This window comes from Phyllopteryx taeniolatus, chromosome 16 (assembly GCF_024500385.1).
Source record: "Phyllopteryx taeniolatus isolate TA_2022b chromosome 16, UOR_Ptae_1.2, whole genome shotgun sequence".
In the NCBI taxonomy this organism is placed as follows: domain Eukaryota; kingdom Metazoa; phylum Chordata; class Actinopteri; order Syngnathiformes; family Syngnathidae; genus Phyllopteryx; species Phyllopteryx taeniolatus.
The window spans coordinates 11034872-11179050 of record NC_084517.1 but is presented as its reverse complement, the minus strand read 5'-3'; the positions used below and the strand labels follow the sequence as shown (position 1 = coordinate 11179050).

General features: G+C 41.1%; 5 protein-coding genes across 11 annotated transcripts in view; 3 read left to right on the top strand and 2 right to left on the bottom strand.

Moving 5' to 3' along the window:
- Positions 1-25555: 25555 nt before the first annotated feature.
- On the top strand, positions 25556-46525 carry LOC133465872 (phosphoribosyl pyrophosphate synthase-associated protein 1). Of its 6 annotated transcripts, none has more exons than XM_061749023.1 (11): positions 25556-25976; positions 26296-26348; positions 26788-26854; positions 26959-27131; positions 27234-27349; positions 27444-27499; positions 30951-31096; positions 33802-33840; positions 37314-37384; positions 42940-43086; positions 44597-46525. In XM_061749023.1, the coding sequence occupies exons 1-11, from the start codon at positions 25894-25896 to the stop codon at positions 44753-44755; spliced, it is 1110 nt and encodes a 369-aa protein (XP_061605007.1). In that variant the 5' UTR covers positions 25556-25893; the 3' UTR covers positions 44756-46525. The 6 variants fall into 6 exon arrangements, with proteins under 6 accessions (XP_061605007.1, XP_061605005.1, XP_061605006.1 ...); XM_061749021.1 differs by having other exon boundaries at positions 33799-33840; XM_061749022.1 differs by having other exon boundaries at positions 26956-27131.
- A 3652-nt stretch (positions 46526-50177) lies between these two features.
- On the bottom strand, positions 50178-53663 carry rasd4 (rasd family member 4). The gene has a single exon (XM_061749146.1). The coding sequence runs from the start codon at positions 53140-53142 to the stop codon at positions 52516-52518; it is 627 nt and encodes a 208-aa protein (XP_061605130.1). The 5' UTR covers positions 53143-53663; the 3' UTR covers positions 50178-52515.
- A 7181-nt stretch (positions 53664-60844) lies between these two features.
- Positions 60845-66609, bottom strand: LOC133465949 (uncharacterized). Of its 2 annotated transcripts, none has more exons than XR_009784787.1 (4): positions 66168-66609; positions 65986-66076; positions 63690-65594; positions 60845-63606 (listed from the first exon to the last, which is right to left on the bottom strand). XR_009784787.1 is itself a non-coding variant. In XM_061749145.1 (4 exons), the coding sequence occupies exons 1-4, from the start codon at positions 66168-66170 to the stop codon at positions 63257-63259; spliced, it is 768 nt and encodes a 255-aa protein (XP_061605129.1). In that variant the 5' UTR covers positions 66171-66343; the 3' UTR covers positions 60845-63256. The 2 variants fall into 2 exon arrangements, 1 of the variants encoding a protein (XP_061605129.1); XM_061749145.1 differs by having other exon boundaries at positions 63690-64013; positions 66168-66343.
- On the top strand, positions 64562-127446 carry LOC133465951 (alpha-1,6-mannosylglycoprotein 6-beta-N-acetylglucosaminyltransferase B-like). The gene is made up of 20 exons (XM_061749147.1): positions 64562-64688; positions 71884-71966; positions 72076-72141; positions 72364-73359; positions 75001-75113; positions 88699-88843; positions 90773-90882; positions 93288-93361; positions 94914-95081; positions 96646-96810; positions 98204-98373; positions 111774-111905; positions 114208-114341; positions 117850-117980; positions 121028-121183; positions 121270-121416; positions 121570-121686; positions 124579-124653; positions 126086-126357; positions 126734-127446. The coding sequence occupies exons 4-20, from the start codon at positions 73298-73300 to the stop codon at positions 126930-126932; spliced, it is 2370 nt and encodes a 789-aa protein (XP_061605131.1). The 5' UTR covers positions 64562-64688; positions 71884-71966; positions 72076-72141; positions 72364-73297; the 3' UTR covers positions 126933-127446.
- Positions 127447-143438: 15992 nt separating this feature from the next.
- Positions 143439-144179, top strand: part of LOC133466392 (SEC14-like protein 1) — an 11887-nt gene continuing 11146 nt past the window's right edge. Inside the window, exon 1 of the mRNA XM_061750036.1 lies at positions 143439-143550. The gene's annotated coding sequence lies outside the window, so the exon portion shown is untranslated. The remainder of the gene's footprint in view (positions 143551-144179) is intronic.

Sequence of the window (144179 nt, the reverse complement as noted above, 5' to 3'; positions counted from 1 at the left end):
ACCGGAGTCTGAGTTTGGTCCTCATATCCGGCAGAAAGACGGACTCGTTTCCGGGGAGGGTTGGACTCCGCCAAGGCTGCCCTTTGTCACCGATTCTGTTTATAACTTTTATGGACAGAATTTCAAGGCGCAGCCGAGGCGTAGGGGGAGTTATTATGTTTCCATATAAATTGTGAAGCTTACCATAAAAGGAATTCATAAATGTATGAATAAAATAATGAATGTAGTTATATAGTAATATATAGTATATAGTAAGTAGTATAATAATAATAATATAATAATAATAATAGTAATATAGTAGTATGGTGGCCTCAGTATTGCATCTCTGCTTTTTGCAGATGATGTGGTTCTGTTGGCTTCATCAGGCCATGATCTTCAACTCTCACTGGAGCAGTTCGCAGCCGAGTGTGAAGCGGCTGGGATGGGAATCAGCACCTCCAAATCTGAGACCATGGTCCTCAGTCAGAAAAGGGTGGCGTGCCCTCTCCAGGTCAGGGATGAGATCCTGCCCTAAGTGGAGGAGTTCAAGTATCTTGGGGTCTTGTTTACGAGTGAGGGAAGAATGGAACGGGAGATTGACAGGTGGATCGGTGCAGCGTCTGCAGTGATGCGGACTTTGTATCGGTCCGCTGTGGTAAAAAAGGAGCTAAGCCGAAAGGCGAAGCTCTCGATTAACTGGTCGATCTACGTTCCTACCCTCACCTATGGTCACAAACTGTGGGTCATGACCGAAAGAACAAGATCCCGGATACAAGTGGCCGAAATGAGTTTCCTCCGCAGGGTGTCCGGGCTCTCCCTTAGAGATAGGGTGAGAAGCTCGGTGATCCGGGAAGATCTCAGAGTACAGCCGCTGCTCCTCCACATCGAGAGGAGCCAGATGAGGTGGCTGGGGCATCTGATTCGGATGCCTCCCAGACGCCTCCCTGGTGAGGTGTTCTGGGCACGTCCCACCGGGAGGAGACCCCGGGCACGACCCAGGACACGCTGTGGAGACTACGTCTTTCGGCTGGCCTGGGAACCCCTCGGGATCCCCCCAGAAGAGCTGGATGAAGTGGCTGGGGAGAGGGAAGTCTGGGAGTCCCTGCTAAAGCTACTGCTCCCACGACCCAACCTCGGATAAGCGGTAGAAAATGGATGGATGGAATATATACTTAATTTAAGACAATATATCTGCCAATAAAACAAATTGATTTGGCAAGATTTATTAAAACAAGTAAGCAGAGGTAGCCTTAAAACTCCCACCGATGTCTAGTAAGTAGTTTGTACTATCCACACCTAGAGAATTATGGTATTTCTTATTTTAAGATAAATTTAATCACAACCAGTAATACATCTTTTTGAAAAGGGAAACAATGCTCGAAGCTTAAGTGAAATGCTCTAACACAAAAACTGCCTGGTAAGAGGAAATTCCTTGGTAGACAATGACCAAACATATTTTGCCTTGACAGATATTAAATCTTCATTTGCGGCACGGTGGAAGACTGGTTAGAGCGTCTTCCTCACAGTTCTGAGGTCCGGGGTTCAATCCCCGGCCCCGCCTGTGTGGAGTTTGCATGTTCTCCCCGTGCCTGTGTGGGTTTTCTCCGGGCCCTCCGGTTTCCTCCTACATCCCAAAAACATGCATGGTTGGTTAGTTGAAGACTCTAAATTGCCCGTAGGTGTGAAAGTGAGTGCGAATGGTTGTTTGTTTATATGTGTGCCCTGCGATTGGCTGGCAACCAGTTCAGGGTGTATCCCGCCTCCTGCCCGATGATAACTGGGATTGGCTCCAGCACTCCCGCGACCCTTGTGAGGATAAGCAGCTCAGAAAATGGATGGATGGATGGATTTGTTTTTAGGTTGGATTTCTGCCACGTGAAACGAACCTGGTGAAATTTGAACCAAACTGGCACCAGCTCAACGTCAAAGTTGTATCTGATTCCTGCATCTGCATATGTTTTGTCTGGTTCTCTGCGTGGCTTGCAACAAAAGTGAAAACTGAAATTACCTTGAGGGATGAGAATTTGTACACCATAATCCATTAAAAATAAATGTTTATGGAACACGTATTAGAGGGATGAGCAGCACAAATGAGCATGTGATTTCTGTCCTCGTAATGTAGCAAATCTTTACTTCCTCTGACAAAAACCTTCTTCTGCTGTTCCTGTCCACTCTTGTTTGGAGTTCTTTAGGGTAATGGATGATTGGAATCTTATGAGTGAGAAGGAAAGAACAAGACATATTGTTACTTTTAGGATCAGTAGCGTGGGTAAAAACATACTGCCTGCTCGTGATAGTCACACACTGCTGCAGATGACATTTCACATATCAAGCAGGAATTATCCCAGGTGAGTCAACATGGTTGTGTAGAAACACTCCCAAACTGATCCCACAAGGGTTTAGTTTCGTTCAGGTCGGGATGGTTGGCAGACCAATGCATTCTTTCCACTCACAAATTCTGGAGGTAAACACTTTGAAAAAAACACTACTGTGTGAGGACAATTGTCATTTTGGTGGGTGGAATTTGATTTACTTGAATGATGGCAAGCCTAGATTTTCAACTGCATGGTGCGAGACAGGCACCATCAGATTACAAACAGGTATACATCTCCACATTTGTCAGCATCTTGTCGTACCGGAAACCCAAATTACAAGTCAATGGTGACAGGACAACACACTGTTTGCCGCAGTTGTTGAAGATTTTACATCACGCAACACATACTCAGTTGTGCTGCTTATCAAACAAATGCATGTTCTTTTTGTGTATCATTTACTAATGTGTAAAAGGGAAATTAAATAACTTTCCAATGCTTCAACATTTATTGGGAATATTTTTTACAATATAATTAAGAAAAAAACTTTTCCTTTTTGTTTTGTTTATCGACTGAATTGCTTCATTCCATACGAGTGATTAACGTTAATAAATTTATGAACCTCAAATTACTAAGTGTAATAATACATCTGTTTTTGTATCATGTTTCTTACAGCTGCAGATGTGGAAGGCAATGATGATGATGAGGATGTTGGATTGTTGTTCAGCCTTTGAATCATTTAGTGTTCGTAGAGTTGCAGCGGGTGCATAAAAGCAAAATGTGGGGCAGGCATCTTCGCATTCTTAGCTCTTTATGCATCTGTGCCTCAGTAACATGCTCCACTGCTCCACTTTCCACCCTTGTCTGGAGCCCTTTCTGAACTTTTTCAACAACCCCCACCCAGCTCTAACATGCAGACACACACCCACATGCACACACACGCACACGCGTGCACACACACGCATACAGATATGGTTGCTGCTTACTTTACCCATTCCAATCCCATCCATCCATCCATTTTCTGAGCCGCTTCTCCTCACTAGGGTCGCGGGCGTGCTGGAGGCTATCCCAGCTGTCATCGGGCAGGAGGCGGGGTACACCCTGAACTGGTTGCCAGCCAATCGCAGGGCACATAGAAACAAACAACCATTCGCACTCACAGTCATGCCGACGGGCAATTTAGAGTCTCCAATTAATGCATGTTTTTGGGATGTGGGAGGAAACCGGAGTGCCCGGAGAAAACCCATGCAGGTATGGGGAGAACATGGAAACTCCACACAGGCGGGGCCGGGGATTGAACCCTTCTCCTCAGAACTGTGAGGCAGACACTCTAACCAGTCTTCCACCGTGCCTTGAATAATAAGATTGTTTATTTTTTTAAAGTTATAATTTTACTTTATTTTTACACATACAAATGAAAAATTTCTCTTTATTCCTTGTTGAATTCCTTAAACTGCTACTCACTGTCATTTACGATTGTTTGCAGCTTGGTCGCCCTTCACATATGGTACCTCTTCCTCATTCTGCCTGCATCCGATGAGAAGAAAATTCATACTCAACATTAATAGCAAGACACCCTTTTACAATAAAGGGATAAAGTTATATATTCTATCACAAATGCATCACTAGAAAATGATGAGACTTTTGTGTGTAAGTGATTGAGTAAGTACAGTAAGATGATAAAGTTGCACTTTGAGTCAAATAGAGCTTTGATACTTTAGACCTCATTACTGTCAAGTAATGTGAAACTTGATCCTCACATTATTGTTCACATAAAACCGTAAAATAATTACAAGGAATTAAAATTACTGTTGTGGATACATTTATGTCGCAAAATTGAGCTCCCTGCAAGTCTAATGTCCTACTAAAGCCACTCTCATTGTATCCCTGTCCCTCAAGAGCAATGCTTTTCTATCCTTGGAGCTCGACTTTTATAGCTTGCTCATACTTTTGATCCTGAAAAAGATTGACAGTACTGTACATAAACATTACATGGGAGCTCAGTAATTAGCCACATAGGGTACATTTGTGAAGGTTGTCTCTTCATGACATACCTATTTCTGAAAACATAAAAAAAAAATCAGATAGTAGGGGTGGGAATCGGGATTTAATTCATCATACAACATCATCACAATATAACAATAATTCAATAATCGATATATTGGAAGAAATACATCTGTCATAAAGCCTTGTCTTATTGGGCCCTACTACTTCAATGGCATACATTGAAAACATTATTTTCTAGGACCCCTGTCTTTTTTCCTCCTTATGTTGCCTCAGCAAACAACCAATCATGATATCAAAATTTTCTATTTTTGTACATGCAGTAACGATACTGTAGCATAAGAAAATGATACATCGCAATGTCAATATTTTGGCCTAGAGATCATTTTCTCCACAAAATGACTAACAACTAATACTTACGGATTTATTTTATTGGAGAATCTATGTCGCAAGATGAGAGCGATGCTGGTAAGCACCATCATTGTGGTGCACATGATCCTTTCCCAAGGATCTCCTGGTGGTTAGAGCAGTGAGACCTCCACTCCCATTGAACGCCTCGAATTGAAAAGGCAAGTTTGTGGTGTAACAATCGGACTATTCCTGTCTTCCTCTTGGCTGTGACTCTCGATCGTGAAGATTAGCTCAAAGGATTAGGTGGGATCAAGGTGGGGTTAGATCTGGCTGGCAGGACTAGAAGGCAAACAGAGCCTGCTGTGGGGTTCTGTTCTAAAAAAGTCATCATGGCATTCATTAGGTTGTCAGCACAGCAAACCAAATGCACCAAGAAAATGAAAGTCATTTTTTTCAAGGAAGGGGGGATGATCTAATACTTCACATTTGCAGCAGGATTTAGAATTATAGCTTGATGCATTATGCCTGTAGTGCCAGCATGGTGGCGGACTGGTTAGCACGTCTGCCTCGTATTTCTGAGGTGCAGGGTTTGAATCTTTCCTTGCGTTCCTTTTCTCCAGGTACTCTGGCTTCCTCCTACATTCCACAAACATGCATGTTAGGTTCATTGAGGACAAATCTAAATTGTTCATATAGGCGAGAATGTGAGTGTGAATGGTTGTTTGTCCAGGCTGTATCCCGCCTCTTGTCCAAAGTCAGCTGGGATAGGCTCCAGCTCAGTGACCCTAATGAGGAAAAGCAGTATACCAAATGGGTGGACATTTGGAGTTCTCAAATCAAGACCGTTGTTGCAGATATTATTGCCCTAAATATTGTACCAGGTCTTGCTGACATTCATTCATGCCAAATGCAATGGTGTCACCTTATATGATATTGTCTAATATACTCATTAGCTTAGTGGGATAAATAGAGACTGAGTGTTGAAGTTCTATATTCCTAGTGCTCCTGAGTCCAAAAAAAAAGAAAAACATGGATAATTGAAAGGACAAATGAAAACTAATTTGGACAACAAATGAGTTGCAATATATTTTCTACATATATACATTAAAGGCCACCGTATATCGCTTATCATCAAGTCACATGGCTTTATCGTATTTTTATTTCAAAACATTGGTAAACATGGTATAAAGGTCCATCATGATGAGAAAATTTAAAACCATTACATTTAAAAATGTAGAAATGTCATTATTCTCAGTATCTCACATTGGTTGTGTAGACAAGTGAATAGACTTGAGCGAAACATTGCTTGACTTTTACATGGCAGTTTTCAGGATAAACTATACACATCCATTACAAGGCACATTCTATGCATCAAATGTGTCCTCTTGTCCTTTGTTACAATTTGTCTTTCGTCACTTCAACTCTCTAGTTAGGTTCAGTACCAAAAATCAAGATTCCAGTTTTTTTATTTTTTATTTTTAATACAGCGATAGTGAAAGAAAACAGTATTGGTTCATATTGGTTTTCATCGTGTGCACAATATGCACTGTATCCCATGTGTTATTCCATAGGCACCAACAGATAAAATGACACTGTGTTTCTGAAATACATTCTGTGAAGATACAATAGAGCTATATCATTTCAAAGCTAAATCATTCATCCTTGAGGACACACAGTCAGAGGTCTATAAGTGTGCACCATTCAATAAACCTGCTTAAACCTTCACCCGGTTGAGGTTGAGAGAGTCATCCAACCCACTTCCTCGTACGTAGTTGTGATACTGGAGTAGAGTATAGCCAAGAGTTTAGTCCACGCTCCTGCCACCTCTGCTGTCATGACTTCTGGGAACTCTTCCCCCAAAACTTCCAGGATAACTCCATTAAGAATCTGACAGGCACACAAATGGGCGGTTAAGACACAAAATGTAGAGTTATTGCATACTATTTAAATCAAATAATTTCTAAATCAATTAATTTCTGGTAAGCACGTCTGGCACAGCTGTCATCGGGCAGGAGGCGGGGTACACCCTGAACTGGTTGCCAGCCAATCGCAGGGCACATAGAAACAAACAACCATTCGCACTCACAGTCATGCCTACGGACAATTTAGAGTCTCCAATTAATGCATGTTTTTGGGATGTGGGAGGAAACCGGAGTGCCCGGAGAAAACCCCCGCAGGCGCGGGGAGAACATGCAAACTCCGCACAGGCGGGGCCGGGGATTGAACCCCGATCCTCAGAACTGTGAGGCAGGCGCTCTAACCAGTCTTCCACCGTGCCGCCTCCACAGAACCTACTAAGTCTAATGCCGTTAAAGCTATACTAGTTGGACCAACAAATCTTTTCTGCGACAAAAAGCCTCAAAGTTGGACAAAAACTTAAGTGGAGGACCAGTGATTGACAACTCTGCCTTTACAAAGATAGTAATGCTCAACTGGGATTGACACTCTTAGAGATGTAGTAATTTACAATATGTTTATTATTGTGGTTGTAGTCTGCAGTGTACGGCATCATACTGAACACTGTTTCTTTTGGATTGAAATTTTTGGTGAACCCAATTTTCAGTCTGCTCCTCTTTGAAGTCACAAAACAAAAGGTCACAATTATACAGTGGTTTAGAAGCTAATTTCCGCCAATGACTTCTTAAGCATTCCAGTGTTTCATCTAATGTCTCTGTATGTATGTTCTTTATATCTATTCACGTTACCTTAAAATAGACAGGCTCCACCTTGTGCCGAAGCGCATGGGCTTTGCCGAGTAGCTTCAGCACTGAGGCCACCTTGTCCGGGTTATCCAGGTTCTCCACCAGTGTATTGATACTGTTCATGACTCTGTGGGCGTGATTCCTAAGATGGGCACTCTTTTCCAGCTCCTCTGGGTCCTCAATGTTCTTGAACTTGCTAAAGTATTGCTTGGATGAAGGGAAGTTAACAAAAAGCCTGTCAGGAGTGAGAGATGAATGGGAAACATAAGTATGAGGGTGTGGAGGGCCTCTAATCCCTTGCCATCTCACCTGCACCAGCTTGTTGGCTGGCTATAAGCAAATATATTCACTAACATTGAATGGAGCATAACTATAAACGATTTTGGTGTAAGGTTGATTGTTTTTATTCAATTTATTGACCAAGTTATGTCTATATATTTATTGTTGAAATGTTAGTAAAACAATGTGAATCTGATATTGGGAAGAATGCAGTTTTTCACTATAAAAAAAACAGTAATAGTATAATAAATGAACCAAAAAAAAAACATATCACATAGCAGACATGAACACTGCATCCCAAGATTAAAGAAACAGAGGATTTGATTGTGGCTCAAAGGAATTGTATTGCACAACCAAATGTTTGCTTTGGATTGCAGGAATGGAATGCAAATCTCCCACTGTATTAATGTAATAGTAATAGTATATAATCATAATATCTCGCTCTCGTACAGTGCAGACACTTTTTTTGCTCGGTCTGCTTGCTTCGCTTCTGTTTACATTTTTTCTTGCTGATAAGCTCGTTTTTCTTCTAAAAAAAATAGAAGCAGCCACTCCTGGATATTTTTAAGCCTGTGGGACTGTACCTTTTTTTGTAGATACAGTCACTTGTGGCTATATTTCAATATTTTCTGATATCCTCTCACCATTACATGAGTGTGGCCTGCTAATTAGCACAAGCCTGCTATTAGCAACAAGACCAGCAATCAAGATGCCTCCCTTTTCCACTGAGGACTATCACGGACTGCTGCAGAGGATGTCAATCCTGGAAAAGAAAATCCACAGTCTTGAAGTGTATGTGGATGTAAATGGACAGTCGGGGAATGAAACCACTCTACCGATGTCTCAAAATGGTGAGCAGAAGTGTGCTAAGAGACAGCCACTTATCTCAACAAAGAGGATGGATGTGGACTGTGGAAACGGTAATGGACCATCCAGCAGTTCTCCCTGGAATTTACTGGGAGCAAAGACCAAAGATATCAGAATCAGAATCATCTTTATTTGCCAAGTATTTAAAAAAAAAACACACAAGGAATTTGTCTGCGGTAATTGGAGCCGTTCTAGTACGACAACAGACAGTCAATTGACAGAGAACACTTTTGAGACATAAAGACATTGACAAAAAACAGTCACTTAGCAATAAAGGGTTGCTCGTTATCTGGTAATGCCGGTACATTTGTTTTTTTTTTGACAATTGTGCAAAAAGATACAGAGTCCTCTAGCACTTAGAGCAGTTCGAATGACTAATATTGCAATAGTCCGGTGCAATGACCATTGTGCAAAGGGCGCCAAGACTTCAAGCGAGTAGTGCGATAATCTGGGACAATGTTGATCGTGCAAATGTTGCAGATATTCCTCAATCAGTGTGCAAATGGAGAAGATGCTACTCTGGCATGAGTGGCCAGCGTGGCGAGACTACAGTAGTGAGTGCCCGAGTAATACATAATTGGCCTGACAGAAATGTGACAACAAACTCAAGACAAAAAAAAATTGCCAGCATGTTGCAATGGAATTGTAGGTTAGGTGTTTAAGAAGTTGATTGCAAGAGGGAAGAAGCTGTTGGAATGTCTGCTAGTTCTAGTTTGCATTGATCGGTAGCGCCTACCTGAGGGAAGGAGCTGGAAGAGCTGGTGACCGGGATGTGGAGGGTCCGAGAGGATTTTCACGCTCTTGTCTTAGTTCTGGCAGCGTGCAAGTCCTCAAGGGTGGGTAGGGGGGTACCGACAATACTTTCAGCAGTTTTGATTGTCCGTTGCAGTCAGAGTTTGTCCTTTTTTGTAGCAGCACCAAACCAGACTGTGATGGAAGAACACAGGACTGATTTGATGACCGCTGTGTAGAACTGCCTCAGCAGCTCCTGTGGCAGGCCGTGCTTTCTCAGAAGCCGCAGGAAGTACATCCTCAGCTGGGCCTTTTTGAGGACGGAGTTGATGTTGATCGCCTACTTCAGGTCCTGAGAGACTGTAATTTCTAGGAACTTGAAGGTCTCAACAGTTGACACGAGGCAGCTGGACAGCGTGAGGGGCAGCTGTGGCGAAAGATGCCTCCTGAAGTCCACGATCATCTCTACAGTCTTGAGCGTGTTCAGCTCCAGGTTGTGTCGGCCGCACCACAGCTCCAGCCACTCCACTTCCTGTCGATATGCAGACTCGTCACCTTCCTTGATGAGGCCGATGACAGTGGTGTCATCTGCAAACTTCAGGAGTTTGACAGCCGGGTGCGTTGAGGTACAGTCGTTCATGTAAAGAGAGAAGAGCAACGGAGAGAGGACACAACCTTGGGGCGCCCCAGTGGTGATGCTGCGTGTGGATGAGGTGGTCTCTCCCAGCCTCACCTGCTGTGTCCTTCCCGTCAGGAAGCTGTAAATCCACTGGCAGATGGCAGGTGAGACGCTGAGCTGGAGAAGCTTGGAGGAAAGGAGTTCAGGGATGATAGTGTTGAACGCCGAGCTGAAGTCCACGAACAGGATCCTCGCGTAGGTCCCTGCACTGTCGAGGTGTTCTATGATGAAGTGCAGTCCCAGGTTGAATGCATCATCTGCAGATCTGTTCCCTCGGTAGGCAAACTGCAGGGGGTCTAGCAGGGGAACTGTGACGCTCTTGAGGTGGTCCAGCATGAGACGTTCAAAGGAGTTCATGACCGCAGATGTCAAGGCGACAGGCCTGTAGTCATTTAGACCCGAGATTGTAGGTTTCGTGGGGACTGGAATGATGGTGGAGCGTTTGAAACAGGATGGTACTTCGCACAGTTCCAGAGATCTGTTGAAGATCTGCGTGAAGACTGGAGCGAGCTGGTCCACGCAGACTTTGAGGCAGGATGGGGACACATGGTCTGGGCCTGCCGCTTTGTTAATCTTTTGTTGTTTGAAGATGCGTCTCACATCCTGTTCATGGATAGTTAACGCAGAAGTCGGTGGTGTGATAGTGGTCTGTGGTGCGGCTGGGTGGGTGTGGGGTGTGAAAGTGTCCTTTTCAAATCTGCAGTAGAAGGTATTCAAGTCGTTGGCTAGTGTGCTATTGTTCTCAACTTGGAGGGATCGTCGCTTGTAATTTGTCAGCGATTGTAATGCATGCCAGACTGATTTAGAGTCGTTAGCGCTAAACTGGTTTTCCAACTTTATGCATGCCAGACTGATTTAGAGTCGTTAGTGCTAAACTGGTTTCCAACTTTGCTGCATAGTTCCTCTTTGCAATGTTAATTTCTTTAGTCAGCTGGTTTCTAGCTCGATTATACAGCCCCCTGTCCCCGCTTTGATATGCGTCCTCCTTAGCTTGGCGAAGCTGCTTAAGTTTGGCAGTGAACCGCAGCTTGTTGTTGTTGAATGTGCGTCATGACTTTGTTGGTACACACACCTCTTCACAGACACTAATATAGGATGTGACAGTGTCTGTATATTCATCCAGGCTGCCAGCTGAATTTTCAAAGACACTCCAGTCTGTGCAGTCTAAACAGCTTTGAAGTTCCGTCTTTGCTTCAATGGTCCATGTTGCAATGGAATTGTAGGTTAGGTGTTTAAGAAGTTGATTGCAAGAGGGAAGAAGCTGTTGGAATGTCTGCTAGTTCTAGTTTGCATTGATTGGTAGTCCCTACCTGAGGGAAGGAGCTGGAAGAGCTGGTGACCGGGATGTGGAGGGTCCAAGAGGATTTTGCATGCTCTTGTCTTAGTTCTGGCAGCGTGCAAGTGCTCAAGGGTGGGTAGGGGGTTACCGACAATCCTTTCAGCAGTTTTGATTGTCCGTTGCAGTCGGAGTTTGTCCTTTTTTTGTAGCAGCACCAAACCAGACTGTGATGGAAGAACACAGGACTGATTCGATGACCGCTGTGTAGAACTGCCTCAGCAGCTCCTGTGGCAGGCCGTGCTTCCTTAGAAGCCGCAGGAAGTATATCCTTTGCTGGGCCTTTTGAGGACAGAGTTGATGTTGGTCGCCCACTTCAGGTCCTGAGAGACTGTAATTCCCAGGAATCCTCACTATCCTCACTAGGGTCGCGGGCTGCTGGCGCCTGTCCCAGCTATCTTCGGGTGAGAGGCGGGGTACACCCTGAACCTTCTGACTGGTCTCCCTAAAAAGAGCATTAAACAGCTGCAGCTCATTCAGAATGCTGCAGCTCGGGTTCTGACCAGAACAAAGAGGTCAGAGCATATTACTCCAATTCTAAAGTCATTACACTGGCTTCCAGTCAGCTTTATAATAGATTTAAAGTTCTGCTACTGGTCTATAAATCACTAAACGGTTTAGGTCCTGAATACATGAATGAATGCTAATGGAATATAAACCCAGTAGGGCTTTCAGATCGACAGACTCAGGTCAAATAGTGGAGCACAGAGTCCAAAGCAAACATGGTGAAGCAGCATTTAGCTATTATGCTGCACACAAATGGAATAAGTTGCCAACAGAAGTGATGTCAGCCCCAAGTGTGCATGTTTTTAAGTCCAGGTTAAAAACTATTCTTTTTTACCCATGCGTTTTAGAGGATTTCCACTTTTAAATGATATTTCTTGCAATGTACGCTGTTGTAATTGTATTTTATTTTTTTTCTCTTTGTTTTAAATGTTTATAAGCTGTTTTTTTTTCTTTGTTTTTAAATGTTTTTAATGATATAAAGCACATTGAATTACGTTGCGTATGAAATGCGCTATATAAATAAATTTGCTTTCCTTTGCTTTGCTAGTAGCTGGCGATAATAAAGTTAATGAACATACATGTAGTAAGTACATAACTTAATTATATTATATAACTTATGCAATAATTTAACAGCAGTTGTTTTTAACTAAGGGCAGCACGGTAGAAAAGATAGATCTGGATCACAGCTCTAAAGTTCAGGGTTCAAATTTCATCTCCGGCCTTCCTGTGTGGAGTTTGCATGTTGTCCCTGTACTTGTGTGAAGTCACACTCTGGCTTACTTCCACATTCCAAAAACATGCATGTTAGGTTCATCGAAGACCCGTAATGAGTTCGAATGGTTGTTTGTCTAAATGTCCCCTGAATGACTACCAATCTAGGATGCACCATGCCTCTCACCCAAAATCAGCTCAGTTTGGCTCCAATTTACTTGTTACCAATGGAGGACAAGCAGTCTTGAAAATGTGTGGATGTATGTTAATAACTGTTTACTATATTTAAAAATACAAAATCAGAATTGAGCTGCAGTGTTAGTAGTGCAAAAATGCAGTCGTCATATATCAATATCTAATCTCTTTATTCAGGCTGCTGCTGATAGTGATATTTTATTAAATCAGAGGTCATGGAAATGAAAAAAACAAATGTTTCACTTGGCATCAATGTTATATTCCTCACATTTTTCCAAAATGTTTACCTTTTATTGTAGATCCTGAATCACACAAGTAAGTGTTTTTTTATTTTTTTTTAAACTCAACCCCTGTTACACCCTGGGGCAGATGGGGAAGTCAGGAAAGGGGGTCTTAAAAATTTACCCCCTCCCAGTTTTTAGGAAGAGGGCCAAAGCATCTGGTAATCTAATCCTGACGTCCTGTTCCATTTTCTTTTACTAAACATTCATCCATCCATCCCTTTTCCATACCGCCTTATCTTCACAAGGGTCGCAGGCGTGCTGGAGCCTATCCCAGCTAACTTTGGGCGGGAGGTGGGGTACACCCTGAACCGGTCGCCAGCCAATCGCAGGGTACATATAAACAAACAACCATTCACACTCACATTCACACCTACGGGCAATTTAGTCTTCAATTAACCTACCATGCATGTTTTTGGGATGTGGGAGGAAACCAGAGTACCAAGAAAAAATCCTCACAGGCACGAGGAGAACATGCAAACTCCACACAGGCAAGGCAGATGTGCTAACCAGTCAACCAACGCCTTTTACCTAACAACTACTACTACCCATCCATCCATTTTCTGAGCCGCTTCTCCTCACTAGGGTCGCGGGTGTGCTGGAGCCTATCCCAGTTGTCATCGGGCAGGAGGCGGGGTACACCCTGAACTGGTTGCCAGCCAATCGCAGGGCACATACAAACAAACAACCATTCGCACTCACAGTCACACCTACGGGCAATTTAGAGTCTCCAATTAATGCATGTTTTTGGGATGTGGGAGGAAACCGGAGTGCCCGGAGAAAACCCACGCAGGCACGGGGAGAACATGCAAACTCCACACAGGCGGGGCCGGGGATTGAACCCGGGTTCTGAGGGATGATACAGTATATTTCAGAACTGTGAGGCTGACGCTCTAGGTTATTGATATATGATTCATTCTTTAAATTCCCAAGAGTCACAGGAAGGAATGTTTGGTACATATGGAAAAACATATATTTTAAATCAAAGGTGGATAGTACAGTATCAGGGACTGACCCCCTGGCTACATTAGGTACACTATGCTCATTCCAAGAGTATACAGTATAAATTGTGGGCATTTGATCATGAAAATACTTTTCATTTGGTTGACACTGTTTGAGGGGTATTAATTTTAAGATTTCAATTTTGCTGGAGCCTATCCCAGCTATCGTTATCGAGTGTTTTGCCTCACTCTTGTGAATATACTGAATCATCCCTCAGTATAATGTATACAATTCCAATAGTACATAAATGAATACCTCTCTGACAGTGCCTAAGCAATTTTAACTTTATACAGGTAGATTTTTGATTCCTCTCATTTTATGGATCTCATGAAATTGCATGTAAATATTTATGTGCTTAGTGAAGGTTCCAGTGAGTGTTTTTATTTTTTCGTTTCTCAACCAATATCCACTCATCTGTAAGCAATACATAGATGGCTAAGGTTCACTGGGAGGAGTTACATGCCCTGCATTCCATCTGAAGTTCCTTTAAACGTTCACTTCACACAGCATCTACGATATGAAGATATGTTGGGTCATGAATGAATTAATTATGACTCAATAAAAATCTTCATACAAAAATATTGACTGCTGTATTAATTATGACTCAATAAAAATCTTCATACAAAAATATTGACTGCTGTATTTCCCCCACTGATTCCATTTACACAGTGAAGAGACAACAACGACAACTGTGAAGCCTTCAAGAATAAACCATAGCAAATTGCATTGTCACCACACTTGGCTGAAGTAGATGTTTACATGATGGCTTAACAATATTCAGTGATGCAGATTTGAAAGAAAACAGTTTCATCCTTTAAAAAAGGGGGTGCTGTTATGAAGGTCTGACTGCTTGTGATACGGTCGAGCCACCGTGGGATGCCTGGCATTCAAAACATGACCTGTTCCAAGGGAGGGAGCACTTTGAGAGCCAAGGGTGTCTGACTGATGGATTATTGTTTATCCATTTTCCTCGACTATTTGATGAATAGGATTATGTACAAGGTGGAAAGTGAGACTATTACAAACAAAATTATGACTGGCTGTGGTACTTTACACATCAAGTAAAAGGTTGAAAAAGTTCATCTCTAGACAAAATCAGAGAAGCGTTACTTCGTCTTGATTATTCTTGTCATATAGATTCAAAACTGATCATTAGGGAACTACTTGACTTTGCAGAGATGTAGAGAATTAATGAATGATTGCTCAAAATATGAATAAAGTGATGGATAGATGCAGTGTTATGTTATAAATTTGTCTTCAATAATGGTACAAATAATCATCTGTTTTCTGTGGTTTCCTAAGAATAGAATAAGAAATAATCGGTCACTAACATAATATATAGTTTCCTTTATTACTTTTGGATCTTGTAACAATAACACAAGAGATTAAAACTAAATACCTGATGAGTATGGCCACTCCAGCATCATCACAGTTCTGGTAGACCTTTGCCCATGAGTCCTGAATCATCACCCTATCCTTGTCAGTCAGTGGACTTGGTCGCTCCAGGTGGTCCACCGCTCCCTCTCCCTTCATCCTCTCCATCTAGTAACATTGTTGTCAGTGCTTAACACATGCAGAAGGCAGGGCAAAGATCTGTCCCCAACCCCCAAAATAATAATAATAAAAAAAGTCGAATGCTACCTTTTTTTCTGATCTTGGCTCTTTCGTAGTGATCGGAGAGAGGGGGAGAAAGCTGCTTTCCTTTCTGTCTTTGCCCAATGAGAATCGTTGCTCTCCAGCCCTGAATCTCTGCTGAGCGGTAGTGTGAGTAAAGAGGAGGTTGCAAAAAACACAAGAAACACACGCAGCGAATGAGGAGGAGCTTCTGTACTCTATCTTTCACAAACTCCCTCTCCTTCTCCCTCCCCTTTCCACCTCACTTTTATAAGTGCTGTTTGATGAAAACATGACGAGATAGAAGTTTGAAAAAAATAATCCGTCGACAGGGATACAATATGAGATTAAGACCTCTAAAAAAGATAAAGACACACATTGCAACCTGTTCTTCCACTATTCCCATTCTTAACTGTTCAGGAGATTAACCTCTAATCATTTTAAATTCCACACAAAGCCTGACCAATATAAAGGTAAAAGCACACCAATGGGTGTAAATTAAACAGAATGACGTCAGTGAGAAATAGGACAGACTCTCATTCATTTTCATTTTGTTCTTTGTTACAAACTGCGTCACAGCATGGTTTCAATCTGTTGCTCCCCCCAAAATACCCCCTACACAGCCCATGAAGCACTCTTTGAAATGTATACTATTCCCCCTTGCTGTGAGCCTGTGACAAAGGTTATCCAAGGGAAGGGGTATATCTTGGTTTTGTTGTCACAGCTGAGAACATGGTCTGATTTCATTGCTGGTCGGGCAAGCAACACCAATCAGTCAAGAATTATTCAAGGGCCACCTGTTGAGAGAAACAATTGTTTAATTCAATTTTCACAGCCTTTAGTGGGGAGCCATAATGTGTCTGCAGAAGGTGTGAACAATATAGAGGCACGGATTAAACATTGACAAGCGTGTCATTAATGATCAAGCTGGTTAAAAAAAGAAAAAGCACCAACACTGAATGTTGTGTCTACGTGCCACTGACAACCTTTTTGCAACCAGTTTGGCATGGTTTATCAAGCCAACATATTTGTAGAGAAAGTTGCTTTAGTTGCTGCACCGTAAGGTAGTTTGTAAGAGTGTCAGATGATTGATTAACATCATGCACACCAAATCAATAAAATTTAGCTCAAATACAGACCAGAGCGTGGTTAGAGCGTCAGCCTCACAGTTCTGAGGACCCGGGTTCAATCCCCGGTCCTGCCTGTGTGGAGTTTGCATGTTCTCCCCGTGCCTGCGTGGGATTTCTCCGGGCACTCCGGTTTCCTCCCACATTCCAAAAACATGCATTAATCGGAGACTTTAAATTGCCCAGAGGTGTGACTGTGAGTGTGAATGGTTGTTTGTTTGTATGTGCCCTGCGATTGGCTGGCAACCAGTTCAGGGTGTACCCCGCCTCCTGCCCGACGATAGCTGGGATAGGCTCCAGCATTTCATACACAAGGTAAGTCAATGTGCTTTACATGATTAAAAACACTTAAAAACAAATGGAAAAAAAACAGCTTATGAACATTTAAAACAAAGAGAAAATAATAAAATAAAACAAAAAAGCAAATTAAAACAGCATACAGTGCAAAATGTTGCTTCACCATGTTTGCTTTGGACTCTGTGCACCACTATTTGATCTGAGTCTGTCGATCTCAGAGCCCTACTGGGTTTATATTCCATTAGCATTTCATTCATGTATTCAGGACCTAAACCAATGCAGCCCTATGGGGGGCACAAGTCAGTGCAAACTGTAGGCCGGTCCCAAGCCCGGATAAATGCAGAGGGTTGCGTCAGGAAGGGCATCCGGCTTAAAACCTTGCCAAACAAATATGAGCGTTCATCCAAAGAATTCCATACCGGATCGGTCGTGGCCCGGGTTAACAACGTCCGCCACCGGCGCCGTCAACCTGCAGGGCGCTGTTGGAAATTCAGCTACTGTGGGTCGAAGTCGAAGTCAAAGAAGAAGAAGAAGAAGAGGTGGAAAGCGGGTTCTTCGGCAGAAAGAGAAGAGGAAAACACAGAGCCTAGAACTGAATGTGGGGACTTTGAATGTTGGGACTATGACAGGAAAATCTCGGGAGTTGGTTGACATGATGATTAGGAGAAAGGTTGATATATTGTGTGTCCAGGAGACCAGGTGGAAAGGCAGTAAGGCTAGAAGTTTAGGGGAAGGGTTTAAATTATTTTACCATGGTGTAGATGGGAAGAGAAATGGAGTCGGGGTTATTTTAAAAGAAGAGTTGGCTAAGAATGTCTTGGAGGTGAAAAGAGTATCAGATCGAGTGATGAGGCTGAAATTTGAAATTGAGGGTGTTATGTGTAATGTGATTAGTGGCTATGCCCCACAGGTAGGATGTGACCTAGAGGTGAAAGAGAAATTCTGGAAGGAGCTAGATGATGTAGTTCTGAGCATCCCAGACAGAGAGAGAGTCGTAATTGGTGCAGATTGTAATGGACATGTTGGTGAAGGTAATAAGGGCGATGAAGAAGTGATGGGTAAGTACGGTATCCAGGAAAGGAACTTGGAGGGACAGATGGTGGTAGACTTTGCAACAAGGATGCAAATGGCTGTAGTGAACACTTTTTTCCAGAAGAGGCACGAACATAGGGTGACCTACAAGAGCGGAGGTAGAAGCACACAGGTGGATTACATCTTGTGCAGACGATGTAATCTGAAGGAGGTTACCAACTGTAAGGTAGTGATAGGGGAGAGTGTGGCTAGACAGCATAGGATGGTGGTGTGTAAGATGACTCTGGTGGTGGGGAGGAAAATTAGGAAGACAAAGGCAGAGAAGAGAACCATGTGGTGGAAGCTGAGACAGGACGAGTGTTGTGCAGCTTTTCGGGAAGAGGTGATACAGGCTCTCGGTGGACGGGAAGAGCTTCCAGAAGACTGGACCACTGCAGCCAAGGTGATCAGAGAAGCAGGCAGGAGAGTACTTGGTGTATCTTCTGGTAGGAAAGGAGAGGAGACTTGGTGGTGGAACCTCACAGTACAGGAAATCATACAAGGAAAACGGTTAGCTAAGAAGAAGTGGGACACTGAGAGGACCGAGGAGAGGCGAAAGGAATACATTGAGATGCGACACAGGGCAAAGGGAGAGGTGGCAATGGCAAAACAAGAGGCATATGATGACATGTATGGCAGGTTGGACACTAAAGAAGGAGAAAAGGATCTATACAGGCTGGCCAGACAGAGGGATAGAGATGGAGGATGTGCAGCAGGTTAGGGTGATTAAGGATAGAGATGGAAATATGTTGACTGGTGCCAGCAGTGTGCTAGGTAGATGGAAAGAATACTTCGAGGAGTTGATGAATAAGGAAAATGATAGAGAAGGGAGAGTAGAAGAGGCAAGTGTGGTGGACCAGGAAGTGGCAATGATTAGTAAGGGGGAAGTTAGAAAGGCATTAAAGAGAATGAAAAATGGAAAGGCAGTTGGTCCTGATGACATTCCTGTGGAGGTATGGAAGCATCTAGGAGAGGTGGCTGTGGAGTTTTTGACCAGCTTGTTCAATAGAATTCTAGTGCGTGAGAAGATGCCTGAGGAATGGAGGAAAAGTGTACTGGTGCCCATTTTTAAGAACAAAGGTGATGTGCAGAGCTGTGGCAACTATAGAGGAATAAAGTTGATGAGCCACACAATGAAGTTATGGGAAAGAGTAGTGGAGGCTAGACTCAGGACAGAAGTGAATATTTGCGAGCAACAGTATGGTTTCATGCCTAGAAAGAGTACCACAGATGCATTATTTGCCTTGAGGATGTTGATGGAAAAGTACAGAGAAGGTCAGAAGGAGCTACATTGTGTCTTCGTAGATCTAGAGAAAGCCTATGACAGAGTACCCAGAGAGGAACTGTGGTACTGCATGCGGAAGTCTGGAGTGGCAGAGAAGTATGTTAGAATAATACAGGACATGTACGAGGGCAGCAGAACAGCGGTGAGGTGTGCTGTCGGTGTGACAGAAGAATTTAAGGTGGACGTGGGACTGCATCAGGGATCAGCCCTGAGCCCCTTCCTTTTTGCAGTGGTGATGGATAGGCTGACAGATGAGGTTAGACTGGAATCCCCGTGGACCATGATGTTTGCAGATGACATTGTGATCTGCAGTGAAAGCAGGGAGCAGCTGGAGGAACAGTTAGAAAGATGGAGGCATGCACTGGAAAGAAGAGGAATGAAGATTAGCCGAAGTAAAACAGAATATATGTGCATGAATGAGAGGGGTGGTGGGGGAAGAATGAGGCTACAGGGAGAAGAGATGGCAAGGCTAGAGGACTTTAAATACTTGGGGTCAACCGTCCAGAGCAATGGTGAGTGTGGTCAGGAAGTGAAGAAACGGGTCCAAGCAGGTTGGAACGGGTGGAGGAAGGTGTCAGGTGTGTTATGTGACAGAAGAGTCTCTGCTAGGATGAAGGGCAAAGTTTATAAAACAGTGGTGAGGCCAGCCATGATGTATGGATTAGAGACAGTGGCACTGAATAGAAAACAGGAAGCAGAGCTGGAGGTGGCGGAAATGAAGATGTTGAGGTTCGCTCTCGGAGTGACCAGGTTGGATAAAATTAGAAATGAGCTCATCAGAGGGACAGCCAAGGTTCGATGTTTTGGAGACAAAGTTAGAGAGAGCAGACTTCAATGGTTTGGACACGTCCAGAGGAGAGAGAGTGAGTATATTGGTAGAAGGATGATGAGGATGGAGCTGCCAGGCAAGAGAGCTAGAGGAAGACCAAAGAGAAGGTTGATGGATGTCGTGAGGGAAGACATGATGGCAGTTGGTGTTCGAGAGGAGGATGCAGGAGATAGGCTCTCATGGGAAAGGATGACGCGCTGTGGCGACCCCTAACGGGACAAGCCGAAAGGAAAAGAAGAAGAAGATTCAGGACCTAAACCGTTTAGTGATTTATAGACCAGTAGCAGAACTTTAAAATCTATTCTAAAGCTGACTGGAAGCAAGTATAATGACTTTAGAATTGGAGTAATATGCTCTGACTTCTTTGTTCTGGTCAGAACCCGAGCTGCAGCATTCCGAATGAGCTGCAGTGTTTTAATGCTCTTTTTAAGGAGTCCAGTCAGAAGACCAGTACAATAGTCAAGTCTACTTGAGATAAATGCATGGTTGAGCTTCTCCTGGTCTGCTTGACACATGCAAGCCTTCACTCTGGATATGTTCTTCAGATGGTAGAAGGCAGTTATAGTAATTGATTTGATATGACTGTTGAAAGTCAGGTCGGAATCTTCCAGAACACCAAGGTTTCAGACTTGGTCTTTGGTTTTTAAAGAGAGTGACTCCAGGTATTTACTAACAGCAATTCTCTTTGCTTTATTGCCAAAAACAATTATCACAGTTTTTTGTGGTGAACTGTAGTCATCTGGAGACTCTGCTCGATATAACTGTGTGTCATCTGCATAGCTACGATAGTAAAAATTAAAGTTCTGAAGAATTTGACCCAAGGGTAACATATACAGGCTGAACCGGAGGGGTCCAAGAACTGACCCTTGAGGGACCACTTAGGTCATTGTCATTTGATGAGATTGAACACTTCCATCCACCCATCCATCCATCCATCCATCCATCCATCCATCCATCCATCTTCTACCTCTTATCCGAGGTCGGGTCGCGGGGGAAGTTGCTTTAGCAGGGACGCCCAGACTTCCCTTTCCCCAGCCACTTCATCCAGCTCTTTCGGGGGGGATCCCGAGGCGTTCCCAGGCCAGCCGAAGGATGTAGTCTCTCCAGCGTGCCCTGAGTCGTCCCTGGGGTCTCGTCTCGGTGGGACGTGCCCGGAACACCTCACCGGGGAGGTGTCCGGGAGGCATCTGAATCAGATGCCCCAGCCACCTCATCTGGCTCCTCTCGATGTGAAGGAGCAACTCTGAGATCCTCCCGGATGACCGAGCTTCTCACCCTATCTCTAAGGAAGAGCCCGGACACCCTGCAGAGGAAACTCATTTCGGCCGCTTGTATCCGGGATCTCGTTCTTAGGTGAGGGTAGGAACGTAGATCGACCGGTAAATCGAGAGCTTCGTCTTTCGGCTTAGCGCCTTCTTTACCACAACGGATCGATACAAAGTCCGCGTCAGTGAAGACGCTGCAGCGATCCGCCTGTCGATCTCCCGTTCCATTCTTCCCTCACTCGTGAACAAGACCCCAAGATACTTGAACTCCTCCACTTGGGGCAGGATCTCATCCCCGACTTGGAGAGGGCACACCACCCTTTTCCGACTGAGGACCATGGTCTCATATTTGGAGGTGCTGATTCTCATCCCAGCCGCTCCACACTCGGCTGCGAACTGCTCCAATGAGAGTTGGAGGTCACGGCTTGATGACGCCAACTGAACCACATCATCTGCAAAAAGCAGAGATGCAATAATCGGTGACAAAGGGCAGCCTTTGAGTCCAACCCTCACCGGAAACGAGTCCGACTTACTGCCGGATATGCAGACCAAACTCAGACTCCGGTCGTACAGGGACCGAACAGCCCACATCAGGGGGTTCGGTACCCCATACTCCCAAAGCACCCCCCACAGGGCCACCCGAGGGACACGGTCGAACGCCTTCTCCAAGTCCACAAAACACATGGAGACTGGCTGGGCGAACTCCCATGCACCCTCGAGGACCCTGCCAAGGGTGTAGAGCTGGTCCACTGTTCCACGGCCAGGACGAAAACCACAATGCTCCTCCTGAATCTGGGATTCAACTTCCCGACGGACCCTCCTCTCCAGCACCCCTGAATAGACCTTACCAGGGAGGCTGAGGAGTGTGATTTCCTGTAGTTGGAACACACCCTTCGGTCCCCCTTCTTAAAAAGGAGGACCACCACCCCAGTCTGCCAATCCAGAGGCACTGTCCCCGATGTCCATGCCATGTTGCAGAGGTGTGTCAACCAGGACAGCCCTACAACATCCAGAGCCTTGAGGAACTCCGGGCGAATCTCATCCACCCCTGGGCTCTTGCCACCGAGGAGCTTTTTAACCACCTCGGCGACCTCAACCCCAGAGATAGGAGAACCCGCCTCAGAGAACCCAGACTCTGCTCCCTCATGGGAAAGCGTGTCGGTGGAATTGAGGAGGTCTTCGAAGTATTCTCCCCACTGGCTCACAACGTACCGAGTCGAGGTCAGCAGCGCCCCATCCCCACAATACACAGTGTTGATGGTGCACTGCTTTCCCCTCCTGAGACGTCGGATGGTGGACCAGAATTTCCTCGAAGCCGTCCGGAAGTCTTTCTCCATGGCCTCACCGAACTCCTCCCATGCCCGAGTTTTTGCTTCAGCGACCACCAAAGCTGTATTCCGCTTGGCCAGCCGGTACCCATCAGCTGCCTCAGGAGTCCCACAGGCCTAAAAGGCCCAATAGGACTACTTCTTCAGCTTGACGGCATCCCTCACCATTGGTGTCCACCAACGGGTTCGGGGTTTGCCGCCACGACAGGCACCGACCACCTTACGGCCACAGCTCCGGTCGGCCACCTCAGCAATGGAGGCGCGGAACATGGTCCACTCGGACTCGATGTCCCCCGCCTCCCCCGGAACATGATCAAAGTTCTGTCGGAGGTGGGTGTTGAAAGGGGATTCCGCCAGACGTTACCAGCAGACCCTCACAATACGTTTGGGCCTGCCACGTCATACCGGCATCTTCCCCCACCATTGGAGCCAACTCACCACCAGGTGGTGATCAGTTGACAGCTCCGCCCCTCTCTTTACCCGAGTGTCCAAGACATGCGGCCGCAAGTCCGATGACACGACCACAAAGTCGATCATCGAACTGCGACCTAGGGTGTCCTGGTGCCCAGTGCACGTGTGGACACCCTTATGCTTGAACATGGTGTTCGTTATGGACAATCCGTGACGAGCACAGAAGTCCAATAACAGAACATCGCTCGGGTTCTGATCGGGGGGGGGGGGAAGGGGGGGGGGGCGTTCCTCCCAATCACGCCCTTCCAGGTCTCACTGTCATTGCCCACGTGAGCATTGAAGTCCCCCAGGAGAACGATGGAGTCCCCAGCGGGAGCGCTCTCCAGCACCCCCTCCAAGGACTCCAAAAATGGTGGGTACTCTGAACTGGTGTTTGGTGCATAGGCACAAATAACAGTCAGGACCCGTCCGCCCACCCGAAGGCGGAGGGAGGCTACCCTCTCATTCACCGGGGTGAACCCCAACGTACAGGCGCCGAGCCGGGGAGCAATAAGTATACCCACACCTGCTCGGCGCCTCTCACCGTGGGCAACTCCAGAGTGGAAGAGAGTCCAACCCCTCTCGAGAGGACTGGTACCAGAGCCCAAGCTGTGCGTGGAGGTGAGTCCGACTATATCTAGTCGGAACTTCTCGATCTCACACACCAGCTCGGGCTCCTTCCCTGCCAGAGGTTTAAATTAATTAAATTAATAATCGATCCATTCATTTATAATAAAATTAAAACATGACAATAAATAACAGTGTTGTATACGAGCAGTGGCGGTGCTAGGTTGAATGGTGCCCAGGCTGTGTTAGACAACTTGAAGATTCCCTCTTGCTTGCCATACTCTGAGCAGCAGTAATAAACAGCACTGCAGTCGACCGCAGTGTATTTGTTCAGTTCTCATTATTCCTTTAGCAAATACATATATTACAGACATGTTATACCACCATTACACAGCCATCTTACATAGCAATATTTGGGGGTGGGTGCATTGCCGCCAAAACACAAACCACCCCACCCCACCCACAACCCCTCTAGGCATGCTGCCCTCCGTGACCATACACGGCATGAACTGCCAACGGGTACAAGTACCACTAGTGGTTGTTGGGCTCTCTCCAGTGATATGCCAAAGAATCACTGAATTATATACAGTGCCGTGAAACTTTAAATAGATTTCTCCCTTAATAAATGAAATCACCATTTGAAAATAGCATTTTAAGTTCACTTGGGTTATATTTGTCTGATATTTACATTTGTTTGAGGATCTTACACATTAAGGTGGGGAATCTATGCAAAAATATAAGAATTTGAGATGGGGGCTAATACTTTTTCACGGCACTGTATAAATAACATTTACAACGTTTAAAACATGAAATATATCCATCCATCCATCCATTTTCTGTACCGCTTATCCTCACTAGGGTTGTGGGTTGCTGGAGCCTATCCCAGCTATTTTAGGGCGGGAGGCGGGGTACACCCTGAACCGGTCGCCAGCCAATCGCAGGGCACATAGAAAAAAAACAAACATTCGCACTCACCTACACTCCTAAGGACAATTTAGAGTCTTCAATCAACCTACCACGCGTTTTTGGGATGTGGGAGGAAACCGGAGTGACCGGAGAAAACCCACCCAGGCACGGGGAGAACATGCAAACTCCACACAGGTGGGGCTGGGATTTGAACCCCGGTCCCCAGAATTGTGAGGCAGATGTCCTAACCAGTCCTCTACCGTGCCGGCTTACATGAAATATTTGAATGAAGCTTGTAGCTTGAGTGTTCACCAGCCAATCGCAGTGTAACAATGCCACAGTAAACATGTTTTTAAATTCAGCACTGTATGCTTTACTTTTTACAGTACACTTTTTAAATACAGTTCAGTTGTCTTTAACTTGTAAGCACAGTACGATACATTTGCATTTAGTTTTTAAGAGCGTTTTGTTTTTACACATTTATTAAAGTACCTTTTTATTTAACTTCAAGTACAAATTTAAATTGCATCATTTTATATGTAGTTTTTTTTCTTTTCTTATATTTAAGCACAGTAGTAATCCTTAAACTGTGAATAATGGTAAAATGCCTTCCAATAATTAATATGTGTAGTGGTACTTGGAGAGAACTAAGTGATTTGTGAGCAGTTACCTAGTGTGAAAAATTTCGAGCAACCCTATTAGGATTTGGCTACTGTGATCAAATTAGTGCCAATAACGATAATGGTTGTAACGCATAACCGCTGATTCAACATAGTAACTAAAATATGCACTAAGTGTTCTCAAAAGAGCCAAACGGTGACACACAAACATACACATTCGCAACATGTCCGACGCGAAGTCGCAAAATTCGTCCCAAAGCAGATTCCGTAGTGCTATAATATCGGCAGCTGTTTGAACCAGCGGCACGCTACCTGACATAGTCAGGTATCAGTCAGCGTTTGAACACAACAAAACGTTCTAGAAATTTTCAAGTGATGCATAGCGGTTCCGTACTACGCCTTTCTTACGTTTATAACAAATTGAAAGCTGTATTTTTGATTTGTACAATTTAAGCTAACAGTCTATATAGCGCACGAGCAGCTAGCACGGTACCTAACGTCAACGTCACCAGAAAGAAACTGAAAATAAGTTGTGTTTACACCCAAAGTCCAGTGTGAACGCGTGTTAGTGGACGAAATAACACCAGCAATAGCACAATGAACGTCGCCAAAAGTGGTTATCGTGTTTTCTCGGCAAACTCCTCCGTAGCATGCACAGAGCTGGCCAAGAAAATAACAGAGTAAGAATACTGTTGTAATTTATCAGCACACTACATCGAACGTCGTGCATGGTAAACTGTGAAATACAGCGTAGGTTTCCTTTTTATGTCAACCTGTTAAATGTCTTTGACCAGTTGTTTACAACCGTTTCAACAATCCTACATATAATGTAGAATGGTTTTACTGTAACTTCTTTCTTTGCCAATTTGTCTATGAAGCCTTCAATTACTAATACAATTACTGATCTACTAACTAACTACTACTAACCCTTTGAAAGACCACTTTGTGTGTGCAACACTAATGTTGAAGATTATTTTAAGTGCTGTTTTTGCTCCTCAGGCGACTTGGAGTTGAGCTGGGAAAGTCTGTTGTCTTTCAAGAGTCTAATAGTGGTAAGAGAACACAACAACTTGCCAAGTCGGTGTATTTGATACCATGAATCCCAAAGGAATGCAGTAACAAAAACATTCGGGATTTCCATAAAGTTTAGTTATTTGATTTTTTTTTGTAGTGTATACTCAGTTCAGCGTATTAGCTCAGTAGATCACGGTTGTATAAATTTAGAATTGCTATTTGTAAGTACAGTAGTTTGGCTATACATTAGCAGCTCAACTGTTATTTGTATATATTAATTATTATTACAGCGAGATGAATTCGTCTGTAAAGGAGGCCAATTTAAGTAATTTTGTAATTCGATAACACATTATAATATTGAAGCCCCTGACAGGTTTGTGGACGCACTGCTTTTTCAGGTCAAATATATTCCATAATGATAGATTTATGTGGTGTAAAATGTGCCTTCTTGTTTCTTATATACTTTTTTGTGTGCAGAGACAAGAGTGGATGTTAAAGAATCTGTTCGTGGACAAACAATCTTCATCATCCAGACCATACCAAGGTGAGTGGAGACAAATCTGCACACTGCAGCTGTAATTTAAAAATTCATATTCCAGCCGTTGCTGAAATTCAAGTAATTTTTGAATTACATTTTCCTCCAAGCAGAGATGTCAACACAGCAATCATGGAGCTGCTGGTCATGGCCTACGCCCTGAAGACCTCTTGTGCAAAGAACATCATTGGGGTGATTCCGTACTTCCCCTACAGTAAACAGTGCAAGATGAGAAAGAGGGGCTCCATAGTATGTAAGCTGTTAGCGTCCATGTTGGCTAAAGCAGGTAAATAACTTATTTTTCGGCTTATTCGTTTATATACCTAGAGCAAGAATGTATTTCCCATCAGCACATAAAAATCTCATAAACATGTATTTTACTGTGAAGGGCTAACACACATCATCACCATGGACTTGCATCAGAAAGAGATTCAGGGTTTCTTTTCTTTTCCGGTGGACAATTTGCGGGCCTCCCCATTCCTGATCCAGTACATTCAAGAGGAGGTGATAATTCCACCGAAGCAAACATTAGCTAAGCATTAGGTCTGTTTAAACTATAAAGATGTGAGATGTTTTTTTTTTTCTCCTATGCCTATAGATTCCAGATTACAGGAACGCCATCATTGTGGCCAAATCCCCAGCAGCAGCAAAGAGGTAAAGGCACGGGAAAATAAAACATACAACTGTTAGCTTCCTGTTAGGGATGTAACGATATCTATATCTCACGGTTTGGTTTTGTCATGATATTATTCTCATGGTATGATATTTATTGTGGTATTGCAGCAGACTCATGGTACAGGTTGGGCGGAGAGACGCACGCAGAAAAAACGAGAAGACCTTTCTTTTTTTTTGCTGGCCGTGCCCTTCTTGATAGGCTAGTAGTTTCTGTGCGTTTTCCCACAGATTTTTGTGAAAAAGACATCTTTAAATTATACAGGTATATTACTGTGCACTTCTATCACCGTCCATCCAATTTTTACTTTTGTATACCTCCAAAACCATATTGTTGCTGCAGCAATAATTATGCTATGCTCACAATAAAAAAATTGTCCATTGAGAAATTGTCTGTTCACTAATTTGACAGTATTTATTGTCATATTTTTAATGTATAGCATTTAGGGCTGCCAAGATTAGTCAACGAGTCACGTCAAACTGATATTGGATATCGGCTAAAACAGATCATCGGGACCAAACAATGTGTCCAAAAATAGTTTCCATTTGTCACTGAAACTGCCATGAAGGCAGGAGTTGATCTATTATAGTAGCATATCTAGCATAGTGCTCTCACATGGCTGGCTGCGTTGTTAATGCAAAGAGCAATACGACACACAAGTCTCTGGAGGCTGGAACATGCTATTTTTGTTACAGTAAAAGTTTAAATTTTTTGTCCAGCCGTTTATTGATGACATATTTGTACAACCCCAATTCCAATGAAGTTGGGACGCTGTGTTAAACATAAATAAAAACAGAATACAAATGATGTTCAACCTATATTTAATTGAATACACTACAAAGACAAGATATTTAATGTTCAAACTGATAAACCTTATTGTTTTTAGCAAATAAACATTAACTTAGAATTTTATGGCTGCAACACGTTCCAAAAAAGCTGGGACAGGGTCATGTTTACCACTGTGTTACATCACCTTTTCTTTTAACAACATTCAATTAACGTTTGGGAATGTTTTTAGGTGAAATTCTTTCCCATTCTTGCTTGATGCACAGCTTCAGTTGTTCAACAGTCCGGGGTCTCTGTTGTCGTATTTTACGCTTCATAAAGCGCCACATATTTTCAATGGGAGACAGGTCTGGACTGCAGCCAGGCCAGTCTTGTACCCGCACTTTTACTATGAAGCCATGCTGTTGTAACACATGCAGAATGTGGTTTGGCATTGTCTTGCTGAAATAAGCAGGGGCATCCATGAAAAAGACATTGCTTGGATGGCAGCATATGTTTTTCCAAAACCTGTATGTACCTTTCAGCATTAATGGTGTCTTCACAGATGTGTAAGTTAGCCATGCCATTGGCACTAACACAGCCTCATACCATCACAGATGCTGGCTTTTAAACTTTGCGTCCATAACAGTCCGGATGGTTCTTTTCCTCTTTGGCCCGGAGGACACGACATACACAATTTCCAAAAACAATTTGAAATGTGGACTCGTCGGACCACAGGACACTTTTCCACTTTGCATCAGTCCATCTTAGATGAGCTCGGGCCCAGAGAAGCTTGCCACGTTTCTGGGTGTTGTAAATGGCTTTTGCTCTGTGTAGTAGAGTTTCTAGTTGCACTTACGAATGTAGCGCCGAACTGTATTTACTGACATTGATTTTCTGAAGTGTTCCTGAGCCCATGTGGTAATGTCCTTTACACATTGATGTCGGTTTTTGATGCAGTGCCGCCTGAGGGATCGAAGGTCACGGGCATTCAATGTTGGTTTTCGGCCTTGCCGTAATATGCAGTGATTTCTCCAGATTCTCTGAACCTTTTGATGATGATATGGACCGTAGATGATGAAATCCCTAAATTCCTTGCAATTGTACGTTGAGGAACATTGTCCTTAAACTGTTCGATTATTATCTCACACAACTGGTTCACAAAGAGGTGAACCTCGCCCCATCTTTGCTTGTGAATGGCTGAGCAATTCAGGGAAGCTCCTTTTATACCCAATTATGGCACCCACCTGTTCCCAATTAGCCTGTTCACCTGATGGATGTTCCAAACAGGTATTTGATGAGCATTCCTCAACTTTCTTTTTTGGCCCCTGTCCCATCGTTTTTGGAACGTGTTGCAGCCATAAAATTCTAAGTTAATGATTATTTGCTAAAAACAATAAAGTTTATCAGTTTGAACATTAAATATGTTGTCTTTGTAGTGTATTCAATTAAATATAGGTTGGACATAATTAGCAAATCATTGTATTCTGTGCGGCACGGTGGCCGACTGGTTAGAGCATCAGCCTCACAGTTCTGAGGACCTGGGTTCAATCCCCGGCCCCGCCTGTGTGGAGTTTGCATGTTCTCCCCGTGCCTGCGTGGGTTTTCTCCGGGCACTCCGGTTTCCTCCCACATCCCAAAAACATGCATGAATTGGAGACTCTAAATTGCCCGTAGGCATGACTGTGAGTGTGAATGGTTGTTTGTTCCTATGTGCCCTGCGATTGGCTGGCAACCAGTTCAGGGTGTACCCCGCCTCCTGCCCGATGACAGCTGGGATAGGCTCCAGCACGCCCGCGACCCTAGTGAGGAGAAGCGGCTCAGAAAATGGATGGATGGATTGTATTCTGTTTTTATTTATGTTTAACACAACGTCCCAACTTAATTGGAATTGGGGTTGTATATATATATATATATATATATATATATCCGGGTGATTGAAAAGTAAATCGCTATTTTTAAGTACTTATAATTTATTTCTGAACTATAATTCTTACAAGAAATGAACATGAGAAGAAAGTGTATTGCATGGAGTTTTATTGAAAATTTTATATGGGCGCCAACATTAGCCACCAGTTTCTTAAGACGCCTGGGAACCGCATTAACTGATTTCACAAGGAACTCTTGTGGAATGGAAGACATAACTTCTCGTATTCGCCCTTTAAGTTCTTCCAAAGTCGTTGGTTTGGTCGAATCGTCTTGCTCCTTTGATAATGGAACATACACAAAAAAATGTAGAAAAATATTACAACATATGAATAAATTATAAGTATTTACAAATCAGGATCTTTTCAATCACCCTATATATATATATATATATATAATATAATAATATATTATATTATTATCTTTTACTATATATATATATATATATATATATATATATATAGGGTGATTGAAAAGATCCTGATATATATATGTGTGTGTGTGTGTGTGTGTGTGTGTGTGTGAGTGGGAATTGCTTGTTTATATGTGCCCTGCGATTGGCTGGTGACCAGTTCAGGGTGTCCCATGCCTCTCGACCAGAGTCAGCTGGGATAGGCTCCAGCACGCCCGTGACCCTAGTGAGGAGAAGCGGGTCAGAAAATGGATGGATGGATAGATATTTTATTACACTATATTATGTGGACAGTAAAGAGTGCTCTGTGTTCTCATTGATTCTTCTAGAGCTCAGTCCTATGCGGAACGCTTGCGTTTGGGTCTGGCTGTTATTCATGGTGAGGCTCAGTGTTCTGAGTCCGACATGGCTGACGGAAGGCATTCACCGCCGTGTGTGCGCAACACCACAGGACACACGGGATTAGAGTTGCCTTGTAAGAGAGCCGTTTTTTAAATTGATTTCTTTAGTTGTATTTTCAGATTTTCTGTCCTGACTTTGTAGGTTGGATGAACCCAGAAGCACCACATTGTTTCTTCTAGTGGAATAAGATATTTCTGACTGACATTTCTCCCAGCCTTCTGTTCATTTTCTATACGTGAATCAATAGAGAGATTTTATTTTTAGGCTGTTTTTCACTCATGCCGTCAATCATACATAAAGAAATAGGCTGTGTGTTATTGCATGCTTTGGTTCCCTAAATATTCCAATACTTATTGCAACCTTTAACTACCTCAAAAAACAAACAAAATTTAATTGTTGGCCCTCTGCTGTGTGCAGTTGTCAACTAATTATGTAAAAGAAGGAAACCTACATGATTTTAGCCAAGTTCAATAGATTCCACATTGTTTGTGCTGAACTGGGTACAATTAGATACCAAAGTTATTATAGTCCAATATTAAAACAAGAACCCAATAGATTGTAATGGGATGTGAGACAAATTGAAATTTTGTATATTTTAGCAGTCATGTCATGCAATGATTTTCACTTATCATTTTGTGGTATCAAAAATAATAGAGCTGCACAATTAAGAGAATTTTAATCGTGATCGCGATTTTGGCTGCCACGATTAATTGAGCCTGATCGTAGGGAATTTTTTACATTTAAAATGCAGACACTGCTGCATATGAAAAGTGCTTTGGTTGCACTAGTGCCTGCAACATAGTGAACCATCCACCAGGGGGCGAACGTATGGTAAATACTTTTTAACGGCTGGCACCGGCTCCATGGCCAGCTTTAAAAATAAAAGCCTAAAATGGAATTGTTGTCCAATGTAGTAATATATGAAGGTCATATTCTGAAGTTGGCTCTCTCAGCACATTGGGGGAGTGGTGGCGTGTCATGGTAAGAGACTATTAACAATTGTTGTAGCAGCTTCCTTGACTTCAACTTTTTAGCTGGCCTGACCGCAATGAAAAAATGCTGGGAGTAAATAGAGAGGGAAATCACAATTGTCGAGTTCTTTGCAGTTTGCTACCATGCACAACTGACCAGTGGTCAAGCAGAACAAAAGAGAAATACTGTAATTTCTCGTGTATAATGCGCACCCCCAAAGTTGATCTCAAAATTCTGGAAAACCCTTCAACCTATGTATAATGCATTTTTACAATGCATGGTTTTTCGTCTATCCATATGATCAAAACATGAAGTATTATCCCTTTTTGTTAGTTTTTTTCAAATAATTATTCTGAACTTAAGCACTTTATTTGAACACATAATATTTTTATTTACTTGCTCTTATTTTGAAATTCACAGCCCTTTTATTTAGTAAATGAGAAAACACAGTTGTGCTTATTTGTTTGATTACCCAGGCAGAATTTGTAAGATGTGTACAATTCTTTAAAGTAAAAATGAAGGGCAAGGCGAAACACATTTCATTTTATTTTAATGGGATTCAAATTAAACTGTCAAGCATTTCACTAAAGCATTATCATTAAACAAAACATAACCATAAATAAATTAATGATGGTTGTTGTTTAGTCATCAGTCGTATTTAAAAAAAAAAAAAAAAAAAAAAAACAATATTTCACAAATTCTGCCTGGGTATGTAAACTTATGAGCACAACTGTACATATATGCAGTCATATGTACCCCTGTCATATTGGAATGAAAGTGTAGGCTACACCTTTTTCATAACCTCTAGGTGGCATAATAGAATGGAAGTGTACAACTTTTTCATAACCTCTAAATGGCGGCATACATTTATAAAATGTTAAAGTCTTTTTCATTTTCTCCTATACCTATGTATAATGCGCACTATTGACTTTTGACAATTTTTTGGGGGTAAAGAAATGCGCATTATTCACGAGAAATTACGGTACCTGTCGTTGACAGTTCACTATATTGATGGGGATTTTCAAATGAGAAGTCGGTGCTTACAGCCTAATGTTATTGCATTTTATGCATTAACTGTACTTGCTTCCATTAAGTTGCATTTCGTGACTGCACTTTGGAATAGCGTATTTATTCAGTTAGCCCTTGGTAAAGTAGATTTTTTTTGGGGGTACATTTATTGTTTTATTTTTATCCGTCATTTATTCTTATTTAAATAGTCATTTTGAACTGAACACTATTACATATTGTTGAAAAGTAGTACAATAAAAATAAAGATTTTCCCGTAACATGAGGAATAATTGTGTTTAATAATCGTGATTACAATATTGCTCAAAATAATCGTGATTATTATTTTGGCCTTGATTGTGCAGCCCTAGTATGTAATATAAGTTAGCGGAGGTTAATTCATACTGAAAAGCTCACTGGTTGCATGGACTATGCATGGACGTCTGTGGATTTCCTTATTTGTATTCATCATTTATATTAATTTATATACGATAACAAACAGCGGAGTCTGACAAAAATAAATCAAATGGTTGTGTCATTGGCAAATGACTCCAAAAAGCTTCATCCAACAGCTCCTTTATTTCGTAGAAATATTTCTAGTGTTTTTATTCTTACCACTGACTTTAAAAATCCTCCTCTGGAGCAGTAATTGTCAAATTCCATCAAACATATGAGAAGAAAATATTGACTGAACAAACTATTGACAAATGATTATTCTGCAAGAGGATTTTCCAAGTCTTGGCATCATGTGTTTGTGAAATATTTGTGTTTAACGTGGTGTTTATTTGTTGGCAATAGCAGGCAAACAACAAGCTCCGTTCCCTGGCATAGAGCTTCCAAGTACGAGCGTAAATGTAACCTACATCTAACAATGAAATGGTTCCTCTTCAAATGGTTCCTCAGTTGTTCGTGCATGTGCCGACAAAGGGTTTGTGTCACATTCTGGGAAAATTGTTTGGATTGAAGAAGGGCAACTGGTGCACTCAAAGTTATAAGCAGTAACAGAAAAGGTCCTTGCTGAAACAATTGAAACAAGATGTTTACATACAATAAATAAAAACACACCACCGTCTGACAAGACCAGACTTTTTCTGTTGCAGGTCCATTTGTTTACCAAAATACATTTATATACATACATAAAATACATTACATATACATTTCATTAGTATTTGGTACCATTACCTTTAAACTGTATGACTTGGGTTTACGTATAATATATAAATGTTGATATCCTTCCACAAGCATCTCAAAATATTTGGCAGAAATCTTTGCCATTCCTTCTGACAGAACTGGTGTAACTAGTTTGGAGGCCGCCTTGCGCGCACAATTTTTTCAGGGCTTCCCATAAGTTTTAATAGGATTGAGATCAGAGTTTTGTGATGGCCACTCCAAAACATTGACATTATCCTTAAGCCACTTTGTAAACAGTTTGACAGTATGCTTCAGGTCATTGTCTATTTGGAAGACCCATTTGCACCCAAACTTTAACATCCTGGCTGATGTCTTGAGATGTGTCTTCATTATTTCATTAAGTTCGTCATGATACCATCTATTTTCTGAAGTGCACCAGTGCCTCCTGCAGCAAAACAACCCAACAACATGATACTGCCACCCCCTTATTTCAAAGTTGGGATTATGTTTTCAGGCTTGCAAGCTTCCCCCTTTTTCTTCCAAACGTAACAATGCTCTTTATTGCCAAACAGTTAAATTTTAGTTTCGTGAGACCACAGGACATTTCTCCAAAAACTGTTTTGCAAACTGTGATCTGGCTTTTTAGTGTTTATTTTGGAGTAAAGGCTTCTTCCTGGCAGAGTGGTCTTTCAGCCCTTGTCGGTACAGTCCTCGTTTCACTGTGGATCATGACACACTCTTATAAGCTTCAGCCAGCATCTTCGCGAGGTCTTTTGCTTTTTTTCCCTGGGGTGATATGCACATTCCGGACCAAAGCATGTTCATCTCTGGGACACAGAACCCGTTTCCTTCCTGAGTGGCATGATGGCTGGACATTCCCATAGTGTTTATACGTCTGTATAATTGTTTGAACAGATTAACGTGGCACCTCCAAGCATCTGGAAATTGCACCCAAGAATGAACCAGACTTGTGCAAGTCCACACTTCTCTTTCTCATATCTTGGCTGATTTGAGTTCTGAGGTGTGGAGTTTGCATGTTCTCCCCGTGCTTGCATGGGTTTCCTCCCACATCAGCAGGATAGGTTAATTGAAGACTCTAAATTGCCTGTAGGTGTGAATGGTTGTTTTTTTTATATGTGCCCTGCAATTGGCTGGTGACCAGTTCAGAGTGTACCCCGCCTCTCGCCTGAAGATAGCTGGGATAGGCTTCAGCACGCCTGCGACCCTTGTGAGGATAAAGCGGTACAGAAAATGGATGGATGGGTTGTCAAGAAACCTATCAGGAGCTTCCAAAGAAATTACATCATCATCTGGGTTTTCCTACATTGTTTAAAGGGATGGTGATCTTACTTTAAATAAACTTCTGACTTTGAAGAAAATAATGAAAAATTGTCTTTAAAAATTCTCTCATTATTCTGGCATTTAGCAAATAGAATTTTGATAATCCTGATTGACCTACAACAGCAAAGGTTTAGTCTGATTTCATGTCAGACAGTGAGAAAAACAGCATGTTTTTTTATGTAGTGTATGTAAACATCTGGTTTCACCTTTACTGTCCATTTGAGTTTGATAAAATTATTGCACCTCACTTCAGTTTCCAGACAGATAGTTCTACAAGATGTCCCAAACCTTCTTTGTTTTATAGTGTTCTGATTTTATTTTCCAAAAATCAAACCAGAACCATGCCAAACATCTTTTTGTATTCTTTTATTCTTTAATATCTGGACTCATCTTGCCAGTTGGCACACGTTGCATCCTTGTTAAATCTGCTCTTTCGGGAAATCTGATTAACATTTTGCTTTTCTCGACTGCATGTGATGAGACCAATGAAGCATGCTTTGCTAACTTAAAATGTCTTCTGCAGGAAGAAGAAATGTTAAGAACTACCTGCTTGATACATTTAAGCATTCAATTAATATCCTTAAACTCAGTTTTATTTACCGGCATAGTGATATACCTTTTGTTTGTTTGTTTAGAATAGTGCAGGTTTACACTGCTTTTTCAAGCAGTTAAAAGATAAGACATCTCAGGTTTCAAAGTATCTTGGCAAGTCATAAGGAATTTCACAGAAGTGTGTTTACTGCTAACATGGCTATCGTTGGTTTTAAAAGTGTTAATATGACTGACTGATGCTGTGTGCCTCATGGTATTCAGTAGTGTTGCACAAGGCATGCGCCGCCTCTGTTTTCTTCCTGATACTTTTCCTCTTACAATTGGCTTGGCTGGCTGATTGTCTCCTTCAACCCTTTAAATAATAAAAAGCATTTACATGCCCAACAATTCTCGCAATGCAGCTGAATCTGACGAAAGATAAATCTGTTTAAATTATTCACGATGCAATGCTAACATTGCTTTTACTATGTTGTGACAAGACATGCGTAACCTGGCTCAACTGAACCTGAAACACAAGTTGAACTAAATTAAATGCACATATTGGTGTGTTTTGTTTGCTACTGTAATTTGTGAAAGTTGATGATGATGATTTGCTCAAGCTGACCTAACTGAACGTGAAATCACAAGTTGAGCTAAAGCAAAGGCTTATTGGTGGGATTTGATTGGTATTTGCTTACAAAAAAACAGCTCAAATCGCCTGTGATTGGCAGGTGAGATGCATTGTGATTATTGTGTGCATGTATGCAAATATTTGCTGGAAGCAGTGATGTTGGACTGGCGTTTGACCCATACGATTGGCAAGCGTGAATGAAGAAACCCTCAGCAGTGGTTGCCATACAGTGTTGTCCAGTTTCAAATAAGCTTCTCTGGTGCCTAGTTGTTCATATGCACACTAATGTATGCATATGTCACTGACTGCCACAGGCAGTTGAGCTGCTGGCTTCCGATTGGGTATCCTGGGCAGAAAACCCTCTTGATTCTTTGCATGGCATGTGCTCTACATTTTGGCATTTTAGACAAACATAGGGGGTAGGTGGGGTAGAATGGGGGGAAGAATTCTAAGAAGTTACATCAGTAACATTCTGTTGCCAAATTAAAGTTAAGACAGCTTCGTGTTGTCAACTGCACATTTATATTGATCCATTATTAAGAAGGCATTTGGCACACTGATTTTCCTAAAAAGCGAACCATTTTCTCAACCCATTTTACCCAATCTACTGAGAAAGACTTGTGATGAAGCAAAATTCAGAATCTGTTGTGCTGCTAACACAAACTGTTTTCCTTTTCAGTGATGATGGCCAAGGAGAAACCTCCCATTACTGTTGTTGGGGATGTGGGGGGAAGAATTGCCATCATTGTGGTAAGAGGTTGCGATAGTGCATTGTTGATTGTATCCCACCAATGGATACATTTGACTGTCCGCTGCTTAATATTTTCTGGATCACATTCTATTTTTGTGCTTACAACTAACTGTACAAAGTACTGTAGTTGAGATTTTGCATGCATAAATGTGCAATCAATGGCCCACAATTATGGAAGTATCTTGTCATACAGTATACCAAAATATTAAAAAAAATATTTTGGGGTGTACATGTTAACATTGAGCACTTTACACGGTATCAAATTATTTAAGGGTGCCGTCCAGCATACTACTGTATTTGGTCAACCAAGGTTGTGTATTTGTATGTACTTGCACTTGCTTATTTCTTGTGAATTACAAATACTGTAGTCTTCTCATCTACATTCACAATGTTTGTATTTATTCCCCCCCTCCCCCCAACACCCATGTCTTCTCAAAAGAATTTAATAGGAAACCGTTCCTTTCAAACTGGACTGAGTTAAAGAATTGCACATCAAAAAATGTTGAGTCTTCAGTTCAGTTTATTTTTGAAAGGGGACAATGCAATTTCATAAAACACATGAAGTACACATGGTTAAAAAAGCCAGAATTAGCCAGAAGGCTAGTTTTCATCTGTAGTCCCCTGGCCATGATGTAAAAAAGCAGTAAAATACATCTACAAGACAATATAATACAGGATACATAATCAAACTATACTATTAAGAGAGAATAAAACCATAATTTTTTTGATCATGACAAAAAGACAACATAACATACTTGTCTTTTAGTGTTGGCAGCTATAGGTGTTAACTAGCCACATTTTCAGTTTTTTTGTGAAGGCCTTGTATGTTGTAAGCAGTTTAACCTCCTTAGGTACTGAGTTCCACTCACCAGCGCTCCTCACTGACCAGGCTGACTTACTGAAAGTGCTCCTGCGCAGAGGAATGAGGAATGAGGAATGAGGCTCTGACAGAGCCTCGAGTGACACGCTCAGAGCTGTTTCTTTGGCTGATGAACTCAGCCAGAGGAGCTGGGGCCAAATCATGCAGTACTTTATAAATCAAATTTAAATCTGCAAATATGTGAAGACGGTCCCAGTTTAAAAGACTGTATTTTTTTTAAATTGCACAGTGATGATAGTGCCTTGGTTTTTTATCCATCACTTTAATTACTTGTTTGTACAAAACTTCCAATGGTTTTTTTGCATTCTGACCAGCCTGGGACCAACTGGTTATGCAATAGTTAAAGTGACTAAGAATCATCGAATGCAGGTACATTTTTGCAGCTTCAGTTGACATTTCATTCCGAATTGCACGAACATTTGCGAGGTTTAATTTGATATTTTTACACAATTTGTCAATATGGGCTTTAAAGGAAAGCTGTGAATCTATTATTAACCCAAGATATTTGTATTGGCTGACAATTTGCATTTTTTCTCCATTAACAAGTATGTCGGGGTCAGGTGATACTCTATTTGTTTTAGTGAAATACATGCCTACAGTTTTAGAAACGTTTAGCTGTAGACAGCACTCCTGCAACCAAGTTGTGACACAGGACATTGTATTAGTGAGTTTAGCAGCAACAGTATCTTTGGAGCGACCATGAACAAAGAAAACTGTGTCGTCTGCATACATTACGCACTCTGCTTCAGAGCAAACAGTGGGCAAATCGTTGATATAAAGACTAAATAAAAGGGGGCCCAATATTGATCCCTGAGGGACTCCAGAGGTTAGCCTAAGAGACTCTGATCTGCAGTTGTTACCTGATACAGATTGTGTTCGGTCATGCAGATATGATTCAATCCAGCTCACAGCTTTGCGAGAGAAGTTAAATTTTGAGAGCTTGGTAAGAAGAACAGAGTGATTTACTGTATCAAAAGCTTTCCTGAGGTCCACGAACACCGCCCCTACAACTCCACCCTTGTCGAGAGAAGATTTTATTTTCTCAATGAAGAGGCATGTAGCCATTTCAGTGGAATGCTTGGATCTGAAACCAAACTGCATGGCGTGGAGAGAGGGGGAGCTGCTGATTAAATAATGGGAAATCTGCTCTGACACCCATTTTTCTGCAACTTTGGAAATGGCCGGAAGAATGCTTATAGGTCGGTAGTTATTCAGAGAAGTTGAGTCACCGGATTTAAAGACAGGGGTAACAATAGCAGATTTCCAGGCCTTTGGAAAGTGACCAGATGAAATTGAAAGATTAATGATTGAGGCAATAGGAGGAGCAAGAGTTGAACCTAGATCTTTGAGCATGCTCGTGTCCATTCCAAAAACATCCTTTGCCTTAGATGGTTTGAGTGAATGAATTAAATCGATAACTTTGGTCTCAGTAATATTTGTAATAGTAAAGAACTGCGTTGTAGACAATGCAGGGTATTCCTTCATTTGTTTTACTGCAAACTTAGAAGAGATTTCTGACACAGATTCAATGAAGTAGTTGTTAAAAGCATCAGCCATCACTTGAGGTTCCGTCAGGATGTTTCCATTTAATTGAATTTGCATTAGTTTTGTTTTGTTATTTTGTGTATCACCCAATAGTTTTTTAATATAATTCCAGGTTATTTTTGAATTTCCCTTCGCACTATTCAGAGCAGTAATGAAAAAGTCAGCTTTAGATTTTCTTATTTCTTTCACTACCCTATTTCTCAGTGAGATAAAGTGCTGTCTATTGTATCCTGATTTGACCGACAACTTCAAGGAATGATCGCGTTCTTTCATCAGTTTCAGAATACATGTGTTTAACCAAGGCAGGCCATTCTTTCTAGCTTTTAGTTTAATTATCCGTGTAAATTGTATAATAATTTATTGTATTTTGTTGGCAAATTTAGAACAATCCTCATCTAAATTTTTACCAGCGAGTAATACATCCCAGTTTACTTCTTGGATGGAATCTTGGAAATTTTGTTGTTCATGTTTTGGTATCCTATTGGATTCAGTGGTGGCCAAGGGTTTGAAGCGCTTTTTATTTAATTTTCTTGAAACCATTATAAGATTGTGATCAGACAATCCTGTGAGCATATTGTATGGCTTCAAGATCCTTTCTGGCCTATTAGTAAAGGCTAGATCAATCTGAGTTCCTATAACCTGAGTCATATCCATATCATCCATAACCCTTTTCAATTTTTTCCTAACTTTGTTAACTTCCCAATTAACATTTAGGTCACCCATTATTATCACCTCTTTTGCAAGATTGAGTTGTTTCAGTAACATTTCCAGCTTTTCATAGAAAGCGGCATTTGATGAGGGAGGCCTATAAATAACTACAAGAATAAAAGACATTCGCTGTGACAAAGAAACAGCTAGTCCAAGAAATTCTAATCCATTCTCATCTGTAACATGTATTTCATTACAATTAAAAGTGTCCTTGGCATAAATCATAACACCTCCTCCCTTAGAACCCTGTCTGTCGTTTCTAAACATTTTATAACCAGGTACAGATAGTATTGCTGAGGGCGAAGATTCATGGAGCCATGTCTCAGATAGGCAGAGGAAGTCAATATTTGAGTCAGTGAGAAGGTGATTGACCTGATCACTCTTCGTTAAAATGCTTCGTATATTTAAGTGTGCACAAAGAATGCCTTTTGGTTTACGTGTTGAGTCCCATATTAATTTAGAGTTATTAACGGTTTGGAACGCCCTCCATTTCCGGTGCTTTAGTATTGCGGGGTTTGGCAGCCCCCTGTTTCTTTTATTGGCAATGTTTGCATATAGCTTTACGCTGCCAGCTTCCGCATCAGCCGTCGGTGGTGGTGGTGGTAGAGGCCCAGCCGTCGGTGGTGGTGGTGGTGGAGGCCCAGCCGTCGGTGGTGGTGGTGGAGGCCCAGCCGTCGGTGGTGGTGGAGGCCCAGCCGTCGGTGGTGGTGGTGGTGGTGGAGGCCCAGCCGTCGGTGGTGGTGGAGGAGGCCCAGCCGTCGGTGGTGGTGGTGGAGGCTCAGCCGTCGGTGGTGGTGGTGGAGGCCCAGCCGTCGTTGGTGGTGGTGGAGGCCCAGCCATCGTTGGTGGTGGTGGAGGCCCAGCCGTCAGTGGTGGTGGAGGAGACCCAGCCGTCGGTGGTGGTGGAGGCCCAGCCGTCAGAGGTGGAGGCCCATTGGCACACATGATAACACTTGCCTTTGCGCGGCTGGGCTTAGTCTTCGATGGAGCCGGCAGATTCAGTCACTTCGTCCTTCGTGCGCCGCCGACGAGGAGCTCCCTCCGCCGCGTTGTGACCAACTAGCTGGCGGCACGTTAGCTCGGCGGCTAGGGGTTGTGCTCTTCGAAGAGGAAACCGACACTTCGAGTTCATCCAGACAGAAGTGCTCAAACTCAAACCGCCTACGTCACTTCCGCCTACGAAGTTCAGATACTAGGCTTCTCTCTTGCTTTAAGACACTGCAAAAATGGTACACACGACAATGAAAATGCTATATTTTTCCCCAAAACAATTGGTGTAACATTAATTTGAGTAGCTTTATAGTCAACCCTGTATGTACTAGATATACACTCTAATATGATATAAAGATATAAAGTCAAACATGTTTCTCTGTGAAATTAACCACAGTGTGGTTTGGGACCCTTGACGACTTCCCTCTCGTGAAAGCGTTTGAGTATCCTTTTCACACGATTTACAGAAAAACATTCTGTTCTCCTCTTTGTGTGGAATTTGCCAGACTTGATTTGATGATTTTGTGTCCCAATTACATGATTGTTTCTCCATGTCTTCCTGTTTAGTTATTTTCGAAAAGGGAGAGGGGGAATTCAAAGTTGTTTGCCGTTGTTTTGAATGGCTTGGTGGCCGGGAGGTTTGTTTTAGTGCCAAAACCGACTCAATATTTCCGTTTTCTTCCATTCTAGGTTAGCAGCAAAGGTGCTAAATTGCTAACCCTCGCTAACATTCCGCCAACGGTATATATAAACAATGCGTCATTGCATTGACAAGCAATGTTGTAATTATACTGTAACCAATCATATGCGTCAGTGGGATTATTTGATTTGCGTCTGGACTTTTCTGCTTCGAACTCAGGGCTTTTGATGTGGGTTCCCATGGGCGATTTTGATCAGCTAAATCAACCTTTCATCAGCATGCCAAATGTGAGAAATATTCACAACCCATTTCAACTCGACATTGCCGATGTGGCGAATGCGGAGCGTGCACGCTGGTGTTGTGTGAATGAGGTCGATACAGTATGTCCAAATGTGAACTCAATAGTACTGTATTTTTGAGTAAATTCATTACGAATTTTGTTTCTAAAAGGGAATGTAACGCTAGCCCTTTTCCTCATTTCTTACATTAAGTATTTCAGTCTTCTAAAGATAATTTTATGTATTGAAAAGTTGGTTCTTTTCAAACTGGACTGATTGATTGCAAGAATTGTGCTCTCCAAAAAATACTGAAAATGTATTGTGCTAAATGTGCTAAATGTGGCCTAGAAACACAATACCAAACAGTTATATGCAGTCATCACAAACACGACACAGATTACCTATCATATAAAATCCTACTAGGCATTAGAACAGAACTTTTCCTTGAGCTTTGGGGATGGGGGCTTGCAGCCTCAAGATCCACTTATTCTCGACTGCTGTGTTTCCTTTCAGGACGACATCATAGACGATGTAGGAGATTTTGTAGCAGCCGCTGAGATCCTGAAAGAGAGAGGCGCTTATAAAATTTACATCATGGCCACACACGGATTACTCTCGGCTGATGCTCCACGTCTTATAGACGAGTCAGCCATTGACGAGGTGAGGACAACTGAATGTTTATTAATGTGTGTCCGTAGTTGTGTTGAAGCATTGCTAATCAACACAATGTAAAGGTATATTTAAATACATTAGAATATCATGAAAAAGTTCAATATTCAATACAGAGTACCTTGTTCTTCGTTTCATCAACATTTTTCAACTTGGCAGATATGCTACATGAAGTGGCTGTACAAGTAATACATCTGCCAAAGACACTAAATCTGACAAACATGACATCACCCGCAAGGCCACCATGACTCTAGGGGTGTGTTCAGAAATATACATTGGTGCTGCTCGTCCACACTTGAACCGTTCGAAGATCCAAAACGATGTTGGAATCTGTAGAAAACGCGCACTGTCAGAGTAGAGTTAGGATGACAGATTGAATTTCCGAACGCACCCGCGGTGAGCAGTAAAAATTTACCATATCGTTTATACATTTAATGACATTAGACATTACATATATTGGAATGAAACTACACCTTTTTCACAACCCCATGGTACCAGTATACGTTTATACAATGTGAAAAAAAAATCTGTTTTCCTTATACCAATGTATAATATACTCTATCGACATTTGTTTATTTTTTGGGGAAAAAATGTGCTTTATACACAAGAAATTACAGTACCGCATCAATGCATCGTGGAATGGAGGCGATCGGCCTGTGCTACTGTTAGCGTTTAATGGAAGCCAAGGTTGCTTTGATAGCAGCCTTAACGTCATAAGGAATATGACATTTGTAGCCCATGCCTCGGATTTGTTTGTGCGAAGTGACTCTTGATGCTACAGTCCACTCCTTTGAAGCTCCCCCAAATTCTTGAATGAATTGTGCTTGACAAATCCTCCCGAGGCTTCGGTTATCCCTTTTGCTGTTGCACATTTTTCTTCCATACTTCCATACTCAACTTTCTCTGAATATGCTAGGACACAGCACTCTGTGAACAGAGCAGTGACCTTTAGCAGTGACCTTTTGTCGCTCACCCTCCTTGTGCAGGTTGTCAATGACGATGTCTACTGGACATCTTTCAAGTCAGCAGTCTTCCCCATGATTGTGTAGCCTACTGACCCAGACTGAGAGAACATTTAAAGGCTCAGGAAACCTTTGCATGTGTTTTGAGTTAATTAGCTGGTTAAGGTGTGACACCATGACTTTCCAATATTGAACTTTTTCAGAATATTCTAATTTTAGGAGACACTGAATTTTGGGATTTCATTATCTGTAAAGCCTTATAATCATCCACGTGAAAGATATATTTTACACCATGTGTATGGAATCGATATAAGAAATTGGTAAATGTACCAGTATCTTGCCTTATCAGTTGGCGTCCTATATAGTAAACAACAGCGACAACAATAGCAACGCAAATCGATGTACATGACAGATTAGAAGCACCAGTAGAAGTTAATTCCCATCTGTCAACAGAGCTGACTTGGAAACTTATTACAACTTGCAAATTAGTTAGATTTGTTAACAGTGCATTGGTAATAAGGATTTGTCCTGTATTTGAGGTGGTGGTGACCAACACAGTCCCCCATGAAGTGCAGAAGCTCCAGTGTCCAAAAATCAAGACCGTGGACGTCAGTATGATCCTGGCGGAGGCCATCCGCCGTATCCACAATGGAGAGTCCATGGCTTACTTGTTCCGTAATATTGCCGTGGATGATTAATCTAAACCAGAGAGGTGGGTCTGGTGTGGTTTTTGAGGCTTTCCTCCTCCTTCGAGTACACTACTGTGATAGTATTTAAAAATTCCATTGCAACAAATATCTAAATAATTGTTCACCTGTACACAAATACTTTGGCATCCAGAAAATCTCCATCCAGACCAATAGTGTTTTTAAAAAAAAAAAGAAAAAAGCTTAGTGATTGATTTATTTTTTTTAATCGTGCCTGAATTAAGAATTAATTAATTAATTAAGTATAATTTTGTTCTGCGGTGTGTTTTGAAGTTTCAGCTCTTTCTGGAAGATGATTTATTTTTGCTTTAATGAAACGCTTCTGTGCTTAATATCCGATTGCCTATAGAAGTAGTAAGACACATGGTTATGCGTCTCCAACCCTCTTGCTGGCCTTTGTGCCACTGTGATTAGCTTGCATTTGATATGAGGCATGTGGTTTGCAGTCACCCAACCTCCTGCTCATTGCAACCACATTTTGAGCTTTTTTTGCACCATTTATTAGACATTTAATGTAACGTGGGTTATGCAGAGTAACTAGGAGGAACTCTTTGGTTTACGCTCCAAAATAATTCAACTATTGCAGAGAAATTATATGATTGTGTTAACTTTTATATAGTTTACCATCTTATAGCTGTTAGACTAACACAACTTCAATACATGTACTCAATAGCAACTGTGACATTATTGTTCACATTGCTATTACTACACTATTATTTTGGTTTACAGCAGCACGGTTTGGACAGTGTTCAGTTTCACTGTTGTTCTGTGGTGCTGGCACATGAAGTCAGCTTGTTGGTTGGGTTAACATTTATCTTCGCTTTACTTTCCAAAGAGTATTTTCAGAAGTTTGTATGTGATGTTTGTGCTCATTTTATGCTTTTTATTTATTTTTTATTTTTTTACAGTATTTTAAATGTTGGTCCTTTACCCTAATATGAAGTTAAAACACTTTTGGCGCCATAATCTTGTCAAATCTTATTTTGATGAAATCCCCAAAAGCAATGATGATGTATTAAATCCAATCTCAACCATGCAAGCAATGTGGAGTTACTATTAATTTCCTGCAAGTGCCCTGTCTGTGTCTATTCTTAAACCAAAAAATATATGTACTATTAAGTCCTCATCTACCTCCATCATTAAGTAGGAATTCTGGTCCACTTTAGACTGAATTAGCATTGCAATTGTTAGCATGCTAAGAGGCTAAAATTAAACTTGTACATTACAATTAGCATTTACCTGGCCTCAGACTGAGACCTGCATGATATTTAGACATCACAAAATGAAAACAGACAACCACTGAATGCATAGAAGATATCTTTGCTAATGAGAAAAAAACTGGTTAGAGTGGCAAAAATATGCAAATTTGTAATTACAGTCTTAGTGTACAGTTAAGTTGACATGGGTCCTATTAACCTATGTATGTTTTGAAGATGTGCACCTTTTGAGCATTTGAAGTTATGCTTAGTCTGTATATTAATATATATCTCTGCTCATTGAGCCCTTTGCTCAGGGACATATACTTTATCATGTTTTTTGCCCATGTTCCTGATGGTGGTTTGATGGGGTGCTTGCTTTTTTGCCATTTTTTGTCATTAGTTTTCAATGCATTATTTCTCATCAGCTAAACTGTAAATGCATGTGCTGATTCGCAAGCGGGAAGTTGCTGTAATTTAATGATGTCTTCCCTGTTTTCTTTGTCTTGCTTCCAACCTGAATGTTTGATGTTGTCTGTTAAATAAATGTTTTTTTTTTGCCATACTGGTGCCTCATTTATTTAAAACTAATGTTAATCTGCCTTTATAATGCTTAGTTAATGTAGTTTTTCCATTTGATAGCTTTATTCATTCTAATTTACAGTACACCAGGCAAGATAAATTTTGCTTAAAATGGGCATATTTATGAGAATATTTAGTGTTGTTTTATATACAGTGCTGTGAAAAATTGTTTCCCCATTTAAATGTTATAGATCATCAAACAAATGTAAAATCAGACAAAGATAACCCAAGTAAACAAAATGTTTTTAAATGGTGATTTAATTTATTAAAGACAAAAAAAAAACTATTCAAAGCTATCTGGCCCTGTGTGAAAAAGTAATGGTCCCCTAAACCTAATAACTGATTGAGCCACTCAGCATTAACAGAAATCAAGTGTTTTCTGTAACTGGCAATGAGTGTTTTACATCTCTGTGCAACAATGGAGGTTTTTGAGCATAAACGGCCTTTTTTTAGGTCATGCCACAGCATTTCAAGTCCGATTCAAGTCCGTACTTTGACCAGGCCACTCCAAAACCTTCCTTTTGTTTTTTTTTAAGTGTCATTCAGAAATAGGCTTGCTGATGTGTTTTGGATTCTCCTACTGCAGAACCCAAGTGCGCTTTAGCTTGAGGTCAGGAACAGATGGCCAAACATTCTCATTTAGGATTTTCTGGTAAAGAGTAGAGTTCATGGTTCCATCAATCACAGCAAATCCTCCAGCTCTTGGAAAAAAAAGCAGCCCCAGACACTACCAGTCACAACAGTCATGTTTGACTGTTGGTATGATGTTCTTTTTTAAAAATGCTGGTTTACATTTACGGCAGATCTAACGAGACACATGACTTTCAAAAATTTACATTTTTGTCTCATCAGTCCATAGAAAATTCTTCCAAAAAGTCTAGGGAATCATTTAGATGTTTTTTTGATTGTTTGTTTTGTTTTGTTTGTTTGTTTTTTTAAAAATGTTTTTTTTTTTTTTTTTTCAATGGGCCTTTATATTCTTTTTGGTCAGCATTGTTTTGCATTGGTGCACTCTGCTATGGATGCAATTTTTGCCCAGTCTCTTCCTTATTGTTGAGTCATGAAAACTGACCTTAACTGAAGCAAGGGAGGCCTGCAGTTCTTTAGATGCAGTCCTGGGTTCCGTAGTCAAGTGAAGTTTATTTGTGTAACCCCTAATCAGAAGAGTCTCAAAGAGCTTCACAGGCGACATCCCCCAATCTAAACTCCCCAATTGAGCAAGGAAAAACTCAAAACCTCATTTGGGGAAAAAAGAAAGCTTGAGAAGGGACTGCATATGGGGGTGACCTCCTTTCCAAGACGACCAAGCTGCAATGGATGTCGAGGGGTAACATCAAATAGTCTGGTGCTGTACAATGTTCATTATGATGGCAAGATGCTGTACAATGTTCACTAAGAAGACATAAGAGTCAATTTAAAGAGAAAAGGCACAGCAGATAGACGACTTCAGGAAACTGGTTCTGCCTCAGGACCTGGCCCGGTCGGTCGGAGCTGAATCCTCTGTGGCAACGAGTCCGAGGGAAGTGGTCCACCTCAGATCTTGTCCCAGTTGGTCAGTACAGACCCAAAGAGCAACAGCCTTAGATTCGGTCAACGTCACCTAGCCCTCTCTCCGAGCAGGAGTGAGCTCCTGGATAAGTTGTCACTGTGCTTTTTGGTAGTTTTCGTAGGCCGGCCTCTCCTGGTAATGTTCACTATTCCATGTTTTCTTCAGTTTAGTGTAATGGCTCTCACTATGGTTCGCTGGAATCGTAAAACTTTAGAACAGACTTTATTTACTTAGAAAAGCCCTTTTCAGACTGATAGATGTCAATTACTTTATTTATCATCTGTTCTTGAATTTCTTTGGATTTTTCTGCAGCTTTTTGAGATCTTTTGGCCAACTTCATTTTGTCAAACAGGTTCTAGTGATTTCTTGATTCAACTGGTCTGGACGTAATCAGGCTTGGATGCAGTCAATGAGAATTAACCCAAAAATGTGATTAGCCACAGGTAATTAATGATTTAACAAGGGGGTCCTCTACTTTTTCACACAGGGCCAGGTAGCTTTGAATATATTTGTTTCCCTTAATAAATAAAATAACCATTTAAAAACAGCATTTTATGTTTACTTGGGTTATTTTTATCTGATATTTACATTTGTTCGATGACCTTAAAGTGCTGAAACTATGCAGAATTTTAGAAGGGGGCCAATACTTTTTCATGGCACTGAATATAATAATTTCCGCACACAAATAAAATATGGGTGAGTGGTTGACCCTTTTGTTAATACCAATAATTTCAATACATTCTAATAGAGTACTTAAAAAATTATCGGAGGCTCATCTCTTCCGATATTTTTAAATTTTGAGACTTTTGTGAAAAAAGAAAATTTGCATTTTGCAACAGCAAAAATTTACATCCCTTCATCCATTTTCTAAATTGCTTGTCATGGGTGTGTTGGTTCTTATCCCGGCTGCCTTTAGGCCAGAGGCATGGTACACCATCAATGTGTCGCCAGCCAGTCGCAGGGCACATGGACAAACAATCCACAAGTGTTCAATCGAGGCAAGCGGTCTTGTTTGTTTAAGATCACCTTTGTCACCTTTAATCTAAAAGGCTTCGTCAGTTCAGGAAAAGACTAGTTGCCTTGATTCAACTTTAGCGGGTTACCACGACTCGGATGACTGAGGATCTACAGAAACAAAGACAAACAACTGTTCACCCGCACATTATCACCTATGGGCAATTTAAAGTCTTCAATTAACTTAACATGAATGTTTTTGGAATTTGGGAGGGAGAAACTGCAAACTCCACACAGGAAGGCCTGAGCTAAGATTCAAACTCAGAACCTCTTCATTGTAAAGCAACCATGCTAACCACTTTATTTTCATTACTGATTTTTGTTATTTTGTCTTTTTGGGTTGTGGTCACACCAGAGCCGAAATCCCACTCACCCAACCACAGGAAATGTGCTGTTCTTGGTATTCCAAACTGCCAAATTGAAGATTCCATCGACTACAATTAAAAGGTCTTGATAATATTAACGTTAATTGGGACAATTGAAGCTTCAGAATTAGACATTTTAACACAGAAAGGAGTGCCGCAAACGACACAGACTTCCCTTTTGCACCAGTCCGACGACGACGTGACAACGACATGACAATGATGTCTGAATGTGGCAAACTATTATAGCAGGACTCTTTAAGATCATGGGGTACAATGCTTCCTGTAAAAGCTGACATCTCATTAAACTTTGACTTTTGTTGCAGGGTCTCTACTATGTTGTGAAGATTCAAACTGCTGTTTTTCATGCCTTACCTTATTTTCTTCCACATTCTCTTGGCGCGAGAGACAAAAAAAAAATGTCCACAAAGTGGTGGTTGAGATTTAATTCCGTTGTGTTGAATGCCAATTGCTAACCAGTACTAACTCTGTAACACCTGCTTTCATTTGTGTGACATGCATTGTGATTTTGTCATATCTGAAGTTTGTTCCCAGGCACTAATGCAGTTAGATCTGTTGGACTATTACAAGAAATGTTTGTTTTATTATCCTGCTAGACTGACACACGAGAAGAACCAGGTATCAAAAGGGAAGATAGAAAGAATGTTTAAAATATTTTGCAGGAGAAGGTGTACAAGCAGAACCGGTAGCTCATTCATCACCAATTTATCCCTGATTTGATCTCACTTGCATTTTATTGAGAGAAGACAACAGTTATGGAGTTGGCTCCACAGGTTGGGACGGCCATGGCATCCATCACAGGCAAATGGAATAAGAGGAACAGGGTCCATTATACTTTCCGTATCATCATCATTCACATCTTGATTTGTTATCATCATCTCAGATGCCATGTTTGTGCGCAATACTTTCCATTGCATCAACACTGCATTTGTCAGTCAGACCAAGTTTACGGAATGGCTCTATCTTAGTGTAGTGCAGCTACAACATCAAGATAATTAAAAGATGCTGACTCAAATTGTCAGTCAGGCTCGCAGCTTTGGACGCCCCACCAATTAATCCTGTATATTTAAGATTGGTTCTTATATGTGTGTACAGTTGTCTTTTTTCCCACCTGCTATACACACCATTTTTTTCCTTGTGTGCCTGTATTTTTCATCACACAAAAATCTGGTTGTTATACAGCCAATGTTTAAGATGATGTTTTTAAGTGAACTTATTCTCAATCTGTAGATTATTAACATTAGCTGTTGAAGGAGTGTTCTGCAGAGTGCAACCTCGATACACCGGAGAAATGACTGGTCATCATGAGATGCCACAATGACCAGGGACGGTATTTTAGGACAACTGATCGTCAAAAGTGCATAACTAGGACAACTGATCCTCTGGGACCATCCTGGGTGGTCAATTGGTCCTTGGATTGAATTCAAAGAAACTTTGCAATTTACACCATTCAGACATACATTTTAGTGAAATTTCAAGTTGAATTGAAATGTAGTATTTTTAAGGTCTTATGGTCTGTTTTTGTTGTTGTTTTTTTTTGTTTAAAAAAGGTTTGTTGTACATATTTCCGAGTACCAGTTGTCCTAGGGCAGGGGTGTCAAACTCATTTTTGTCTTGGGCCGCATTGTAGTATGATTTCCCTCAGAGGCCCGTTAGAACAGCGAAATGTTTAATCACCAAATCATATTATTACCATTACACAACAAATTGAGGGATAACTACTTTGAAATTGGAAGACAAGGATAATAGTTTGTTCAAGTATTGTTTAAGTTACTGTAGAAGAAGCGTTTGGTAAAAGAAAAATACAATATCTCAACATTATTGTTATTATTGTTATTATTATTATGACAATTTGGAATTGGGATACAGATTTTAGCAAAAATTATGAAAGTTGACGAGCATGATTTGCTTTCACGGGCCACATAAAATGAGGTGGCGGGCCGCATCAGGCCCCCTGGGCCTTGAGTTTGACACCAATGTCCTCGGGCCACTTGTCCGTCCACCGTACAGGGACATGCAGGGGAGGCAGCACCTCACCTGAATGTGAAGAGTGAACCCCCACCCTCTAATAACAAATAATTATATTTCATTTTAGTTCTCTTGTCTGTGCTTTGTGTGTTTTCTATTGATTTTCTATTTGAATACTATATTATCCACGATTTCATCTTTGAAATAGCTGCATTTGCGTATTACCTGTTCAACTACTGTACATGGGCGAGACGGGAAGTGCGACAGCGAGCAGCCAGACTCACCTCAGATTGGGTAATCCCTCACAAAAAGAAGAACTAGTACAGCGCAACACCACCAACTATAGGTAAAACTAACACACTAAATAAACAATTTTTAGTGTTATACATACACAATGCCATACAACTATGTTGTAATAATAATGCTGTTTTTTTATATTTGTACTTTTGTTCACTGTACTTACTTACTGTACATATACTTTACAGTTGAGCCCAGAATAATTATTATACTCGCCTAAATTATCCTAAAATTGTATCACTCTCTCTCTCTCTCTTTTTTTAAATCTAGAAATGTCTAAAACTGACACTAGAAAGTTGCAGTGACCCAATTTTGTGACCCTGCCGCAGTACAAATATTGACCATGAGAGGGCAATGTCACACAGACGTGATTCTGCTCGAGTTCTTCCATGGTGTCAGTTCTTCACCCTCAAAGTAAGTAACACGTGAAGAAACGCAAATAATGTATTGTAGATTTTCTTTTTGCATCAGAGACATTTTAGAGTTAGAATGCAATTACATTATTTTATATAAATTGGGGACAGTAATTCACACAATTTTGAAGTGTTTACCACAACAGGACTGAAGCAAACAGATTTGACTTCCACTGCAACAGGGCTGCAACAATTTGATACGGTTTCTATTCACATCAATTTATTTTCTGGCATGTCATCTTGTTCACATTCAAGCAAATTCAAGCTACCTGTCAATGAAGGACCCACTTTTTTTAGATACAGTCCTAAGTGCATTTTCATATTGGTATCCTCATTCACCTTCACTTCATTAGGAGAGAAAACAGCTCTTGGCCTTGTTCATTGCAGCTATCTTGTTCTTCTCCTTGGGAAAGGTTTCCCTCCTGTGGCACAGTGCCGGGCTAAACCACCTGGGCAGGTTGGCTTGCTGTAAAAGCTCCCTGAACGCTTGTAGCACGTTAATGTTGTCTTTGGCAGATGCCTCCACAAGGCTGTTGTTCCAGTCCAGCTCCACTGTTGAGACAACATCCTCACATGACACTTGACGCTCGTGGTGACAGTCAATCTTGTTACCTATCACCACAATAGGTGTGTACTTGTCCTCCTTGAGCTCCAGAATCTCATCCCGCAGACGTTTAACCACCTCCAAGGATGCTGGGTCATTCACTGCGTAGACCAGTGCAAAGGCATCACTGTTCTGGATGGAGAGCCTTCTCATGGCTGGGAAAGAGTAGCTGCCACTGGTGTCCATGATGTTGACGTTTACTTTGACACCCCCAACCTCATACTCCTTTCTGTGGAGCTCCTCAACTGTGCGCCGGTGCTTGGTCTCAAAGGTGTCCTTTAAGAAGCGCTGGATGAGGGCTGTCTTCCCCACACCTGCTGCTCCCAGAAAAACTAGACGCACATTTGTCCGCTCTTTTTCTTCAAGAGACATTTTGTCTGAGTTAGTAAAATTCTTGCCAAAAGTAGCCCTCTGATCTCTTCTGCCTGTAGCCTAGACCGTTTTAATTAATGACTGGCAGATGATGACTTCTGACACTGGAGTGTATGAAGCCAGACAATCCGCATGCTGTATTTATGTTCACACGCATGCCTGCCTCCTACGTCTTCCAACCAATCATAAGAGGGCTTGTCATGTGATAAAAGACATTCAAAGACACACGGTAGATGGAATATCTATATACAGTATCCATTTAATGACAGATTCCAATTCTTTAGAAGGCACTTTGTACTAAAAACTCTTTATCCATCCATCCATCTATCCATTTTCTGAGCCGCTTCTCCTCACTAGGGTTGCGAGCGTGCTGGAGCCTATCCCAGCTATCATCGGGCAGGAGGCGGGGTACACCCTGAACTGGTTGCCAGTCAATCGCAGGGCACATACAAACAAACAACCATTCGCACTCACATTCCCACCTACGGGCAATTTAGAGTTGTCAATTAACCTACCATGCATGTTTTTGGGATGTGGGAGGAAACCGGAGAGCCCGGAGAAAACCCACGCAGGCACGGGGAGAACTCCACACAGGTGGGGCTGGGGATTGAACCCTGGTCCTCAAAACTGTGAGGGAGACGCTCTAACCAGTCGTTCACCGTGCCAACAACTCTTTATTTGTATCTTAATCAAAAAATAAAAAGCTAAAATATTCATTCATTCAATCTTATGCACAAAACAAAACAAAAAAACTGTAGTAAGTAATTTTACACATTTTGTATTACGTACACAAGGGGAAATTCACTTTTTCCAATTCATTATCCATCCATCCATTTTCTGAGCCGCTTCTCCTCACTAGGGTCGCGGGCGTGCTGGAGCCTATCCCAGCTGTCATCGGGCAGGAGGCGGGGTACACCCTGAACTGGTTGCCAGCCAATCACAGGGCACATAGAAACAAACAACCATTCGCACTCACAGTCATGTCTACGGGCAATTTAGAGTCTCCAATTAATGCATGTTTTTGGGATGTGGGAGGAAACCGGAGTGCCCGGAGAAAACCCACGCAGCCACGGGGAGAACATGCAAACTCCACACAGGCGGGGCCGGGGATTGAACCCGGGTCCTCAGAACTGTGAGGCTGAAGCTCTAACCAGTCGTCCACCGTGCCGCCCCAATTCATTATATACAATACAAATAGTTTAATAGCTGTTTGTGTCTTATAAATGGCCGAAAAAAAAAAAAAAAAACCAACAAAAAAAAAAACACATAACAAATAGGCTTCAGAAAGGTATGCAAAGTTCATGCAATTATTATTAATAATAATAATAATAATAAAAAAAAAACACTGGACAAATTTTTAGTTGAAATGAATTTAATTGTTAAATGTAAATAACACAAGAAAGTGTTTATGGAACAAATTTTTTCCAGAGCCATCCATCCATTTTCTATATTGCTTATACGGTTAAGGGATATTGGGAGTAAATTGCTCGTCCAAAGCTGGAATACAGTATACTCAAGATCATCAGTGATCCGAATGAGGACAAGTGATGTAGATAATGGATGGAGGGATGCACATTATTCCTTTGGTGCAGCTCTCTTTTGGAATAAGAGTTGCAAAAAAATCCCCACAAAAATCTTAAGGAAAAGCACTTAGATGCAGGGCAATATTTGCTGAAATCTGGCAATAAGCAACAGACTGTCATCTCCAGATTAGTGTTACAGAACATACAGTATTTTGATACAGTTCCCATTTTATTGCTAGACTTAGTCTGAGATCAAATTGCGCTCCATTGTCTCTCACAAGGATTTGCTATGCCACATACTGCACATTATGGGGGTGAAGCTGCAATCTCACATAATACTTGCATGGCTCTTTTGTTGTTGTTGTTATTGTTATTAAGGCAGGACGAAACCACTACTTGTGATAACTGCTGATTTATTCTTGTAGTTTTCAGATTTTATTTAACAGACCAGTTCAGTTATTTTCGACATTTAGCAATATGCATCTCATCCTTGATCTTGCTTATTTTCTAGTTGTACTTTAAATGACGTGTTTGGTCTGTCAATATGAACTCCAGTTAACAAATCCCACAAGTGCATGTGCATTGTTATGTTCTGCTCTCGCTCTAATCCAGCCTTTCACTCTGTACCCTTGTGTATTCACACATAATGAGATGGCACATGCATGTTGCCTACAGAAGTATTTTCAGACTAGCAGGTTGTCTGGCCGGGAACATCCAGTCCTGGTAATGAGAGGCGTGGTAGTGCTGGCACAATGTTTTCATCTCCTCTAATTACATTACATGTTCGTGCTGTCCCCACTGGAGGAAGCATTTGTAGTGTTAAATGGTCTGAACCTGTATTTGTGCTGTTTTTCCATTGCATTTATGCCTAACACAAATAATAACCTTCAAGATAATTTAATTTATAACCAAATAGTGTTTCCTGCTGCTATTGTATTAATTACCTATATAATTGTTTAAATATTTCTTCCAGATAATTAGGTTTGGATTGTTAATTGATTTAGCAGTGTAATTAAGTGAGGCATTAACATGGCATACCAAATAATCCTTAGTGCCTGAGTGTCCATTTTAATAATTATGATAGTGTTTTACCAGCATATATTTTTGCCTGACCACCAAAACCCTTTTGAAGTGAGGAGTCAATTGATCCTTGGTTTGCTAACACACTAACAGTATACTGAGATGGAGCTGAAAAAAATTCAACCTGCCTAAATTAGCAAGCGTCCTTCTTTTTTCATTAGTTGTTAATGCAGAGGAAAACTGGTGAACATTGTTTGGAGGCTCAGACAGCCTCTTCAAACTGGGTTAAGATTAGGTTTTGCAGAGGAAATTGCTGTTCTATCCATTTGAAATTGTGATCTATTTCACAATAAGGCTACTTATACATACTTGTGTCATTTTTCGACCAGGTACTGTTCTAGTTCAAAGTCTGCGTGGTCAGGTTGTGTGCTCGCATGGGCGAACGGAAGTGATGTTCTTTTCGTATAATATTCCCCTGTTGCTGAAAAATGTCTGAATCATCAACATCTGTTCTGGTGATACAACCGGGAAATATGGGTTTTTGTCTGTTGATAGTGCCACAGTGCCAGTAAACAACAGTGGCCAATTCTGGAACTAATAGACTTTATCAACTAAACAGGGGCATTTTGAGTTCCAACTGGAGACAATTTCTGTCTGTTAAATCCAAATTCCGTTGTTTCCGGGTCTGTTAAATCAAAGTTCCACTGTATTATTATTTTTATTGATACTAGTCCATCAGTCAACTTTAGTCTAAATAATAATGCATTCACATTTCTTCCTGAATTTCCAGGTTTCAAACCTGGTAGTTTAACGTCTTCATTCTCTGACCACCATGAGAAACGAACAGTGTTTCTTGTACATCTTAATCATCATTACCATGGAGACCTATGACGTCATGAATGGAATTAAATTACTGAAGCACATTTCCTCTCACTCCCCCTTCCTAAACAATCTAAAGTCTGGATTGTAAGAACTGAACTTGTATTTAAAGTCCCTTGAGAGGTTTACACAGACTTCTTCATTTGCAACTTAGGCTACATTCACACTACAGGTTAATTCTGAATATTTTTGACCAATGTGACTTGTATCTGATTTGTTTTCATGTCACTGTGAACAGTACAATTCTCATTTATTTCAAATCCAACCCAGGCCTCTTTCATATGTACTTTAGCTAGATTTAAATCTGATACTGTATGTATCTGAAGCACGAGCAGTCTGGATGCTCAAGTCGTGCTCATCTGACCCAAAAGGTGAAAATCGTCACAATTGTTCAACAAACGCGTGACAAGCAACGGCGGACGAAGGGGCAGTCAGTGGTGAAAAGAAGATGCTTTAGAACTGATAAATCTATGGGGTCTGGTCAGTTCAAGCACAGAATCCTTGAAATAGCCACAAATGCATCATAAAACGTACATGCAGGACCATATTTCCATAAACAGACGGCGCCTCCTGTTTGCATGACGCATGCATGACGTCACAGACTCATTCCATCCACATTAGAAGTCGCATTTGTAATGTGAACGACAACAAAAAATCCGAATAGGGCATCATGCAGTGTAGTGTGAAAGCAGCCTTACAGTATGCAACAGTCTGAGTAATAGTAAATATTAATTCCCAGGACAACCTCTTAAAAACACTATGTATGTTTTATAAGCATGCAGTATTCCCCTCTATGGAAGAAGTGTGGAGGCGAATTTAAGGGGGTGAATTTAATCGAAGAGGATTGTAAAATATCCTCGGGTTTCACCAACCTTGGAGATATTTGTGTTGGTGTGACAGAAAATGTTAAAGAGAAAGAGGAGCACTGTTAAGTTTCATGATTCGCTGAACTTCAGTGAACTGTCCTGTTGGATATCAGAACTAAAACATCAGCATTCAAGTCAGTGTCCACATTTACCTCCTACCTCTTGTTGTTTGGTTTGATTTGTGAGTTTGCAGACATACTCACTACCCAGCATTTTGGTGTAGATCGGGACTTGCTGTTCTCAACCATGTGCTGTACCGCAAAATTCACAACAATTTGACCCATGAATCAAATAGAATTGGTATTCAAACAGTCCTCTTCATCATGTTGTTAATCAATTTCCAAAGACGTTCAAGGCTGCTTTGCTAAGAAGTCATCCACCTAGCATGCATGTTTTTGGGACGTGGGAGGAAACCGGAGTGCCCGGAGAAAACCCACGCAGGCACGGGGAGAACATGCAAACTCCACACAGGCGGGGCCGGGGATTGAACCCGGGTCCTCAGAACTGTGAGGCAGACGCTCTAACCAGTCGTCCACCGTGCCGCCCAAATTAAATTAGAACACCTTATATAGCTATATAAGAGCAACTTATAAAGTAAAGTTAACATGGTCATTAATTGACAGAACCACCCTTCTAATGAATACTACTCAAGTTTAGTGAAGTTTTCTTTATGGTTTGAAGAGTTTGAATGACCACTTCTGATACATGCGACTGCAAATTCCATCGATCCCGATCATCTCCAGACTTGCATTGGATTGTCCTCTTTGCTTGATGAGCATTCAAATTGGTCCTCCACGGAGAGTGCTTTTCAAAGCCAGACCTATCTCATTATTTCTCCTTCGAAATCTTGTGCACAGAAAAGAAAAAGAAAACACTACAGAATCTAGCAAATCTAGTAAAACAAATGTTCCGTTAGGCTCCAGCACTTTCATTTTACCATGGCAACCGTGTCTTGGAAACATCAGCTCATCTTGGCTCATTTAAAGGCTTGTGTAGTCAACTGCAATCTTTGTGTCCAGTTTGGTTGATTTTCTTGTAAAGTGTGTTTTTGCTCTTAGTGTATGTCATGTTGTTTTGTTCCCTTCTGTCTGATCATTAGTTGAAAACATGCATTGTGCACACAGATTTCTTCTTTGTTATCTTGGCTTCTGCTTGCTTACACTAAGTAGTGTCACCTATACGCACAGCATAACCATCAACATTTTTCCTGGGATAGAGGAAAAGCTGGGCTTTATTGTGTTGTATTTGCTTTGCGATCAGTTCCTTTTTTTTTGGATGCCATTGTGTTTTGTTTACATTCAGTTATTCAAAGTCATATGACCTATTCTCCTTTATCAACTGTTTATCCTTTATTTCCTGTTCCCATTACTACCCAACAGTGATCATTGTAGGATAATCAGTCCACACATGAGACAATTAGTGTGACTATCTGGTTTTCCTGGTGTGTAACCAGTGTTGTTTTTGGCAGCCATCTTATTTGTATTCTTAGTTTTGGTCTTTTTGGACAAAAATGCTTGTTAATTTAAGTCACATTTTAGTCATTCCGATGTGTGATAGTTTTAGTCTGGTTTTAGTCGATGGAAAAAAAAAAGTCCTGTATGAGTCTTTGAACAATTGCACATCATCATGTGTTTCAAGTTCAACACATAATTATGAAAAAATACCACCATGTTAAGAAAATAGAATGGCCTTAACTATCAAACAAGGAAAACAAAAATGTGTTTTGATATTTTATTAACCACATGACTGGCTCCAGTGGGTAAACTGGAGCCATGAACAGAATAAACAGTATTGATGAATCCACTTTGGGGTCCCTCAATCCAAACAATATGTGAATTTAAAAGAAAAAATCAATCAATCAAGTCAATGAGATTATGAATTACATGATTTAAATGAAATTGCCAATATACAGTGGGTACGGAAAGTATTCAGACACCCTTAAAACTTTCACTCTTTGTTATATTGCAGCCATTTGCTAAAATAATTTAAAGTTCATTTTTTCCCCTCATTAATGTACAACGTACAGACAGCACCCCTCATTGACAAAAAAAAGGGAATTGTTGAAATTTTTGCAGATTTATTAAAAAAGAAAAACTGAAATATCACACAGCCCCAAGTATTCAGACCCTTTGCTGTGACACTGATATATTTAACTCAGGGTCCTGTCCATTTCTTCTGATCATCCTTGAGCTGGTTCGACACCTTCATTGAGTCCAGCTGTTTGATTATACTGATTGGACTTGATTAGGAAAGCCACACCCCTGTTTATATAAGTCCTTACAGCTCACAGTGCATGTCAGAGCAAATGAGAATCATGAGGTCAAAGGAACAGCCTGGAGACCTCAGAGACAGAATTGTGGCGAGGCACAGATCTGGCCAAGGTTACACTTTTTTTTTTTTTTTTGCTGTACTTTAGGTTCCTAAGAGTACAGTGGCCTCCATAATCCTTAAATGGAAGACGTTTGGGACGACAAGAATCCTTCCTAGAGCTGGCCGTCCGGCCAAGGCCAAGTACCCAAAAATCACTGTGGCTCAGCTCCAGAGATGCAGTCGGGAGATAGGCGAAAGTTCTAGAAAGTCAACCATCACTGCAACCCTCCACCAGTCGGGGCTTTATGGCAGAGTGGCCCGACGGAAGCCTCTCCTCAGCGCAAGACACGAAAGCCCGCATGGAGTTTGCCAAAAAAAAAAACAACAACACCTGAAGGACTCCAAGATGATGAGAAATAAGATTCTCTGGTCTGATGAGACCGAGATAGAACTTTGTGGCCTTAATTCTAAGTGGCATGTGTGGAGAAAACCAGGAACTGCTCATCACCTGTCCAATACAGTCCCAACAGTGAAGCATGGTGGTGGCAGCATGATGCTGTGGGGGTGTTTTTCAGCTGCAGGGACAGGACGACTGCTTGCAATCGAAGGAAAGATGAATGCAGCGAAGTACAGGGGTATCCTGGATGAAAACCTTCTCCAGAGTGCTCAGGACCTCAGATTGGGCCGAAGGTTCACCTTCCAACAAGACAATGACCCTTAGCACACAGCTAAAATAACGAAGGAGTGGCTTCAGAACAACTCCATGACTGTTCTTGAATGGCCCAGCCAGAGCCCTGACTCAAACCCAATTGAGCATCTCTGGAGAGACCTGAAAAATGGCTGTCCACCAACGTTCACCATACAACCTGATAGAATTAGAGAGGATCTGCAAGGAGGAATGGCAGAGGATCCCCAAATCCAGGTGTGAAAAGCTTATTGCATCATTCCCAAAAAGTCTCATGGCTGTATTAGAACTTAAATGATTTTCGCAAATGGCTGCAATATAACAAAGAGTGACAAATTTAAGGGTGTCTGAATTCTTTCCGTACCCACTGTACATTTGTCATGTGTGTGTTCCAAATCAAAATGCATCTCATGAGGAAATTGCTGTTTTTAAGTTTTATTTTCTTTTTGCATTAACACACAAACATTTCAAAAATAAAAGACATTAATGTGTATCACAAATGAAAACCTCTTAACCTTTTAAGTACGCTTGTATTTTAGTGTACTGTATTTGTTGCAATTTTTACATACAGCATAGATAAAAGAACATTATGAGATATTGTTCAAATACAGATAAACAATAGCAGTTAATGAAAATGTTTTCTTGTGTATATATTTGCATATATTGATGGCCAAATCACACACAAAAATCACTTTTTAAAAACAATAATAACATTTTTCTTTCATAATGCACTATTTTTAGACTATAAATCTCAACAACAACAACAACAATAATAATAATAATAATAATAATAATAATTACTACTATTATTATTATTATTATTATACAATATTTCGTGTTAACATTGCAGAATATGGGCAGCCTTCGTGGTTATCATCAAAAGTAAAATCAGTCAATCAGAAAATCATGCAGATAGGTTTTGCACTTTGTACAAAATACAGACACACCTTTTTATTTGTGTTATAACATAATTCCAATTAATTTATCAGATTCAGACATCCTCAATATTCATTCACCATATGTTCAACATTTTTAAGTGCATAATTAGGTTCCTTTTTCAACTATTGGACAAATACTTTGAACCATTTCCCTTTATCTTGTTGTACTGTAATTTTTAAAGAATGCAGATTTTTAATTTTTTTTATTTTATTTTATTTTTTAATGCGGATTAATGTACAGACTTCCGGATGGCTTCGAGGAAATTCTGGTCCACCATCCGGCGTCTCAGGAGGGGAAAGTAGTGCACCATCAAGACTATGTATAGTGGGGATGGGGCAACACGTGGACATCGGGGACAGTGCCTCTGGATTGGCAGACTGGGGTGGTAGTCCCCCTTTTTAAGAAGGGGGCCGGAGGGTGTGTTCCAACTACAGGGGGATCACACTCCTCAGCCTCCCTGGTAAGGTCTATTCAGGGGTGCTGGAGAAGAGGGTCCGTCGGGAAGTCAAATCTCAGATTGAGGAGGAGCAGTGTGGTTTTCGTCCTGGCCGTGGAACAGTGGATCAGCTCTACACCCGAGGCAGGGTCCTCGAGGGTGCATGGGAGTTCGCCCAACCAGTCTACATGTGTTTTGTGGACTTGGAGAAGGCGTTCGACCGTGTCCCTCGGGGAGTCCTGTGGAGGGTGCTTCGGGAGTATGGGGTACCATCCATCCATCCATTTTCTGAGCCACTTCTCCTCACTAGGGTCGCGGGCGTGCTGGAGCCTATCCCAGCTGTCATCGGGCAGGAGGTGGGGTACACCCTGAACTGGTTGCCAGCCAATCACAGGGCACATAGGAACAAACAACCATTCGCACTCACAGTCATGCCTACGGGCAATTTAGAGTCTCCAATTAATGCATGTTTTTGGGATGTGGGAGGAAACCGGAGTGCCCGGAGAAAACCCACGCAGGCACGGGGAGAACATGCAAACTCCACACAGGCGGGGCCTGGGATTGAACCCGGGTCCTCAGAACTGTGAGGCTGACGCTCTAACCAGTCAGGCCACCGTGCCGCCTAGTATAGGGTACCAAACCCCCTAATACGGGATGTTCGGTCCCTGTACGACCGGAGTCAGAGTTTGGTCCGCATATCCGGCAGTAAGTCTGACTTGTTTCCGGTGAGGGTTGGACTCCGCCAAGGCTGCCCTTTGTCACCGATTCTGTTCATAACTTTTATGGACAGAATTTCAAGGTGCAGTCGAGGCGTGGAGGGGTCCGGATTGATGGCCTCACTATTGCATCTCTGATTTTTGCAGATGATGTGGTTCTGTTGGCTTCATCAGGCCGTGATCTCCAACTCTCACTGGAACAGTTCGCAGCCGAGTGTGAAGTGGCTGGAATGAGAATCAGCACCTCCAATTCGTTCCTACCCTCACCTATGATCACAAGCTGTGGGTCGTGACCGAAAGAACAAGATACAAGCGGCCGAAATGAGTTTCCTCCGCAGGGTGTCCGGGCTCTCCCTTAGAGATAGTGTGAGAAGCTCGGTCATCCGGGAGGATCTCAGAGTAGAGCCGCTGCTCCTCCACATCGAGAGGAGCCAGATGAGGTGGCTGGGGCATCTGATTCGGATGCCTCCCGGATGCCTCCCTGGCAAGGTGTTCCGGGCACGTCCCACCGGGAGGAGACCCCGGGGACGACCCAGGACACGCTGGAGAGACTACATCCTTCGGCTGGCCTGGGAACGCCTCGTGATCCCCCCGGAAGAGCTGGATGAAGTGGCTGGGGAGAGGGAAGTCTGGGCGTCCCTGCTAAAGCTACTGCCCCCGCGACACGATAAGCGGTAGAAAATGGATGGATGGATGGACAACTATAACACTCACCAGTAAATTCAAACTTGTTTGGTTTGTTACATGATAAATGTCACCACTATGGCATGTAACATCAGACAGATCCACTGGAGTTTGTATTTACTTTCGGATGCATTTTTTGACTCTTTAACCATGACTACCTTTTGACTGGAGACATATTTCCCGAGTATCCATAATGAGCAGTTATAAATTTGGTTTCCTCTTGGTGCTTTTATTGTACTTGTGATATTGTAGCGGCCATATTGGTCAACTTTTTCATTTGATCTTATTGAGTCCGTTAACCGGTCATCTCCCTTGAACCACTGGATTTTACCAGGGCTGGAAACTCCATGGAACCAGCACTCTGCAATAGACTCATTAATGAAGTAGTTCTGATTTCCAAGGCAGTCTGGAGTGATAAAGAACCATTAGAAGATTAAAAACAAGGCTGCAGATTATACACACATGAATGAACATAACAAGCAAGCTCACCTTGTACGGTAATATTAGTGGTGCTGGAATTTATTCCCACTTGTCCACGAAATTTGCAGATGTACTGTCCTTGGTGGATGGGCATTATGTTTAAGAGTGTCAGAGTGAGCTTATGGTGGGAATTATCCGTTTTGTTCAGACACACAACTGCAGAATCATTGTTCTTGATCTTAGAGTCAAATAACGTTTTGTTGGGACTAATCCAAGAAAATAATTTAACATCCAATAACTCGTCCGAGGTGGCATTGCATGTCAGTGTTACATTGTCCCCGCAGCGGACCACCATGTCAGGAGTTGTCCTCACAGCCACATCTGCCATCACAGCTTTATGTAGAGATAATAAAAATCATTTTATAGTTCATATAAAATTAGTGAATATTAAGTTTTTCAGAAATATGAAAAGGATTCAATGTAACTTCAACCACAAGTGCATTCCTGTCGCTTGATGTGTGAAGACGCACAGTTGTTTGCACAAAAATGGTTACTGAGCTAGAAAGCACACATCAAGGGTTTTTAAATGAGTGTTAGTAATAATTTGGGGTGGTCAATTATGATGGTCAACACATTTTTATCATCATCAACATCATCATATTGATTCGTGTAAGGTATATTGGCAATAAATCAATAACTTTTGAGGTACATCCATCCATCCATTTTCTGAGCCGCTTCTCCTCACTAGGGTCGCGGGCGTGCTGGAGCCTATCCCAGCTGTCATCGGGCAGGAGGCGGGGTACACCCTGAACTGGTTGCCAGCCAATCGCAGGGCACATAGGAACAAACAACCATTCGCACTCACAGTCATGCCTACGGGCAATTTAGAGTCTCCAATTCATGCATGTTTTTGGAATGTGGGAGGAAACCGGAGTGCCCGGAGAAAACCCACGCAGGCACGGGGAGAACATGCAAACTCCACACAGGCGGGGCCGGGGATTGAACCCGGGTCCTCAGAACTGTGAGGCTGACGCTCTAACCAGTCGGCCACCGTGCCGCCCTTTTGAGGTACAGTATGAGTACATTTGGTTTGTTGCAAATTGAATTTTGTCCTTTTCACCTTTGGATTATCAAAGTAAATTGAGATGTCAGTGACAGGGGTGAGCAAAGAGTACCACACCTATTGAGCTGGGCCTTGCTCAAGGGCATCTTGTCCTCATCCTCCCAGTGCATGGATGTCAAATGTACGGCCCGTGGTTCATAACCCGCCTATCAAGCCGTCCAAACCGGCCTGTGAGGATGATTTTTGCAAAGTGTTGCAAAGTTAGAGAACACCTTAACTGCAATTTTTCAATAAAATTAACTGTTGTTTGCTAATTTTATCCATGGGGGTCTCATTCATAATATTGCTGATATTGCACTATTTTTGTTAAGAAATTTCAGATTGCTGTTATGATTTGCAATAAGATCAAAATCAATACTGTAAATGTGAATATTTACAGAATGTACTTGTAATTGTTTTTGCACAAAAACAATAGGAAAATGTGGAATAGTCGTTGTTTATAGTTTATATTTGGCCATGAATATACTGCTCCGGCCCACTTGAGATCAAACTGTGGTGAACGTGGCCCTTGAACTAAAACTAGTTTGACAGTGTTTGTGGGCCCCTTTCACTCTGACATCCTTTTTTCCCCTCTGTTCTTCATATTATATTGAAGCAACCAGTCATTTTCATGCATGATACATTGTCATTACTTGGTCGCTCTTTTTGGAGGCAAAAACTGTGCCAGATTTTGAGGGTATTTCTTGACGATCTTGAACAGCCCTCTTCAGATCACATTTAAAGGAGAATTTAGGCCAGTTATGTCATGTAATGTGTCCTTATCTTCATCAAACATAATGTATGTATCCCACTACTGCCATCTGCAGCTCAATGGATTTAGTACAGTATTCAAAGTGAAACCAGCGCAGATCCTACCACAAAAACAAAAGAATTTGAATTATTATATTTAATGACATTTATTTTTACTAGTGTTGCATCTGCATTATATACAACTTATTTCTTCATGTGAAACTTTCTGTCCCACTTTTTAACATTGCAAATGTCCCAGACATTCAATGTGGCGAATCTAAAATAACACCTACATCCCTCAATTGTGTTAGTACCATAAGATAAAGAGAAAAAACGTGTAGCAGATGGAACTAACACATGCCTAAAAAGAATCAAGAGTTTTACTCACTACCCCTGTTTCTCCATATTATCCGATATATAATTTTCTATTACTATCCACAGATGGGTTAGAGACAAATCATTTTACAAATTAACTATACTCTAACATACATTCAATGTTGGAAAAGCACTCACCTGTCGTGGCGACTGTCATAGTAAACCACATGATGGAAAACCAGTTGAAAACACGTGTCCTCACAGCAGAGGAGAAAATGCTTCTTTTTAACTGTACAATTGTATCATTTTTCATATTAGAAGTGGGGGAGGGGGGGGAAAACTTCAAGGTTCAAACATATTTGTCGATGATCTTTACTTACCATGGTGTTCTTCTGAACACAAGGTGAAGGTTTTTTGTTGTTGTTTTTTTTAAATCCAGGGGAAGCTTTCTGCAGTATTAGAGCCACTTAATCTGAGAGAGCCTCATGCAGGATTTTTCATCTGCGTTTAAAACAAAACCTCAGGCGTGGTGTGATGTGTTTGTCTGGACATGAAAAAACATGTCCCGGAATGACAGTTGAGGTTCGTGAGTGCAGTGAAAGTCCTTCCCTGTTCAAACATGTTAACGAAACTCTTTAGGGCACTACTGTTTGCATTTCACGCAAGGCCTTTGAACAAGTCAAAAGACGCTACCTCTGCATTATCCAATTTCATCACAAGTAACCTAAATTTTCTGCATTCATCTTGGCTGATTTGTTTTGGACACAAGTTGAGAAAAATAAAAATTGGGGTTCGTGTAATGAGAGATATTTTGTCCTTGAGCCACAAATGCCAAATAAATAATCAGAGGTGACAAATGTGCTCAAACTCTGTAAGTAGAAGTACAGATAATTGTATAAATAATTCTACTGTTTTATGTGTAACGTAGGTAAAAATTAGTCTGTGACCTGGTTTGACATCTATATGGTTTGTCAATTAAATGCAATAACCTATGGACAACATACCACTTGCAAAATGTGTGGAATTTGCCCTTGTTGTGACTTAGAAATGATTTTCCTTATTCAAGTACGTGCTCACTACATGGTTGGTACAGGCCCACTCATCACAGGAAAAATGTATGAGGAACAATGTGGCGATGTCTTGTGCAAAGTTTAATTAAGCTTGGCATCACCTGCCAAACTCAGAGGAGTTGAGAAATAAACATCTTCAATATATTTGTGGAGAAATTCCAAAGAATAGTGTTGTGTTTGGACCCATTTCGTGGAGGATGATGTCAAACCTGTGGCCCGGGGGCCAGGTGTGGCCCACAAAAGCAAATCATGTTCATCTACTTTATGTTTCTTGCTAAAATCTATTTCAAAATTGCTAATATTAACTTTCAATAATGTTGAGAGATTGCAAACATTTTGTGTTACCAAGCCACTTTAAAAAAAAACAATAGTTGAACATTTAATTGTTTGCTTGACTTTGTAATTCTAAACTAGTTATCATCTTTTGTTGTGTGTGTATGTATGTAATACTATACTATGATGTGATGAGGCGATTCTACATTTATGTGGTTTCACATTCATAAAGACACTCTAAGGAAAACCATAACTGCAGTGTGGTCTGTAACAAAAATGAGATTAACACCCCTGCTAAAAAGCTTCCACGTGTTGTTCTTTTACAACAATGCTTAACTATATTTCTAATTTTCAATGTAACTGTGGATGAAACAGCACAGCTTGCATTCATTGTTGACAAAATGTGCGCAAGCCACGAGCATTGCTCGTGGGGCACATAGTGGATCAAGGTTCTACTATTTTGAATGGTATGACAATGCAAACAGAACCTGAGTGGAATAAGAATAATAAAACATGTTTTTGATACAAAATAACTAATGTGTATTAACTGTATAAATGGTGGCGGCACGGTGGCCGACTGGTTAGAGCGTCAGCCTCACAGTTCTGGGGTGCGGGGTTCAATCCCCGTCCCCGCCTGTGTGGAGTTTGCATGTTCTCCCCGTGCCTGCGTGGGTTTTCTCCGGGCACTCCGGTTTCCTCCCACATCCCAAAAAAAAACATGCATTAATTGGAGACTCTAAATTGCCCGTAGGCATGACTGTGAGTGCGAATGGTTGTTTGTTCCTATGTGCCCTGCGATTGGCTGGCAACCAGTTCAGGGTGTACCCCGCCTCCTGCCCGATGACAGCTGGGATAGGCTCCAGCACGCCCGCGACCCTAGTGAGGAGAAGCGGCTCAGAAAATGGATGGATGGATGTATAAATGGTGCATGTGTGACTGGACCAGGTGAAGCAATGTAAGACTAGCTACAATAGCTAAAAAATAAATAAAAAAAGATGATCTCTCAGTTAAAATCAATTTCTGACAGTCCCAATAGAGTACAAAAGCCTTTTTTTTGTAATTCATTAACACTGTATTGCCTTATAAATGCCTGACAACCAATCCATTCCCTGTGTCTGCAGCCAAAGTCAGCAAGGATAGGCCCCAGCTCACCTGTGACCCTTATGAGGTCAAGCGGTACAGAAAATGGATAGCTAGGTAGATAAAGCCATTATTTTAAACTAAAACTACAGCATTGTTGCTTTGGAATCACTTTGTAGAGAATCACTCCTCCTACCATGAACATTTTATTATTTATAAACTGAAAGTTGTAATGCGTTTTGGCCAGTAGGTGGCGGGGACAAACTGCTGCCTCTTACACGCAGGAGTGCTCCACGATTCTGTACAACATGTTCAACTATGGGCAATTTAGAGTCTTAACATGTATGTTTTTGGAATCTGGGACGATACCTACCAAAAAAAATAAAAATAATGATAATTTCAAATCCCCTTTAAAATTTAAGTGAACATATTGTGAGATGGGGGCACGGTGGACGACTGGTTAGAGCGTCAGCCTCACAGTTTTGAGGACCAGGGTTCGATCCCCGCATGTGTGTCGTTTGCATGTTCTCCCCGTGCCTGCGTGGGTTTTCTCCAGGCACTCCGGTTTCCTACCACATCCCAAAAACATGCATTAATTGGAGACTCTAAATTGCCCGTAGGTGCGACTGTGAGTACGAATGGTTGTTTGTTTGTATGTGCCCTGTGATTGGCTGGCAACCAGTTCAGGGTGTACCCCGCTTCCTGCCCGATGATAGCTGGGATAGGCTCCAGCATGCCCGCGACCCTAGTGAGGAGAAGCGGTTCAGAAAATGGATGAATGGATATTGTGAGATCAGTATGAGTATTTGTAGAATGTATTTATTAAAAGTTTTATTATACTATTTATAATCCCCTTAGGGGAAATTAATCATACTCCTCTGAATATTTTTGTTTTGCACGCAACACAGAGGAGCACACAAATGTCAAATGAGAAATGTCAGGGTGAATGCGCATGCAGAACATTGCTGCACTTTTCGAGCTGGGGCCAGGGGGGCTTTGCTCAAGGGACCTCCACAGTAGTTTGCAATTCCTAATTCCTAGTACTTACAGTATATGAGGCAGCCTGCAGACTGCGGCCCCTAATTTATAATATTTTATGTAAACTGCAGCAAGAGCAAGAATGGACAATATAGTGTTGTTTCGTTCGCAAATGTTTCGTTCAAAAGAACAAATCTTTTCAGTAAACGTAATGAACTGAATTAGTTTATGAAATGATTCCGTTCTTTGAGCTCTCCCGCCGTTAGTTAGCCCGCTCGGACCGTAAACAGAAGCGTTCGAGCTGACTTTGACTGGAAACTGAAGCGTTCTGTGCCATTTCAATGTGTCAATTGAGACTTGCAGCTGGTGCGGCGGAGAAGATCCTGTCAAATTTAAAAATAAAAAATAGGGGGTTCAGCTGGAGGGCTCAGGGCGCAGGTGGCGGCAGGCTTAAGCACGTGGAAGGTTGGGTGAATTTTCAAGGGCAGTGGAAGCTTCAACCGGACGGAAGTGGGATTGATGATTTTGGTAATCGGGAAAGGACCAATGAAACAGGGAGTGAGTTTACGGGATTCAGTCTGAAGTGGGAGGGCGTGAGAAGAAAGCCAGACAGATTGGCCCACCTTGTATTCGGGCGTTGGGGAGCGATGAAGGTCCGCGAGCTGTTTGTTGCGTTTGGTGGACAGGGTCAATGCCGCACGGACGTCATTCCATATAGCCTGGATCCGCTGGAGATGATCCTTGACTGCGGGGACTGCCACTGCCCGTTCCTGCTCCTTGAACAATGCCGGTTGGTAACCGTAGCAAGCCATGAATGGGGCCATATTGGTAGCGGAACTGGTGAGGGAGTTGTGGGCATACTCAATCCTTTTTTGGACATACTTGGCAAATAAAGATGATTCTGATTCTGGTAATGGACAGATATGGAAAAACAATCGACAATGGTGAGAATGACAGAGTTACCTTCAGAAGGAGGTAGACCGGTAACGAAGTCCAGAGCAATATGGGACCAAGGGCGGCTAGGGATAGGCAATGGACACAGCAGCCCAGCTGAGGGCAGGTGTGAAGACTTCCCTCGGGCACAGAGGGAGCAGGCTTGGGCGAACTCACGGGTGTCTTGAACAAGGCTGGGCCATCAGAAATGCTGCCGGATGAACTGAATGGTGCGGGTGATGCCAGGATGACAGGTGAGTTTGGAGGTAGGAGCCCACTGAAGAACGTCAGAGCGTACAGAATCTGGCATGAACAGGCAGTTTGGAGGCCCAGTCTTGGAATCCGGGTGAGTTTTTTGGGCCTCCTTAACCACCAGTTCGATTTGGCAAGTGGAAGCACCAACGAAGCACGAGGAAGGAATAATGGGTTCCGGTTTGTCAGGGCTGGTGGGGGGTGATTAAAGTCGAGACAGGGCATCAGGTTTGCCGTTTTTGGAGCCAGGACGGAAGGAGAGATTGAAATTAAATTAGAGGAAGTTCGAATGAGTCCGGAAGCCAGAGAGTCATGGATATAGTCCTCCATAGCCCTCTTCTCAGGTCGGTAAAGGTTGGAGAGACGGCTGGAGGGAAGAGGGGCCCCCGGCAGCAGATTAATAGCACACTCATACGGGCGGTGGGCGGGGGTAGAGAAACGGCCAGGTCTTTACGAAATACCGGAGAGAGATCATGATATTCTCCAGGGACTCCGGAGAGGTCAATGAGCATGGAAGAGGGTGGTGGTGTATCAGAAGGAGGTATAGCTGAGACCAGGCAGTGTGAGTGGCAGTGAGGGCTCCATCCGGTGATGGCTAAGTGTGTCCAGTCTATGGTGGGGTTATGTCTTTTAAGCCAGGGAATTCCAAGGACTAATGGGGTATCAGGAGAAGGGAAATATTTTCGCGGTAATTTCCTGAAATAAGCAAGGTGAATGGCACAGTTTGGTGGCACAGTTTGGTGGGTAACAGCGGAGATGATACGGCCATCCAAGGGCTGTGACCTTCTTCGGAGACGGAAGCAGTTGGAGAGGAATTTGGAGTGGGTGAATTATGGCTTCATGAATGAAATTGTCATCAGCACCGGAATCAATCAGGGCAGTGATGGGGGGTGTTAAGAGCCGAAACTATAATGTAAGCGGGAACGGTCATGCGAGAAGGAGAACTTGAGGTGATGGAGGTTTGGCTCACCACGATGCTCTCAGGTTGTGGTGAGCCTGGTCTTTTGGCCGGAGGGGACATGAGGAAGTGACCGGTTTGACCGCAGTAGATACACAGCTGCTGGGCGATACGACGCTGACGCTATTGTGGATCTAACCGTGTCTTAGCAACTTGCATTTCTGGGTTCCCCCCAAAACCATTCAAATAATGTACACTAGAAAGTAAACCTATTATTGTGTTTTACAACAAGACTTAACTATATTTATAATGTACCTGTGGCTAAAAAAGCAAAGCCTGTGACCAAACTGTTACGGGCCGTATCTGTACGTACGTTTGTGCCTCTCACCGGCTGTTCAAATAAGCAAGCATCTTTTAAAATACTATTCATCTATCTTTTTTTAATCGTTGAATAAATGTGTTAAAGTACAACATACTGTTTATGCAGCATCAAACGCGCATTCACATGGCCAATGGCTGAGGGGATTGCTTCGCGGACGTGGAAGATGTTTTTCGTCCTGCTCTTCTTCCTCTTTTTCCATCTCAATCATGCTTTTTGTGTCACGTCTCCAGACCTTAGCTGTATGTCACCGGTGATCGATGTCCGTAGGGAGATTCAGGAAGCCGGCTGGGAGAGCCTCTCCGCATCATGACAGGTGGTGAAGCGGCAGCAGCGTTACGACACTCAGTTATATTCACGTGCATAAAGGTTCTCGCAAACCACATCGCTGGGTCACTAGCAAGTTTATTCCCCCCCCCCCCCAGAGTACTGGGTCGGGACCACATGACCACCCACACCGGTGTTGGCAGCCAACAGCTTCTCGAAAAGAGGTAGCTATTGGTCCATCCATCCATTTTCTACGCCGCTTATCCTCACGAGGGTCACGGGTATGCTCGAGCCTATCTCAGCTAACTGGCGGCAGGAGGCGGGGTACACACTGAACTGGTTGACAGCTAGTCGCAGGGCACATATAAACAAGCAACCATTCACACTCACATTCATACCTACGGACAATTTACAATCGTCAATTAACCTACCATGCTTGTTTTTAGGATGTGGGAGGAAACCGCAGTACACGGAGAAAACCCACGCAGGCATGGGGAGAACTCCACACAGGTGAGCCCGGATTTGAACCCGGGTCCTCAGACCTGTGAGGCAGATGTGCTAACCAGTCATCCACCGTTCCACCTAAAAATTGGTCATTTGTGGCAATTTTATTATTGTTTTTGTTTACACAGTAATTATTGTATGAATTATGCTCCATAAATGCAAAATAATATTTGTATTGAGGGTTTCACAACTACGATCCACCCATTGCTCGGAAAAATGTTTCATTTCCTTGCCGTCATTTCCTTCTACATTTTAGGTGTGCCACCAACTGGGCCAGTGCGGAAAATGAATCGGGCATTCACTAAATATAAAAAAATAAACTATTGAAGACCAGCAAGATGTTAGAGGAGCTGACAAGCTTAATCAGCATTTTGTCATCTCCTCTAGTGTTGGCTATAAAACATTATTATATTTTTGTTTTTAACAAAAAAGAACAAAAAAGAAAACGTGGCTTTAGTTTTAAATCAACAAATTGTGCTCCCATGAGCCACGTTTCACCTCATTTCGCAGTAAGACTCGCTAGATGGAGCTCTTATACGACTTTAACAAGTGTTGCCCATTTCACGAATCCGCCAGTAGTGTGTTGTTCATACCCTCCGTACACGTTGTGAGCATAAGCTGCGTCCTGGAGCAACAGTACACAAGATGCAGGTCTGACATGCAGTTGGTCGCTTGGGGCGGATACAGCATCACCGGGAGACACTGAGCCGCAGTATGCATCGGAGGGTGAAGTTGGACCAGAGCATAGAAGCGTGGAAGTTGTCTTTTTGGTGACACTCTTGTTCGCTTGCCGCCACTTGCCCGATTTAAAGTTATGCGTTCGAGTTCTGTGCTCCCCCGCACCCACGGCACGGTGAATGGACCTGCGTGTGCACAATGATGAGCAGCGATCTTTCCATTATGACGAGGAGATGTCTTCTCACTTACAAACCTTTCAGGTAAGCAAAAGCAAATGAGCCAATCACGTGTTTTGCTTATGTTAAATGCGTCGTTCCATATTTCAAATCATACTTTGAAATTGAAACAAATTCATGATGAATTATACATACAGTCATGACAAATAGAAGGAGGTAAGTGGTTTTTTTTGGGGGTGGGGGGGGGGGGAGTAGGACAATTTTAGTGATGAAGGCGTATATTTTTTTTAAAGGTTTATGCAGAAAGATTACAGATGCACAAGTTACCAAGTATATTTTTTTAGGTATTGTCTGGACGTTTTACACCCCACAGTACTTTGTCAAATTAGACTGGTTACTTTTCGAACCTCCATGGGTGACGAAACGAGAAAAGATTTAATAGAGAGTGTTGAAGTCAACCGAGGTTGAAATTATGTATTGACTGATTGGTTGCTATCTTGGGGATTTATAAGGCAGTGTACGAACCATAGAGGATTAAGGACGAGGACGCAATAGATTCGGAGAGGCAAGATATTCCCCATTGCCGATGGCCTTATCTGAGGGAATCGTTTAATGTTGTCTGCTCCAAGAAATATTGGTGGAGAATGCCTTGTGTCTTGTACCAGCCTAAAAACCACAAGCTTTCAAAAATTATCCACTTAATCTTAAAAAGACATACAGGTATTAAAAAAAACAACAATTATCATTAGCTAATTTAACATTCTTTTGTTAGTCAGTCCGTAACATTAACAAAGCTATGGGAACGAGTTGTTTTAGAGCCTGAGTTAATAAAAAGGAAAACTATTTTGAGGGGAGAAGTTTATTTTTTCATTGTGCCAAGTTATCAAAATGAATAACTTGTACTTAAATACTAAAGTGTTACTAAAGGTACTAAAGTAAAGGGTTTGTATCAGTATTTTTACCAGATTTTTTTCAGACTCAAGTATCTTTACTTCTACTCAAGTACTGAGTGTGAGTACTTCTGCCACCTGCACATATACAATGCTGACAAGTACTAAATAAACACTTCCTGCACAATACAAGGAAATCCACTTGTATATATTAAAAAATGTCATATCTAACTCATTGGAAAAATAGAATATGTTTATTATTGTGGTTGTAGTTGAAATTCCAAACACCTCTCATGTTACAGTGCAGTTCTACATATACCTTTGTCTCTGTGTCTCTCAAAACTGATCATAATTATTACCCCAGCTCTTCTATTGGATTTCATTAGAATGTGCAGGTGTTTCAGTTGCTGTGGTCATTGAATGTTGATGTTCAGATTGTACTGTCACTGTTTTGCCATGTATGCGTTCAAGAAAAAAAATACAGGTTTTGCTTTACAGATGCGGCGGTCCTGCGGTTTAGTGAAAGCGTAGTTTGCAAAGAAGTTTTTAGTCTTTCAATGTAAGATCTAATTGGTACGAAATATTTCTTTCCAAGCTTATGAACCTCTGTTTGGACTCCCTCCCAAGTACAGCTCCCTCAGCACAGTGAAATTCTCATGTAATGGGCAGAGAGTTTTGATTTTAACACAAGTGGCCCACGTGTGGGTTGATGGGTACAGTGTAAAAGTCTCACACTGGACATAAACTTTGACAGCAACTAAAATTGCGTATGCTGTGTGTACATTATATTGCTTCATCTCTGACGTTGTCTCTTTTGTCACCTCTTCTCTTTTAGGATTTTCGTGGTGGGAATTGGATTCTTCAGTCTGTGCTTTCTAATGACCTCTCTCGGGGGCCAGTTCTCAGCCAAGCGACCCTCAGATTCCCCTTTCACCACACGAGCCGAAGGTAGGCCTGCAGTTCTACACCGGGGCTTTTGCCAGTGTCTATAGTGGCTGTGGTTCATGCTGGTAATGGACAAGCAACATCATGCTGAGAGCTGCGTGGGGCTTTCTTGATTGCTGCATAGCAGGCTGGCAGACCCCCTCGCTTTGTTCATCAGGAGTCCATCATGTTCATCGTCTGGCTCTAGATGGGTTACTCTTATTTGATCTACGCTTTTGTCTTCTTTTTGCATAAATAAGAGCTTTCATATGCACATCAAGATCGATGGATCAATAAGAGGTTGGGATGCTTCAGTTGGATAGATTCTTGACAACAAAGTTGCTCAGATTCTTTTCTCAGGTTATGCGGCATGTGTTGTTAGGCAACTTATTTTAGGCACAATACGTAAAATACAATCATTTGGGCTCCAATGCCCAATAATTCTGACAGGGTAGGCCAGCAACCCCACTAGTTGGTTTGAATGGTAAACAAGAGGGTGACAGCGATGGGTCGAGAGCCAGCAAGAACAGGAAGTGCATATTGGACTCTACAGAAAGAAAATGTGCCGCTCCCTTAGGGCTGGGCGAATAATCGATTTGATTGATTAATTAAAGGTTACTTTTCAGCTTGAATCATTTTTTGTGTGTTTAAACCGCTTCTGTTGTTAAAAACACATTCCTGCGGATGTGTCTCTATGGATACTGATACATTTCCCACAGACACAGTCATGGAGAAAGTCTTCCGAGTAGAGGCAACGTTGGGACCAACTCCTTCTGCCATTTTCACTTTTAGGTTACCAGGATGTACTTTTGTCCATATGAAGATTTTTTTCATTTTTTACCCAAAATGAGAAAAAAGCCTCATTAAAAATAATAATCAATCTTGCCGAGCCATTGTGTACGGACAAACTTTTGTTAAAAATCATCAGACAGTGGCAATGACATTTTTTGTAAAATCGTAGGTCTCGAGGTAAATAAATGTCATTTTTCTTTAATAAGCAAAATTAATTTATAGTGTTTCAGAAAAGAGCTCTTTATAAAGTATTCCACCATCACTGCTGACCTAGCCTGAACCTTCATGAGATAACTTTCAGGATAAGTAAATCTTCTGGAATCCATCCATCCATCCATCCTTCCATCCATTTTCTGTAATGAGTGAATTGGAGGCGATCCCAGCTGCCAGTGGGTGAGAGGCAGGGTCCACCCTGGACAATCAAGTCCAGTCCAGTCCATGTAACATAAAAGTGATATATTTGTGCTTTAGCAACAAATACATTATTGCAGGACTTGTCATAGACATTCTTTAAGCGTCACAGAGGATTGAAATCGGAATTTGTATGTAAATTAGTTTTATGACAAGACTCCAAGGGGTAAACTCTTCTTTATTATATTGACAAGTTACAGTTTACAATCTACCATAACATTAAAATTGTTACTGAGAGAGAAAGCTGTTATCTTTCTAAGCACGTTGTCAGTGTTTCCGCTTTGTGCCTGTGCATATAAATGGCCAGAACACAAGCCATTTGGAAGAGTCACTGCTAGCTTTTTGGACCACCTTCTCACCTTTTATCTGTGTCTGGCATGCTGTTGACATGGTGTGTCATTCTCTGTCGCTAATATCAGCTGGCAGAAAACTTGTGAGCGACGCCTCTGTCTATCATAGCCCATTTGTCCATAATTCCTTTATCTGTTATCGCTTTTGAAATAATAGAGACAGTACTGTTATCTTCATAATCTACCTCTTGCTTTTAAGTTGTTCGATACTATTGAAATATTATTGAATGAGTTTACATGGATGGTTGAATAATTGGTGCAGTGCCCCTGAGTGCACTTTAAAGTGTAGTAAGCAGGGGAAACTCCAGTGATGTGTACTTGGTGCGCTTACATAAAACAATTCAAAGGTTCTTGCTCATTAATGAAGCCCTATATCCAGACTTGTAGAAGATGGTGGGTTATAGACGACAGGAGAGCTGTCTGATTAATTTAGCACTCACGCTATAGCCAGGGGAAGGCTTGTTTGGCCTTTAGCTCATTAAAATCAGCCTTACTGCAAGCCATGGAACCTCAGTCTATGTAAATCCTCACACACACACATATATATATATATATACATATATATATATATATATATATATACATATATATATATACATATATATATATATATATATATACATATATATATATATATATATATATATATATATATATATACATATATATATATATATACATATATATATATATATACATCCATAAACATGTTGGTGAAAGTGCCTTGGTAGCACTGTACACACTTCCAGTACCTACTCAGCCTGAGACTTTGACTCGTAACGCAAATCCACACACATACTACATACAGTACAGGTGTTTATGCAGAAAATCCTATCAGATACAAATAGGATGAAACACAGTATAGGGCCAGTGAATGGTACTCAGTGCGAAAATGCCTTTTTCTGCTCTCTCTTGACCAATTTCATTGTTTTTCTTTCTCCTGAATGTTCACTCCCTTGCTCTTTACATTGTTTTTATCAGATTTAAAAAAACACAATCTTCACTGCCAATAATAGGGAAAAGAAGCTGCCAAAGTCCAACCTTGGTTTCATTATCCCTCATGTTTTTGGGAGATTTTGTCATGGTCCAGTAAAACAGAGGTTGAACTTTTTGGCCAGACTGTAATTCTAAAGCGTATGTCTGACACAAACACCACACTTGTCACGACGAAAAGAACAGCATAACTACAGTGAAGCATGGTGGTGGGAGGATCATGCATTGGCGCTGTTTTTCTTCAGTTGGAAATGGCACCTGAGTCAAGGTGTAAGGAATTATGAACATTTCGAAATAGCATCCATACATCCATGCATTTTCTGAGCCGCTTCTCCTCACTAGGGTCGTGGGCGTGCTGGAGCCTATCACAGCTATCATCGGGCAGGAGGCGGGGTACACCCTGAACTGGTTGCCAGCCAATCGCAAGGCACATACAAACAAACAACCAGTCGCACTCACATTCACACCTACGGGCAATTCAGAGTCTCCAATTCATGCATGTTTTTGGGATGTGGGAGGAAACCGGAGTGCCCGGAGAAAACCCACGCAGCCATGGGGAGAACATGCAAACTCCACACAGGCGGGGATTGAACCCCGGTCCTCAGAACTGTGAGGCTGACGCTCTAACCAGTCATTCACCGTCCCGCCTTTCGAAATAGCAGTCAGTGGTAATACACAACTTTAATTCTCAGGACATTGAATTTATCACAACTGGACTGTTCTGCAGTGATGGTTGCCTTTCTTGTTGTTTTGCCCATCTCCCGATTGCATCTCTGGAGCTCAGCCACAGCCTCTTTAAGTTCATCTTGACCTCTCTCACCAAGGCTCTTCTCCCCAAATTGCTCAGTTTGGCCGGACGGCCAGGTCGAGGAAGGGTTTCATTCGTCCCAAACGTCTTCCATTTAAGGATTATGGCGGCCACTGTGCTCTTAAGTGCAGCAGAAATTCTTTTGTAACCTTGGCCAGATCGGTGCCTTGCCACAATTCTGTTTCTGAGGTCTCCAGGCTGTTCCTTTGACCTCATGATTCTCATTTGCTCTGACATGCACTGTGAGCTGTAAGGACTTATATAAACAGGGGTGTGGCTTTCCTAATCAAGTCCAATCAGTATAATCAAACACAGCTGGACTCCAATGAAGGTGTAGAATCATCTCAAGGATGATTAGAAGAAATGGACAGCAATAGCACCAAAATGGTGTCACAGCAAAGGGTCTGAATACTTATGGTTGTGTGATATTTCAGTTTTTCTTTTTTAATAAATCAGCAACAATTTCAACAATTAAATTGTTTTCTGTCAATATGGGGTGCTGTGTGTACATTAATGAGGAAAAAAAATAACTTAAATGATTTTAAGAAATGGCTGCAATATAACAAAGAGTGAAAAATTTAAGGTGCTCTGAAAACTTTCCGTACCCACTGTACATCCATCACCAGCTGTCAGGGTGTGCACACTTGTGCAAACACATTATCTCAGTTGTTTATTTTTACTTCCCCTTTTGAAAAGATCCATCCATCCGTTGTCTTCCGCTTATCCGAGGTCGTGTCGCGGGGGCAGCAGCTTCAGCAGGGAAGCCCAGACTTCCCTCTCCACAGCCACTTCCTCCAGCTCTTCCGAGGGGATCCAGAGGCGTTCCCAGGCAAGCCAAGAGACGTAGTCTCTCCAGCGTGTCCTGGGGCATCCCCGGGGTGTCCTCCCAGTGGGACGTGCCCGGAACACATCACCAGGGAGGCGTCCGGGAGGCATCCTAAACACATGCCGGAGCCACCTCATCTGGCTCCTCTCAATGCGGCGGAGCAGCGGCTCTACTCTGAGCCCCTCCCAGATGACTGAGCTTCTCATCATATCTCTAAGGGAGAGCCCGGACACCCTGCGGAGGAAACACATTTCGGCCGCTTGTATCCGGGATCTTATTCTTTCGGTCACGACCCACAGCTCATGACCATAGGTGAGGGTAGGAACGTAGATCGACTGGTAAATTGAGAGCTTCGCCTTTTGGCTTAGCTCCTTCTTTACCACAACGGACCGATACAAAGTCTGCATCACTGCAGACGCTGCACCGATCTCGTGAACAAGACCCCAAGATATTTGAACTCCTCCACTTGGGGAAGGATATCATCCCCGACCTGAAGAGGGCATGCCACCCTTTTCTGACTGAGGACCATGGTCTCAGATTTGGAGGTGCTGATTCTCATCCCAGCCGCTTCACACTCGGCTGTGAACCGCTCCAGTGAGAGTTGGCGATCACGGCCAACAGAACCACATCATCTGCAATAGATGCAATACTGAGGCCACCAAACTGGACGCCCTCTACGCCTCGGCTGTGCCTAGAAATTCTGTCCATAAAAGTTATGAACAGAATCGGTGACAAAGGGCAGCCTTGGCGCAGTCCAACCTTTTGAAAAGATAAACAAAATAATTGAGTTGTATAGTTTATAGGTCACACTGATGGAGGGAAAAGTTTTAGAATTATTTATTATGGTCTATTTTTTATATCACAAAAACCTGGTATTTATTCATGTGTGTATAGACTTTTTATGTCCACTGTAATAATGTGTTTAGAAATCTTATGTAGTTCCGTAAAACAGCTGGGATTGGCTCCAGTGCCCTCTTAAACCTTAACATGATGAGTGGTATTGAAAATGGACTGATGAATGGATTTCACAAGAGGGCAGAATTTTTAGAAACCACTCTGGGTATGATGCAATGCAACGGACACAAACCTGGCCTGGATGACACATGAGTGGATGGGAACTGTAGCCACTTTTAAAATGCATGTGTTTCCCTTAATAGGTTCTCTTGAAGGTACAGGCAACTAATGATGTGAAAAAGAAGAAGGGTGGCACAGGGATATATTTTCTACTGGAGTGGGAAGCATTAAAGAAAGAGACGTTTGAGCCAAGCTATCTTGAAGGCTCCAGAGGTATACTGGCACTTTCGAATAAGCTCTTTGAAGACCACCTTCAGTATGTCCTTTTAACCGGAGTTTCTTAATGCAGCATTGCCTCAAAGGCCTATGATACTTACCCTCGGCAAAGTACACTACATGGTTTGGATGTTAATGGCACACTATTTCTCCAGCAACCTTTTATTACTGGCACACAAAGCAATGCATATTTCTTCACATAGACATGTACAGTATGGTGCAGTGACGGTATTCTTATTTTGCGACTTTGAAATATGACACGAATAGAGAGTGGCTGGATCCAAGAGCAGTCGGAGGCAGATGTGAAGGGATGAATAGTTTATTGATGAAAGGTAATGGCGGTGGTCCTAGGTGGGTTGGCAGGCGGCGGAGTGGATGCAGGAATTACGTGGATCATGAACACAGGGGAGAAACACACTGGAACAAGGAAACACAGCAGTCAAAAAGGGAACGAGGAATAGGGTGACTTACAGGAGGTAAAAGGGCCGTGGTACCACTGAAAGGCAGGTTTATATACCAGTGGTGATAAGGCTGATTGGAGACAGGTGCTGAAAACAGAGACGGGAAGGGAGAGAGAGAGCGCGAGAGCAAGAACGCAAAGCGCCCTCCCGGCTACAATAATGGAACTGCAGGCAGTATATGACAAAATCTACATGATGCATGAATCTAATTGACTCCTAACAACTTGTGCCATCGTGACATGTAGTGATAGGCATACATTTTTGGAGATGATGAAGCAAATACTAATTCCAGGATTAGAATGTTTTTTATAATGAAATCATTCACAAATAAATCCATAAAACAGCATTGGTGTGGACACTTATCAAAGCAAAAGACTCAGCACTGCCCACATAACACGCTACAATGTACACTGTTAAAAAAAAAAAAAAATTTGTATTTGCTTGACGTTTTAGGTGACTCACTGACTTCAGAATATATTCTAGGTTATACAGTAGGTGTCTGTCAGGATGCTTTGCAGCACCTCATTTTGCCTCAGTTTCTGAAAGATTTGGTTAATCAACAATCAATTCCACACAATTGATCTTTACTGTGCTACTTTTACTGTACTACTTCCCTATATTGAAGGAACAACCACAGTGATACTTTCCTAACTATAGTAATAAAGTAGTGGTATTACTAAGTAGGTAGTAGTTCTTGCAGTATTCACACTGCTACACACTGTTGATCGGCCCAATTGTTTCTAAAATATGATCATGTGAATGGAAAGAGAAGAAAACGCAATGTGCTTTTTCACAAGCATACCTTGTCTTCTTTTTGTAATAACTAGCCACAAGAAGAAGAACAAAAAAATACAAAATGCATGATGCCCTCCTTTGGTTATTGTCATGTTCTGTGATTATTCTTTGGTGTGATGTCACACTATTTTACTACCTGACTCAGCTATCAGCATAGTATGCACACCGGCGGTGTAGCATAGACACAATCCAGGTCAGGGTTTCCAATTCTAAATATCATTCCCAGCTGCACTGTACCACAAGCCTAAACTGCAGTCGTGTCTCCTGTGTCTCATACTGTTTTGTTGTGGTCAGCTTTGTGGCATCACTTGTCACTTATTATCTCTTCTAACCTGAGACCAATTTTTGCCATTTTGCTTCTAATGCGTTGGGCTGCAGGTCTCAGTACACTAAGTGTTGGTTCAAATTTGGACGCACACCGTGTTGATGTAAGTCGTGCTACTTGTTTAAATTGTCTCCTGAGGATACCAGTGGGAAATGAACAGCTTAATTGCAATGGTTTCTTTAAATTAGCTGCAGAACACTTATTTGCAAGGATTGTTCATGAAGCTTGGTGATATATCTCTGCACAAAATAATCCCACAGCTGCAACTCTAAAGTGTGGTACAAAATAAATCTCTTTCTTAAATTCAACTATAACAAAAATACTTTATTAATTGAATAATTTTATGGAGTCAGTTATTGGTGATTCTGACTCAGCAAGCTCATCCGTCATTCCAGCAATGTTGATCAAATGTTGTTTGGTTGAGCTGAAAGTGGGTCAGAAAGTTCACCGAAACAGGTTCAGGTAACATTTGCTATTCTTGTATATTTATTTTGCAGACATGCACTTTTTTTGCTATGGAAACAGGAAATATGTTTATGCAAATGAACATCATATTGTCCTGGTTTGGCACAGTGGGAGCACTGATAGCATAAAAGAGAATGAAACTCATAATAACTGAGATCCTCATTGTTTGCTGTGACACACTTAAGTGAAATGAGTTGTGTTTTAATAGCCTCAAGTTTTATCAGCTAAGCTTTGTGTCTCGACACTGGAAGTTTTATTTTGTATTTTATTTTTTTTTAAAGAAAAATGAATCTTACTGCAACCACCAAGTGACAATGTGATTTTATTTCTTGTGTGGATTTTAATAAAACATAACATAGCAAAAGTGCCGCCTTACATATACAGACAACAGCAGCTTTTGACTGAAGCTATTTAAATAGCAGAGATTGTTTCCATTTTCAGGCTGTCAGACAGAATAATAGTGTGGAGTTGCACAGAGGATGAGGGACAGTCATTCTCTGCTCTGATAGCCTCTAGATCCGGCCCCCGCAGATCTCAATCAACCCTCTCTTTAATGAATCTTTAAATTAGGAGTGAAAGCACAGGAAGAGGAGAGGAGTTTGTGTGTGTACTCAGAGGTGAGTAGAGTAGCCAAATATAGAACTCAAGTAAGAGTACTGTTACTTTAGAATAATATGACTCAGTTAAAAGTAAAAAAGTAGTCCTCCAAATAATTACATGAGTAAGAAAGTAGAAAAAAAAAACTACTCAAGTACTGAGTAACTCGTGAGTAATCTGATTATTTTTTTAAATCAGAGCATTAACGTCAAATAAAATAAAATTACTAAATAAAACAGGAATGTGCAAATGCAGCTATTGCTGGACAATATCACTTAATCTAAAACATCCATACATCCATCAATTTTCCGTACTGCTTAGTCTCAATAGGGTCACGGGCGTGCCGGAGCCAATCCCAGCTATCTTCGAGCGAGAGACAGGGTACACCCTGAACTGGTCACCAGCCAATTGCAGGGCACATATGAGCAAAAAAGAAAACAATCATTTGCGCTCAAATTCACACCTATGGGCATTTTAGAGTCGCCAATTTTGACCAAGATAAATCATTAAAAAAATTAATTCCACAATTAATGTGACCTAGAATTTGTACAACTCAACTAATTTATGTTTGTATCTTTTTGAGAGAGGAGGTGAAAATAAACGACTGAAATCAACTTGAATGCTTGGACTTGACGTTTTACTTGCTGCCTTCTTAGACATGTCACCATTGCAAAAGAGATGTTCTGTTTTAAATGATCTTTTACCTGGTTAAACAAAGTTTATATCAAATAAAATAAATCTGGTTACACAAGGATGCACTCCCTCTTATAGATGGCATGTGGCTGTGTTCAGAAATAACAGATCACATTCAAACTCATGTTCAATGGGAGTCCACACACACCTGTCTGCTTGTCCAGTTTTAAGTGGAAAAAAACAACAGTAGCACATGCATAGGGCCTTACAGAAACATTATTTGCTTTATCCACTAAAATGACTGAATGAAGAAGCTGTTTGCTGACTAATGGACAAAGTGTGTGTGTGTGTGTGTGTGTGTGTGTACGTGTGTGTTTGTGCCTGAGCGAGAGAGAGAGCAAGAGCGAGAGAGAGAGTGAGAGAGAGAGAGAGAGTGAGTGCGAGAGAGAGAGCGAGAGAGAGAGTGAGAGAGAGAGCGAGAGAGAGATAGAGAGAGAGAGAGAGAGAGAGAGAGAGAGAGAGAGAGATGTTAGATGCATGTAGTTACTTGTGACCATAAAATAGTGCCAATGTTGCCATATGCACAGTCAAAACAACAGCAAAAACATCCGCAACTTTATTGCAAGGTATCTTCTCAAGTTAGAAGTTGGCTGAAATATCCAAGTTTGGGCAGTGACAAAACTATGCTGCATGTTAAAGCTGTTGTTATTCGTAGTCTGTAATATAAACACGAGTCGCACGCAGCTGTCACGACTCACCTTTATTGGCCCGCGAAGCCCAATAGAAGACGTTGTGTGCAGACATGTGACTTTCTTGTGTCGTTTGATTGGGGAACTTGAGTCAAACATCACCGTTGTAATCACGATGGATTGGATAAAAGGCGCCCGGTGTGTAAGTCGAAAACGAAAGTCCAAAAATAGATTGCGCACGCAATTATTGATAAATGAAAGTAGCGAGCGGCATATAGATTATTGTAACGGAGTAAAAGTACTGTTTATTCTTAACATAAATCCTAGAGTAAAAGTAAAAAGTATGCTTCACTAAAACTATTCTGACAAGTCAAATTTATCCAAAATGTAACAGAGTAAAGGTAACGCAGTCCTACCAACCTCTGTGTGTACTTGATGTTTGTATTTTTTCCCGGTGAGATGATGACTGTGAGAGTTAACTCATCTAGCAAGAGCATATCTTTGAAAACAAGCTTTTTGTATAAACGAGAGCGAAACCATGACAATATTCAAATGACACTTACAATTAGATTGTATGTGGCGTTACCTACTTCAAATGTAGTTGTGTAAACATTACATTTTGTAATGTAACCGTAGAGGTGCTCAAATGTTGAGGGTTCCTCTAAACTCTAAGCACCTGAGTACATACAGTTCAAATGGCAAATATGAGATGTTATGTCTTCTATCCCACAAAAGTTCTTGGTGAAATAAGTTGATGCGATACCTCGATGGTGTGAGAAGCTAGTAGCAAATTCTGGTGTCCATATTAATTTTTTAAAAAAAATTTAAACTCATGCTAAACGCTTTCATCTCATATCCAGTTATTGGATTTTAAAAAATAAAATTGAGAAACAAATTACAATGAATTATAAGTGCAAAGTTCAATTTCTATCACCCTTTATTTATACTGTTACTATAATGCATTACATTACAGTGTTGCACCACTGCAGACTCTGACCACAGGATGAATGAACATCTAAAATTGTGAAATTAACACCTCTCTGGCAGTACTAATCCAAACCATGAATATTACCTTTGTAAAGACAGAATATTTGTAATTTATATCATTAAATTTGGCAAGTGGTCAGAATGTTGTGGCTAGTCGGTGCTGATAACATTTATATCCAGATTTTGCATTTAGCTATGAGGTTACCTTGGTAGCCGGCTGATCTCAGAGCACAGAGCAGGCTGCAGTGCAAATGGTGGTCTAATCTAGGAAGTTGTTCAATATTGATGGTGCTGATAATGGTGGCGTTAAAGGAGATTAGCTGCTGCTATTTAAATTCGTTATTAACCAGCAGATGAGGAATCGTATAGTGGCGGCTCCACACTGGCACAAAAAAGTCTAAAGTCACCCAATGTGATTTTGGTAAGGAACATAATGTTTCCCAAGAGGAATTAGGAAGTGGATTAAATGGTGGCCTAATGAAAACTTGATTGCAAACATAACGTAATTTCTCGTGTATAATGCGCACCCATGTATAATATGCATCCCCCAAAGTTGACCTCAAAATTCTGGAAAACCCTTCTACCTATGTATAATGCATTTTTACAATGCATGATTTTGCTTCTACCTATATGATCAAAACATGAAGTATTATCTGTATTTGGTTAGTTTTTTTTCAAAGAATTATTCTGAAGTTAACCACTTTCTTTGAACACGTAATCCTTTTTTTAAATTAACTTGCTTTTATTTTGAAATTCACAGCCCTTGTTTTATTTAGTAAATTAGAAAACACACAGTTGTGCTCATATGTTTGATTACCCAGGCAAAATTTGTAACATGGGTACAATTCTTTAAAGAAAACATGAAGGACCAGGCGAAACACATTTAATTTTATTTTAATGGGATTCAAATTAAACAGTCAAGTATTTCAGGGAAGCATTATCATTAAACAAAACATAACCATAAGGAAAGTAATGATGGTTGTTGTTTAGTCATAAGTCATATTTAAAAAAACAATATTTCACAAATTCTGCCAGGGTATGTAAAATTATGAGCACAACTGTACATATATGCAGTCATACATACCCCTGTCATATTGGAATGAAAGTGTAGGCTACACTTTTTCATATATATATAAAATATGAAAATGTTTTCCATTTGCCCCTATACCTATGTATAATGCGCACTATTGACTTGACAATTTTGGGGGGAAAATAATTATACATTAGCATTATACATGATAACGGTATGCTATGTAAGGTACAGTTCTAGAAATGTAATGTATAGGAACGGTGTTTGTTCTCTGTATTGGTGATTTATGAGATGTATTATTGTGAAGAATTGAGAGTTCTCCTTCCCACACTTTAGCCCAGAGGCTTTTAGATTTATTGGAGCACTGCAGCTCAGAGACCAACTTAGGGCAAATATCTGGAATCCTTCTCAGGGAGCCCCAGTCTCCCTTTTAAAGTTGGAGCCACTATTCTCAGATATAATTGCGTACTGCATGGTAGAAGATACTGGAAACATCCCACAATCAGTAGAGTTTGGGGCAGTCAGTATATTCTATTTTACCTTGCAGCACTTGAGTCCTATTGAAGATCTCATCTCTTTTCCTGTTTGGCTTCATTCTTTCCACTTAAGCAATTGTTAAACTGCTGCTACAAAGCTGTCTGTGCAGGAATTCATCTGTCTTTGGAAGTAAAAAATTGTTGTCAAACTGTTGAATTATTGAAAGGAGGCTTTCGGTCGGCCTATTTGACTGCATATATTCCAGCAATGATTGAAGTTGTGAGGTAAAGGAGGAGGAAATATTTACCATCTCTCCAAAACAGTATTTGCTTCTCAACTGAAATTCCCCTGCAATTTTATGTAAGCCCTTTCAACTGATGCGAGCGTTTCCTTACACCTTTTTTCTTTTCTTGACTGCTCTGTACACCGAGAGAAGAAAAACATTTTCTTCTGGTGCGTTTTCTGTTTCCTGGAGGTGAGTTTCTAGAAGCTGGAAGCGTCAACTCAGTATTCTGCAAAGTTCATGTGTTGTAATTTAAAAGCCTAATGCTGTCAGGTAATTATTACTTTTGTAGTAACGGTAATTATAATATATATATTTTAATTGTGGTGGAACGTCTGGTTAGAGCATCTGCCTCACAGTTCTGAGGACCGGGGTTCAATCCCCGGCCCCGCCTGTGTGGAGTTTGCATGTTCTCCCCGTGCCTGCATGGGTTTTCTCCGGGCACTCCGGTTTCCTCCCACATCCCCAAAACACGCATGGTAGGTTAACTGAAGACTCTAAATTGACCGTGGGTGTGAATGTGAGTGTGAATGGTTGTTTGTTTGTATGTGCCCTGCGATTGGCTGGCAACCAGTTCAGGGTGTACCCCACCTCCTGCCCGATGATAGCTGGTATAGGCTTTAGCGTTCCTGCGACCCTTGTGTGGATAAGCGGCTCAGATAATTGATGGATGGATGGATATTTTAATTGTGCTTTTCATCTACAATGGGAATGTATCATAAAATTCTGATAATTGCTGATGGGATACGCTGTGGTCATCTGCTCAATCTAATTGTAATTTCTTAGCTGCAAGGATGCTCGCCTGGTTGACTACGGATGCTATTGTGTGTTAATTAGCGTTTAGAGCTCAAGAACTCAAACTCAAACAGAGCTCAAACAGCAGTGCGGGGTTAGGACCTCAACATGTAGCGATGCAGTCTTTTGACATTATTGTCTGCTGCTGTAGGCCAGTTAATTGACAAGGTGTTTGCTAACAGCATTGGACCACCAATCGTGTCATTAATTATTTGAGTCGAGCAAGAAAACAAAACCAATACTGTCAGAATAAATTGCTGATTCTGCCTTTTCACCCCTTCTGCTGGAACAGAGGCTCCCAGTGAGCTGTTGATTTAGTAATGAAGGACAGTTGGAAAAAAAAATACTCCATTGTATTGCTTACAATAGAGTAGTGATAGAAACAATAAATTGGCCTTGGTGTGCTTAAGCTGCAGTAATCATATAAATTAATTTCATTTAAATCCCTAACATGCATTTGATTTTGTTGGTACTGCTTATTTCAAACTATTACTGGACTTTTAACGGTACTAATTGTCATTAAACATAAAATCCTTAATTTGGTCTTTTTTCCCCTTTTTTCCATTTATTTATTTATTTATTTTTTGCTTTTTGATTTTTAGTATTTGGGGGTCAAGAATCCCGCGGTGTGCTCAGGAAAATCAGTGACATGCTGGAAGTCATTATGAAGCGGATGGATGCCCTGTCTAGACTGGGTAACACCACTGAAAACCACAAGTTGGACGAGCTTGCGTCTGTCCTTGACAGGTACACTGAGCATGTCTCCTTTACTGTTTAGTCTCAGCTGTACAAGTGTTGTACTCGTCTTGCAGGACCAAATGTTTATACTTTAGTGGCAGCTTTTTAAGAAGCTACTGCAGCTATCGGGTGATGACAGTTGATTCCGTAGGGAAAGGATGGGGTGTCAATGTCCTTATGTTACCTGTAGTTCATTGAAAGTGTGTCTTCTTTAACTCTCGTGTTACATGTATGTTGCACATTTTTTTTTTTTCATGAAACCCTGACTGCGGGTTGTGTGCAATATAGTGACAGCCTGGTCAGTTCTGCTGTATGCTAAGTGAAGCTAAGATAAGCGTTATCTGGTGTACTTCTTCTGCAAGATAAAAGAGCCCTGTTACATTCTATAACTCATTAGCACCACAATGAATAGAAACATTGACTTGGCACTGTTGTCAGTAAGTTACTTAATTCAAGTTTATAGTAAAACTCTAAAAACCCGATGAAATGTCTAACAGTGTACTTATACTATTTGTGTGTTAACGAACAAAAATTATTCAGGTGAGCCATTTGAAACAAATCAAATATAGTACATCTAGTATGATCTAAAGCAATGATTCCCAACCCCATTTGTATGACAGAATAATAGCTTAGTGTTGAACTAATCAGGCCTCGATTTTAAGTCTTTTGTGTGTAAATTGAGACAAGATCATTATTTCAATACACATACTTTTTGTGATTTTTTGTTTGGTGGTATGTAAAAAATGCACCTTGGCTCAATAAAGTAATGGAAACATCAAATATAATCAACTATACATTAAGAACATTAGATGCTCGCGTATTGAGAAAAAGTATGGATAATAAATTTTTTTAAAATGTAAATGTAAAATGTACAATTTTCTATTGATATTTTCTTTTCATTTTTTGCCACCTTCTTGTGTCATTTCCTGCTGAATGATACCCATTTTTCAAATAAAAAAGTAACTTAACTCTGCTTAATTTGGGCCTTAACTGTATGTAGATAAATGCAAGTGAACACAAAACAGTCCATGACAACAATAAGAGCACTGGCCTTTAACGAAGTGCTGGAGCTGCCAGCCCATATTTGAGTGTGGTTGCCACAGCAACAGACCTCTCATACTTGAATCTACTCATGGGTTTGAGTAATGGAGGTTCCCTCCTCTTTGTGTACTGCCCATTTCCATCGCTCCTCCACCCTGGTAATAGTAACTATGGATTTTTACATCTACTTTTGCTTTCTTACATCCTTGCACACAATTGCATAATCACCTCCTATTGGAAGGATACAGTACTTTACTGATACGTATTGATTATCACTTTAGTACTCCCAGTTTTACACCAGTTAAAAATGTAAGACCACATTTTACATCATCTAAGCCAAGATGCACAAAAGCCAGTTCTGCTTTTTGGAATGTATTGTAATAATCCAAAAGTAATTTGCTAATTAAAACGCCTGACAAACTAGTTTTAAGTATTATTAATTACAGAATTATGCATGTCTTTTGAGATCCTCACTTTAATAATGCAAATACACTCATCTGTGCTCGTGTGCATTTTAGAATCTGGATCCCTGTGCCAATTGAAAACAAAACCATTAAATTAATGCAAGGGATTTTTCTAAATGTGCAACAGGCAGAAAGCTTTTTTTTTTTTTTTTCCACAAATACTCAATGCAATATAGATAACTATGCAATAAACTCAGATTCAACACAACTCATTATCCCAATGTGTATTGCAAACCGTATTTCATTTATAATGTTGAAAATAATCAGTATAAAGCCCAATGTATTTGGAGTAGTATTTCTAGCATGTATTTTTTTTGCCTGGAATATTATATGTGGGAGTGTGTGTGTGTGTTTGTGTGTGTGTGTGTCTGTGTGTGTGTGTATCTGTGTGTGTGTGTCCGTGTGTGCGTGCGTGCCTGCATGTGTATATAAGAATTCAGCCAATAGGTCTGGTGGAGCGGATCCAGGCCATAGCCCAGAACATGTCGGACATGGCAGGGAGGGTGGAGCAGATTCTACAGCGCAGCATTGCAACCAAAAGAAGTGAGATTGAAACCTGAACACAGACACACACACACACACACACACACATGCACGCACGCATGCATGCACTCATACCCATACACACACTTGTCCTGCTCTCTCACACACCATGAGAATGTCAAATACAGCTGTAGCCCTTCAGATGTATCCCACCCATCCATTTCAAATCCATGCAATTTGAAAAACACTTTCCTCTCTGCCTGCACAAGGAAAACTGTCAAGTTTGAATGTTCTTGGGTGCACAATTTATGAGTAACTTGCGCTTGCTGGTTGAGCTCAGAGAACATGACACAATGCCCATTCAAATCGTGAACCCTTCATTTATGACCCATTTGGAAGCACTCAGGTGATCCACACAACACATTCTCCAGTGTCACAACCCTACTATACCGAAGCAGGATATTTAAATCTTAATGATGAATGACCTGGAAGCTAGCTATTGTGATGTGGCTCTGTCAGCCATTATTAGCTGTGACTTTCAATTTCTGCATCGGATACAAAGCAAAATCAGATTTTAATTCATGTTGCTCTTTGTGACAACAATCCAACATGCTGTCTTGTTAATGTGTCACAATGTCTGATACCATTTAAATGAGCTTGAGGTAAATGCAGTGTTACACAAAGTTTCTTTTTAAGTCATGCTGCTGTCATGCTAATCAGACCTTGTGACTGATGAGGTGCTGCATGGGGGAGAAGCTGCGACTGCTCCCCTAATTGGGCTCACTAGTGCTAGGGATTTGAGGAGAATGATGGATGGAGAAGGAAGGAGGTGCAGAGAGATAAAGATAGAGTGAATTAAGTGAGAAGGGAACAGGGAAAAAAAAGAGGACACTGCAAAAGCGGCTAAGGGATAATAAAAGCTGACATGGTCATTAAGCACATGAGCCATGTAAGGCCAATAACTTGCATGAGCTTGGTACCTACTCATATTACTTAATTTGTCGTTGATGAAAAAGAAGAAGTAATACAATCATAGGCTAAAATATTACTTACACTTATGCAAAATTGTGCCGTTACAAAAACATGAATTGACACTGGTTCAACTCTCTTTGCTCCATAGTCAAAACTGTCACCATAATAAAACCTTTATTCACTGTACAGGCAATGTTTTAAGTACGGTAACATTTAACAGTATTAATTGTCACACAAGTATCAAGAGAAGTTAACCGTGCACATTTAGAAATGTTAAGAACATAAAACACTCTTTAAACACTCTTTTAACAAAAATGAGAAGGGGTAACATATGTCTTATTTTGGCCACTTACAGACACATTTTTTATTTATTTTTTTTAACAATTAATGTCATAAAAGTTTATAGTTGAATCTAGCCAGTTGGCGGCTAGCCTGTGGGAGAAGCTAAATAGAGAGAGTCTACAGCTTCATTCAAAGCTCCTTCTTGTCAAACAGAACTCAAATGCGCAACATCTGTCACAGAAGATCCAAAAGTCACAGAAAGTTGGATGATAACACCTATGGCTGACAGCTAGGAACGAGACAAAAAAAGCCAGTAACTGTCATGGTCTGTGTTTTGGTTTGGGTTGTGTTTAGTTTTGTTCCATGTTTTCCTGTGTTCCATGTTTGTCGTGTGCTCTTTAGGTTGTTCTGTCCACCTGTTCTCGTCTACCTTGTGTGGACCAATAGGCTCTCTCCAACCACTTGTGTCTTGTCCAGGTGTTCCTCGTTGTCTCGTCAATCTGTTTGTATTTAGTTCCCTGGTTTCTTTCACTTCTTGTCGGTTCATTGCCGTTGTCGTTGTCTTTGCAGTACGCCATTGTCAGGTGTCATTGTCCCAATGACATACGTCCTACTCACCAGTGATAGTTTGTTTCCATTGTTAGGTATTTAAGTGTTTCTTTGTTACTTTGGTTTGGTTGTGGGACTTTGTTTAGTTTTGCTTTATCCACGTTCCTTTTTTGGCCGTTTTTGAAGATTAAATATTATTTTTTTGAGACTCCCGCACTCCTGCCTTGCCTCCCTACTTCCCTGCACTTGGGTTCTCCATGTTCTTGCCTTGCGTTCCTCGCCTTCGACCAAACCCCAAACGTGACAGAAACAGCACTAAACATCGCTTAAGAGAAAAAGAAAACTTATTTTAGTCGTCCGCGTGACAACTGATGTTCGACTGGGATAAGAATGAAACACTGTAATGCTGAATAAAATGTGTTGGAGTCTTTATGCTTTAAATGTGAGCCACTGTGTCATTGACATTAACTTGTGTAGGATATTCTTCTTTGTTGCTTCTTCTCACTTTCCCTTTCTTAAAGTCCTTTCAGATAAAAGAGTCACGAAACGCCAAAGGAAAAAGCAAAACACACATTTAAATCCTTTGACGCTGGCTGAAATGAGGTCTAGAGAGATGTGTGTGCGTACAAGCTCTGATAACCACCCACTTTTCTTGTCTCTAGTTAAGGAAGGAACATTCGGACAGTGTGACATTTCTAAAGACCCTCGTTATCCAGACTGCCCCAGCAAGATGGATGTAAGTCTGCCTTGAGTCTAGATTCCAAAACTATTTTGCACACAGAAAAACACATTTATTGTCCTGTCCGTCTCGGGGCAGCAGAGATTTAATGTCATACGAACTGAGATCAACACTCCTCGCAGAGTTCTGGGTTGTCAAGATGAGCGCATTTCAAGTGGCAAACGGTACCATATAGCCTGTGGCTGGAGCTACTTATTGCATCTTTTCACAAACACCTGTTGTAGTACAGACATACAGTCTATATGCAACAAAAGCCAAAATGTTTTTTGCAGTTGCGAATTCAGTGGTACATTGACTTAGGGGTGCCCCAACATACATGTTTTTTGAGTTAATGCCCTCACATATGGGCAAGGAGAGCCACATTCTCCAATGCACTTTCAGACTTTTATTGAATGGGACGAACAGTCAAAAACAATACAAGTACAAAATAAGAACATACGCAAAGAGCTGCTGTAGGCCAGAACTCTCTTTTATTATGTATGTATTATGTAGTGCTACTTTTCTTTTTTTTAAAACACATAACTGTGGTGTTTTTTGGCGGACTGGAATAGATCAGTGACATTTCAATTAATTTAAAAAAAAATTGTAAGTAAACAAGTGAAATGAGTTATGGGATCGGTCATGGAACGAATTAAACTCGTAAATCAAGGTACGATTGTATAAATACATAAACAATACTAGGGACTTTAATTTGATTACTATTTTTTATTTGAAAAAATATATACATAATTGTCATTCACACTACTGAAGAGTGAGTCAATGGTCGTCCTGCTTGTCCATCTTGCAATACCACCTTGACCCTCAAGAGGTGATAATGAGCTTCTTGAACCACTCACTAAACGTGGACAGTATAAATTTTTTTCTACAGTGTATTTCCACGTACATTTCTAGAGTCGCATATCCATTATAACTGTATTTACACTGACGGACCACATGAAACAACAAAAAAAATAAATCCCAGATTCTCAAACTGCATGTAAATAACTCGTCCGGGCAATGACAACACAGAAGTAAGTAATAGCACAAAGTACAAAACTGAAACCACATTGCTCCACTGGCGACAATTATTTTCCTTATTTAATGACCGACTGGCATTTTTAGACCACATTCAATCAGGGCAGATCTGGTACACAAGTAGATTACCAGCACCAGGTGTGACTGAGGAGTGAATAAATAATGCTTGAAATTGTAAAGTGTCTTTGAGTGCCTATAAAAGTGCTATATAAGTGTAATGCATTATTATTATTATTATAGGTGAACCACAATATTAGGAGGGAACACTGTATTTTAATGAGGTCAAGCTCGCATTGACGGGGTATATCAGATCTTTCCATTTAGGCTGCACTTACATAGGAAAACGTGTGCCGCAAAACATGGGAATTTTGTCACTTGAACCATGCAGTGTAAATCAACCCTGTATTCACTGAGAAGTTGAATATTTGCCTTTGTATTGTTGTTTTCTTCACATCCCAAAGCTTGTGACAGTTTTCAATCAAAACTACAGTCTGACATTTGAGTCTTGAAATATGGTTGTGTGTGTGTGTTCCAGTGGATGCGTGTCCGTTGGACCTCTGACCCGTGCTACGCTTTTTATGGAGTTGATGGCTCGGACTGCTCCTTTCTCATCTATCTGAGTGAGGTGGAGTGGTTCTGTCCCCCACTAGCCTGGAGGAACCAGACTGCTACGCCCACCTTGAGGCCTCAACCCCGGAAACAAGTATGCAACAAAGGACCGCTGTTGGATATACAGGAATAAAACATATTACCCCTGCAAAGATCTTTGTCTTGGAAAGCATAAATAATTGGGAGTAGGGCTGCCAGTGTGAGAGCTGTCAGGAGCAAATATTTCAAAATGACAAGCAAAACTAAGTAGAGCAGAATACCAAACATCAAGCGGCTCTCCTACCTTTGTACATTTGGACCTGTGCCTGTTTGTGCAGCGTGCTTTTAACTTATTGAGGTCAAGCTGAGCAGAGCATTTATCACTTCTTAAATCAATCCATAGTTTTAATTTATGATCAATAACATCCTGACATGCTGAATATGCAACACACCATCTTTCCACAAAGGACTACCTGTCATTCCCTTGGTGTCTATAGCCTCCGGTCATTTAATCGCCATTCTCACGAGTACCAAATGATGCATTTCATGTGCAATGATTGCTACAGGTCCAGCTCCCTGTTTATCCTATCCCCTTGCATAAAGGCTTGTCCCCAGAGCATTGTGTCGCCTCCACGATGAATTCTAATGTGGAGTCAGTCTGCAGCCCTCCTTTTTGCACACTACTGTATTTGCAGGCTGAACTCACTGAGAGGAATCCTTTGGGTACTGCATGTGGATGTGCCTTACACCAGTTGCTTTCAGATTAAATGTAACTTCATTGTAAATGTGTAGGCGTATATGTGGGAGATAGTAAAATGCACTTTTTTTTCTGATATTCAGCAGAAAAGCTGTATTGAAATTATTCCTCTACAAAGATAACAATGCTCAGTTTTGATTAACAATGTCTGAGATGTATTAAATTAGCAATCGTTAATATTGCTTGTAGTTTGCAGAGGTGTACCACTGCATTGCATCATGCTGACAGCTGTTTTTACAACCTGTACAGCCCAGCAACGATTAAAAAACGATTTGGAGATTCCAATTTGCTCATCTACAACAAACACATTTGTCATTATCTTAGTAAATACAACATTTATGATACATTTCTTGTATTTTATCTAACTGGAATGTGCTGGTGTACCTAATGTTGTGGCTAATGACTATACATCAATCAGTGTGATCCATAATTACCTCACAACATGTCATGTAGTTACAAATTCTTACTAGAACAACGCTTGAACTAAAGAACTGAACCCAACCAATCAAACTATACCAATTGGATAAGTGTCAAATCTGCATCAGGTCCAAAGAAAATAGACAATCTAACATCCAAGATAAAAAAAATAAAAACATGGAAATGATTTGCTTTGGTGCATCAAGTGGATTTTGTGTTGGTGTCCCAAATGCTGTGGCCAATACAATTGTGCTGCCTTTAAACTTGCCTTTACACTTATGATTTATACACACGCTGGTGTTGGTCCATGGATAGCTGCAAATTGACACAAATGTCTTTCTGTGCCTAATATAGTTTGAAAATCCCCCATTGTCTTCAGTCGATAAGGCTAAGCAATAATCCCTAATGCTTTTTGTATGATGATAATGTGGCTCACGATTAGCTTGAAGAAATGAAAAAATCCAAATCAGGAGTTACAATACTAACAATGGCTCATGTCCTCCAGGCTGTTTTCCGGTTTGACACAGGCGCTCTGCTGGAGCAGGTGGGCACCGGAAAGGAGTCTCTAAACTTCATGAAGAGACGCATACGCAGGCTGGCAACACAGTGGGCCTCTGCTGCTCGACGGCTGGATGACAAGCTGCGCAGCCACTGGAGGGACGAGAAGCGGGTGAGCGTGGAGAATTTGCACACATAAATATGCATCTGCACACAAGCGGTTCCATGAGCAGATGACACGAGACTTAAAGTGCCTCATTTGGTTTCGGTGAAGTGTCTTAATACTGTCTAAACAAACACTTAGGTAGTTCTGACCATGTCCTTGTCTATGAATTGCCTGGACCAAAACTGCTGTGACATTTTGTGGGAATAAAGTTCCCTTTCCTTAATTGTATCAGTTACCAGTGAATGGCAATTTATGTAGTCACAGATTTGAATACTCGAGTAAGAGTAGGAGAGTGGGCATTGATTGGCTTGGCTGAACTTTTACCTCTAACAGCTACGCTGTGTGTTTCGGTGAATGCCCTCTGAAGATAAGTCAATGCCTTTGAACCCCCCTAGCCTCAGTTGAATTGTTTGAACGGTACCACTGTTCTGGAATTGGCACATAACTTTTTTTTAAATAATAGTGGTTTAGTCCTCCCAAAGACTTGACAAAACCCCCAAAAAATTCTAATTGTGTTTCAAATGTATGTGTAGTGTGAAGGGGGCCACTTATATGACGCTGTTTCGAATCGAGCAGCACGTATGCGATTAAAATAATAAAAATCTCGGCTCTGACCTTTTTGTGTGGACATTTTGTCCTTGTGTTGGTGTAAGTTTTCTCTGGGTACTCCAGTTTCCTCCCACATATAAATGTCACTGGTTGTCGATACGTGCCCTTGGATTGACTCGTGACCAATCTAGAGAGTCTAAAATAAAGAAAAATAAAAAAGGTCAAGCCAAAAGTCAGCAGGGATAGGATCCAGCTCACACATAACCTTGAAAAGCAGGAGCAAATTAATAGATAGATAAATGGATGTTTGTTATAGAAAATTAACAAATATTTTATTTGTGAACACTAGAAACGGTTGTCTGTGAAAAAAATACTTGTGTTCAGGGTGTTCAGGGTAGGCAACAAAACAACCAATGGCGATCCACCAACAAGATACAAACTTTCTGGCTTGCTATGTATATATATATATATATATATATATATATCCAAAAGTTACAATTTTACAACAGTCCCCAGTCTTAATGCCCAAATTTTTGGGGGGGGAGGTTCAACGTGCAGGAATTTGTCCATTTGGCTCTATCACTTTCATTAGAGTCAAAGTAACATTTTATATCTGACATTGCTGTATTCACAGCAGTAGGTTGTCTGGGAATCCTCTGAAGCATCAAGTTCCTCCCCACGGAGGAGGACATGTCGTCTAGACAGAAAAATTCTAAAATACTGGCGAGAAGAACTTGCAAGAAGATGTTCCACAAAAATGCAGCCACGCAACGTGCAGCAACAAATACTAGCTGTAGTCTGCTTCACTATCCTTTCCTGGGCTCACTCTTGACCATCCCTTTGAATACAGATTCTTGTCCACGTGGGATTTCTGACAGAGGAGTCTGGTGATGTGTTCAGCCCTAAGGTGCTGAAAGGGGGTCCGCTGGGTGAGATGGTGCAGTGGGCTGACATCCTCACAGCTCTCTATGTGCTTGGACACGACCTCAAGATCTCTGTTTCTGTCAAGGAGCTGCATGGGTATGTACTGATCACCCCCGTTTATGTTAATTAGAGCAGCAACTCGAAATATTTAGGGGATTTCCTTGGCTCAGATTTTTGTGGAGTTTTAGGCCACCATAGTGAATACAAATGGATAGCAGTAAAATGCATAGACATAGTCAGATGCGAAAGAAGGTACTGGATGGGCAACATTATCGGAACACAATTTACAGGAATTAAAAAGTATGGCCAAATTCGTCTCGCCTCATACGCTATAACGGTTTCCACTTTTCTGGGAAGAAGAGTGAAATAAAGAGAGAAGAAACAAGATTATGGAGTGTGTGTGAATTTTTCTCAATTTGTGAGGTCCTGTTTTGCTCATAATCTTCCTCGTTCTTCCCGCAGTGTTTGATGAGGTTGTCGGGGTCTTCACCAAACTGTCCCTACAGATATAGAAACATACAGTTGTCCTAAAATTGTGGTTGTCAAACTTTTTACACCAGTACCAAAAAAACAACAACTTTCAAAGTACCGCCATGATGAGCAAAATTTAAATAAAGTAGCGTAGTAGGCCTTAGTCTTCATCAAAAAATGGGCTGGTTTAATTCGAAAAAAATTATTTATTTTATTAATTATTGTATGCCACTGTAGCATTATGTAAAACGAAGTGCACAGCCATCACGGACAAGACACTGAAATACAAAACAAATGTGAGCAATCACGCAGTCTTGAAAACACCACAAAAGAGTAACTATCAAACAGAAACCAGATTAATTTTGATGTATTATGTTATCTATAAATGTTTTGCTTCTGAAAGTTAAATATTATCTAATAAAAATAATTTAAAAACAAACTGTTCTAAAAGCTTTAAATACAAATGTATAGTAAAGTTAAATACAACTAAACTGACAAATGTCCTGTAATAAATTTAAAAAAAGTTATTTAAAGGGATTTAATCCAGGGATTCTTTCATGTATGACTAGAGGGAGCCTGCGCACCACTAGTGGTACTAGTACCACAGTTTAAGAATCACTGCCGTGAATTACTGATCTCCTCCACATTTATGTTCCACTCACGCGTGGATCTCTGCGATTACACATAGTTCTCTACAGTACACCCTTAGCTTTCCTCCCACATTCCAAAAAAATGCAGAAAGACACTAAATTGCCCGTAGGTGTGAGTGTGAGTGTGCATTGTTTATATGTGCCTGGCGATTGGCTGGCGACCAGTGCAGGGTGTATCCTGCCTTTTGCCTGCAGAAATCTGGGATAGGCTCCAGCACGCCGGTGACCCAAGTGAGGATAAGCGCTATGGAAAATGGATGGATGGATAGTAAATTGCTTCATTATTGACTCAGTGTTCTCTGAAAGTAATCAACATCGCAATCACTGTGTTTTTTCGTTGTTCACACACTGATAGAGTCCCACATGCACCCTATGCCAGTGTTCATAATTCTTACTTCCTGCGAAGAGGATTTTTGCCTGAGGGCTTGACAGCATCACTGGAGTTTGTGCAACTCCTCCCTGCTGCCACTCACTGACTACAGAGTGATAACAGGCTTGTTGCTTGTCATCGGGTCCACACATGTGAACAGAAATGCACAACACTTCTTCCAAGTTGACAGGCAGTTCATGGGTTTTATCTTAAAATGCAAGACTTGATCGATTGTCACACTTGCGAGGTGGGGAGTTCAGGCAACCGGCTGGTCTGTGATCCTTAAGAATTTCTCCACTTTCGGGAAAACGCCTGTGTGCAATATTTGATTTTCTGTGGGCGGTGAGAAGCCGGTGAAGACAGGCTGATGATAATGTGTGCTTGTTAGTGAGCAAAGTATCCACTGCTGTTGAGAAGAGGCAATGGCATTAATGAGTTGGGCTGCCCTTTGAGCTTAAATATCAGGCCAGGAGGAAATGGTGCTTTCATAAGGGCAGAGTTGGGAGATCCACAAAGTGGAAAATATGCTTCCGTGGGAATGCTACGGCTGGCCGCAGGATTATTTACCTCAGTAATTGGTGTCATGATCTATTGATTTATAGCAGTGCAACTCCATTGGGAACACTATGATATCAGGTGATAGAATTGCATGAGGTCTAACAAAGCTTGATTTTTGATGCTTGAATTATCCAATTTAGTGCTTGATCCAATTAAAAAAAAATGTAATCCACTTTAAATCGACCGACATACAATATGACTGTGCTTACATTTACTGATCACCTGAGAAAACCTGCATGCACAAATGGCCAAACAATTACACTAAGAAACAGAGTGGCATCAGGGAGCTATGACATACTGTAGAAGTGAACACACTTTCCTTATTTTGTGGTCTAGGCACCGAGAATTATTAATTTTTGTTTTATAGCAGATGTGTTTTTGGTTAGAAATGTGTGTTTACATCATCGCTCACTCTGCAGTCATATTGGCAGATTCAAATAAATAGTGTTTTCTATCCATTCATCCATCCATCCATTTTCTGAGCCGCTTCTCCTCACTAGGGTCGCGGGCGTGCCGGAGCCCATCTCAGCCGCCATCGGGCATGAGGCGGGGTACACCCTGAACTGGTTGCCAACCAATCGCAGGGCACATACAAACAAACAACCAGTTGCACACAGTCACACCTACGGGCAATTTAGAGTCTCCAATTAATGCATGTTTTTGGGATATGGGAGGAAACCTGAGTGCCCGGAGAAAACCCACGCAGGCACGGGGAGAACATGCAAACTCCACACAGGCGGGGCTGGGGATTGAACCTGGGTCCTCAGAACTGTGAGGCTGACGCTCTAACCAGTCGGTATGAGTATGAGTAACAGAGGGGTGTTGTCATGATTCTAGGGGGTGGACATTTCTATCGACACCGCTTTGACTCTAATGATGAAACCAAATTATTGATTAATTATTTGATTATTAATATTTTTGTGCAGTCCTAACTGCATGGAGTACTAGTTCTTATTTTATTCTGACAAAATGACTCCTGTGCAAGAGTTTATTAAAACAACAAAGCTGCATTTTCGATGTCTGACTCCACATGGGATGAAAAATATTGGAATTGGGCCACTTGAACAGTGGAGCCGGAAAGGAATTGCCAAAGAAACATATGCCGTGGTTGGGGTTGTTAAATCGTAACTGCTAATGTCCTGTGTTTGTTCTTCAGCAGATGCTGCTTTAGAGACACACAGTTGATAGCTTGTTAGTAAATATACATTTATAGATGCAGGCAGCGTCGCATTTGTCTAGAGCTGATGTTGTACTCTATTCATCAGGAAATACAATGTGCAGCCTAAGGGAAGATAATGGGGGTGTGAAATTGAAGCCAAGTAGATTTATCAATCTTTCTTCTTAGGGATGTATTTTTAGTGTATGTATACGGTACATCCCACTTGCATTTATGGCATTTCTAAATTGCCCAGTTATGGGCAATATTTGAAAATCCATTTTGCATGACTTAATGAGTAATATTTGTACATGTCTCTCAATTCCTTATTCCTACTCGCCCACATGCTATTAAATTGACTTGTCGTTATGTAGGTTGTGCTCCCACAGATTCCCTCAGGCTCAAATCTATTTACATTTCCTACTCCTAGCTATTTCACCCATGCATTGGGAATAGGCTCACTATACTGCTCATTGATATTTGTACATTTTCTACAACAGAAAGATTAACCACCATTCTCGCTGAACTACCCTGAGAGATAAGATGGTGAAGTCCAGCTAACCATTTTCCACTGCTTACCGTGGTCAGGGTCACAGGTGAACTGGAGCCTATCTTATATAACTTTGGGCAAGAGGCGGTGGATCACCCTCGACTGGTCGCCTGTGTCAGTTGCAGGCATACATTATAAATATTACAGATATGGTATTATACATATTTTATAGAGAACAAATCACACACTTTTCAATTAACCTAACAAGCATGGTTAGGGAATGTGAGAGGAAACTGGAGCCATGGAGGATGGATGTTTTTTGTGCTTTTGAATAAACCATTTTGAACATAAAAGACACAAAATTCTCATTAGCAGCATAGCAGTGAAGTTTAAATTATTTTCATTTTATCTTGTTTTGTAGTGGGGAGTAATGAAACATACATTTTTCCCCCAGTGGCAGCATTTTTCCTGGCCTCACAATCAGATTATTGGGTTTATGGGCCTTTCAAATTAATGTTAACTTGTCAATTTATCAGTAATCACCAGTAAATCGATCCACTTGCACAACCGATGGATGTATAAATCTTTGAACATGGTGAATGTTTGGACAAAGTCATGATGACTAACTGGCTCATTTAGACATGGCAATCAGTTTTGCATTAATTTGAATGAAATGGAAATTAATTTAAAATTAGCGCATTATTCAATTATAGAAAACTTAAATCTTTCGGACTAAAATGATCTTGATTTTTTTGGGTCAAATTTCTACCGAGCATGGTGCATCTCTTAGTCCCATGCCCACAGCACACAATGCTCTTGAGGCCAAACAATAAACCCTACGGTGCTGCATGCGCACCTAGGGGTGTATTGTATTCAACATTCATGTGCAAGAAATGAAATACTATCATTAACATTGTATTCATATTTAAACCAATGTAAAAATAGCAGGTTAAAACAAGTTGCAAAATGTGCTCATTGTGAGCATACTAATAAACTGTAGATATTGCGTGTGGCACAGTAAAGCCTTGTCTCTCACAAGATAAAGTAAGTAGTAGTAAAGTACAGACACGCAGTAGCCTGCTGTATATATCAATACCGTCCTTAAGATACAGTCACTCACACCCGTCAGTGGCTCCGTTGGTTAGGCTTGTTTACATTCTTATCCTTGAAAAGTGACTCAGACTCTGACTCAGACTGCACTTTAATAGACTGACTAATGGTAGAGTATGGCAACCAACTAGTGTGGTTGATACGTTAGAAAAGACAACACAAGTGGTTGCATCACACAATATTTGCTAATCGAAACATGAAATCCAAATTTCCATGATGATGCTAAGGGCAAATAAGTTGAACTTGTACATATACTGTAGTTACTCCCAGTGTAGTGATTCTCTTGCCTTCCGTGAAGGTGTGGTTGACTGTCTTTATATGTGCCAGGTGATTGATTGGAAAGCAGTCCAGGCTGCACTCTGCCTTTTGCCCAATGTCAGCAGTAATAGGCTCCAGCTCCCTTCAACCCTGAATAGGAAAAGCGGTATAGAATATGGATGGATGGATTTGCATACTGCATTGCCTGAGTGCACTATTTCTGAAAGCATTATCTTGGGTGTTGATTTGGCACTGAGTCATGAGGGGAGCAGCACAAACCCTTGTAAATACACAGCAGCAGCAGTAACATGAATAAGTGAGGAAGAAGCCTCTCAATAACAGAGTGGTGATGACATCATTGCTGTTTGGTCACAGCGGCAAACGGTTGCACAGTGACTGAAGGTGTGTGTGTGTGTGGGAGTGGAGGGGGGGGGGGCAATCTGCATGGTATCTTAGATGGCTGTCACATTTGCTCGGGGCAGTCGCTCAAAGAGCAAGAATGGCTAATTAACCTGCAGCATTGCAAGTGAGACGTGGTGGATGAGAGCATGAAGCGAGGAAGCGGCTTTATGTCTGGGGACATAAAGTAGCCTACACATAAGGACATGAAGTAATGTCATAAAATAATCTGAAGACACAACAGCATCTGTGTTAATGCCTTCAGTGAGACTCCCTGTCACCTCTTTGCATGGATGGCACCATAGTCTCTCACTAGGATGTTCTAATCTCTTCTTCTTCCTTTCTCTCGTTGACACTGACTTCACCTCACATTATTATATCGCCTTCATTTCTGTCTTGTGGCTTTACATGCACCATGTGAGTGGAGCTTTGCGTTTTGCCTATGGCTTTTCAATTATTATTCTGCAGGCTCCTCGAAAGCATCGAGAGTAGCCACTCCTCTCTCAAGTGTGTTAATAGTGTATACTCTGATACTGTCACAGTAACTAAGGATTTATTTTTGGAAATACCCTTCTTTAAAATGCATTGGGAAACAGCTTGTCAGATTGGGCCGGAGACTATGAAGTGTCAAATCAGAAACCTCAATAAAAGATGATTGTCGTTCCACAGGAAGTCTCGAGTTGTGCCACTGCCAGTATGTGCTCACCTTGCAGGCTTCTGATTGATTTATCTCACTTTCTACGCTATAGTATGGAAACCAAAAGTCACAGCAATGTGAGCCTCTTGTGAGAATTTTTCTGTGGAAAGTAACTGTGACCAAAATATGCCCTAACCCTAACCACTATAAAAGGATGGGAAATTATTATTTTGTGTATTTCTTTCTTTCCAGGTCAGACAACTGAGAACAGATTCTCATTTGCAATGCCGACCTGGCATTATTGAGTTTTTGTGACAAAATACAGTCACAGTCAGTCACATTATCTCAGACACATAAATTGGATTGAAGAATACAGTAATGGGCCTGATTCACTTTTTTTTATACTTAGATATTAAATTCATGTATTTAAACATGATGATGGTAATTAATTATCTTATAATGGTATACAACTGTAGAATCACTGATTCAGTATTTTGTAGAGCATTTCTACGAAAACATAATTTGCTTAAAGAAAGGTTACTGAAAAATGCATTTGTGGTAGCAATTTGTTCTTAAGAACACAAACATCTTTCATACGTCGTCTTGAATTAATGAATTTTCTATGTAAGTAAATGAGGTGTTGGTGTGCAATGCTGCTCAGAGAAAAGAAGAGGGAAAAGGGGAAAACATTATGGTCAGAATACAAATGAGTTGCTGACTTTGCACTGCAGTTCCTCACTGCGCCTCCTCCGTGAAATTTGATTTCTCCCCCAGATGATTTAATATCGATGTATATAAAACCTCTACAACCTTAACTGACCACATATTGTATGTCACCTCTTGGATAACATTTCGGATAACCGATATCATTCATCAATACATGGTGCACAAATCTTGGCCCACCACTAAGTTGTTTTCATGTCCTTTTTCACAGCAGTCATTCTTAACACAGTAAAACACGTACAGTTCACAGAAATACGCAAACATATTAAACAATTGCATTTTTTGTGAGGAACTGAATAAATTGTTATTTCATCAGTTGACTCACTAGGAAATCAAGGGTGTCACTGCATGTCATTTCTCTTGTGGAAAAGATGTTAGTGTGTGTCATGTACGTATGTACACCTTCAAAGTCTGCAATGCACTTTAATCCTCTTACTATCACCTCCTACCAAATTTGCATATATCCAATTAAACCTCCAGTAGCATCAGTGGATCCCTTAGGAGCAATGTCACGTTACACTTCACTTAGTTCCCGTAATACTAAATAAGCTTTTACACATTTTTTTGGACTGTATAAAAACTAGGCGGCACGGTGTTCGACTGGTCAGAGTGTCTGCCTCACAGTTCTGAGGACCGGGGTTAAATTCCTGGCCCCGCCTATGTGGAGTTTGCATGTTCTCCCCGTGTCTGCGTGGGTTTTCTCCGGGCTCTCCGGTTTCCTTCCACATCCCAAAAACATGCATGGTAGGTTAATTGAAGACTCTAAATTGCCCGTAGGTGTGAATGTGTGCGCAAATGGTCGTTTGTTTCTATGTGCCCTGCGATTGGCTGGCAACCAGTTCAGGGTGTACCCCGCCTCCTGCCCGATGATAGCTGGGATAGGCTCCAGCACTCCCGCGACCCATGTGAGGATAGGCGGCTCAGAAAATCTTCCTCTAGCTCTCTTGCCTTTCAGCTCCATCCTCATCACCTTTCTACCAATATACTCACTTTTTCTCCTCTGGATGTGTCCAAACCATCGAAGTCTCCTCTATAGTTCCCACAGCTCTGCACATTACCCTTGTTCTTAAAAATGGGCAGCAGCACACTTTTACTGCATTCATCACCCGCTAGAATTATGTTGAACAAGCTGGTCAAACACTCCACAGCCACCTCTCCAAGATGTTTCCATACCTCCACAGGAATGTCATCGGGACCAACTGCCTTTCCATTTTTCATCCTCTTTAATGCCTTTCACCACACTTGCTTCTTCTACTCTTCCTTCCCTCTCATTTTCCTCATTCAACTCCTCAAAGTATTATTTCCATCTGTCCAGCACACTACTGGCACCAGTCAACACATTTCTATCTCTATCCTTAATCACCCTAACCTACTGCACGTCCTTCCCATCTCTATCCCTCTGTCTGGCCAACCTATATAGATTTTTTTCTCCTTCTTCAGTGTCCAACCTGCCATCCATGTCATCATATGCCTCTTGTTTTGCCTTTGTCACCTCTACCTTTGCCCTATGTCGCATCTCAATGTATTCCTTTCCCCTCTCCTCGATCCTCTTTGCGAGTATGATTTCCTCTACTGTGAGATTCCACCACCAAGTCTGTTTCTCTCCTTTCCTGCCAGAAGATACACCAAGTACTCTCCTGGCTGTTTCGCTGATCATCTTGGCTGCAGTGGTCCAGTCTTCCGGAAACTCCTTCTGTCCACCGAGAGCCTGTCTCAGTTCTTCCTGAAAAACCGCACAACACTCTTCCTTTCTCAGCTTCCACCACATGGTTCTCCGCTCTGCCTTTGTCTTCTTAATCTTCCTCCCCACCACCAGAGTCATCTTACACACCACCATCCTATGCTGTCTAGCCACACTCTCCCCTACAGTTGGTAACCTCCTTCAGATTACATCGTCTGCAGATGATGTAATGCACCTGCGTGCTTCTACCTCTGCTCTTGTAGGTCACCCTATGTTCCTGCCTCTTCTGGAAAAAGTGTGCACCACAGCCATTTCCATCCTTTTTCAAAGTCTACAACCATCTGTCCCTCCAAGTTCCTTAACTGGATGCCGTACTTACCCATCACTTCTTCATCACCCCTGTTTCCTTCACCAACATGTTCATTACAATCTGCACCAATCACAACTCTCTCTCTGTCTGGGATGCTCAGAACTACTTCGTCTAGCTCCTTCCAGAATTTCTCTTTCACCTCTAGGTCACATCCTACCTGTGGGGCATAGCCGCTAATCACATTACACATGACACCCTCAATTTCAAGTTTCAGCCTCCACACTCGATCTGATACTCTTTTCACCTCCAAGACATTCTCAACTAACTCTTTCTTTAAAATAACCCTTACTCCATTTCTCTTCCCAACTACACCATGGTAAAATAATTTAAACCCTGCCCCTAAACTTCTAGCCTTACTGCCTTTCCACCTGGTCTCCTGGACACACAATATATCAACCTTTCTCTGTCAACCAACTCCCGAGATTTTCCCGTCATAGTACCAACATTCAAAGCCCCCACAATCAGTTCTGGGCTCGGTGCTTTCCTCTTCTCTTTCTGCCGAAGAACCCGCTTTCCACCTCTTCTTCGACTTCGACCCACAGTAGCTGAATGTCCACTGGCGCCCTGCACGTCGACGGCGCCGGTGGTGGACGTTGTTAACCCGGGCCACGACCGATCCGGTATGGAATTCTTTAGATGAATGCTCATATTTGTTTGGCAAAGTTTTAAACCGAATACCCTTCCTGACACAACCCTCTGCATTTATCCGGGTTTGGGACCGGCCTACAGTTTGCACTGGCTTGTGCCCCCCATAGGGCAGCACAAACCGCAGAGAGCAAATGCTGCTCATGTGAATGGCACTTTAGCAGGCATAAGTGGGGAAATCCATCTACAGTATGTGTACCCTTTGATTGATGAAACAGCATCTTCAAGTGCCATTAGCTGACACCTTCCAGCTCCTTAACCCATTTAATGTCGACAACAACCTGCCACAAGGCTGCACCGCTCATTGTGTTTAATGTCCAAAAAATGACTGATTCTGTTGTTTTGTGTATTCTATACTAAACAAAATGTGTAAATAAAAAAAGTAGCAGGACAATATGTGAATATTCAAGTGTTCCCCACAAAATCCCAACTTTTCCAATGGCTTGAAAAATAACTTTTGATCAGTCTTGTATTACTCAGAAAGACCATTATTATTGTCAGTTTCTCTTCTCTTACTTGTTCCACCAAAGTGCTTTCTTATCTCAGGAAATCGTTGTGAACGACTTAGTAAGTTATTTGGGTGAACATTTCTACTGGTATACTGTAGCTTTGTGTGCTTTAAATTAATTGCAAGCTGCAGTAGGCCTGTGTCTGATTAGATAATCTTCACATTTTATAAATCATACACGCCTGAACTAGGTCATGGATAAATTCAGGTGATACATCTCTGTCTCAACTATTTTATAATTAATACATCATGAATTGTGTATGTACTGCTTATACAACTTGCAAAAGAGTTTTCTTGCCCTGCCCCATCAACGTTTTCTTTGTCCTTTAATATACTGTACATGCAGTTAAACAACTATATTATGATATTACCACACATGATAACAGCTGACACACTTGACGTCCTTTATCCTAAGTAAAACCTGAACTTCAGGAATACTTTGTTATAGTCAGTTTTTAGTCTTCCCTCTTGATGTCAATTTAACATACCTGTTGTAGCAACATGTGGCTTTTGGCTATTTTTTATATTTTAACAGCAGATTGAAACTCATCCATCCATCCATTTTCTGAGCTGCTTCTCCTCACTAGGGTCTCGGGCGTGCTGGAGCCTATCCCAGCTATCATCGGGCAGGAGGCGGGGTACACCCTGAACTGGTTGCCAGCCAATCGCAGGGCACATACAAACAAACAACCATTCACACTCACATTCACACCTACGGACAATTTAGAATTCTCAATTAACCTACCATGCATGTTTTTGGAATGTGGGAGGAAACCTGAGTGCCCGGAGAAAACCCACGCAGGCACGGGGAGAATATGCAAACGCCACACAGGCGGGGCCGGTGATTGAACCCCGGTCCTCAGAACTGTGAGGCAGACGCTCTAACCAGTCACTCACCTTGCCGCCCAGATTGAAACTGATTAGTGCACAGAGCAGCATAAAATAATAAATAAACTCACTCAAACACTATTTTTAACAGTTTAACAATTTACCTTCATGTATAGTTATAGTAATTGTAATCTGTTTTTTTTATTTTTTATTTTTTTTGCTTAAAAGGAGCAGATTTGAGTCAGAAATGTTCAAATGGGGATATTTATATTGCAACATTTGAATGTATTGCTATATTTTTGTTTGGTATTTTGGTAAGATCAAAGTTTTAATATATGGCAGCGATTAATATTTTATATACCGGTACATGAGAATAAGGGAGACGTCTGGCACAATCTGAAAATGTGTTCCCTTATTTATTAAAAAAAAAAACATGCTGTTGAAGAAAGCAACCAACCACAATAAGGCTTTTATTTTGGCCTTGGAGGAGGTCTGTGCTCTACTAAATGTCATTCATGCTTTGTTATTCCTGCAATGCACATACAAAGTGCTGTCACTTTTTGAGACAACATTTTACATGATGTGACAAGCACCATGAAGGCATCGTGACAAAACGATTCAGCAGAAATAATGCCTGAAAGTCACCCTTCTGTTCTGTCAAAGATGTGTTAGTTAGTGTTGCACAAATAATGCGTGTTTGTGTATGTGTTTGTGTGCGTTTTCTGAGATCCAAAACAAGCTGTCTGGACAAATTGGCTGTCTCTACTATTGTTAAACTGGCTCGCTGTGTTTGTACGCTTGTACGGCCTCACAATTATCTTCCTAAGAGTACTGACATGCTTCACAACGCAATTGGGCTCTTTTTTTATTCTTACTGTTTGAACACTCGCTCTGTCTATCTATACATCAACCAGAACGATTTCATACACGCACACACTTTCCCAGAGAAAGTCAGTTCTGAACATCTGGATCAAAAGATACTGTACGTATGCAGTATTTCAACTGCACTGATCTAAATTAGCTGCTTTGATGGTTCTTTTATGCCCGGTACTTAGGGGTGGAAGTTAAGTGACGGCCAATGTAGAATCTCTGTACATTTGAATAAATTACAACATGCTTATGCAAATTCTCACAGGGTAGTGACATTTTCTCTTTTCCCCATATTTATGTCATGTGTTATGCTGGCTTTTTGATTGGGGTTTTGGAGCTTGTCCAGTTTTTGGCGCCTTGTTATTTTTCATCTGGTCTTGTTAGGCAAGCATCCTTAAACTTGAATTCATCCAAGCTTGGGTTTATTCAATTAGATATTACTACTTGTTTACCACTAGCTTTGTTTATATAATGACCCCTTTTCAAAGCAGTCATTATGGCTTTTCAAAACATTGAAAAACCAAAAAATTTCCATGACAATTATTAGCGGGACCTTGTATGAGACTTAGAAGAAAATATTACATTTTGGTGAGGATTTGGATAAGAGTGTGAGTCATTACAGTATAGCAGAATGAGTCCTCCTGTCTGTTCATAACCTTCCTGGAAGCCTGAATTTGCCGTTGAACTAATGAACAGACACAAATAAGATGCTCAATTTATATATTTTTACTTGTTGTAGCAGTTCAGCCTCGGAGTAAGTCTGTGCTGTATTGGGACAAAGTACAGTGATATCGTGGCTTAAGACCAGGCATGTGCACAGACATTTTTGGGAGCAGGTCCACAACCCAAAAAAAAGGGGCACCCATTGCCACAATTATCCATAAAATTAAGAAAAAAAAACCAATATTAATTATTTTAGTTAACAACTGTCAGTTCTGAATGAGAGTGAAGTACCGGAACAGGCAGGCTTGTATGCACCACAGATCAGAATTCTCACAAGAAATCCAATATGCCTGCCCTGTCAGATATCAAATCAGTTTTAGGGGAAAATGATGACAGCGAGGGTGATTTTTTTTTCTGTAAATATTGATTAATGATGTAAAAAATGGGCTTCAACAGAAAGGGCAGTTAGCTCATCTAGGGCAAAAGGGCAGGTGCTTGAGAATCACTAAAGTTTTATCTGTGCACATGCCTGCTTATGAGTGCCCTAACCGATGAGTTATGGGAGTTACTTGGTGTTTATTTAATCTTTTTTCATACTTTGTGTTGTAAGCCAAACTTTAAGGTATGAACTAGCTTCAGTTACGTCACAGCTCAAGTAAAAAAAAAAAAAAAAATGTAGCAATTAAGGTACTGTAATGCCCTAACACATGAGCAAGGAGAGCCACAGTCGCTGATGCACTTTCTGCCGTTTATGGAACAGGACCAACAGCCCAACACACAAATGCAAAATGAGAACACTTACAAGGAGCTGCTGTAGGCCACAACTCATACCAAGATACTGACACACAGACTAACAGGCTCCAGCTCCTGAAGTTACTCACTAGGCCACGGCCATTAACATCCAACATGTTTTTTTAGACAGTACAGTGTCATTTTTCTATATTAAAAACACAATCAATTTCAAAATTGTATTTTAAAGTAAATTGAATTGGAGTTTGGTCACAGAACAAAATAAACTCATCAATAAATCAAGGTACAACTGTAGTTATATATGTTTATTATGGCCTAAACATTCTGCGCAGTACTCTGGATTGATATTATGTGTGCAGGTTTTTGGGGGTCCCGCCTGGAAGAGGAAGTTGCCCTCTGACTGGCCCTCTGCCCTTTGACCTCATCTACACAGACTACCACGGCCTGCAGCAGATGAAGCAGCACATGGGGCTGTCACTGAAGAAGCACAAGTTAGTACTTTGCTTTTCCTGAGTGTTGTGTTTAATAAGATTTAAAATATTCAATAAATTGAGGTTACCTATTGATCTTCACTGTGGGAGTAGTGACTGGTTGTCTTGTTAATTGAAACTGAGCCAGATACTTTGCATGCATCAGCAAATAATTTGTGATGGGTGGTGGGGAGAAGTGTCTAACTGTGCCTCTTTACGCATTGATTAGTGCACCAGATGCAGTTTCCTAGTTTGATAACACTTTTCCATTTGTTACTATTTCCTCGAACAGAAAATACTTCAAATAATCTACAAGTGTTATATATGTATGTCACAAAAGTGTTGATTTATTTAGAGGGGACTGTAAAGCTACACTGTTCCTTTACATTGTAGCAAAGTATTTCTTTCGTGTTGTCCCATGAAAAGGAACAACAAAAAATATTTCCAAAAATGTGAGGGGTGTTCTTACGTTTGTGACATGCTATACATGGTGGATTCTGTATCACTGTTCTAATGAGAATTTTTAATTCTTTTACACAAATCGTAATATTCCTCAAGCAGCCTCCTAAACTACCTTGACATTGCAAGGAGCTTGAGCAGGTGCAGTGATACTTTTGTTAGAGATGATTCCAGGTGGGAATTAATGTAGTGCTTTAAGAAAGGAGTAAGTAAAATTTCAGTCGTTTGGGACATTTAAAAAAAAAAAACTAAATTCCCATAACCATATATTGAGCCACAATTAATTATCCCGGACATTCTAATGTAAAATATGATGAATAAATTAATTATAAACACAAGTGAATTGTATGTAGCTATGAGTAACAACCTTTCCGATTCAATAAAGAACTCTTGAGTTAGCATAAATACTTTGAATATAAACGATTCATAAATTGAAAACGTAATTTAACTATGCTATTTTTTAAATCTTCAAAAACAGCAAAGCAGCAGTTATACGCTTCCTCTCAGAGCTTGGTGTACTATTTCTTAATTGCTACGTTACATTTCCTCTCAATGCTCGACACTGATTATGGATGCAGACAGAGCACTGATGAATCTTCTCAAATTGGATTACAATTTAGTTTAGTTTGGGCTTCCCTGTGTGATCATTTTGTGTTTAACTGTCTATTTGGCCCATTTAAAATTAAACACGCAAGTGCACCCCTAATTAGATTTTAACACACTTAAAAATAATGGCCTTTAAGGGTCAAAGATTTAAAATTGTTTTATGTGAAGCTTTTATTTAGGCGGCTCATCAGGACTGTTTATAAACTGCAGATTTTCAAATGCTGGTCGATGGATTACTATTGCAGTCAGTTACTATGGTAACATAGCCATTTTTACTGCTATTGTCAATCGTATCATGTTGACATTCATTGTTCCGCTATATAAATACTGTGAAGAGTTATAATGATATTAATATTATATTAGTTGCTGTTAAGCGGCACGGTAGAGGACTGGTTAGCACATCTGCCTCACAGTTATGAGGACCGGGGTTCAAATCCTGGACCCGCCTGAGTGGAGTTTGCATGTTCTCCCCATGCCTGGGTTTTCTCCAGGTACTCCAGTTTCCTCCCACATCCCAAAAACATGCGTGCTAGGTTGATTGAAGACTCTAAATTGCCCGTAGGTGTGAATGTGAGTGCAAATGTCTGTTTGTTTATATGTGCCCTGCGATTGGCTGGCGACCGGTTCAGGGTGTACCCCGCCTCCTGCCCGAAGATAGGTCGGAAAGGCTCCTACACGCCCGCGACCCTAGTGAGGATAAGCGGCACAGAAAATGGATGGACGGATAGTTTCTGTTTAAAGTTGTGATATAACATTTAAACTGAAAGTGATACAAGATTCTGGAGTTCAAGCTGAACTTACCCCCTATTCAAAGAAGGGGAAGCAAAAACCGTAAAGGCTTTCTTGCCCATTCCAAACCTGGCTTGTGTTTTTTCAGACATAAACGTTTAAATAAGAGGGCAGCCTACCAAGAATTAACCTCTAAATAAAAACATATCAATGACTAAATTGTCAAATCTTGTCTTTTTAATACAGGGTGCAATGATTAGTGAGTGCTTTACAGTTAGACACAAACCTCACTGCTCCATGATACACAGTGTCAGGATAGGAGAATTGTGGGATGATGAATTGAATTTAGTTGAGAACCCAAATCAAAAGATTGAACTGTGTCCTGTTTCGTATAAGATGCTCTGTCAGAAAAAAAGAGAAGTGTGACTATATTTATTTTAGTCATCCAAGTCATCAAGGTGAGAGCATCTGAAAGCAAGCAAGCAAGCTCTTTGTTCTTATTATAGCCGCACTTCATATTTTGTCCCAGGTGCCACATCCGTGTGATCGACACTTTCGGCACCGAGCCGGCCTACAACCATGAGGAATATGCCACTCTGCATGGCTACAGAACCAACTGGGGCTACTGGAACCTTAACAGCCAACAGTACATGACCATGTTCCGTATGTGGATATTTTTGGTTATGTGATACTGAAATGGGTGTGAGATGGATTACTCACACTCATCCACAAACACTAAAGTTCTGCACAAATTGGCACAGTGACAGTGTGACTGTGTTGTGAGTTGTCGGGTTGCTACAAGCTGAGTTTGGGGGCACAGAGCTGTGAGCGCCCTCAGAACAGCTGCTTCTGCGCATATGCGTCACGTCGCCAACTGTGGCCAATAGTTCCACAGCCAAACTCACACAGGCTCATGCATACACATTATCACACTAAACAGGGACAAAATAGGTCAAATCTGAAATACAGATAGGAATTGGCATAATAATCAATCAGTCAATTAATTGACCATTAAGTATTCTGTGCTCATCACGGATTGTCCATAACGAACACCATGTTCAAGCATACGTGCACACGTGCACTTGGTACCAGGACACCCTAGGTCGCAGTTTGATGATCGACTTTGTGGTCGTGTCATCGGACTGGCGGCCGCATGTCTTGGACACTCGGATGAAGAGAGGGGCGGAGCTGTCAACTGATCACCTCCTGGTGGTGAGTTGGCTCCGATGATGGGGGAAGATGCCGGTCCGACGTGGCAAGCCCATACGTATTGTGAGGGTCTGCTGGGAACATCTGGCAGAATCCCCTGTCAGAAGGAGTTTCAACTCCCACCTCCGACAGAACTTTGCTCATGTTCCGGGGGAGGCAGAGGACATCGAGTCCGAGTGGACCATTTTCCGCGCCTCCATTGCTGAGGCGGCCGACCGGAGCTGTGGCCGTAAGGTGGTCGGTGCCTGTCGTGCCGGCAATCCCCAAACACGTTGGTGGACACCAACGGTGAGGGATGCCGTCAAGCTGAAGAAGGAGTCCTATCGGGCTTTTTTGGCCGGTGGGACTCCTGAGGCAGCTGATGAGTACCGGCTGGCCAAGCGGAATGCAGCTTTGCAGCAAAAATGGTATGGGTGACATATGGGTATGGGAGGAGTTCGGTGAGGCCATGGAGAAAGACTTCCGGACGGCTTCGAGGAAATTCTGGTCCACCATCCGGCGAGGGTGTGTTCCAACTACAGGGGGATCACACTTCTCAGCCTCCCTGGTAAGGTCTATTCAGGGGTGCTGGAGAGGAGGGTCCATCGGGAAGTCAAATCTCAGATTGAGGAGGAGCAGTGTGGTTTTCGTCCTGGCCGTGGAGCAGTGGACCAGCTCTACACCCTCGGCAGGGTCCTCGAGGGTGCATGGGAGTTCGCCCAACCAGTCTACATGTGTTTTGTGGACTTGGAGAAGGCGTTCGACCGTGTCCCTCGGGGAGTACTGCGGAGGGTGCTTCGGGAGTATGGGGTACCGAACCTCCTGATACGGGCTGTTCGGTCCCTGTAAGACCGGAGTCAGAGTTTGGTCCGTATATCCGGCAGTAAGTCGGGCTCGTTCCCGGTGAGGGTTGGACTCCGCCAAGGCTGCCCTTTGTCACCGATTCTGTTCTGTTTATGGACAGAATTTCTAGGTGCAGCCGAGGCATAGAGGGGGTCCGGTTTGGTGGCCTCAGTATTACATCTCTGCTTTTTGCAGATGATGTGGTTCTGTTGGCTTCATCAAGCCGTGACCTCCAACTCTCACTGGAGCAGTTCGCAGCCGAGTGTGAAGCGGCTGGGATGAGAATCAACACCTCCAAATCTGAGACCATGGTCCTCAGTCGGAAAAGGGTGGCGTGCCCTCTCCAGGTCGGGGATGAGATCCTGCCCCAAGTGGAGGAGTTCAAGTATCTTGGGGTCTTGTGCACGAGTGAGGGAAGAATGGAACGGGAGATCGACAGGCAGATCGGTGCAGCGTCTGCAGTGATGCAGACTTTGTATCGGTCCGTTGTGGTAAAGAAGGAGCTAAGCCGAAAGGCGAAGCTCTCAATTTACCGGTCGATCTATGTTGAGTTTGAGTTTCGAAGAAATGGAGGCAGAATGGAGTGCATTAAAGCAGAGTTGCTGTGGATTTTCCCTAAAGAAGAATATGACATTAGACCATTAATCCATCCCTAGTTACTGGCATTTCAAATATTTTGGTTACATCATTTCATCCATTTTCTACATTTTAGATTGTTAAGGGTTGCGGCAAAGCTCAAGTCTATCCCACCTGACTGCGGGCGAAAAGCAGACACACCTACAGTCACTGATTGGTAATTGATGCCATGCTGGGAATACGAGCCAGCCATCTGTACCACTACACCACCATTGGCACTGCCCCTATTTTGGTGATACTGTACCAGTCTCTGAACCCTAAATTGCTCCCAGTGGTCCTGGCAGTGCCTTGCATGGCAGCAGCTGCCCATTGGTGTGTGAATGTGAGCATCTATAAACCGCTTTGGGCACCATGATGGCGTAGAACACAGGTGTCAAACCCAAGGCCGGGCCAGATCCGGCCGTTCACATCATTTTATGTGGTCAGAGAAAGAAAATCATGTGTGTCATCTTCCATGATTCTTGTAAAATATGTGTACCAAAATTTCAAAGTGTCTTATGTAATAAATAATAACGTTGGGATATTGCAAGCATTTTCTTTGTTACCAAACCCCTTTTAACAATAACTTGAACAGTAGTTGAACAAACTGTTATCCTTCACTTCTGATTTCAAAACCATCAATTGGCTGTGTATATGTAATAATATGATGAGGCGATTAAACATTTTAAAGTCAGACAGTCAGAACGGCCCTTTGAGGGAAGCCGTAACTACAACGTGGCCCGCCACAACAATTAGTTTGAAACCCCTGGTGTAGAATCTACACCATCACAGTGTCCAAAGCACTTTATGAGTGCACTTACCGTGTATATAGTGCTTTATCTACAGAGTAGTAGAGACTCCATTTAACCTGTAGTCACTGTAGTGGTACAATCGCCTGACTTCTGTACAGGCTTCGTGGGTTCAGTTCTCACTCAGTGACAGTATGAATGGTTGTCTGTCTCCATATGTGCGCTGTGATAGACCAAGCCAAGGTGCTTTTGCCCGATGTCAGCTGGCATAAGTTCCATCTGATAGGTATAGAAAATATACATACATATATATATATATATATATATATATATATATATATATATATATATGTATATACATGTATATACAGACCAGCCTATGCAGAATACATTGCTATCCAATACAAGAGCTGCATCCAATGTTCTGCCTTTAAAAATGTTATAATGCTCAAATTTGTACTTCAAGCGTATTAACCTGTATTATTTACAGAATTGTTAAATGAAAACCTCTGACAATATCAATCAAAATGTATTATTTATTTGACATTACTATCTTTGTAACGGTAGACATTTTAATACAACTCTTGTATTGGATTATACCTCAAAATCTTACATAAGGAAGTGTTCAGAGATTATGATGTTTTTGTACAGTTAATGGAAATCTGCAATTTTCAGTGCTTCACAAGGCGATGTTTCATTCTATACATCTTCTATTCAAAGCAAGGAATGAGTCTTGTGCTCTCGTAATCTCAATCGCGCCGTTTGTCCTCTGGCAGCTCACACCCCAGACAACTCTTTTATGGGGTTTGTGGCAGAGGAGCTGAACGATACTGCCAGACTGAACATCCAAAAGAACAAAGTAAACAACATGGCTGTCGTCTATGGCAAAGAGGTCAGCATATGGAAGGTAACTATCACACAAAAGACCCCTGCACTCCACTCAATTTCTCTCTAAAACTAGTTACAGCGCATCCAAAGGATTGAATATCTTTTACAATTGCAGTTAAATTGGTAGTAATTCATCATCAACTGACTATAATATTACATATTTATGGATCATTTTGACACTGAACTGAAATAACTATTAAAATGTTTATTAAAATTAAGTTTAAAAAAAAAAAGCAAAAATAATATAGACTTCAGTCTCCTGCTGCTGGCCTATCTCACATGTACCCACTCATGAAACCTGATCTGAATAAGGAAGTTAATTGGTTGAGTTGTGTCATGTGGGAGAAGTTACAATGCACACAATTAGTTTGTACATTTCTCGGACGCATGCATTTTCTACCGCTCATTTGCGCCTTTCACACAGTTTCCACAAAATTGCCGCATCAGAGACTTACCAGTAAACCCAGCATTTATTAGCCTGCGCCAGCGTCTACTCTGGTGTAATGTTTCAAATATTTGTCGGACAGAGACAGCTTCTCTCAACACAAATATTCGAGAGAAGTGAGTCTTAAATTTCATACATCGGTCCCAGCTTTCAGCTTTCCCCTTTCACACAGCTACTGTACCACCTCTATTACCGTATATACTTTGTACATCTCTGTCTGATACTACCTTGGAAGCTGGAAGATATGTCGGTTGAATTCAAACCTTTAAAACCTTTAACACTTTTACACAGAATTGTGACACAGTAAACAGCTTGCAAAAACCCAAGCCATTTTTAACTCATTTTATTATAAAAAAAAAATTGAAATATACATCCATTGACAAGAGCGCTTGTCCTCGTTACGGTTGTGGCTGAACTGGACCCTATCCCAACTCACAGTTGGCGAGAAGTGGGGTACTCAACTGATTGCTAGTTAATCACAGGACACATACAGTATATAGAAACAATCATTCACTATTACATTCACAGATATGGAAAATTTAGTCTGCAATTGTGGGAGGAAGCCAAGTACATGGAGAAAAACCCACACAAGCATGGGGAAAATATACAAATTCTACACAGGAGGAACAGATTGAAACCCAGAACTTCTTGACTGTGAGGCAGACATGATAACACTACCATGCTGCATAGTATGAACATATTAAATATAGTAAATAAGTAGTTTGTTGATAAAAGGTTATGTTGGTTCCGGCAAGCATGTTCTTCTGCCAGGATTGTGACATGAAAGTCCAAAGCTGTCAGAACATTTTATACATTTATTTGGGAATATTTTTTCTTGCAAAGTTCCCCACACTGCATCTTTGAAATAAGCCACATTCTCTCCAATTGTTTCTCCAGAATCTTCTTTGTTCAGCCGCAGCTTTTTAAAAAATATTTTAAATACAGTTTGAAAGTTAACATTTTGTCTTGTATCTCACTTATATATGTCTTTTTTTCTTACATACTTGCTGTTCCCATCATCTCATCATGCACCACTGACGGTCCTAGCTTCACGTAAGTAAATTAGCTTATCTTTAACTGAACATGAACTGTTGTCTGAAACAAAGATTCACCCTCAGCAATATGAACATATGACTAATAATCTCCTAAAAATGTAGCAAAAAAGAGAAAAATATTGTAAGCTATTTCCACAATATTAACACATCATGAGAATTAAAAAAGCTTTGCATCACTCTAAGATGGTGATTCCCAACCAGAGTGCCAGACATGACAGACATTTTTGTTTTTCTAATTTAAAATGGTTACCTTGGCTCATTAAAAGTTGGGAAACACTGCTCTAAGAAAATGTTTTCTCTCCCCCATATGTTGCTCGGAGACATTCTAAATGATAAGTGTGGAGATACATTCAAATGGCATTCATAAATGATTTATAGCTTGAAGAAATAGAAGAAGAAGAATAAGAATCATCTTTTATTGTCATGAACATGCATGCATGCACACAAAATTTTTTCTCTGCATTTAACCCATCACAGTGAACACATACTCATGTTAGTGGAACACACTGGAGCAGGGGGCAGCTGAAGCGCCCGGGGAGCATTTCGGGGTATCAGTGTCTTGCTCAAGGACACCACAGCCGTGAGTCCGGGGGATGTTGGCAGATGGTCCAGTCGGGGTTTTGAACCTAGGTCCCCCACGGTGGTAGGCGATGATCTTAACCATTGGGCCACGGCTGCCAGAGTAAATCATTTATAACATTACTGAGAATCAGTTTTCAACTTTAACTTTCAGTCATCCATAAAATGTGCCAGATAGTCACCAGACAATTATATTAGTCAGCCCGCTCAATTGAACTCAATTTGACTCAAAAAAAAAAAATCCATCAATGTTTTTTCCTCTCATGGACACCCCTTGGGTTTTCTCCTCTACTTTTATATTTTGGTGAACAGTGCTTATGGGAGAGTTTGTTAACTTATCACAGCAGTGAGGGAACATTTCAATAACTAAATACAGTCGATGAATGAAGAACTAACCAGGATATAATATACACACTATTGACAAAAGTCTTTTGGACACACCTTTTAAACAACTAATCAGTCAAGGGTTGCACTACATCACTTAGTTCTCCCAAAATATCAATTCTTCACCATAACAAAACATTTTGGACAGCTCTGTGCTTCCAACTTTATGGGAACAATTTCGGGAAAGTCATTTTATGTCCCAACATGACTGTGCCCCAGTGTACAAAGCAGGGTCCATAAAGGCGTTTGGTTTAGAAATACTTGAGACTTTCATTCCAGCCCTACCTTTAGGATGTTCAACATCAGAGATTATGAGCCAGGCCTACATACGTATCAAACATTAGTGACCTCACAAATGCGCATCTGGATAAATTGACAAATAATCACACTCCAAAATGTAAAAAGAGTCGGTCGGGGCTGTGATTGCTGTTCAAGGAAGACCAAATTCCATCCAATTTTATTTGTCTTCCCTTTTTCAATTTTGGTCTAACTTTCCATTCTATCAACACTATTGTCTGGATAGTGTATCGGACAGAGTAAATTAAATTAAAGATAACCCAACACTTTTAGCTGTGTTTTGCTAAATGTCATATACCTTAAAAGGGTAAGGAAACATTCCTGTCCATCCTGCATCGCCACATGGAGATCCATGGGACAGTGTACTATGAAACACAACGTCCCCCAGAGGTGCCTGCCTTTGTGAAGAACCATGGCCTTCTTCCCCAGCAGGAACTCCAGCAGCTCCTTAGGAAGGCAAAGGTGGGGCCTTTGAAATGAAAATGAATTAAACACATTGTTTATGGGTTAAAGACTTTTTTCACCTCCTTCTCATTGTTCTTTTAAAGCTGTTCATTGGTTTTGGATTCCCGTATGAAGGCCCCGCCCCTTTGGAGGCCATCGCCAATGGCTGCATCTTTCTGCAGCCCAAGTTTAGCCCTCCTCACAGTTCTCTCAATCATGAGTTCTTCAGAGGGAAGCCCACCTCCAGGGAGGTACGTACACTTTCTTGGCTCTGAACATAGCCCGCATGTTGAACAAAATGATTTTCTTTTAAAACAAAACACATTACAAACTTAGAGGAGGGTGATATGTTATTTTTACATCAGCAGCAACTAAAGGCTAATTATTTTGTGCACCTCTTTCAGGTGTCCTCTCAGCATCCCTATGCAGAGCAGTACATCGGCAAGCCGCATGTGATTACCGTTGACTTCAATAACTCGGAAGAGTTTGATGCAGCCATCCGTGACATAATGAAGATCAACGTATGTTTGCAACCCTACCCCTACCCATTGAACAAATGGGTGGCCCTGACATATTATTATCTTCGACTGTAGATGTTGCACTTACATCTTGCTGGAGAATATGAGACATTTTGTTCTCTTCATGTTTTATCCACTTTGAAGCCGTCAGCGTTTTAATTGAGCTCTTCATCGCAGCATTAGACAATATATGAAAAAGCTTTGCTGGCTGCGTCGCTGCTTCCTGCATTGCTAATCACTTGACTGCATCTATGCATGCAAAATTTGGTACAGCGCCACATCAGAACTGAGCCAAATTCTGAAGGCTAAAAGCTTCTCTTGCCATAGTAACACCCACAAACTAGGCTTTAGCGTTTCAGACTGCCATAATGTCAATTATGTATAGCATTTTCCCCATTGAATGAAATGCTGAAATGCAACACAGAGTCTGACTTATGTGAAGGCTGACTATGCCATAACAAGATAAATTCCACAAAACAACAAAAACAACTAACTAGTTAAAGCAGAGGTACAAATCTTAAGGGCTAAATGTTTCAATGAGTTAAAAGTCCAATTGTCAAAGTCAGTCAGACCACATGCAATAATACTTAAATATTTAAAACAAAATGTCAGTTTCATTTAAAACAACAAAACCTACAAGCTGAAATAAAATGCTGTTTCCATTTTGCCATCAATTAAAATAAATTGTTTAATAAAACAAAATATATCAGAAAGGGGATAAGAAACATTTTATTTTTATATATAAACACAAACACAAGAACCACAATAAGGAAGGAAATATACTGTATAGTCGGGCTTCATACTTTGAATGTGAGAAACGATATCCAAATGCAATACAGTAAGTGAACCCAAACCCAAACATAGGCTAAATAATAAAAATAATCAAATGAGTACACTTACAAATTATATCAAGAACGCTATTAAGTTAGCAATATATGCATGGGTAACATATCACTGCCTGTATTATGCTCTTATTCTGAAAGACAAAGTGTGCCACTTATGTTGCAGAAGTAGCTTAATTAGCAATAAATATGTGTGACTTTTAACTAAAAAACACCATGTAAAACACTCTAAAAAAATGCATTCTGGTGCAACAAGTAATGGCTAAAACTAACCACTCACTGGTTTTGACGCACACAGTCAAATGAACTTTATAATCTGGTACAAACGCGCTACCGAGTGACTTGTGCGGTCTACTTGCAGTCACCCTGATGCCACTGCCCATGCACAAGCCATGTGAATCGGTCCACTCAAATAACAAATATACAAATCAACAGAAAATTACCAGTAGTAAATATTTAAGGCACCTACATTTTAGAGATGAACATATTTTATGTCATGATGAGTGATTTTGGGTACTTTTCAGAAAAGTACCAGAAGCAAATATTTAAGGCACCTACATTTTAAAAATGAAAATATTTTATGTCATGATGCGTGATTTTGGGTACTTTTCTTCAGGCGGTCTCTGCATCGATGGCATGGAGACAAGTCCGGGTACAACCTATATAAGCTGACCCAACCAAAACACAGTGAAGAAAATATTTTTCGAATAGGGCGCACCTGCCACGTAGCAAGCGGCCACCTGGTGCACCCGCAGCCGAATGGGCTGGTCGACTGCACGCTAAGCGGCTCTCGTCTGATCTTGGAAAGCGCCGTAACAGTTTGATGACCACAAATAGCCGGATGCGCCCTAGGGGCCAACTATCGAGTGCTCCCACGAATTCCATCTTGTATGGACATTTCGATTAATATGGCAAACATGTTTCTGTAAAGTTCAGCTGTGGTCTCCATAAACTCCTACGGGAAATATGAGGCAAACTGTGTAATTGCTTCACCGGCTCCATCAGCTAATTGCTGTGGCTAAAACCTTTGAGAGAACCATAACAACAGGTCAAAGGGCTGGATAACCAAATAACTGCCTGGACTTCATTATAACAACTCTGTAAAACTAGAATCTAATTATCTGCAGGATGCTCACTGTAAACAGCCCCCCCCCCCCACACACACAGAATAAAGCTATGAGCCATAAAGTCCTTGCTATTAATGAATACCGGTAGTATATTATATACTATATATAAAGGCGGCAGGGTGGACTGGTTAGCACATCTGCCTCACAGTTCTGAGGTGTGGAGTTTGCATGTTCTCCCCGTGCCTGCATGGGTTTCCTCCCACATCAGCAGGATAGGTTAATTGAAGACTCTAAATTGCCTGTAGGTGTGAATGGTTGTTTGTTTATGTGTGCCCTGCGACTGGCTGGCGACCAGTTCAGGGCGTACCCCACCTCTCGCCTGGAGATAGCTGGGAGAGGCTCCAGCACGCCCGCGACCCTAATGAGGATAAGCGGAACGGAAGATGAATGAATATATATCTAAAAGTATGTATATTTTTTATCATATTATTTGGCCTTTTCAACACAGACAATGCAACTGTCCTTCCTTGTCACTTCTGACAACACTTCTAGTGTTATCAGTAAAAGAAGAAAAGGAAAAAAAACAAGGCCTAACTATTGATCAGTGTGCTCTTGACTGATTTCAATACATGTGCCATTAAAAGCCAGACAGTGAATGAGAGGCTTTGACAGCGATGCTAATAACCTCCCCAGAAGGACTCAGGACCCTGTTACTTTAATCTATGTTTTGGACATATTGATGAAGTCGTCACTAAAAATAATGAAATACATTTTCAAAGCTGTCCCCTGTGCTGTATTAGGTCATTGATTTTAATGTGAAGCGCATGGAAAGATATGAGCCTTTCACAATTACCCTAATGAGTATGTCAGTGTTGATTAACTATATTGCTCAGTGACAGTAATTACACTGGCTTGGTTCTATAGAAAAAAAACACACTCTCTGGGCACAATGTTCTTGCAGCTATGCTTCACATCTGTGTGTGCAGGTGGAGCCTTTTTTGCCATATGAGTACACCTGTGAGGGCATGCTGGAAAGAGTCCATGCCTACATTCAGAACCAGGTGGGTCTCTACTCAAAATGCTCATTCAATGACAAGCACACCACCAAAACTACTAAACCATACACAACAACGTGCATCATGTAAACAGAAACATCAGAGGTACCGTTGTCATTAGAAAAGTTGCGGAGAAAAGAAATCAAAGAAAGTCTTATGCAATATGATAGAAAGTTATAGGTGTAACAATATAATGACATGGGTTTGACCATACATATGTATAAATGTATATGTATTTGTTTGCAGTAAACTAAAGTGTGTTATGTTATGACATAGTATACATGCATTTGGAAAAGTGCAGTTATATAAAAAATACACTCAAAAATATTATTCATAAGTAGTGACATTAATTCATATTTTCTTGTCAACCTTTTCCAAACAATATTTTAGTTAAACAAAATAACAAAATAATTACATTAATGTTTGGTCAATACAATATTTTGTTGTTTATCTAACAATACAATTGTGTGGAACAGCCGGGTTGACAAGCAAAGATGAATTGATAAGACTTTTGTTGTGTATCTGATAAAAAAGGAATGACTGTTTCAATGTGAAATATTTCACATGAAATGACTATGTCATATTAAACCACATCACTGCTCTGCAATGTACTGAGAGGTGTTTCTCATATTTTTGGTTGCCCTGTTTAGCTATATAACTATTACAAATTATATGGGCTCTTAGTGCAGTGCAGTTCTACACCACTGCAAACTACAACCACAATATTTAACGTATTGTTGAGCGTTATTATCTTTGGGAACGCAAACACTTTAATAGTGCTTTTATTGGATCTCCTTGAATTGTGCCAACATTTGGTGTACCTAATACATGGCCTCATACAGTATCGATGCATGGATGGAAATGGATACAATTATTTTTAGCTTTTATGCTGAAGCTATGAATTTGCATAAAAAGGCTATTTCATCATCCAAATAAACATGCCTATATGTTGGTTGTTTAAATAAAAATCTCTGTCTCTTTTCATTTTAAGGATAGGAGAGCAAGAGATGTAGGGAGATTGGAAGACTAGTTATTGCCTGTGGGTGCTGGAGGCACTTTAATAAACGGCTCTGGAGGCCAGAAGGACATGTCAGAAAATTTTTATTACCGGAGTCTTATGATTAGCTCTAGCTGGGGGGATGGAATCTAATCCAGGCTCTCACAGGAGCATAATTCTGCTTTCAATTCTCATTTGTTGTTGGGTGGAATAACCACATTCATATTGTTGTTTGGACGCTTGATCTGTCAAGCACTTTCTGTATCGTCATGCTTGTTTTATTATTTCTCCTATCAGTTGCCCAGATGCAGGTCAAACTGCTCATCTAAATATGCCATTTGTCATCACTCACTTGTGGAGTTTATCCACACTGGCAGCTCAATGTGTTTGCACTGTAATGCATATAACGGCTGATCAGAGTTATTTCATCTGGACCTGCAGGACTTTTGTTCTCCTGAAGCTCTGTTTCCTCCAGTGAACGCTTCCCGGATCTGGCAGGGCAGCTTACTCGCTCCTTTCATGCTCCTGCCCAACTCTAGCCTCCTAACTTGGGCCTCCAACGTCACCTCCTACCCATCCTGGCCCCCGCTAGGTGCCCTGCAGCTCTTGGCTTCGCTGCAGGGTGAGTCTTGTGTGAAGGCCTGCCAGGACGCGGGGTTAATCTGCGAACCTGCCTTGTTTCGTTTCATCAACATTAAGGAAGCCTTCAATGCGTAAGATGAGTTTTCATTTATGGCACACTATTTTTTGCTGAATAAATGTGGCCAGCCAGCTTTGATCTAAAATAAAAAATGGTGCAGCATTGAAGCTAATATTAACTAAATTAAGTTAAGGAATGGCACAAATAAATTCTTTTGGTGCAATTGATGGCAATGTAAAGGCCAGAGAGTCCCTGAGTTGAAAATAAATGTGACAGAATTTCTCCACGTTGGAAGGTTATTTCAACTGCTAAATTGATTACCACTTTCACATGATAAAAGCACATGAGCGGTGTTTTCACATCAAAATCCATTGCAGTATTTTTTGTCCAGTATCTCATCAGATTGAAACAAGTACACTGTGTCCTCCACCTTTGTCTTTGTCTCCAAGGCTGGACTTCCAATGTGCGGGGCTGGAGTCAGAGATAAATCACCTCTTTCCTGCCTTCTCAGCAGAACATGCAGAATGTGGCCTGCAGCAGGACCCGTTGCTGTTCAGCTGTGCAGGTGCCAGCATCAAATACCAGCGCCTTTGCCCCTGTAGAGACTATCGAGATGGTCAGGTGGCACTGTGCAGAGACTGCTGGTGACCGGATACGCCCGGTCCTGTTATCCCTGGAGATCCTCTCCGACTAGGTAGCTTGTGGTCCAATGTTTTGACCGGGGCCGTTGTGGAAAATCCTTTACAATGTAGCTGTCAAAGTAAGTAAAAAAAACAAACAAAAAAAACACTCAGGGACTTGCATGATTGTACTTTATATCTTGTGGGCTTTGAGTTTCAGTCGAAAGGTTTACGTGGTTGCTTTGGGACCACACAAAAGTTATTGACTGAGGATGGCATATACTGGATCTGTAAGGTTACAAACCAATTCCCATGCAATCTAAGGGCCATATCATGCTTGAAATTCTTTGTGTGTTTTGATATTGTGTGAATCCTTTCAGTGATCACAGTGGCTACTTGTATCAGATGCACTCAATGCCATTTACACCATATTGAGAAGTACTATTTTCCATGTTCTGTATTTGTACATAATTATTTAATAAAATAGAAAACAAAATGCTATAATTTGTGAACTTAAATATATTAAAAGACACTTACCTATGGATCTGTCCAAGAATATGGTTCTTGCTTTGACACAACAAAACCCTTTAATAGTTTACATTTTGTAGTTCAAGATGATAGGGTTAAAATTGTGCTTGTGAATACGCTTTTAAGGAAATATTGCAGAGTCAACCCTTGACCTGCAACACGTACCAAAAAAGCTGGGACAGGTGGCAAAAAAGACTGAGAAAGTTGAGGAATGCTCATCAAACACCTGTTTGGAAAATCCCACAGGTGAACAGGCTAATTGGGAACAGGTGGGTGCCATGATTGGGTATAAAAAGAGCTTCCCTGAATTGCTCAGTCATTCACAAGCAAAGATAGGGCGAGTTACACTTCTTTGTGAACAAGTGTGTGAGAAAATAATCGAACAGTTTAAGGACATTGTTCCTCAATGTACAATTGCAAGGAATTTAGGGATTTCATCATCTACGGTCCATAATATCATCAAAAGGTTCAGAGAATCTGGAGAAATCACTGCATGTAAGCGGCATGTAATCCTATTTACAATTATTGCTTTGTCTTTTGTCTTTGTTTCTCTCTCCCTTCTAGAAACTTTGTTCTGTTCGACTGATCAAGTCTGATTCTCAATAAACCTCAATTATAATACTAAGAAACCACAGTGGAAGCTTAAAAACTCTACTGTGACACAGTAAAGACTGTTCCGGCATAAAAGGGATAGAGACTTTCCATTCTGCTTGACCTAACAGCCGAACAGGACATAGCTTTACCCTGTGGCCAAGTTGTACACACCAGGAGCTGCTATGAATTAATCACAAACTGTTTAATACTTTACATTGTGATAAATTATGTTGTTAGCACATGTTTATGTTAAGTACAATATTATAGTGCTATTTTCCTTCAAAAAAAATTTTTGAATTTTTTTGTTGCTGGAACGGAATAATGGCATTTGTACACTATAAGTATACATGTAATGTTTGTTACGCTACTGTAATTGTATTTTGCAGTGGTGTAGAACTGCAATGCATCATACTGACTACTTTTAATGTATTGATCCTTCAATGTGTAAGCCAAGGTAACCAAAATATCAGTAGGATGCAGTGAAGTTGTCCATCACTGCAAACTATATAATATCCCTCCATCCATTTTCTGAGCCGCTTATCCTCACAAGGGTCGCGGGAGTGCTGGAGCCTATCCCAGCTATCATCAGGCAGGAGGCGGGGTACACCCTGAACAGGTTGCCAGCCAATCGCAGGGCACATATAAACAAACAACCATTTGCACTCACATTCACACCTACGGGAAATTTACAGTCTTCAATTAACCTGCCATGCATGTTTTTGGGATGTGGGAGGAAACCGGAGTGCCTGGAGAAAACCCATGCAGGCACGGGGAGAACATGCAAACTCCACACAGGTGGGGCCGGGGATTGAACCCCGGTCCTCAGAACTGTGAGGCAGACCCTCTAACAGTCGTTCACCGTTCTTCCACTATATAATAAATGGTTGAAATTTAAAAAGAAAAAAAATCATGCAGCTCTTGTCCTGAATGTCATTAAAGGACCTACTGTAGCTAATACTGTGAATATTGGCCCTTATTCCATAGTTCTGGACTTAAAAACAATGCCTGCAGAAAAGAATTCCCCCCAAAATCGACTCAGTGGTCCAGTAATTTTTAGCTTGTTTTCTGATGGCAGACTTTGATTTTCAGCCACATTTTAGCCCGGCCACTTTGAGGTTGAAAACCTGTGTGATTGCGTCATCGGCCTGCTGACGTTAGCAACAGAACAACAAAAGCACATTGATATGTGTTAGTGGTTGCTTCATCCTGAATCGTTTTATTTTCTCACAAAATTTGAATAATTAAGCATAACAAAACAAAATGGGATGGACCGTGTGAGAGAAGTGTAATGTGCAGCCATGATTTCAAAGATTCAGAATTTGAAGATGAAGAGTTATGGTCTAAGTGTGGAACACTAAAAGACTCAGGCTGGTGCAATCCTGAAAATAATGAACACCTTCGAGGGGACTGAGTCAGAACTTGCGAAAAAGCAGTCCTGGCGCTCAAAACCAAGAGGAAATGAAGGTAAGCCGCTCGTGAATCACTGCTTTCTGAATGTACTGCACACTGTACCTTGCGTACAGCAAAGTTCTGTGACAGTCTAGTCATGATATTCTTTTTATTTTTTGACTTTTTTTCTTGTTTTTACAGATTATGTTCTGCAATCCCATCTCACATTATGTTCTATGCCTAAATGTACACATTGACACTGCTGCTGCTTGTGATGCAACAGTGTCCGGTCAGGCTAGTTCTCTCTCAGTGCATAATTATTTCATTTTGCTAATAATGTTAACCATATCAGTTTTAAAGTAATCATGGATTGGGGTGACAAAAACATGCAATGAAGGGATCAGAATAATAGTTTTATATTCTTTTGTCCACACTGCCTATTGAGTAAGTGATTCTTCATTTCTGTCGCTGACGTCACATCAAGATATATGGCGGCATATCAGTTTTGGTGATGTAAAAGTGTCGTTCCCAGCGTATTTACTTACCGATTACTCCAAAACAGTGATATTATTGGAAATGACTGCCAGTTTCATTTTCTTGAGCAAAAAATACATAAAGAGAACTTGCCAGTGAAATATAGGCCATCTGAACACTATAGATCCTTTAATTGATCAGGTGTACATAATGATATGGCCGGTGAGTGGATATGAATTTGGGATGTATCCACCCACACATTTCTTTGAGATTGTGGAACTGAGCTCAAAATTAACGTGAGGGTGTTTTTTGTTGCATCAAATGTGCTGCACCACAGAATATGATTTTCACAAGCTCGACCCCGACTCTCATTGTTTGCGGTGACAAAAAGTGCAAGCGTACTGATGTGATGAGGTGAAGTTTCAGCTATCTGCTGCTTCGTAACTGCAATTTTACAGCACTGACACAGGCATGCCTTAACCTGTTGAACTCTGTTATATTTTTACGTACCTTTTGTTTCAACCTGGAGAAAAAAAATTATAACTGAAAGTGCACAGAAAAGACTCAAACTACATCCCTCAATGCATGTGTCATCATTTTGAGTCTGACTAAATTTGTTCTATGAAGTTTAATGTCCACTTGTTAAGTATTGGGCAATATGTCTGATTAGAAATGAGCTACTATGAGTTGCGCACAATGGCTGCAAGTGTCACTTATCAATTGAGCTTCTGCGCCACTGAATCCCTTCCCACAAGATAAGAAGATTTAAATGAGGCAGACTTGAGAGTCCAAACGCCGAGTCGGAGTTAGGACGCTCTCTTTTGATGATGGAGTCTCTTTGACTGATAGTGCCATCTCACAATACCTCAATTTCTACTCTTCAGATTCAGTACTGGCCAGTATTGACCTTCATCTGGAGTCTCAGAAATCAAAAGAAAAACAGATCTGCATGTGTTAAGCTGAGGGAGTTAACAGAGGCATTCAGACTTCAGTTTTCCTCAGTTTATGGCAGTGTTGAAGAAAATCTCTTTAAAAGATTCCCTACAGCTGTGCCCTGAGCTCAGAACCGGTACATTTCTTTTTAGCTATACGGAGCTCATTTCTAATCTTATATTTTCTTTCACTTCTTCTTTCGCCTCTTAAATTTTCACGGCAGATCAGGAAAAATAAAAATTGATTTACACCCTAAGGTTAAATGCCAGCCACTGACAAACTCTTTTGATTTACTGCCATTCTTATGTAAATAGCAAATCATAAAATTCTCAAAATACTCACCAACCACTGAAGTGAATTTAAACAACATTTTTCCCACTGCCATAAAATTAATAAAGTTCTTAATAGCTGCAATTTCTGCACCAGTGTAGAAATGATGGCATGTTACAGACAACAGACACTACAACAGTAATGTTATGGACCTTTATATTCCAAACATGATCATCATCATTAGTTGTAATCTTTTGTTTTATTTGATTATATTCTGGCGGCATGGTGGCCCGACTGGTTAGAGCGTTAGCCTCACAGTTCTGAGGTGCGGGGTTCAATCCCCGTCCCCGCCTGTGTGGAGTTTGCATGTTCTCCCCGTGCCTGCGTGGGTTTTCTCCGGGCACTCCGGTTTCCTCCCACATCCCAAAAACATGCATTAATTGGAGACTCTAAATTGCCCGTAGGAATGACTGTGAGTGCGAATGGTTGTTAGTTTCTATGTGCCCTGCGATTGGCTGGCAACCAGTTCAAGGTGTACCCTGCCTCCTGCCCGATGACAGCTGGGATAGGCTCCAGCACGCCCGCGACCCTAGTGAGGAGAAGTGGCTCAGAAAATGGATGGATGGATGATTATATTCTATCAAGTTCCTTTGGATGTTATATAAGTGGAATTTATTCATATAATTATATTTGTATCATCATTTTTCATTATTATTGTTGTTGTTTGATTTATTCCAAAGAAGCAGAAATATACACAAAGAAACTGGAATAGGATTAGAAATAAGAATTTTAGAAATAAGAATATTTTCTCTGTGATTGGCTGGCAACCAGTTTAGGGTGTACCCCGCCTTAACTTAAACTTAATTTCTAAGCTGTATACTGTATGTAACATACTTTGTCTATGGCTATCAGACTGTAGTAAAACACAATTTTGCGCTGGGATTGTAAACAGTCATATGTGCTGTCATTGGATGTGGCAAAATGGCTACCATACTCATAGCTTGTCGTGAAACCTGTGACAAAATATGGCAAAATGGGACAAAACGTGCAACAAATGTGACTAAACATGAAAGGACCGTGAGATTCCCATCCCACTACGGACCGCCTCGATGTTTTGTTACACCTTATTACATACATACTGTCAGGTTTAGTTGTGCTCATATAATTTTTCGATGGCTGAAGAGGTTTCTCATCCATACCGTGACATAACAAATTTTATTGACAGTTTAAAAATCTGGTCAGGTATCAATCACGTTTGCCTGCCACTTGCATTGTTTCACGTCCATCCCCTTTAGTCCACAGTGGCGTGAAACAGGGCTGCCATTGTTGCCGGGAATAAAGTGTTAGCGCAGCATGAAATATTTCACTTCTTGTCCCTGATTAGGCCCGATGTTGTTTGTCAGTGTGTTTTGTCTCATTATCTTGCAGCATAACAAAGGGAGCCGGCACGGTGGGGGACTGGTTAGCACATCTGCCTCACAGTTCTGGGGACCGGGGTTCAAACGTTCTTCCCGTGCCTGGGTGGGTTTTCTCCGGGTACTCCGGTTTCCTCCCACATCCCAAAAACATGCGTGGTTGATTGGAGACTCTAAATTGCCCGTAGGTGTGAATGTGAGTGTGAATGGTTGTTTGTTTCTATGTCCCCTGCGATTAGATGGCGACCGGTTCTGGGAGTGCCCCGCCTCCCGCCCGAAGATAGCTGGGATAGGCTCCAGCAGCCCGCGACCCTTGTGAGGAGAAGCAGTAAAGAAAATGGATGGATGGATAACAAAGGGAACCCCCAATCAGTTGGCTTGCAAATTCCTTTCAATTGCCAGACAAAATGTTTTTGTAGACTTCTGAGTTTATTTTTTACTGCTGTGTACTGTGTTACTCATCACCAAACATTTCTGAGCGTATCACAGAAGAAGTCATGTAACCCCAAACCATGACTCTTCACAGATGGGCTTGTTTGTTTGGGTCATGAGCAGAAGTTTTCTTTTTCCAAACTGTACCATTCCATCACTTTGGTAAAGGTTAATATCATCAGTCTCTAAAGCTTTGTCCCAGAATTTATTTAGGTATGTTTCAGTAGTGTTCGGCAAATTCCATCCTGGCCTTAGCTTACTATTCTTCTAGCTAATGAGTAGTTTGCATATCCTGGTAGAGCCTCTATACCTTTATTCCTACTGGAGGTTGTTGCTGATGTCACTAAGAATTGTTTGTCTTCAGCTGCTGCTGTTTTCCTTGGCATAGACAGTAAATTAGACTTCTGTTACTTATTACACCAGTGGTTTATTTCTTCATCATGATACCCAAATGGTTGTATTGTTGTTTATCTAACAATACAATTTCACTGTTTGTGAAATGGTTCTGACTGATTTTGCATCTTTTCTCAGTTTGCACTTGTTTATTTTTCACTCACTGACAGCTCTCTTGTTTTCATGTTTCTTGTTTACTTCTAATTGTAAATGTAGTCTACATATGAACATCCATCCATCCATTTTCTGAGCCACTTCACCTCACTAGTGTCGCGGACGTGCTGGAGCCTATCCCAGCTGTCATCGGGCAGGAGGCAGGGTACACATTGAACTGGTTGCCAGCCAATCGCAGGGCACATAGAAACAAACAACCATTCGCACTCACAGTCATGCCTACGGGCAATTTAGAGTCTCCAATTAATGCTTGTTTTTGGGATGTGGGAGGAAACCGGAGTGCCCGGAGAAAACCCACGCAGGCACGGGGAGAACATGCAAACTCCACACAGGCGGGGACGGGGATTGAACCCGGGTCCTCAGAACTGTGAGGCTGACGCTCTAACCAGTCGGGCCACCGTGCTGCCACATATGAACATCTCAAATTAAAAAATAATAATTATTATATAATATATATTATATATATACAAATAATTACAATTTAAATTATTATTAATGATTAAAAATGTAAAATAAAAATTTATTGATTGAAGAATAAATGCAATGGGATACACCTGTGCAAAAAAAAAAAAAAACAGCTTTCGGTCACATGTTCCAATACTTTTGCTTACATGAAATATTGGTTATTATATTAATTTTTTTTAACATTTACATTTAACATTATGTCAAACCCAAATGTTTTAAGTCCACAGCAAAATAAACAAATTGTTGTTTTATTGGCCTTGCATAGCAGTTAAATCAGGCTCATTTGAACTTATATGTCCTTTTTCCTCTGCAGTCGTAGTTTTCATCATCATTGATTGGTCCTGCTCTTGCCCCAGAGGTTCAGTCCTGGTCCATGGATGGTGGACCATGATTGGCTCACTCATTATGCAAATACAGAAATGGATAGAGTAACACTAGTGCTCTGCTGGTGTGTGATAAGGCCAGCCTTTTCTAAAAAAGAACCAGGAGCATCACAGGTGGGTACAGTATGAATGTGCATTCAAAACAGTAAATATTGACTCACAAGGGTTAATGTCGATGTTTGCAGCTAATTTCAGACACCCACACTCATTAATTTACACACAATAACACATCAGAATTCTGTCATCGCTGCCATGTCTGTCAGCCCAGATGGTGGTAAAAGCTGTTTCACGGATATCTTGTTGGAAATTACACCATTAATGCAAACTGTCATGATTAGCATAGTCACTGAAGCACTGCAGCGATTTTATACATCTGTTTTACACGCATGCATTGCATTGAGAGTACATTCAAAAGGTTTTTTTTAATTTTTTTTTTTAAATTCAACAGTTTAACCATTGAACTGTTTCAGTTTAATTATATTCATTACCGGATGAATGTTATTTTAAGGCACTTCAGTCACAACCATTCACAGAACCATCCAAATGAACAATCACATTGATGACGGTGAAAAAATACTTTGACAGAACTAAAACTAACAATAATAATAATAATAATAAAAACTTAAAACAGTGTTATATAGTCATTGTATTGGATTTAGCTGGATAAACAGGTAAGGTACTAAAGTACTTATTGTGTCAGAGTAGGCTACTGTGGTATTGATCTTCTTCAATAAATGCCAGATGAGAAAAGCCGAAGATTGTTCATTGGTTTAATGCAGTCATTTCATTTTTTGCCATGCGGTACTTGAGGCATGACAATGTAAGGGCCTCGAGGCAGTGCCTTATTCAGTGGGATATTCAACCCTCTCATGGTCACCTGTCAAATTTCACATTAAAATCAACCGCCTGCTGCTTTTTCATTGCTGCTCAACAGTAGTCACCCTGAGGTTGGCACCGATTTCTTGCCCATGTAAAAGAAATTCTTCACGGGTGGTTCTGGCAGTCAAAACTAGCATGAAGTGCGGCAAGTCCTAAATTGGTTTGGCACTTCCTGCAGTGGAAAGCCACCTTTAAAGAGAACAAAAATGGCTATGCTGTAATGCTTCCCAGTTACTTAATCATTATTGTCCATGGTCGCTCCAGAACCAGAGACACAATGCTGCATTTGTTCCAGCTGTCTCATTGCCATTTTTTTACAGAGCTGCAAAGGTATTGCGCATTTGCAGAGCTGAGCCACAACGTTACAGTCTGTACACCTGCGCAATATATTAAGATCCCAAGCGATCCATCCCAAATATTACTAGTTTTGATTGACAATGTCATAGTTAATCATTATACAAACAGTATGTTTATTATTGTAGCTGTGGTCTGCACTGGTGGACAACTGCACTGCATCCTACTTAAAGATTTTCCTAAAGCCTCATTTCTTACAAGCAGTGCTGCTTCCTACATCTGTGTGTAAAATAGAATATTTTTGACTTACAATTTCAAAAGTTGTTAAGGGTACCAAAGTTAACCTATCTGCACTGTCCCACTTTTTGGCATTCTTAAGTTTGGGGACGGGTATGAATCTCAGACGTGTACGGTATGGTAGGGTCATGTTAGAGATCTAAACACACTGGTGTCCATCTTACTGAAATTCAGGGTTTGAGAGTAAAATCAATATTGGTCAATAGATGATTATCACATCTGAACACCAACGGAAATGGAATAAACACAAAGATATATTTACAATTAACACGATACTCAAAAGCAGTTTACATACTAATTTCCTTTCGGTGACCTGCTATTTTGATTGCCATTGAATTACACGAAAGAAGCAAAATAATGCACCCACAACAATAAACGTTGATATGTTTCTAAAGGGCGGCATGGTGGCCGACTGGTTAGAGCGTCAGCCTCACAGTTCTGAGGAGCGGGGTTCAATCCCCGGCCCCGACTGTGTGGAGTTTGCATGTTCTCCCCGTGCCTGCGTGGGTTTTCTCCGGGCACTCCGGTTTCCTCCCACATCCCAAAAACATGCATTAATTGGGGACTCTAAATTGCCCGTAGGTGTGAATGTGAGTGCGAATGTTGTTTGTTTGTATGTGCCCTGCGATTGGCTGGCAACCAGTTCGGGGTGTACCCCGCCTCCTGCCCGATGACAGCTGGGATGGGCTCCAGCACGCCCGCGACCCTAGTGAGGAGAAGCGGCTCAGAAAATGGATGGATGGATGGATGTTTCTGAAGGTACCAATAATCAAAATTGAGCTTTTTTTTTTCTTTGAAGGGGCAAAATTGTTGATAGAGTCTTTAAATTGGATCTTAAATCCTGTTGCATTAAGCAGACTTGTGAAAATATAGCAGATGACACCATTTGACTTAACCCATGAATGGTAGACAGGTCTGTGCATTCTTTTAACCCAACATTTGCATAGGTTACTCCTTACCTACCCTTACGAAAAGATGTTACCCACAATGCTTTACACCAGCCATATTTAAAGCAACAGGCCACCAATAAAGTTTACTGACTCGCTGCGAAGACGCTCAAGAGCAAAAGAAAAGAAAACACTGATGGAGAGTAAGCGATGAATCACGAGAAAGTTACTGTTATGCTCATGCTTATGTTCACCTTGTGTTATGTGAACTGACCTGCATGGACTAAATTTCTATCCATCCATCCATCCATTTTCTGAGCCGCTTCTCCTCACTAGGGTCGCGGGCGTGCTGGAGCCCATCCCAGCTGTCATCGGGCAAGAGGCGGGTACACCCTGAACTGGTTGCCAGCCAATTGCAGGGCACATACAAACAAACAACCAGTCGCACTCACAGCCACACCTACGGGCAATTTAGACTGACCAATTAATGCATGTTTTTGGGATGTAGGAGGAAACCGGAGTGCCCGGGGAAAACCCACGCAGGCACGGGGAGAACATGCAAACTCCACACAGGCGGGGCCGGGGATTGAACCCGGGTCCACAGAACTGTGAGGCTGACGCGCTAACCAGTCGGCTACCGTGCCGCCGCTAAATTTCTAATAAACTTCAAATAAATAAAAACAACAATAGCTGTGAACATTTCATTTTAAATGTGTTGAACCTTTACGCTTATTATTATCATTGATTTTATGTGAAGACAAACAAAAACGAGTAGCATTTGAATTCTTAAATGTGATCTAACAAAGGTTAAAGGGCAAATATTAACCATACATGCTATACACATTCCTTGTAATTAGGATGAATTAAACATCTTGAGTATTTTAACATAAAATTGTTTGTGTTACATTAAAAACTGCATTCAAGACTCAGGAAACACTGTCTGAGTAACAAACATATGCCTACTCCACAAGGGTGAAGACAGAGAGGCTTGTCTGTCTGTGGCTTATGACTCTTAGATGTTGATAGGGTGAATCCATACTAATCAGCCCTGACAAATAAGGAAGCCGAAGATGTGACATGATCGAGCTGAGCGGAAGAGGCGAGAACGAGAAATGCCTGATAGACAGTTCATCTGCCCCGCTGACCCTTTCATCTGAGTGGACTGTCAAGTTGTCATTGAGGTGATTGAGTGTGGAAAATATTTTCCATGTGGGAGACAAAACTGTTCATCCTTGAGAGGAAATGACTGGATTGAGTGAAAAAGGATGCAGACACCAGGGGTTATTACTAAAAATGAAGAACTGAAGTGGGAGGGAGATGACAGAACATAATTGGTCGCCTCTGTATGTGACAGGCTGTAGCAGGGCTTTCTGATGCTTTGAAGTGATCGTCCACAAACATGAAGCCGAGGGCGGACAGTAAAAAGTTCATCCCTCTCAAATGCCAGAAAAACATGTTTTTGCAGTTCAGAGTTGTCAAAACGTTGTCAAAGTTCTTGCAGAAATGAAAATATGCTGTTCTGCTTCGAAACATGGTGCAGCTTCTCATAACTTATTTAACCTCTTGATCGATGCTGCTGGTGAAAGGCTGCAGATGAGTCAGATGGAGGTTGAATATGGCTGCAATACACAGAAGATATCGTGACCTCTGAACCTAGTCAAACGACTGACATTCAACGAGGTTTTCTGCAAATTTCAGTCAGCTCTCAAAAGGCACCACAGCACAGCGTTTGCTCTCTTGAGGTTGACGTGATTGTAGTCCTGTTTATTTAATTTTTTTGTCCTGGAAACTATAAGTGCCCTTGCACAAAACACGCATCTGGGTGGTAAATCATTAAGATGCTTAGCCTTGATTAAAGAGGCTCTTTATTCCCTGAAAGGCTTCAGATGAGCTCTTCTGTGTATTTCCAGCATGCAAAAATCAATGTTTAATAAAAGATTTAACACTTGACTAATTAAATACCAAGACTTCCTGGCTGTTGCTGTAGATTCCACGATTGATTCAGGGTTGGTTATTTAATAGAACATATTTGTTGGTGTAAATTTACCATTTTTAATATCCAAGATTAACATTTGATGTGAATGTATTCTCTTTTATTATACCATGTCTGCAGAATAATTATTAATAAATTGATTTACTAATCAAAAACCAAAGGAGTTTTGAACTCATCATCTATTTCCTAATCTTAATCTTAAAATAATCTAAATCTACTCACCCAAAACTATTTCATGCATGCTTTCTTCTTAATTCAATGACATGGCAACATGGAACCAGTATTTTTCGCTGACACAGAAAATAAATGAGTGACACATCACTGTCATGTCCTATCTGTAATCTCCCGTGTAATTGCTTTAATTGGTCTCATTTGAGCTGGTTTGATGTCTCCATCTGCACTGACAGACACAGCTGCTGGCACGTCTAAATGTCGTGTAAGCAATTTCCTGTGACACAAAGTGCAGTTACAGCTGGCAATGGGGTGGAGTCGCATGACAACAGCAAAGACCATTCACAATCTAACAAGATCCAGTACAAGAACTGTATCAAAACGACTACCTAGAATAATACAATAATGCTCAGTTTGGATTGACACTGACACTGTGGTATCAATTTAGCAATATGATATTGTTGTATGCTTGCAATTCTAATGACCTAATTTACATAAATTAGAGTGGCAGCATATTAAAAGAGCTCTCTGTAACATTCAGTGTGGAAAAACAGTACATATTGTTTAATTAAAGCCACTCTGACAGTTTTAACCCAAACTGAAGACTGTGAAGGCAGACGTTTTAACGAAAATATATTTGTATACCCCATTAGATTGTATAGGTATGTATGCCTAATGTTGCGGCTTATGTGGCAATATCCTGACTCTCTAACCCACTGTAATTTTCCTAAAATCATACATGTTTCACGCGTGGCATTTGTCAGATGATCTTCCAACAGTTAAAGCATTTTGCGTCCCACAGTTTTTTTCATTTTTTTTGTGCGCTCTCCTAGCGCTCAAAAGTATTTTCTGCGACGGGGCGCAAATGCCGACATATCCTTATTTTCATTCAAGTGCAAGGCCTGCTGTGTGTGTTTTAAAATTTCCAGTTTGTTCCAAGCTGGGTGTTCCGCCGTGGCGAGGGTGTGTCCTTGCAGATGTGCCTAGCGGAGTGATAATTTGGTGGCAGAAAGTCGGACTGAATTTACACCTGCCCAGACCATCTAACCATTTACCACAGCAGCTGGTCAAACACGATTCTGGTGAATTTGATACGGGCACAGTCAGACAGATTCTGAGCTCTGCAGATATTTGTGGTGGATGTCAGACTGACGTAATTCATTTATAAATATGGGAACACTGGGCATCAAAACCTCTGAATTGTTGAAATCAATTCATTGATCCTTACATTTATTTAAATCATCCCACTGGCTGGCATAGTTATGGGGGGGCCAGTCTCCGAGTGCCCACTTCATGGCTAACTTTGCATCATTCCCCCCATGGAGGTCTGCCAGTAGTTCTGTATAAACATACCTGTACTTGGAGCACTTTGACCTCCCAGACTCGAGCAAATCAGTTTCCTCTTAGTAGAAGTTTGATTGTCTGCGCGCTACCATGTCAAAAACTGTCAGTGCACTACTCGCGCACCGGATTTAATGGGAATGAAAAGAACCGCGCTGATGACCATGATTGAGGCCGGCTGAAAACACACCCACAGTGGTGCAGCCCGTTTTAGAAATAAAGCTTTCTTTTTTTTTTTCATTTCTGTGTCAAGTGTCACTTTTGGATCCACATTAAGTTTAGTGTAATTAAGTAGTCACATCACAAAAAATGTCTAATCAGAGTAGCATCCTCATGATAGCAATTCAGTGATTGGATTGGAATTTGCAGTCACTGATGGTGTAGTGGTACACTCGCCTGACTTGGTGCCTGACTTTTTTGCTTTACTACTCATTTAGGCAGGGTCAATATGATAAAGGGCCTTTGGTATCCTCATCAGAATCACCGTAAATATGAAAATGTAGCAGAGTAATGAAACTACAAAAAGTCAAATGGTTGCTTAGCAGCCTACTAGGAAGGAGCATGGATGCTTTACCTGCTGGTTGGTCTATTGCTGCTAGCACGCTGCCATCTCTCCACCAACTCCTCTCCGACTGGATGCGGCTTCTGACATCACCGCTCCCGAGCAGTGATGCGGATAACGCGTCACATACTCCAAAATGCTGCCATTTTGAGGACCGAGCAAAGTAATGCATTACTTTTTCCAGGAAAGTAGTTAGACTACAGTTACTTTTTGAAAACCAGCAATAGTTACTTTTGAGTCATCAATGTCTCTCAACAAGCATTAATTTGTAGACGGTGATTTTGAACAGAACAAAACTCAGCCCAGCTACTCAGTTGTATTTGACCCTTAATGTAGATAGCTTCTTTCTCAACAAACCCAACAAAGTGATTGGGAGGTGATTGTTTATTTTACAATGCACAGTGACGGACGGTACAGTACTATGAAAGTGCTAAGAAATGCACGAGTTCGCTATCGCCACACTATTTTTGTTATTTTCCTTACTAAAAAGTGCATTTTATTATTGTTACTTTTTTATTTACACATTAAGAATACAGTTTTACTGGCGTGTTAAGCACCCAATGCATTGTGGGTTAATTATTCATACCGAAGTGCGTGGTCATAAATCGTCATACAATAAGGACTGACTCACTGAAGGACTGAAAGTGAGAACTTTGAACTTCATCTGTAGTCCGGACTGTGAGCTGGTTTAACGCACTGAATGGCTGATGTCATGCAAGTATCCGCTCCCTGATAAGTGCAGTGTGAAAAGGCAGTTTGGTTTCCCTTTAGTACAATGAATAGGAAGTTTAATGGAACATCTCAACTTTTTTGGGTGAAATGAGGAATTCAAGCTAGCCACAATATTGTGATATTGACTCATCAGCTAATAACAGCTGTGTGTCATTATGCTTCGTAATGAGCAGCGCTTTCACGTTACACTTTTGCATTGCACTTGCCACCACATAATTCTCCTGCTCAACTAAGAAGCAGAGGCTTTCTTTCTATTTTAACTGCTCCAGGTCTGTTTCCCTGCAGCCTCTTTAATCCAAAGGGGGAATATATTGCTGTCAAATGTAATTATTTTAGGCTGCTTCCAGACAGTAATGTAATTTTCCATCTTACAATGATTCTATAAGGCTAAATTCAGTTTTTCCTCTTTCGATTATGTATGCACAACAGTCTTTTTCTTCTGAAAATTTGAGGCGAGGGATTTTATAAATCACATCTGTCTTCTCTACTTTGATTTGATTCCGTAGGGTACACTTCATGTTGGTGCTATTTGATGTGAGGCTTTATAGGGGTACATGGGTGTATTTCATTACCTTTCAGACGTGTGTTCATGTGCCAAAGTTCGATGAAAGTGTGACAAAGATAAATGAATTATTCTTCATACTGCGTGACAGGCATCAAGGTCACAATGACGTGAATACATGCATCTTTGTGTCAGATAAGCATACAAATTGCTCAAAGTATTTTGGAAAAATAAACATTTAGAAACATCACTATGGTATACATTGAGTATGTGGTAACACTTCTGTATAATTGATCATCTGACATCGCTCCACAGCCTCCCCCATTGCTGTGAAGATGGTGGTGCTCCAGGGGCTCATGGATGACATACAGTTCATGATTTTAACAGTTGATGAATACTTTTGTTGTAGTGTCCCTGCATGTGTCAATCACAAACTCAGGTTATTGTCATAATTGACTGAGGACCTCAAGTGGGGAGAAAGTGAACTACATACTTTCATCGCCCTTTTTAAATTTTCAATTTGACTCAATGTTGTTTGCATTTTACACTGTAATACACACAATGTTGCTCTCTCACCAGCTGAATACCAAACAGGGAGTATTTTACTTCAAATTATTTACCGTCTTCCCTAAAATGCCTTCCTCCCATAAAACCTGATCTAGAAAACAAAGATGAACCTCATCTACATTTCAGTTGATATGCAGATGGAACTTATTTTATTTCTTCTGTTGCTGCTATTGTAATACTCCGACACCGTTTGTGTTTGCTATTGTACACGCGTCTGGCATGATGATTTGATGTTTTTTGGTGAGGGAGCAAACACTAAATAAAGAAAGCAGGTGTGTAAAATTCGATGCCTCTCAGGAGAAGACTATCCAGCGTGTTTATTGCTGGTAATTAGACATGGTGTACTAAGGAGTCTAATAATTAGGTAATGAGCGAGGCAATGGGAAGTTGGGTGTTGACATTTTCCAGAGCAATTTCCACCAGCGTGATTGGGTCTTGTATTATTTTATAAGGGAAATATATATATATAAACGGAAGTGATAACGATTAAACATCTTACGAAACTAATATTGTCCACCCCTCCACCCCCCCAAAAAAAAGATTCCAATATTATAATAGATACAAGACAATGTCTACAAAGTGTCTGATAATAAATATTTGTACTTCATCAGTATTGCGTAAAACGTCATAAAGATTTCAATATTATAATAGATACAAGACAATGTCTACAAAGTGTCTGATATTAAATATTTGTACTTCATAAGTATTGCGTAAAACGTCATTCTGACGTAAGTGGTTTTAAAAAGTACACCACATAGGTTCATAAAACGCTTTGTCACACAATAATAACAGTATTTTTGACTGCCAATATAAATGAATTCGACAATATAACTGTCGCAAATCACAGTTGTCACGGCGACGAGTGACGCCGGTCACGAGTCTGTTAACTTCCGGTCTCATACAGGAAGCTGGCTTGTTGCTGGCACTTGAATTTGATGGCTAAGCACCTTCGAGCTAAGTCTTCCAACACGGTAATAATGATTTGTTTTTTGATTTTTTTGAAAAACTAATCCTACGCATGAGTCATTTGCGTTGCAAATATTTCAGGCTTTGATAAAAAAAAAATACATTTACTTTGAACTGTGAGTTGTATTAGGCGGATTTAGTAGAGTCACTGGGGTAAATGAATGATGACTAATATATTTCATATTTAACTGATTACTAGATCCAAGCAACAGTATCATTATATGTCAGGCACCCAAATGTCAAAGTCTTTATTTGCCCCTTAATGGTTTTATTTTGTATTTTTTTTTATTTTTTTAGTTTGACTACTGTTAGATTGGTGCATCTTTATTGTCATTGTATATACAGTAACTCAGATCAACTGTCATAAGCATGTATTCATTTAAATATGATACACACAAAAAGCTAGGAGATATTCGGCTTTTGGGTGAAATTTCATGACAAACCTAAAAAGTACTTCTCCGGTTTACTTTACAGTTGAACTTAATTTGAGTAATTTCAATGTTTCAGTACTTCTTGCACAACGTGCTGAACGGCAACATTCACAACAGGCGTTTGATCCATGAATCGACCAATACAGTTCCTGGTCTCATTAAAATTGGTATTTTAACGGTCCTCTTCATCATGCTGTTCACAT

What these genes read in the sequence shown, in the direction of transcription:
- LOC133465949 (XM_061749145.1), bottom strand. An exon ending in TATGACAGTCGCCACGACAG is followed by an intron (nt 64,014 to 65,985) that starts GTGAGTGCTTTT and finishes CTCTACATAAAG; the next exon opens with CTGTGATGGCAGATGTGGCT. An exon ending in CACTAATATTACCGTACAAG is followed by an intron (nt 63,607 to 63,689) that starts GTGAGCTTGCTT and finishes TTATCACTCCAG; the next exon opens with ACTGCCTTGGAAATCAGAAC.
- rasd4 (XM_061749146.1), bottom strand. Translation starts at nt 53,142, where the DNA reads ATGTCTCTTGAAGAAAAAGAGCGGACAAATGTGCGTCTAGTTTTTCTG.
- LOC133465951 (XM_061749147.1), top strand. Translation starts at nt 73,298, where the DNA reads ATGATGAGCAGCGATCTTTCCATTATGACGAGGAGATGTCTTCTCACT. An exon ending in TCTGTCAAGGAGCTGCATGG is followed by an intron (nt 98,374 to 111,773) that starts GTATGTACTGAT and finishes TTATGTGTGCAG; the next exon opens with GTTTTTGGGGGTCCCGCCTG. An exon ending in ATTAAGGAAGCCTTCAATGC is followed by an intron (nt 126,358 to 126,733) that starts GTAAGATGAGTT and finishes TTTGTCTCCAAG; the next exon opens with GCTGGACTTCCAATGTGCGG.
- LOC133465872 (XM_061749020.1), top strand. Translation starts at nt 25,894, where the DNA reads ATGAACGTCGCCAAAAGTGGTTATCGTGTTTTCTCGGCAAACTCCTCC. An exon ending in CTTTCAAGAGTCTAATAGTG is followed by an intron (nt 26,349 to 26,787) that starts GTAAGAGAACAC and finishes TTTTGTGTGCAG; the next exon opens with AGACAAGAGTGGATGTTAAA. An exon ending in GTCCATGTTGGCTAAAGCAG is followed by an intron (nt 27,132 to 27,233) that starts GTAAATAACTTA and finishes TTTACTGTGAAG; the next exon opens with GGCTAACACACATCATCACC.